Source organism: Anabrus simplex, chromosome 1 (genome assembly GCF_040414725.1).
Source record: "Anabrus simplex isolate iqAnaSimp1 chromosome 1, ASM4041472v1, whole genome shotgun sequence".
NCBI lineage: Eukaryota > Metazoa > Arthropoda > Insecta > Orthoptera > Tettigoniidae > Anabrus > Anabrus simplex.
Window position 1 is genome coordinate 1,430,097,769 of NC_090265.1, and position 144,179 is coordinate 1,430,241,947.

Sequence of the window (144,179 nt, forward strand, 5' to 3'; positions counted from 1 at the left end):
TCACCGAAAACCTTCAATGTGTTAGTGCGACGTTAAACCGCTAGAGAAGAACAATAACAGAGTTTCACTTTCACGACATTTTTTGTTTATTGTTATTGGTTTTACGACTCACACAGATTTTATGGCGTCGACAAAATGCGATGGGATAGGACTGGGGCTGGGACTGTGACTGGGAAGGAAGCCACCATGGCCTTCAGGTCCAGTCCCAGCATTTGCCTGGTGTGAAAATGTTAAACCACAGAAAACCATCTTCAGGGCTGCTGACTGCGGGGTACAAAACCACCATATCCAGAATATAAGTTTATAGCTACGTGACTCGAACCGAGTAGCAAACTCTCTCGGTCCTTGGAGGAAAGTCTGTGATCATATTTTAAGAGTTTTATTCAAGCTCTCAAACTGAATGAATTAACGAAATGTTTTGGTACAGGATCAGGCTAGAAATATGTGTTTTAAATAAACTTTCAGTTAATTAGATCCTATAGAGTACAAATTATACCCCCATGTGGGTGTTGACGGTGGAATAACACCCACTGTATCCCCTGCCTGTCGCAAGAGGAGACTAGAAAGGGCCCAAAGGGCCCTCAACTTGAGATCGTGGCTTGGTGACTAGTCCTAGCATTGCTTTCACTTACTTGTTCCAGGCTCCTCACTTTCATCTATCCTATCTGACTTCACTTGGTCAACTCTTGTTCTTTTCTGACCCCGACGGTATTAGGTTTGCTAATCCTAGGGAGTCTATCATTTTCACGCCCATCGTGGCCCTTGTCTTTGTTTGCCCAATGCCTTCATTTTTTCTTTCTGATTAGTTTTATATAGAGGATGATTGCCTAGTTGTATTTCCTCTTAAAACAATAACCACCACCAACACCGTAAAAATTATAGATTTCGAAGAGACATGCGCAGAATAAAAATGACCAACCAGACACTGGTCGGATCCGAAGCCACGACCTTCAGATTTCGCGTCTCATACTCTACTGATTAGCTAGAGTGGCCTATATCGCAAAAGTTCTATAGGAAATTATTTGAACTGCAGGTCTGGCACCACGGTTTATCAAAAAATGAGTTGTTCTTATTCTTTATCTGTTTACCCTCCAGGGTCGGTTTTTCCCTCCGACTCAGCGAAGGATCCCACCTCTACCGCCTCAAGGACAGTGTCCTGGAGCTTCAGACTCTGGGTCAGGATACAGCTGGGGAGAATGACCAGTACCTCGCCCAGGTGGCCACACCTGCTATGCTCAACAGGGGCCTTGGGGGGGGGGGGGTGTTGGGAAGATTGGAAGGGATAGACAAGGAAGAGGGAAGGAAGCGGCGTAGCCTTAAGTTAGATACCATCCCGGCATTTGCCTGGAGAAGTGGGTAACCACGGAAAGCCACTTCCAGGATGGCTGAGGTGGGAATCGAACCCACCTCTACTCAGTTGACCTCGCGAGGCTGAGTGGACCCCATTCCAGCACTCGTACCACTTTTCAAATTTCGTGGCAGAGCCGAGAATCGAACCGGGGCCTCCGGGGGTGGCAGCTAATCACACTAATCACTACATCACAGAGACGGACCTAAAAATAAGTTCAGCACTTTAAATGTATTCATCATGAACTTCTCAACAGGCTCCTACTTATACAATATCCTACTACGTCTTTGACACTTCCAGCACCTAAAATTCAGCTGATATGTTCAGGTTTACTTTTTGGCTATCCTTTTTAAGTCAATGTATAAATTATTTCGTAAAGAAAATGGTTTTGTGCATTGGTCACAAAAATGCTCATCACAGCGCATAACATGACCGTACCAACGCAGATGCTCTTGCACTTCGTCCTTGATAGGTGTAGTCCCACTACTCCTGGCTTTTAACGTCCGACTGGTTGGCTGAATGGCCAGCGTACTGGCCTTCGGATCAGAGGGTCCCGGGTTCAATTCCCGGCCTGGTCGGGGATTTTAACCTGCATTGGTTAATTCCAGTGGCCCGGGGGCTGGGTGTTTGTGCTGTCCGCAACATCCCTGCAACTCACACACCGCACATAACACTATCCTCCACCATAATGACACTTAGTATACCTACACATGGCAGATGCCGCCCACCCTCATCGGAGGGTCTGCCTTACACGGGGTGCACACGAAAAATAAAATCGCTTTGAACACGGTCCAGACACGTGAGACCAAGTGAACAGGCGATCCTTCATTTCAGTCAGAATATGCCATCTGTTGAGATGAACGAGCCAAGGTAATTAAATCAGTTAACTTCCTTTAAATTTTGGCTGTTCGACTAAATTTTTTGACCTATCCCGTTTTCGGCTATGGTAACTCTTGCATACTTTTCACGTCGTTCGATCTAGAACGATGCGCATCGCCTACAGAGAACACCTGAACACATGTCTCAAATAAGTTTTGAAGAGGCATGTCATAATGATGCGACGTTCAAATCTTGTCAGACTTGCCGCTAGAGTCCTACCCTCCTCCCTTATCCAGGATTGGGACTGACACTAGGATGTCTGGACAGTACTCCCAGCGGCATAGTTATTAAGTGATATTGACATCGATTTCTAAATTTTAGAAAGATACAACTGGTATTCCACTGGTCAAGTGTTTTGTTATAATGATGGCTCATACTGTCTGAAGTATGTAATCTTATGACATGGTTTATATTTTCGTATTTCCAGCCAAAGTGACATTTCTTTAAAATGTAAAAAATTGTAGAATTAAATTATCATTAGAGGGCTCAAAATCACCCTGGTTTATCCCGCTAAAGAAATATTATCTCCACCATAATTTATAAAAAGCGGAAGTAGAGTTTTAGTACAACTTTCAGAGGCATTACTAATTTACTTAAAGTCCTAATAATCGAACAGTACAATCTGATTTTAGTGTAACTGATATAAAGTTGATAGATGAGTAGGCAGTAGGCTAGTGTAATTTTATAGCAAATCCTGAATTAATCTGCCCACTGAGCTCCTTATCTGAAAAATTCGTCATGTAACTAGGGAATATCCTCGACGCTCGTATAATCGAAACTTGAATAATTTGCTGATTACCCATCAAGTTATAACACTGTTTAGAAGCGCAAAGCCTTTTCTTTTTGGCGATGAATGACTATTGAACCCAACCACATGTTCGTATGAAACGGTCACTAGACTATTGAACCACCGGGCGAGTTGGCCGTGCGCGTAGAGGCGCGCGGCTGTGAGCTTGCATCCGGGAGATAGTAGGTTCGAGTCCCACTATCGGCAGCCCTGAAGATGGTATTCCGTGGTTTCCCATTTCACACCAGGCAAATGCTGGGGCTGTACCTTAATTAAGGCCACGGCTGCTTCCTTCCAACTCCTAGGCCTTTCCTATCCCATCGTCGCCATGTGTCGGTGCGACGTAAAGCCCCTAGCAAAAAAAAAAAAAAAAAAGACTATTGAACTCAACCACATGTCCGTATGAAACGGTCACTAGACTATTGAACCCAACCACATGTCCGTATGAAACGGTCACTACTAACTCTACTTGATCGTGTGTTGATATAAAAGAAAAATTTTATCCTCACAGGCCAAAAAATCCCTTGGAGGATCGGAAGGTACAAGCTTATTCGTAACATCAGCACTGAGTGGGATAGAACTCTATTCCGGGACGCCTTTGTCCCCCATGAATTCGTTTTAGGGGAAAGCTGAGTGAGTCACAGGGTAATGTGTCTTTTGAGAGGAAGAAATCTAGTTTCTGAATATTTCGACTTCCTGACAGGTAATCGAACCCATGTCCTTCCCTGTGATCCAGACATATCTTATCACCTCAGCAAGGTATTCCACCAAATATGTTGATACACTGTCTTAAAATAGTCATGCACGCTTTAATATCAGGGCCACAGTATGAAAAAGTTACGAAAACGTTTCATTTTCATACAATTAGTCATTCTTGCTGCACACTTTTTTATTGCGGTACTTGTTAGAGGGACTGTCTATATTGACAGGGTATTTGAGATTTTGGGGATCACTGTGCTACACGGTCGTATCTCACTGCAACTGGTGATTACAAGTACAGGAGAACGGTATTAATGGTTCTGGCTTCTTCTTTAGAAAGAAATGACTCATCTGTTCCTCTTAATCTATGATCTGATTCATTTAATGTATGCTTGGTCTGACTACCGTGTGGACACAATAATTATAACGCTTCAGAAGCCTGATGCAATATACCACCTTGGTATAACCTCCACCAGGGAGCTCCTCCTCCGCATTTCTATTCATAAAGTAGATTTGTCTTTTATTTTCCTACGTTCTCATTGGCCTAGTGAAACTAGTCGTTATGGCGTCAACCAGAAAGTGTATATGAGCCGTGTATAGGTGTGTTATTATAATTGACATTTGGAGCCTCCGAGTCTGTACTTACAGTCAAATTATCGACGATGAAGCCGTTGAAGAAAGCTACCTGATTGTCTCTATTAGCGTCTTATAGGATGGTATCCTTTATACTGTGAAAAATTCACAGTAGCATTTTCATATCAAATTTGTAGGCATAATTACGTTGTTAATGAGTATGAGGATGGCTGGACAATTGTAATGATACTACTCTGAACGCACGGAAACGTGTTTAATTTTTTTACACCCATCATTTCAGCAGAGAGCTGATTAACGTGTAATTGTCATTTAATTTCCAGTGAATGTGTTCCGTATTTATTCAACAGGTATAAACCATCGAAATGATATGGCAAGAGCTAAATTTACGATTAGAACTTAAAGTAAATGTATCATTTCATGCACAGTTTACAGCGTGAAGTATTATGACGGGAGTCTAGTGCAGACCGCAGCAGTTACCTAGCATTCGTGACAGAACTGTGAAATAAGTTGAGATCCGCGAGTAATCACACACAAAAAAATTCTAACTGAAACAATGAGCTCCCTGGAATAAGAAGCCAAATCCCTCTCCATCATTTCCATCCTAAACGTTACCGACTTTTAAAATGTTAACGGCCAATCCCGTGTTGTGCCTGCATCTTACCTGGAGGACGCGGGTTCGATTCCCGGCCAGTCCAAAGATTTAAATTCTGGAATTCGGGTTGGAATGGAGTTTCTTCTGCCTCAGACCAACTGAGGAGGTGACTGTTCTGAGAGCTAGCGGTCAGGAAAACCAACAGGAAAACCAAGCAATATGACTGAAGATGTCGTTACGCTTACTACGTGGCACTCTCATATCTGGAGGTCATCTGGCCGGTATCTCCGGGTAAAAGGCAGACACGATATCCCTGTAGCCTTGCAATAAGTAGCTGGCAAATTCTCCTACACCCTGCGTTTGTGTGTGTGTGTGTGTTTGTGAGAGAGAGAGAGAGAGAGAAATAGAGACAGACTTTTCTCTGGTCCACCTCCGGTTAGTACTATCAGTTGCAGTCCTCGAAGGTTCGGGTTCGATTCCCGGTACTGCTAGAAATTGAAGATTAACAGGAGGGCTGGTATGTGATTAAAATAGTACATGCAGATTACATCCAGTGAGGGTGTGCCTGCAAAGAGCTGCACCAGCTCTGGACGAGAACACGAGTTTGCTTTGACGTTCGAAAGGAAGATCTTGATTTTGGAGAAACATACAATATATTATGAAAATATCAGTTCTTGTAAACATTTCGAAAACTGTATTTTTTGTAGATCTATTCTGTGAAGGGTGAAAATACGACTGATACTTGATAATATTTTCTTCTCATAACTGTAGAACATTTCTCATGATTTATTATGTTTTATTGTTTATTTTCAGCTTGATCTTAACGTCGTATGATGCATATCTCAAGTTAGATCTTGTGTTAATTGTAGACGTGGTTCAAAGTTGCATTTTCTTTCATTTTTTAAATGTAATAATGTTCCTCAAACTCTTGGGTTCCCGCAATATTTACTTTGCTCTCTCTAATAGTGCTAAGAGAAATGCAGGATTGACTTAATGAAAAATATATATGGCTAATACTTTGCAACACATCAGTGTTACAAAGCGAATTATTGAGAAATATTCTAAATCCTAGAATTCAATCGAAAAGTTTTAGGCTTGGGGTGATAGAACCATTTAAGTAATTTATTTTCTCATTTTGAATACTAAAATTCATATTTCTACATTTTCATCATAGCTTTTTACACCTTTTATCATTCGGTCTGCAAGCCTCTGAATGTACTAAAGGGCACCACAATCCTCTGTTTGTCGCAAGCTCTGTGACCTCGTTTGGTTATATCCCTTTCAGACCTGAAAGAAAACTGGAGGTGTGAATTTTTGTTTGTACGTCAAGAACTGACTAAAATGCTCCTCAATACACATATTAATAGTTTATTTTACAAAATAAAAACTAACATCCGATAAACAGGACCCACACAATTGTGTGTATCAAAATTCAAAACCTCGTTGTATCACGTACGATGGTGTAGCTTCAAAATGTACGTTCACTAACCAATGTACACACTTCATTGAATATATTCCGGTATTCAGTAAAGCTTCTAGATTAATATAAACGCAGTAAATAAATACTTACTTTCGGCACTACTGCTTCCTGCCATCTCGCCGATCAACTGTGCTTTTTAAACTCTTCTTCCTTCGCCCTGGCAGTCAAGCGCATACTAAAATCAATTGAAATACACGCCACGTGTCCTGCACAATCACTGCAGTCCGGTGTAGCGCCGAAAAAACATCAAATACGGTCAGGGATAACTAAAATACGAACCCGCACAATTGTGCGTACTCGGTCTGAAAGGGCTATACCTCTTATCTTTAAATCGTTAGAAACTGAGCCTCGGTCTCCCTCTACTTCTCTTACCCTCCATGACCGAGTCAATTATTCTCCCAGGTAACTTATCCTTCCCTATTCGCCTCTCATGACCCTACCATCGCAGCCGATTTATACGTACATTCATCGATTGAGTTCATTCGTAACTTAGACACTATCTCCGTATTCCGAATACCCTCCGGCCTTTGGTCCTACGTGTTTGTACCAACGATCATCTCGCTACTTTCATGTCCGTTTCCTCTAACTTATGAATAAGATATTCTAAGTCCACCCAGCCTCTTGCTCCGGTAAAGCAAAGTTGGTCTGGAAACCGAAAGGAGTACAGGTTGTTTTGTCCGGGAGCTGACTTCCTTCGCACAGATTGCTGTTGGTCGCAACTGTGAACTCAATGCGTTATCTTTGCTGCACCTCGAATCAATCTACCTTACAATATCACCATCCTGGGAGAACCCACATCCCACATACTTGAAATTATGTGCCTGGCTTTGTATTCCCAACCTCTCATTCAGTTCTTTTGGGTTTCTTATCCACTGACATCCCTTTCGTCATGGAGAGGCTAATTTTCTTATCACACTCATTGCACTTGTTTTCAAGTTCCAAGATAATAGATTTTTCCGTATGATCTTACATTAAGACCAAGTCCCGGCATAGGCCAAACTGCTAATTACATTTCCACCAAACTGAAACCCTTCCTGCTACTTTGTACCTTACGTTTACAAGCGGCCCTAACTTCATCATTCCACCAAGATGTTCGCTTTTTCCCATCTTCAGCCACAGATGTCCATAAGCATTCCCTTGCTGTTTCTACTACAGCATCCCCGAATATCACCCATTCTCTTTCTATATCCTGAACCTGCTTACTGTCTATTGCTTGGAACTTTTGACTAATTTACTTGTCCTGGATACTTTCTTCCACAAACGGGTTTCGCTTTCTCTATCCTACGTAGAAATTCTTAGTTCATTAGAGATAAATCAGCAATGAGGATCCTTCTGGATGTTAGAAAATTATATTTGGGTAAGGGTAGATAACGAGGAAGAGATTATAAAGTGTACTTGACGGGTGTTAAAAAGGGAAGGGCAGAGTGTGGGGTAGGACTGTTCATCAGGGATACTATTACACGAAACATAGTTTTCGTTAGGCGCGTAAATGAGCGAATGATGTGGGTAGATTTGGAAGTTGGAGGAATTAGAACGATAATTGTCTCAGTGTATTCACTACGTGAGAGTGCAGATGAGGATGAAGTTGACAAGTTTTATGAAGCATTGAGTGGCATTGTAGTCACTGTCAGGCTGTCGTGAGGAGTTCATTCAGAAGTTTTATAACGATCTATCGTACATTATATAGAGATCTACCTAAGAAGAATCGAGACGTTTCGTGGAGAACCAATAGCCTGCAATCATTAATTATTTGAGGCAATTTAAATATGTCGTTAAGCATACTTACTGAAATCATGAAGTGAATTATGTGATATTCGTGTATTACATATATTTCAAAGAATTAGTACATTCAAGGTAAAAGGTGCTACATAGTAGTCCTGCTTCGTGTTTATCGGCTTATTTCTAGGAAATTCCGATGATAAGTTTTGTCTCAACTGGGCATATTTACGTGTAACGCAAATTTCATATTTCATAACGCATGCTTACTATCTTTGTGTACATACAATTACTAATATGCTAGGAAACTTCGGACACCCCTGAGAAGGCTCACTGATACATGTAATGTTTCGGAATCCTTACCATAACTGAATTATAACACTGCCATATAATTGAACAAAACAGACTCGGAATCAATTCTGAAAAGACCCAGATTAATGAAAGATGAATAGGAAATTACCAACGTACAGTACATTAGAAATGAGGACAACGGCACTTGCAATTACGTTACGTTTGACAAAAGTTGCATGAAGCAAAATAGTCAGCAATCTAGGCTTAATGGTCATGAATGCATCTCGTGGGCAAATTATGTAAAATATTTCCAATCGAGACAAATATCGATTGGGTCAATAACCGTGATGTATGACCCATTCAAATAACAATTTAATTGGATTGATCCCTCCAACCTTGGAAAGAATATTGGTTTCTCCACTTCGAGGAAATAGGCTCTCAATTGTGCTTCTCATGCATAAAATACTCTGTATTAAGTTTGCATGTTATTTCTACGATCTTTTGAGATTAACACTATCGATGAGAGAAGGAGTAGATATAAAAATTCCAACCTTCAGATTCCCATCCATTCTACTGTTATTCATTTCCTTCCCTGCAGTTTTTACCCCGCATCTTGATGGAGTAGTGGGTGAGATATCTCTCACATACGTGTAACAGGCCAAGTTTTGTGGCCGGATGCCCTTCTTCACAACAGCACTGTGGGATGAGAGGTATGTTTGTGCTTCTGTTGTGGATCACAATAAGGTATGAAGTGAGAAGTTACATATTAAGACAAACACAAATATCCAGACCTTGTGTCAGAGGAATTAAACAGACACAGTAAAGTCTCCGGCCCTGTCGGAAATAGAATCGAAGGACCTCTGAACCTAAGGCCGCTACACTGACCCTTCGGCCAAGGAGCTCTGTTAAATTAATGATTTTTTTTCCTTTGCAAAATTTCGTTGAGTTCATTTTCCTATGCTAATTTGTAAATCAAAATGAACCTTACTGTACAGTAGTGTAGGAAGATATATTTGTATGGCATATTTACTCGCTCCTAGAGTATGATGTATTTAAGGTTCATTTTCCTTTATACATGCGTATAGGAATATTGGTCGGGTGGATTGTATATCAATATGTGGCAGGGAGGCGTGACCGGTCTTAAAGTAAATAAAGTATAGGAAGATCATCGTCACATTCGCGGTTTTGGCATAGGAGTGACGATATATCAATACTTATTTGGTTAAAGCTTCTGTTTAACTTTCTTTTGAAAACGTATATTGTATCCAAATATAAACACTATAGGCCTACTAAGGATCCCATTAGCCCCAGCGGCAAACTGTTACGTAAATTAAAATAAATAAGCACGTATTATAATCCTGTTCGAGTTACTTCATATATAGGCCTCATATAGCAGAGATATAAATGTGCACTTTAAATATTTGCCTCATACTTCAAACTCTGATTACGTATACAAAAGAAGGTATGTTAAGTTCAATCTCTGCTTAGTTGTTTGTTAGTTAATTTAGTTTAGTTTGTGTTTGTTTGTTTGTTTGCTTGTTTGTTTGTTTGTTTGTTTGTTTGTTTGTTTGTTTGTTTGTTTGTTTGTTTGTTTGTTTGTTTGTTTGTTTGTTTGTTTGTTTGTTTGTTTGTTTGTTTGTTTGTTTGTTTGTTTGTTTGTTTGTTTGTTTGTTTGTTTGTTTGTTTGTTTGTTTGTTTGTTTGTTTGTTTGTTTGTTTGTTTGTTTGTTTGTTTGTTTGTTTGTTTGTTTGTTTGAAGATTTAGGGAAAATATCACGACAGAATTTCTTGAAAGTCGGTATTCAAATTCAGGTATATCAGGACGGGGTACAAGGCTATGTATTATTTGACAAGTAAGCAGCAATATTAAGGGGACAACAACGAAACTGTCACATTTCTTCCTTAGTATCGAAAACTTGTAAGTTAGAAAAGTTGTGTAAAAATAGTTTACGATCATTTACCTTTTATGCACTTCTACGCTATCGAAATATTCCCGATTATTATTTTCTTCACACACTTCTTAATATCTGCGTAAATATTTGTTCAATCTAAAACCTCTATATAACAAATGTTATAGAAACGTCTATTTTCGGGCATTCCTGTCTTATACATTTTTAACGCGGGTGCTATGATAACAGAGATATTCACGATTTAAATTTGTAATGAAAAGTACTTCAACGCCAAACACCGCTAACATGCAAATAGTGTTCAATCGCATTAAATGGATGTTGTTGATCAGTCGTTATTGTTTTTATAATGTACAAAATCACGACCATCAGCCCGTATTGAACAGATCACGATTGAAATGAGAAGAAAAACCCGGAAAATAAATACGGGGAAAGGAGGATGGAAGGGGTGGAAATAAAAGACTCCCTTGACCCCGGGTGCCACAATGTCATCGATCCGGAACAAAACTAAACGTGATGGCCTACAAGCCCATAAACTTATCAAGAATAACGTAGCACTGACTCTAGAGGTGCTCTCTCTCTCTCTCTTTCCCTTCGACTGCCAGTCATTTCCACTAGATTGTTTTACCACTGAAATTTTATAAAAACTAATTTGCCAAAGACGAGTATTGAAGGTATTGAAGGTGTGGAGTATTTCAAGTACTTAGTGAATTAGAGAATTCAAAATAATAATTATGTATGTATGTATATGCATTCGGAAGATTGTGGTTTCGAATTCCGCCATCGGCAGCCCTGAATGTTTTTCCGTGGTTTTCCATTTTCGCGTCAGGTAAATGCTGTGGGTGTACCTTAATTAAAGACAACGGCCGATACTTTTCGAATCGCAGCCTTCTCCCATCCTTGCGTTATCGAAAACCTTCGATGTAGGCTGTTAGTGCGACGTTAAACTTTTAGCAATATATATGCAAGTTATGTTTAATTGTGTCGTCATTTCAAAATATGCGGAGTTTAAAGTAGGCCTATCACAAATGGGAGGATTCAGAGTAGTCTTCGGCTTGCAAGTGGTCAAGACTGGACCGTGACCCGGCAACTCTACACTCCGATCGACTAACCGAGCAGAGGACCGGTGGCCACGGTTCTACCGTGGTTCAACGCCCCCGTTCTGGAGACGGAGAGGTTCTGTTCCCCACCGTGGGCTGTGCTGAGAATGGTTTTCCGCAGTTTTCCATTCTCCTGCACTGAGGTGAATGCCGGGGCATTTCCTACTATAGCCACGGCCACTAACACCTTTGCCATACATCTCCTCCACGATTTCAAGTCTCCTTGGCCTGAAAAAGGCGTCACTTTGTAGCTGACCCTGCAAGGCACGGAATAAAAACCATTTCATTAGTAGTAATTATCTCAAAAACAAATTATTTAAAGCCTGATTCGATAAATTACAATCAAAATCTTCAGTCAAGTTTCAGTATATAAATTGAACAATAAATATTATTTTTCCAGTAATTCAAATCATAGTGAAGCAATGTACTACAACGATAGTGTAACTGGAAGAAGATTTTTTTTTTTTTTTTTGCTATTTGTTTTACGTCGCACCGACACAGATAGGTCTTATGGCGACGACGGGATAGGAAAGGCCTAGGAATGGGAGTGAAGCAGCCGTGGCCTTAATTAAGGTACAGCCCCCCAGCATTTGCCTGGTGTGAAAATAGGAAACCACGGAACATCTTCAGGGTTGCCGACAGTGGGGTTCGAACCCACTATCTCCCGGATGCAGGTTCACAGCTGCGCGCCCCTAACCTTACGGCCAACTCGCCCGGTACTGGAAGAAGAGATAGTGCCTTTACCTCCAGAATAAATTCTTCTTTCTCTATTATTTGTTACACAAGCCAGACTTTTAACTGCTGAACAAAGTTAGCTTTCATTATTTCAGTTGGCAAAATAAACCAAAAGGAAAAGATATGAAAGTAAATAAAGAAGGTTTAAATTGCAGTTGTTGTTTCTGATGTTTATTTTACTGTTGTTGTTGTTGTTGGTGGTGGTGGTGGTGGTGGTGGTGGTGGTGGTGGTGGTGGTGGTGGTGGTGGTTGTGGCGGTGGTGGTGGTAGGGATTGCATTATGACAAACTGCGCTAGAAAATATCGACTTAGCTTTAGAAACTGGAGATTAATGCTACATTCTCGTTCGCTATACGAGGTAGATAAAATTAACATAATGTGACGGAACTTCTCCACTCTCAGAGAGAAGGAACATAAGAACAACTGCACACTCCATATGGACTTCATAAGTCACTTAATAAGTCACTAATGTCGTGTAGAATTTTCCAAAGTTCTTATTCAAGTGTCTATACTTCCCCAGCTGTAAGACTCAGAGTCAATTTTTAATTTCAATTGTAATGGACTCTATTATTCAGTAACAATTTGAAAATCGATATATTTTAATGGAACTCTGATTGTGGTGTTCTTTTAAAAACCACTTCGAGTACATTCCTGCAGCTTCCTTTACTTTCACACTTGGCTTCTTCTTTTCCTTCTTACAAATCAATTCCCACATTGATTGATCACGTATCTCCGCTGTTCTGTCCTAGGCTTGTAATTGCACCGCAGTAAACCACAGGTTGTGAGGAGCGCCCGTGTGGTTTTGACCTTTCTTGAGCCAGCCTCAGGTGCGAAGTACAAGCCTTCAGAGCCAATGAGCCAGTACCTACCCATCGCTCCAACAGCCACTCATAAAAAGGATTTTCCCATCACGAAATATGTCGATGTGATTATCTTAATAGACAAGTACAGTTTCATACAAAAATTGAGTACCCCTAGGCTTGTAAATCCTATAATCAAGAGGTAGATTCCACTGTTACTTCATAAATATGACAATGTGATTGCTTTAATAAAAGAAAGTGCTGGTTTCTATAAAGTGAACTCTAAATCATTTCCATACAGTACTCGATTCTGAATGCGAATGATTCGTCTGAACATTTCAAACAGGGTAATGAGCATAATTTTAATCAAGCGTGACCAAGAATCAATAGGTACCGACAAGGAAAACAGATCTTGTAGCACTGTCATCGATGTTTGGCAACTGTATTTAGGAATAATTTTGTTCATGACTTCATGTCAGTACTCCTCATTGCAATTGTACTTAGCGAGTTACTTAAGACTTACATTTGTTGCTTTCTAATAATAATAATAATAATAATAATAATAATAATAATAATAATAATAATAATAATATGAGGTCACCATCGTCATATACTATGTATTAGGAGTTTATTGCAGGACCTTTGAAGTTAAGTCACATGGGTGGTACACACATCAAGCATGAAATTCCAATCTCCGTAAGATGTTAAATCGCCTTCTTCCACGACCTTTGATTTGTAGTCATGTGGGTAATATGAATATCAAACATGACATTTCATTCTCCCTACAATGTAAAATCGCCTTCATCATCGTCTTCTTTAACTATTAATTTTTCTTCTTCCTACCTCATTTTCCATTTTCTTAGAGTCGTCGTTTCATGTTGATTTGACCTGTTTTACGGTCGAATGGCCTTCTTGACTTCAACCCTAGAATGAGGAATACATTTACTATTACGGAACGTGTTTTTGTGGTGGTTTTTAGTGTAGGATGAAGATGTTTATTAAGACAAACATTAACATCCAGACCCCGAGCTACAGGAATTACCACACGCAGTTAAAATCTCCGACCAAGCCGGGAATCGAACTTAGGCCCCTCTGAACGGAAGACTACTACGCTGACCATTCATCTAAGTAGAGGTGCACGATTAATAGTACTATTAATAACCATCGAGAATGAAGTAATTTTAACTCCGAGAGAGACAATTATGCCGGGTAGTTGATTATGGTAATGTTATTGGTTTAACTCATCTTGAATTTCTATAGATTTAAGAGGCCGTATGGATTCGGAAATATTTCTTAAGAATTCTTTAACGTGGTGTAATCCAATAATACGGAATTATCGCAGTGAAATTCTCTGAGATGACGCTGACTCCAGCTGGGCTAAATCTTGAGAGCAGTAGACCAAATATTAATCACTGCACCGCTGAAATTGTCCAGGTAGGCATCTATACAGTGATGAGTTGCAAGAATTCCATCATGTTCAATCGCTCAAAAAAAAAGGAATGACTGCATGATATTGTATCAGTTCCCCCAAGGTACATCTAAGCTTGCGCGAGTCCATCGAGTAAGATCGAGTACTCGCCTGAAAACAGTTTGGCCGTATGGCTAAAGTTACTCTATTATTCTGGGCAATGGAATGTAAGGAATTCAAGTTCGCATATCTTCTTACTTAGCTGGTAACAAATTAAGTACACATTTCCCTTGTAATTAAGTGTATCCGTCCCAGTTAAGTAGTATAATACTCAGCAAGCCGCTTAGTACCTGTGTCAGGCGGCGTAGACAGTGATCCAAACATCACGTGTTCTATTCACGTCCAGAACACATATTCTAATGTGTGTATTTTAAAGATACGTTTCACCAGTTTAAATGCTTATAGTTAATTGATCTTAGTAATTCCAAACTTTTGTTTTTCGTATGAAACATGAACCCATTTTTTGTTCATTTTTGCTATGTCCAATCGATGTGCGATCTTACCTATTGTCTGATATTAATACATATGTCGGTACGTGGACGTACTTTGTTTACAACCGTCATTTCAGTTTTGGTGGAGCTTGTGAACTGTAAGTCAGCCATGTTGATGCTACTGAAGGCTGGTTTTTCGGCAATAGAAGCCTGCCGCAGGGAAAGCGTTCTCGCCTCTACTGCTAGACACTCTGCCAAGCTTTATCGCGAACATGCTCGAGAAGCAAAGCGGCATTCTGAACGCCGTCAGTGCCTTTCTATTTGAGGGCAAGATGAAGTCCACATTACAGCACTACAGGAGAAGCCTTTGCTTCTCAGCTGTTTCACTAAACATTTTGTCTTCCTTTCTTGGTACGATGCAGACTACACGTAATCGAATTTGGAATGCGGAATTCCGAAATTACGTCCCCGCTAGGAATGTCCATCTAACCTGGGACCAATTAATTGATTGCCTCCCAAATGTCATAGGAATGTTATACTTCGAGTGGGAATATGTAGTCTTCAGTGGTGAAATCATGTTTTCCTGTGGAGATGCGGGACAGATCCGCGTAAACTGTGGACCCGGTACCATATAAAAGGTCGTTTTTTCGTTCATTGATGGGGTTAGTTTACTTTACACGGTGTCGGGTTGCTGCTGAGAGTTCCTGGAATTTTCAATACCGAGATTTACGAAGAGCTTTTGAGTCTCTGGTTGGTTCTAGTATAAGATATAATTTATCCCGAAGAACAACTTGTTAGCTTCCAGCAGAATTATCACTTAGTTCATATCTCAAAGGCGGCTCAGCGATATTTTGCTCCCTAGAGAAGAATCGAGGTGATATCTTGGCCTCCTATTAGCCTGACATGAACCCCATTGCAAATATCTGAGATGTAATGAAGAGGACCTTACGGAAACGCCGTCGTCGCCCAAGCTGTGGACAACGGTGCTCAACTTTTGGGAAGAACGGGCCCTTAAGGAAGGGTTATCCCAGACCATCGCTGCTTCTGTGCCCAGTCGACTTCGAACGGTCATAGAGCATGAGGGTTAGCAGACCCGATACTGACATGTGTTTGTTGGTTTGTTTCTGATTTGTTACAAATACGATACTATCCGCGTATAGTAACGTCCACATCTCTCCTAGAAACGAGAAATCAGTGTAATGAAATTGAAAGTAAAAACGATTTTTCTAAGAGGATTTGAACCTATGCCGGATCCCAACTGTCACATTATCAGTTCCATTCAATGTCTCTACCCGTACAGTAAACAGGCGTTACCTAACGCAGTGCGTTTATTTCTGACGTATGCCCATTTATTGTTATTTGCAGAGATAGAAGTTAAATTCAGGGCACAATTTTACTTTCCTTCCTATTTGTTTCTCGAGGACAGAGTCAAGACTCAAAGGTTCTAAACTAATAACCTCGCAATATATGATTACAATCCCTGTAAAGCAGAGGCGGGCACAATTCGTTTCAATGAGCAGCGCAACAGCTCAGGCGGGCAATGGAGCAGACTCTGACGAAAGGTACAACCTAGCAGCTGCTTGTACGGCTCTCAGTTACAACTAGTGAAGGGACGCGTATCTAAACAGATTTAAACTTTGAACTGTTTTATTTGTCCGACTCATTGGCTGAATGGTCAGCGTACTGGCCCTCGGTTCAGAGGGTCCCGGGTTCGATTCCCGGCCGGATCGGGGATTTTAACCTTAATTGGTTAATTCCAGTGACCCGGGGACTGGGTATTTGTGCTGTCCCCAACATCCCTGCAGCTCACACACCACACATAACACTATGCTCCACCACAACAACACGCAGTTACCTACACATGGCACATGCCGCCCACCCTTATCGGAGGGTCTGCCTTACAAGGGCTGGACTCGGCTAGAAATAGAAACAGGAAATTATTATTATTACTGTTTTATTGTGCCTGTTGTCTCGTTCTATTAAAAGCCTCTGTGGCTCAGGCGGCAACGCTGGACTCTCACCGATAGATACCGCGGTTCATATCCCGGTCACTGCATGTGAGATGTGTACTGGACAAAGTGGAGGCAAGACAGGATTTTCTCCGGGTACTCCGGTTTTCCCTGTCATCTTTCATTCCAGCAACATTCTCCATTGACATTTCATCTGGCAGTCATTTATCATTGGACGACGTCAAATTTCGGAAAATTGAAGGATTTACAAATTTTGATTGAATAAAATATAGTTCGACATTTATCACTTTTTGTCCTTTTTCCATTTACGCTGTCGCTCAGCTCCAAGACCTAGGGTCACCTTTCAGCAATAAGCCCTTATGAATAAAGCATATGCACTAAGTCTTGCAGCATCTCCCTAGTCCCATGTGTAGTCACCATCTTGTTCCGAGTTCAGCTTCCAGCATTACGCCTCCTATTAATAAAGCACATGTGCCAAACCTTACGCCTACCGAGCGAGTTGGCCGTGCGCAGCTGTGAGCTTGCATTCGGGAGATAGTCGGTTCGAATCCCACTGTCGGCAGCCCTGAAGATGGTATTCCGCGGTTTTCAATTTTCACATCAGGCAAATGCTGGGGCTGTACCTTAATTAAGGCCACGGCCGCTTCCTTCCAACTCCTAGGCCTTTCCTATTCGATCGTCGCCATAAGACATACCTGTGTCGGTGCGACGTAAAGCCACTAGCAAGAAAAACCTTACGCCATCTCTCTAGTTCCCATGTGTAGCCGCAATCTTGTTCAGAGGTCAGCTTCCAGCGTTATGCCTCCTATGAATGAAGCACATGTATTGAGCCTTACACCATCTGCCTCGTCCCATGTGTAGCCCCCACCTTGTTTCAAGCTCAGCTCCAAGCCCCTTGAGGATACCTTCCAACGTTACGCTCCTACGAATAAAGCACACGTATTAAGCCTTACGCTATCTCCTTAGTCCTATCAGTACAATGTGTGTAGCCGCAATCTTGTGTATAGCCGCTATCTTGTTCAAGATTCCAAGTTCAGCTCCAAGCCCCCCTGAGGCTACCTTCCAACGTTACGCCACTATGAATAAATCATATGCATTAGGTTTTACACCATCTCCCTAGTCCTATTAGTACAACGTGTAGCCGCTAAGCTCATGTAGATATGGGCAAAGTTATGTTCGAGCTTGTGTAGGGAAGGACAATCAGCCAAAGTTCAAACGTATGCATATTTTTTCACATGCAGACCGGATAATAACATGTATGAACACATGCAAAAAAAAAAAGGCTAAATTCGTAAATTTTTGCTAGGTTAGTAACCCTTGCTCCTTCCAGAAACAATTCTACTGAGTCGTGACACTGTTCGCTTAATAATACTTTTTCAGCATTCCTTCCTTCTGTAGCGGATTGAGCTGTTAGGTTCTTCGGATCAAGAAAAAACCTGCGATTTCCTGCAAATTTGAGCTTCAGTCTAAGAGAGTTCCAAGTTCGATGTCCGTTCTATATTTGCTCAAGGGAGTCCTAGACTCGATCTCTGGTAGGTTAGATATTTTGACTAAATATTTCTTTGGTTCAAGGGCGTCCCCAGACTCGATCTCTGTTCTGTGTCAAATATTAATAATGTTAGGGCCTATTGACTATACTGTACGTCCTACTAACTGCTTTTCAGATACACCGAAGTGCCGGATTTAGACCCGTAGAAGTTCTTCTCTTGTTCAAAGGAGTCCTAGACTCGATCTCTGTTTGGGTCAAATATTAATAATTGTATTGGCTTTACGTCTTATAAATAAGTTTTAGAGTCGCCGAAGTGCTGGAATTTAACTCCCGCGGGAGTTCTTTTTAAGTTCAAGGGAGTCCCAAATCCAATCTCCGTTTTAAGTCAAAGTCCAAGTTCCAGACACTGAAGATAAGAAAAAAGTACACGTATTAAGCCTTACGCCATCTCTCTAATCCCATGTGCAGCCGCCATCTTGTTCCTAGTTCAGCTCTAAGCCCCGAAGTCACCATCCGACATTATGCCCCTATGAATAAAGCCTACGTATTGAACTTTATAGACGCCATCTTGTTCAAAGTTCAGTTCCAAGCTCCCTTAAGCCGCTTTCTAATGTTACGCCCCTATGATTAAAGCATACTTATTAAGCCCTGCAGCCGCCATCTTGTTCCAAGTTCATCCCCAAGCTCCCTTAAGTCGCTTTCTAATGATACGCCCCTATGATTAAAGCATACTTATTAAACCCTGCAGCTGTCATCTTGTTCCAAGTTCAGTTCCAAGTTCCCTTAAGCCGCTTTCCAATGTTGCGCCCCTATGATTAAAGCATACTTATTAAGCCCTGCAGCCGCCATCTTGTTCCAAGTTCAGTTCCAAGCTCCCTTAAGCCGCTTTCTAATGTTACGCCCCTATGATTAAAGCTTACTTATTAAACCCTGCAGCTGCCATCTTGTTCCAAGTTCAGTTCCAAGCTCCCTTAAGCCGCTTTCCAATGTTGCGCCCCTATGATTAAAGCATACTTATTAAGCTCTGCAGCCGCCATCTTGTTCCAAGTTCAGTTCCAGGCTCCCTTTAAGCCGCTTTCTAATGTTACGGCCCTATGAATAAAGCATACTTACTAAACCCTGCAGCCGCCATCTTGTTCGAAGTTCAGTTCCAAGCTCCCTTAAGTCGCTCTCTAATGTTACGCCCCTATGATTAAAACATACTTATTAAACCTTATAGTAGTGATTTTGCTCCAAGTTCAGCTCCAAGTCCTGGGAGGTTAATTTTAACGCCTGGTCAGCGTAAGACTATGCCTGCACTTTTTGCCAAAATGTAGGGAAGGGAAACCGGTTAGGTTGACGCTTGGTCGGCGTAACGTTAAGCCTGGACTTTTAGCCTGGGTGTAGGGAAGGGCGACCGATTAGGTTACCGCCTGGTCAGCGTGAGGCTATGCCTGCACTTTTTGCCAGGGTGTAGGGGTGGGAAACCAGCTGGGTTTACGCCTGTTCAGCGTAACGTTAAGCCTGGACTTTTTTCCAGGGTGTAGGGAATGGCAACCAGTTAAGTTAAGGCCTGGTCAGCGTAACGTAAAGCCTGGACTTTTAGCCTGGGTGTAGGGAAGGGCAACCGGTTAGGTTAACGCCTGGTCAGCGTAAGACTATGTCTGCACTTTAGCTATTAACATCATGTAAGGTTAAACCTACAATGTTATGTTGTTAACCTCGGCATCTAACTTGCTCAGCTCGAAAAGCCCCTGGACCATGGCTCATCTGGTCTAGTTAGGTTAAGCCTGCCATCGAATCTCAAACTTGTGACTGTAACGCCCTGGTAAGGTTAAACCTAGCATCAAATGCGTGCCTGTTTGGTGAAACTGGCACTCTTGTTCATAATCACGTTGGCAGTTAGGTTAAGCTGGCATTCTTGGGTATCAAACTTGGGACTGAAAAGCTAACGCCCTTAAGCCCAGGGTCGAATCCAGGACCTGTGAAGTTAAGCTTGGAGTTAAATTCGTGCTTGTTAGGTTAAGATTACACTCTTGACTGTAATCAAGTTAGCAGTTGGGTCCAGCCTGCACTTTTGGCGTCATAGTTGGGTCTGTAAGGTTAACGGGGTCTGTAAGGTCAAGCCTAGACATGTAGCCAGTGTAACATCATGTAAGGTTAAGGGCGCGCTCTTAGCTAGCAGCCCGCACCGAGCTGTGACGTCACTCACACGTTCAGACCTCGTCCAAGGGGCCACCGGTAACTGGTGCCGCCGAACACTCAAAAAACCACTACTCTCATGGAGACAAAATATGGCAAAATTAAAGGAGTATCAGTTTAAATATCTTGGTTAAACAATTCAGGTAAATTGACACGAAGCAAAAGCCAATGAAATTAGATGTCAACAGGTGAAAAATGCTTATCGACTAACCCAAAAATATCTATAACAAATCATGTATCTCCAAGCACTCAAAACTAAGATATTAGAGAGAGAAATGCATTTATTTCTGCTTCCCCCATTTCGAGGTTGCCAAAAAACAAAGCTTACATGAAAATTTGATTAATAACTACAAGGGTCGTTTATAATATGCCCATAAATGATAGGTATACTACAGTATATTAAAACCTACTTAATACAATATTTAAAAAATGTGTATCAGTCAATAATTTTGATATCCATGAGGGATTTCTCAGAGAACAAAGACGTAGCTAAGAGCATAGATGATTTTTGACTATTGCTAACAATCTTTTCAGAGCTGCTAACCCACTGTCCTTAATAAATTGGTTATGCAAATTCAATTTCTTACAAAAGGTGTGAAATGTGTGAGTAATGGTGCCTCTTGCTCCTATCATCAATCCTAAAACATCTATGGAGTCCAGATGATACTTCTTGGCATAGTATGGAAATGTAGGTTCATATATATCACATTTCTCCTTGCGTACATCATGTGGTTGAGTGGATGATGCTTCGATTCTAATTGCGGGGTCTATTATGAACCCTTTACTTGAACCCGGTAGTATAACTATCATGTCAATCCGCCGGCTTGACCCTGTCTGAGACAATCCATGTACCTCCTCGTAGACTGTATAATGCTTTTACTAAGGGCTTCGGGAATCATAGATCGCATACGATGATGTCGTGAATTCCGTACAGTGTCATTAAATGGACAGGAAACCCAAGACGTGACCAAGTGTTTCAATCTCACTGTGGCAACGCCGACAGTGGTTATTGTCTTGGGACTTGTCAGGTAATGCACGAACTGGAACTACATTTGCTGTCAGTTTTATGGCATTTCTCCAGTCGCTACTGGTTAAATCTTCGGTTTTTTTTACCCACTGATTGGCTGGTGTGTATTCCTTATACAGTATAACACCCTTACCATTTTCTGGTAAGGCACACCAGGCATCGAATTCTTTCTCACGGAGTTGTTGTTGTTGTAGGAGCGAGACCTTGACTGATTCGTATTCAGTGTTCAGGATTAGGCCAAGTTTTTCGAAGCACTTCTCTGTTTCTGTATGGAGGTCTCTGGTATGGTTAATGTGTATATTGTTCGATCGTTGGAGAACTTGGCATGCGTTTATGTGCTGTAGGTAAGTCTCCCAACCACACTTGAAAAGACCGAGTCCTTCATACTTTTTATCGGAGTATAACATGCTCTCTGGTGTATCTATTGGAAGCTGAAGAACTTCTTTCAAGGTGCTTTTGATAAGTTTGTCAGTATCAGTTAGGAAACTCACAGGTATTCGATGTAAAGGTGTAGTGTGGAATTTGTAGATCAAAGATGGGCAAATGTAGGTTGATATCACATTACATTTTTGGTGTGGTTGCAGTAGTGGAGTTGATGCTAATGCGTCTAGTTTACTTTTAACATTTTCCATCGTTAATTGGGCATCAAGTACGGTAGCATTGTGATAGTTTACTCCCAGGTAGCAGATTGTCTCTGCAGAAGTTATATATTTAATTTTATGGTAACCATCTAATTTTAGCTATTTGTAGGAAGGACTTCCTTTTGCTATGGAAATAGATTTGTTGACATTGATTGTCAATCTTCAAATCTCTTTATGGCCATTTAAGTGATCTTTCTAGCTGAACTCTCGTTTTTTGCTACAATCAATGTATCATCAGCAAAGCCAAGAATTGTTACGTTAGAAAGACCCGGCATTATACAATATCCATGTTCTTCCTGGAACTCTCTTGATGAAAGTTCTTCTAAAGTTGCAATGTTGTAAAGCGCCGGTGATAAGGGAGAACCCTGCATTACACCTTTATTGAGAACAGTTGGTTTGGTCTTCTTGTGATGGAATTCTATTTGAGCAGTATTATTAGATTGTAGTGTCATTATTAGATCAGACAGTTTTGATGGAAGGGCACGGGAGGAGAGGGCCTTCTTCAAGTGTTTATGCCCTATGTTGTCAAAGGCCATCCAGGAAAACCAGGTTACAGTCGACCTTTTGGTATTTCGTTGATGTCAGAATAGATTCCAAGATGAAAGTGTTGATATGAGTGCCAACAGAGTTTGTGAAGCCACGTTGATTGTCATGAAAGCTCACGTAGCTACGTAGTCGTGTATCTAGTATGCGCTCCTTTATTCTTCTCACTAGTGAATAGATGGTTGGTTATTTGTCTCCAGTTATCTAGATCCACTGGGTCTCCTTCCTTATGGATAAGCACGGTTCTAGCTCTCTTAAGAATCTCGGGCACCAGTGTTCTTGTTAACATGGTTGTTGCAATTCGTAACACGTATCATGTTTGAGTGCCCTCATCAATATATGGTCTGGGCCAGGGGATGTGTCAACCGCTATTTTCTTGAGTGCATACTCTACTTCTTGTTTAGAAACGACAGTATTTATTGTATCTTCTAATTCTACATATTCTGCTTCAGATGTGTGTGAAGTATATGTTGATCTTTCCGTATTCATACTTCTCACCGCGCTTTAATCTATCTCTCTTGGTCGCCCTTTCTAGATTGCTTGATCCCGTAAATTTATGTTGATTATTAAGTAACTTTTTCTCCGCCGTATCTCATAAAATTTTACTGCCGGGTGTTTTGGACCGGGAAGCTGGTGCACGGCTTTAGATAAGAATTCCATGAATTATTTGACATGATTAGAGAATTACAATAAATAAACTTTATATATCCACCTATTCAATACAATTTTTAAGCTGTTATACAATTACAACATATTAAATTTCATAGGACTAGTTTCAACGCATATCACTATCACTATGAACGTAGTACGTTGTTTGCAATGGGACCGTCTTACGGCAGTTTGAGGTTCCGCATTGAACTGAGAACATAGGTTTTACAAACATCTCAAGAAGCCATTTAAATGTTTCCACCTCATAGGTCTAGGACATAGAAGATTTTATTCAGAAAATTCTATCCGGCAAACCTTCACGATTTTCAAGATGGTTCTGCAGTAAACACACTGTAGTTGAATGAATCTAAATATTTTATTAAAGCAAATCGCACATCAAACTTAAGGACTCTATAACTGCTTGTCCATAAGAATATCACTCAACTAATGAATTTTTTATTACATGTCTGACTCGCAAGTCTTTTACTTGTGATAATAGTTTTTAATGTGTCAAGGTTTTTAATGTAGACTTCGTTGTATTTCACACCAAACATTTTAAGATATGTCATGAATTTTATACATAAGGTTGCCTATTTTCCGATAACAGCTGAAGATGACGCAAATATGCGTTGAAACTAGTCCTGTGAAATTTAATATGTTGTAATTGTATAACAGCTTAAAAATTGTATTGAATAGGTGGATATATAAAGTTTATTTATTGTAATTCTTGGTTCAATAGGGAAAAAAAAAATTTGCGTTAAATGATTACAGAAGTCATCGCCATTACCGATATTCTGGAATTCCTATTTAAATTTTTCCACCGTTTCTTTGTATGTCTGGGTTTCTTTTATTTTGTATAAACGTACCGTGATTTGTTACGTCTGGCGTATTAATATTTTCGTTGATATTACCTGGACACAAGGTATCATTATCATTTGAAAGGGATGCACGACCACTTTTTGCTGATTTCCATTCGGGCTGCTCAGCTAACTGCAGTTCTATGTTCTTGTAGATGAGATCGGCTTATGTGGATGCTCACTCCTAGCTTTCATTTATAGAGTTTACCACAATGCGGACAGACTGTGGCGTTAACAACTTCACCGGTGATAATCTGAGTCGTCATGTTAGGTGATTCGTCCAAAGGCTCCATTTCAGGATTTTATAGCACCCTTATTCGCAAGAACGGAATTAATAATGGCACAGCATTTAATATAGCCGTAGATAGTATATTAACGTATTGTGTTATGATCACTAATTACTAACTGGGTAATTTGCACAAATCACCGTAGAAAATGAAATCTAACAGACTTAGAACGGTATTAAAGCGTTGAGCATATGGTAGATAATACGGACATGGAACCTCACTGTACTTGGTTAAAGGAAATGGACACTGGAGTGGTCAGATTTTCATTCATCGTTATGTCTTGATGGTGTGACTGAGGATATTAAACAGGCCTTTAATTAAACATGCCAGTACTTATTAAATAAAAAGTCGAAATCAATTGCATATTAAAACGTAACCTATACGAATATTATGCACGGCCATGGCAGCAATAATTAAACGTAAACATGCATACTGTACCCACAAATATACATAAAAATCCTTCATGTATGTCTGTAAAACACTGATAAGCTACACACTACACTGTCAAAACACTATAAAAACCCAACTAAAACAAGGAGGGAAGTTAACCGTGCCAAATATCTCTAAAAATTATATAAAATATCAGTACCCAAAGTTAATCTTGTCTTTCCAAATCACTGACAGAATGTCTTTACGGATCAGAAATGGTAATTTTGAATAGGAAAGCAGACATTCAAAACAATGAGAAAAAGGAACGCAAAATCGCAAGAAAAATTATATGCCCAAAACTCGCCGACGAACAATACCGATCCAGAGGTAGACAGGAATAGAATGAATCAATGAATAGAATAGAATCAATCACTACTGACCTGAATCTCTGGAAATCAAACAATGCACAAATATTACCAGTGACATTAGAAAACGCCGGTTTAGATTCTATGGACACATTGAAAGTGTGCACCCAGACAGATATTAGAATTGTATGAAAACACGAGTAAAGCTAAAACAGGCACAATGAAATGGATAGGCGAAATCAAAACTGATCTGAAACAGGCAGGAATTACACCAGCAGATGTCCAGAACCGGTAATCTTCAGATCAAAAATTCACAAATGGCAATGATCAAGAGAAAAGACCAAAGAAGAAGACAGGAACAAACTTGGTCTGAAGAAAGAAAGGAAGCCCACAGTAAAAGAATCTATATATATAAAAGCAAGTCGGGCTGGAGCGATGTATATATAAATATTTAAAAATGAAAAAAGACGTGAATTAATGTGGCACTTCCAGAAATCTCAGAAATTTGAAACTTGGTACGAGGGAAACTGATGACCCCAGGATCCCTAGAAAAATCGGAAATTCTCAAAATTCCCTGAAGGGGGCACGCTGGGGGGGCTCAAATTTTGGGCTCAGTATAAGAACACAGTCGTATAGTATATCCAAAACGATAACCTATAGGTTTCGTGGGCTTAAAAATTTTCGGGAATTTCCTCATTTTTATCCCCCATCCCCCCAAATCAAGATGGCGGCACAACCTGCGAGACGAGGTAGACAATTGAAATTTGGTGAAATTATAGCTTTTGGTCTCTAACCGACGGGAAAATTCCAAGATGTTCAAATTTTTCACTTTTTACCCCCAAGGATATCGAAATATGGAGGCAATTTTAATGACTGTGCAGACATTCCTTTTGAGCTATTTTTTGGCTAAACGGTAAGTCGTATCACAAAACGGATGCGACAATGTCGCTTCAATTCGGAGTGATCTACAACTTTGGTCCTGTGACATTTTGTCGTATCTCTCTCCCTTATACGTTAAATTTGGCCGTATTTCTGGATTGTTCGTAAATTTGGTGATTTTTACAAGTATATTTTATTGTTTGACACACTTATAAGAATGATAGGATCATCACGTTGTGTGCGCACATTGGCACGATTAAGGGACACATGTGTACCAAATTTCATGATTCTAGCTTATACATAAGTAGGCAAAATGTAATGTAAAATGTTAAAAATGCACCCAAATTTCACCCTATTCAAAATTTGAACTCAATTTACCCCTTAATATGGGAGGTACGAGGAAGTGGTTTAGATACAAACATGTAGAGCGATAAATGAGGCGTCTGATGGCGCAAACCGTTTCTTAATATTATAAACCGTTTAGGAGATATGAATCTCAAAGTGGAAGTCTGCACTTTTCAACGTGCTCATGCTTATCCGTCATCTATATATATAAAAGCAAGTCGGGCTGGAGCGATGTATATATAAATATTTAAAAATGAAAAAAGACGTGAATTAATGAGGCACTTCCAGAAATCTCAGAAATTTGAAACTTGGTACGAGGGAAACTGATGACCCCAGGATCCCTAGAAAAATCGGAAATTCTCAAAATTCCCTGAAGGGGGCACGCTGGGGGGGCTCAAATTTTGGGCTCAGTATAAGAACACAGTCGTATAGTATATCCAAAACGATAACCTATAGGTTTCGTGGGCTTAAAAATTTTCGGGAATTTCCTCATTTTTATCCCCCATCCCCCCAAATCAAGATGGCGGCACAACCTGCGAGACGAGGTAGACAATTGAAATTTGGTGAAATTATAGCTTTTGGTCTCTAACCGACGGGAAAATTCCAAGATGTTCAAATTTTTCACTTTTTACCCCCAAGGATATCGAAATATGGAGGCAATTTTAATGACTGTGCAGACATTCCTTTTGAGCTATTTTTTGGCTAAACGGTAAGTCGTATCACAAAACGGATGGCACAATGTCTCTTCAATTCGGAGTGATCTACAACTTTGGTCCTGTGACATTTTGTCGTATCTCTCACCCTTATACGTTAAATTTGGCCGTATTTCTGGATTGTTCGTAAATTTGGTGATTTTTACAAGTATATTTTATTGTTTGACACACTTATAAGAATGATAGGATCATCACGTTGTGTGCACACATTGGCACGATTAAGGGACACATGTGTACCAAATTTCATGATTCTAGCTTATACATAAGTAGGCAAAATGTAATGTAAAATGTTAAAAATGCACCCAAATTTCACCCTATTCAAAATTTGAACTCAATTTACCCCCTTAATATGGGAGATACGAGGAAATGGTTTAGATACAAACATATAGAGCGATAAATGAGGCGTCTGATGGCGCAAACCGTTTCTTAATATCATAAACCGTTTAGGAGATATGAATCTCGAAGTGGAAGTCTGCACTTTTCAACGTGCTCATGCTTATCCGTCATCTATATATATAAAAGCAAGTCGGGCTGGAGCGATGTATATATAAATATTTAAAAATGAAAAAAGACGTGAATTAATGAGGCACTTCCAGAAATCTCAGAAATTTGAAACTTGGTACGAGGGAAACTGATGACCCCAGGATCCCTAGAAAAATCGGAAATTCTCAAAATTCCCTGAAGGGGGCACGCTGGGGGGGCTCAAATTTTGGGCTCAGTATAAGAACACAGTCGTATAGTATATCCAAAACGATAACCTATAGGTTTCGTGGGCTTAAAAATTTTCGGGAATTTCCTCATTTTTAACCCCCATCCCCCCAAATCAAGATGGCGGCACAACCTGCGAGACGAGGTAGACAATTGAAATTTGGTGAAATTATAGCTTTTGGTCTCTAACCGACGGGAAAATTCCAAGATGTTCAAATTTTTCACTTTTTACCCCCAAGGATATCGAAATATGGAGGCAATTTTAATGACTGTGCAGACATTCCTTTTGAGCTATTTTTTGGCTAAACGGTAAGTCGTATCACAAAACGGATGGCACAATGTCGCTTCAATTCAGAGTGATCTACAACTTTGGTTCGTGACATTTTGTCGTATCTCTCTCCCTTATACGTTAAATTTGGCCGTATTTCTGGATTGTTCGTAAATTTGGTGATTTTTACAAGTATATTTTATTGTTTGACACACTTATAAGAATGATAGGATCATCACGTTGTGTGCGCACATTGGCACGATTAAGGGACATATGTGTACCAAATTTCATGATTCTAGCTTATACATAAGTAGGCAAAATGTAATGTAAAATGTTAAAAATGCACCCAAATTTCACCCTATTCAAAATTTGAACTCAATTTACCCCCTTAATATGGGAGATACGAGGAAATGGTTTAGATACAAACATGTAGAGCCATAAATGAGGCGTCTGATGGCGCAAACCGTTTCTTAATATCATAAACCGTTTAGGAGATATGAATCTCGAAGTGGAAGTTTGCACTTTTCAACGTGCTCATGCTTATCCGTCATCTATATATATAAAAGCAAGTCGGGCTGGAGCGATGTATATATAAATATTTAAAAATGAAAAAAGACGTGAATTAATGAGGCACTTCCAGAAATCTCAGAAATTTGAAACTTGGTACGAGGGAAACTGATGACCCCAGGATCCCTAGAAAAATCGGAAATTCTCAAAATTCCCTGAAGGGGGCACGCTGAGGGGGCTCAAATTTTGGGCTCAGTATAAGAACACAGTCGTATAGTATATCCAAAACGATAACCTATAGGTTTCGTGGGCTTAAAAATTTTCGGGAATTTCCTCATTTTTAACCCCCATCCCCCCAAATCAAGATGGCGGCACAACCTGCGAGACGAGGTAGACAATTGAAATTTGGTGAAATTATAGCTTTTGGTCTCTAACCGACGGGAAAATTCCAAGATGTTCAAATTTTTCACTTTTTACCCCCAAGGATATCGAAATATGGAGGCAATTTTAATGACTGTGCAGACATTCCTTTTGAGCTATTTTTTGGCTAAACGGTAAGTCGTATCACAAAACGGATGGCACAATGTCGCTGCAATTCGGAGTGATCTACAACTTTGGTCCTGTGACATTTTGTCGTATCTCTCTCCCTTATACGTTAAATTTGGCCGTATTTCTGGATTGTTCGTAAATTTGGTGATTTTTACAAGTATATTTTATTGTTTGACACACTTATAAGAATGATAGGATCATCACGTTGTGTGCGCACATTGGCACGATTAAGGGACATATGTGTACCAAATTTCATGATTCTAGCTTATACATAAGTAGGCAAAATGTAATGTAAAATGTTAAAAATGCACCCAAATTTCACCCTATTCAAAATTTGAACTCAATTTACCCCCTTAATATGGGAGATACGAGGAAATGGTTTAGATACAAACATGTAGAGCCATAAATGAGGCGTCTGATGGCGCAAACCGTTTCTTAATATCATAAACCGTTTAGGAGATATGAATCTCGAAGTGGAAGTTTGCACTTTTCAACGTGCTCATGCTTATCCGTCATCTATATATATAAAAGCAAGTCGGGCTGGAGCGATGTATATATAAATATTTAAAAATGAAAAAAGACGTGAATTAATGAGGCACTTCCAGAAATCTCAGAAATTTGAAACTTGGTACGAGGGAAACTGATGACCCCAGGATCCCTAGAAAAATCGGAAATTCTCAAAATTCCCTGAAGGGGGCACGCTGGGGGGCTCAAATTTTGGGCTCAGTATAAGAACACAGTCGTATAGTATATCCAAAACGATAACCTATAGGTTTCGTGGGCTTAAAAATTTTCGGGAATTTCCTCATTTTTATCCCCCATCCCCCCAAATCAAGATGGCGGCACAACCTGCGAGACGAGGTAGACAATTGAAATTTGGTGAAATTATAGCTTTTGGTCTCTAACCAACGGGAAAATTCCAAGATGTTCAAATTTTTCACTTTTTACCCCCAAGGATATCGAAATATGGAGGCAATTTTAATGACTGTGCAGACATTCCTTTTGAGCTATTTTTTGGCTAAACGGTAAGTCGTATCACAAAACGGATGGCACAATGTCTCTTCAATTCGGAGTGATCTACAACTTTGGTCCTGTGACATTTTGTCGTATCTCTCTCCCTTATACGTTAAATTTGGCCGTATTTCTGGATTGTTCGTAAATTTGGTGATTTTTACAAGTATATTTTATTGTTTGACACACTTATAAGAATGATAGGATCATCACGTTGTGTGCGCACATTGGCACAATTAAGGGACATATGTGTACCAAATTTCATGATTCTAGCTTATACATAAGTAGGCAAAATGTAATGTAAAATGTTAAAAATGCACCCAAATTTCACCCTATTCAAAATTTGAACTCAATTTACCCCCTTAATATGGGAGATACGAGGAAGTGGTTTAGATACAAACATGTAGAGCGATAAATGAGGCGTCTGATGGCGCAAACCGTTTCTTAATATCATAAACCGTTTAGGAGATATGAATCTCGAAGTGGAAGTCTGCGCTGTTCAATGTGCTCATGCTTATCCGTCATCTATATAAATAAAATCGTAACGACCGTGTGTCTGTACATTGATTATTTTGGCGAAATTTCGGTACAGTTATCCGTTTCAGGTGTAAAAATGACCATCTGCATCATTTTTAGCTTTAGTGTCTGTTTGTTTGTCTGTTTGTCTGTTTGTCTGTCCTTCTATAACTTGAAAACTACTGGATATATTTCCACCAAACTTAATATTTAGAATCCACCTGTCCTTGGGTAGGTTTTAGCGCAAACTGTGTGTTTGTACACTGATTATTTTGGCGAAATTTCCGTACAGTTATCCGTTTCAGGTGTAATAATGTCCATCTGCATCATTTTTAGCTTTGGTGTCTGTTTGTCTGTTAGTCTCTTTGTCTGTTTCTTCTGTCCTTGTATAACTTGAAAACTACTAAATATATATTTCCACCAAACTTCATATTTAGAATCCACCTCTCCTTGGGTAGGTTTTAGCGCAAATATCGTTTCTAAATCCCTGAACTGAGTGGGGATTTTTACGAAACCGAAACCGTGATTTTGCACTCCCTCAAAGTATACACAACCGAACTTAATGGAAATCAACCTGCCTTAATGAAAATTAATTTTTAAACCTTTTTTTCTCATGTGCATCATTTCGATAACAGGATTTAGTAAGGGAGATATTAACGGACCGTTTTTCGGTACAAATCCCAGCGGACTTGACGCAAGAGCGGGTGCGTGTAAAGCGTACTTCTTACAACTTGAAAACTAACAAGATATTTGAACCAAATTTTATATATAGCATCCATCTGTCCAAGGGTAGGTTTCCTTGGTGTCTGTTAGTTAGTTAGTTTGTTTGTTTCTTTGTTTGTTTGTTTGTTTGTTTGTTTGGTCTGTTTGTCTTTCTCTAACTTGAAAACTACTGGATATATTTCCACCAAACTTCATATTTAGACTCCACCTATCCTTTGGGGAGGTTTTAGGGCAAATATTGTTTCTAAATCCCTGAATTAATTGGGGGTTTATACGAAACCGAAACCGTGATTTTGCACTCCCTCAAAATACACACAACCAAACTTTATGGAAATCTACCTGCCTTAATGGAAATTAATTTCTAAACCTTTTCTTCTCATGTGCATCATTTCAATCACTTACAGGAAAGATAGTATGATCAAACTCTACACGAACATTGGCCCACCCAGTACCCATATGTGAGCCAAATGCTATGTCACATAATTATCCGAAAAGTAATGCAATGTAAGATAATCTTACACAAATTTCAACCTATTCAACTTTCCTGATTCAATCTGACCCACGAATAGATTAGATGCGAGAAAATATCATAGGACCAGCCATTTAGATCGCTAAATACTGCGCCTTACGGTACAATCCTTTGTCGATATGACGTACCGTTTAGCAGCAGTTAATCTGTAAATGAAGGTCTGCAATATTGTAAACATTCATATACTTTCGTATGTCCATCTGTATATATTCATTGATGTCGATTTGTAGCGATCGAGAAAGGATGTGTCTGCTATTGTAATCAGTACTCCCTACACCGACTTTGACTGCTGGCAGTAGGAATGGGGTCCTTCTCCAACTCCTGTGTAACTGGCATTAGTAAGGAGGGCCTACCATTTTAATGAATAATTCACTTTTCCATTTGTCTTGCAGAAGGCAAGGGATCATGCAGTTTTGTTCGAAAGTCCCCTACTCTATTGTGTTTGGCTCTAGGCCAGGGTGCCCGCCATTATAAACAAATGTTCCAATATAAAATTTGACTAGCATTAGGCATAGTGGCCTGCTATTTTCATGGAAACTCACTAATTCCGTGTGATTGGCAGTAAGCTGGCTAGCAGCAGTAAAAAGGGACTGTCATTATAATGATAACTGCACAACTCAATTTTGACTGGTGGTAGGGAAGTTGCCTGGTATTATAATAAAAACTCCTCAACTGTAACCTGTCTGAAAGTAGGAAATGGGTCTGCCATTGTAACTAAAACTCCCCAAATCGATTGTGATCGTGCAGTAGGCATTGGGGCCTGCAATTATAATGTAAACTTGCCAACTCGATTGTGAATGGCAGTAGGCAAGTGAGCCTGGCGTTATCATCACAACTCCGCAACCCTCACTTTACATTGGAAACAACGTATGTGGACCTCCCCATGCTATTTCTCGGATAAGGCTAAGAGACATGCAATTTTAAAACAATCTCATTTGCTGCACGCACAGTATTTACGTCGATATCCGTATACAATGTAGAATACCGTAGCGAAGCACGGGTACATTTGCTAGTAAAATAAATATAGGCACAAAGGAAAGTAAACACACGCCACTAAGTACTCTGTGTACTCCTAATGTCCTAATAGGCTTTTTGTCCAATATAATGATAATAATAATAATTTATAGTAATAATAATAATTCTCGGCTACCAGTTGCACACTACCTGAAGTGGTGTCATATTCGTGGCCTGTCCACCACTTTTGGACGGTTCCGACGGCAGTATTGATGTTGTCGAGTGCTGATCATTCCGTCATGTAGTTTATGGGTTTTTGATCGCCCTTCAAAAATAGATTGTTTGGGCTGGGATCGAACCCACGGATCATACATTCTACCACTGATTCACTATGGGAGATTATGTTAAACACAAACGTCAAATTATGTTGAGGCGTATATAGTCCGATGCTGTGTTATCGGACTTCTGTAGAACTGTGGATAAACGATGTAGAGGAATGTAATACGAGGTCAGATAAAATAATCAGGAATTAAGTAAAATCGCAGTGCAGTATTTGTCCGAAACAATCATGGAAATAAGAGGAATGAAAAGAAAGCAGAAAATCCTTCCGAAAACAGTTCAATCCCACCCAAATACCCGGCTCCATAGCTAAATGTTTAGCATGAAGGTCTTTGGTCCGTGGGGTACCGGATTCGATTCCCAGCTGGCTAGGGGATTTCAATCTTGATTAATTTATGCATCAGGTTCGGGGCAGGGTATCTGTCCAGTTAGATTTCATCCTAGGTAGGACCCCCATTCTCGTAGAAACACAATACCTGCACGAAAGCCTCTCCGCAGGTCACACGCCGCTTATTATTGTTATTATTATTATTATTGTTATTATTATTATTATTATTATTATTATTATTATTATTATTATTATTATTACCACTACTCAAATACGACTCCTCGCCAGCTTCAGTGTACACATTTCAGTCCGCAATTGCATGGAGTTGGGTGGATGGGTTGGTGGATGAATACTTGGGATTCATTCTTGAATATAACACTTATGAAAAGCCAATGTCTAATAACAAGGCGAAGGTTATCAGATTTTCATTCTCGTTTTTCTTTTCGTATTCTTTCTCTCTGCGTTTCCCCCCACCTTTACAGCTTTATTGTTGCATCACCTTACATCATTCAAATTTTAGAGAAAAGGAAACAGCAAAAGAGGTCTCATTAGGAGATTTTATCCCCTTTGTTGAAGATACTTTCTTTCTCTTCCCGAGGAATTCTACTTGGTTGATCACATTCACGTCGCAGTTAGGTAAATATCTTTCTTCAGTCACCCGGATTTTTAAGAGGAGCTCCAAATGTTGAATTCAATTAAAGAATGAAAGGCAGACTAGAACTAAACTCGGAGAATTCCTCCCCTTCTAGAATTAAACCTATTACACTGCTGCCAAATTTGTATTTGAAAAAATTGTATATTCTGTCGTATTAATCATGTATAAGACGATCAAATTCCTCTCCTTGAGATCCCGGTTGATACTTTTACTCTTTGATGGTAATCATTCGCTTGACAGCCTGTATTGGAGGAAGAATGCTTAAAGTGTCATTCAGTAGTGGTTCTTTTAAGCAGCCGTCAGCTAGTTTTGCTCCTAGTTAGGTATACCATTGAAGAGAAGAGAATTTGGTCACCTTATCTCATCCTAAGTGCAGATTAATCTCTTCACTTCAAAGGAGAGATCCGGAACATTTTCAAAAAATGTTAACGTTAAAAAGACTATTGGATCAACGATACCTTACATGTTATTGACATGGAGAGAATTTACTAATAATATGAATGATATTTGCTTTACATCCCACTAACCACTTTCATGGTTTCTTGGAGAGGCCGAGGTGCCGGAATTTAGTCCCGCCGGAGTTCTTTCACGTGCTAGTAAATCTACCGACACGAGGCTGACGTATTTGAGCACCTGCAAATACCACCGGACTGAGCCAGGATCGAACGTGCTAAGTTAGGGTCAGAAGGCCAGTACCTCAACCGCCTGACCCACTCAGCCCAGCTGGATAGGATTTATACGAAAAACTGGATACATAGGTAGACTGGTAGAACAAGGTGAACAGAATAGAGAAACTGAAGTAATATATGGCATTAGTAATTATGAAGCTGTTTTTATCGTAGTTTAAAATTAATCTGACAGAAAGGAAGATCTTAAAAGTAGGACTATTAGGCATTACCATATGGCTGAAAAAACAGGCATGAGGGAGTTACTAAAACGTAACTATGATCGATGGAAAACGGTAAATAAAAATGTAAACATACCATGGGATGGGTTTAAAGCAATTGTTGAGGAATGTGAAAACAGGTTGTATCTTTGTAGGTGGTTAGAAATGGTAAAGACCCACTATATTATAACAAAGAAGTAAAGAGACTATGAAGGAGGGGCAGGTTGGAAAGAAGTAGTGGGAAATGGCTGTGGAAGTAAGGAGAAATTGAAGGAACTTACTAGGAAATTGAATCTAGCAAAGAAGTCGGCTAAGGATAACATGATGGCAAGTATAATTGGCAGTCATATAAATACTAGTGAAAAAATGGAAGGCCATGTATAGGTACTTTAAGGCAGAATATTTAAGGATATTTCAGGAATCATTAAGGAAACAAGGGGTGTGTTGATGCGAGGATCTTCAAAAGGCAGAAGTATTCAGTCAGCAGTGTGTAAAGATTGTTGATTACAAGGATAATGTCCAGATAGAGGAGGTGACTAATGCTAAAGAAGTTATATTTACAATAAGATACAAAATTTGAAAACTAGTAGAAAAGCAGCTGGAATTGATAAGATTTCTGGTAATATACTAAAAATCAATCAATCAATCAATCAATCAATCAATCAATCAATCAATCAATCAATCAATCAATCAATCAATCAATCAATCAATCAATCAATCAATCAATCAATCAATCAATCAATCAATCAATCAATCAATCAATCAATCAATCAATCAATCAATCAATCAATCAAATAAACAATCAATCAATAACTACTGATCTGCATTTAGGGCAGTCGTCAGGTGCGGATTCCCTATCTGTTGTTTCCCTAGGCTTTTCTTAAATGACCGCAAAGAAATTGGAAAATTATTGAACATCTCATTTGGTAAGTAATTCCAATCCCTAACTCTCCTTCCTATAAACGAATATTTGCCCCAATTTGTCCTCTTGAGTTCCAACGTTATCTTCATATTGGGATCTTACCTACTTTTAAAGACACCACTCAAATTTATTAGTCTACTGATGTCTCTCCACTGACAGCTCGGCACATACCACTTAATCGAGCAGCTCGTCTCCTTTCTCCCAAGTCTTCCCAGCCCAAACTTTGCAACATTTTTGTAACGCTATTCTTTTGTCGGATATCACCCAGAACAACTCGAGCTGCTTTTCCTTGGATTTTTTCCAGTTCTTGAATCAAGTAATCCTGGTGAGGGTCCCGTACACTGGAACCATACTCTAGTTGGGGTCTTACCAGAGACTTATATGCCCTCTCCTTTACATCCTTACTACAACCCCTAAATACCCTCATAACCATGTGCAGAGATCTGTACCCTTTATTAACAATCATATTTATGTGATTGCCTCAAAGAAGGTCTTTTCTTATATTAACACCTAGGTACTTACAATGATCCCCAAAAGGAATTTTCACCCCATCAACGCAGTAATTAAAATTTAGAGGACTTTTCCTATTTGTGAAACTCACAACCTGACCTTTAACCCCGTTTATCATTATACTGTATACTGTAGCATTGCCCACCGTCCATCTCACAACACTATCGAGGTCACACTGCAGCCGCTCACAATTTTGTAACTTATTTATTACTCTGTTCAGAATAACATCATCTGCAAACAGCCTCATCTCTTATTCCACTTCTTTACACATATCATTGATATATATATATCAGAAAACATAAAGGCCCAATAATACTGCCTTGAGGAATTCCCCTCTTAATTATTACAGGGTCAGATAAAGCTTCGCCTACTCCAATTCTCTAAGTTTTATTTTCTAGAAATATAGCCACCCATTCATTCACTCTTTTTTCTAGTCCAATAGCACTCTTCTTTGCCAGTAGTCTTCCATGATCCACCCTATCGAATGCCTTAGATAGGTCAATCGCAATACAGTCCATTTGGTCTCCTGAATCGAGGATATCTGCTATATCTTGCTGAAAACCTACAATTGAGCTTCAGTGGAATAACCTTTCCTAAACCCAAACTGCCCACTGTCAAACGAGTTATTAATTTCGCAAACATGTCTAATATAATCAGAAAGAATGCTTTCCCGAAGCTTACATGCATTGCATGACAAACTGACTGGCCTGCAATTTTCAGCTTTATGTTTATCACCCTTTCCTTCATACACAGGGGCTACTATAGCAACTCTCCATTCATTTAGTATAGATCCATCACCTAAACAATAATCAAATAAGTATTTCAGGTATGGTACTATATCCCAACACATTGCCTTTAGTATATCCCCAGAAATATTATCAATTCCAGCTGCTTTTCTAGTTTTCAACTTTTGTAACTGTAAATGTCATTGTTATCGTAGGTAAATTTTAATACTTCTTTAGTATTTTTCACCTCCCCTATCTGGACATTATCCTTGTAACCAACAATCTTTACATACTGCTTACTGAATACTTCTGCCTTTTGAAGATCCTTGCATACAAACTCCCCTTTTCATTAATGATTCCTGGAATGTCCTCCTTTGAAGATGTTTCTGCCCTAAAGTACCTATACATACATTTCCATTTTTCATTAAAATTCGTATGACCACCAATTATGCTTGCCATCATATTATCCTTAACTGGCTTCTTTGCTAGATTCAATTTCCTAGTAAGTTCCCTCAATTTCTCCTTACTCGGATACCCATTTCTAACCCTATTTCTTTCCAACCTGCACCTCCTTCTTAGCTTCTTTACTTCTCTGTCAAAATATAGTGGATCTTTACCATTACTTACCACCTTTAAAGGTACAAACCTATTTTCATATTCCTCAACAATTGCTTTAAACCAATCCCAGAGTCTGTTAACATTTTTATTTATCATCTTCCAGCGATCATATTTACTTTTTTTAAACTCCCTCCTGCCTGTTTTTTCAGCCATATGGTAATGCCTAATAGTCCTAATGTTAATACCTTCCTTTCTTTCACATTTATTTTTAACTACGACAAAAACAGCTTCGTGATCACTAATACCATTTATTACTTCTCTATGGAGCTCGTCTGGTTTTACCAGCACCACATCCAAAATATTCTTCCCTCTAGTTGGTTCCCAACTCATATGATCCCTCCCCTCCTGGTCAGCCCTATCTTCTCTCACTGCTGCAGAAGCTACTTCCTCCTCCTTTTTCTCCCTCCCATGACCCTGTTCCACCTGTCTTTTCCTTTCCATTACACTACATTTCCCTTTCCTACATTTTCCCTTCCTCCTACTTCCACACATCTCAGCAACAGTTCCCTGTTTCTCATCTTCTCTCGGTTGTTCTACCTGCAGTGACTCGTACCGATTTATAACAGACACCTGTCCTGAATTCTGATCCTGAACAGAGCCCTTAGCCTGCAATCTCCTTCCGCTTAAAACATTAGACTACCTGTCTTCTACAATTTCCCCATTTCCCTCCCATCCCTCCTTTACACCTACTGTATCCTGTACATTATTTGAGGGAGGCAAACTTTCCTTCCTGTCCTCTGAGAGAATCCTAATTATCTCCCTCAAACTCTCCAACTCCTCCCTCATACTCCTTAATGCCTGGCCACACCCACAGTTCCTGCACTTGTACTCCTTAGCCATTATTTACTAAATAATGGGAAGAAAAGGAAAAATAAAATAACTTATTCCGTGCAAAATAAATGAAAGGAAAGAAATATTGCCTATAAAAATGAAAGGAAAGAAGTATTTTCTAGGACAGTTCTCAAAGATCACACGACAAGGTAATTAATATAAGCTACTACTACTACACTAAAATACTACTTAGTTGTACGAATTTATTTCTACAACACCCTAACGGAATGAAAATTGCTCTTAATTACTGAAAACCGAAAGTAATACACAAGAATTAGGCCTACACAATTCTTAACTGCAATTAAGTCTACCCTAATTACTGCAACAGCATTCTAATAAGAGAGTTGATACAGATACCACAGATACTATAGAATATTTCACAGTAATAGAATAAACACACTAATTTACAGTATAATAAGACTACATGTACTTCTCGGCGTAGCCCGGTTGGTTTAGGAAGTTTACTTTTAAGATTAGTACCACCAGTTAGTTATGATAGAGTTAATTTTTATAGAATTCCTTTCTGCGATATGGATTTTTACCATCTATTATATAGTTTTAGAGTTATTTAGATGTGTTTGATTTCAAGTTTTAAATGATTTCATTTTTGAGTAAAATTTTATCCTTGTGGAAGCTCGAATTGATTGGGAAGTATTTGATCCTTTCAAAAAAATAAGTGATAACTTCATGTATTTATCAGTCACGGTATACATACATATACATAGACACAACTGTCATTGAGACTCTCACCAATCAGCCTTGAGACCCCAAACGCAGTGGATTCAACACTAATCTCTGTCATTTTATACTATTCTCTACAAAACCCCTTTCAGTGTACCGTCCCAATGGAGGCTGAACGTCGACTTAAACGATATTTAGGGGGTCACAACAATGAATTCGACATTGATATCGGTTATTTTCTATTATTTTTAAATAATGGAAAATGTCATGCCCTCCCATTCCCCACCCCCAGCGGGGATTGGTGTTTTATCTCCGTAGTATTTTTTCCAGATGGTGAGTCATATATGTACCAAGTTTTGTTGACAGCTGTTTTGGAATATACCCAAATACATCCATATATGACGGTTATTTTTACATTCATTTTCAGCCCTTCTCAACCTCCATACCAATTGCGGTGAAGTATGACTTATCCATCCAGAGTGTCACAGTTCAACTCAGCGAACTCGTAAACATTAATATCAGTCATTTTCGTTTATTTTCCTATTTCGCCACCTCCGCGAGGAGTGCTACTGGTATTTTACCCAATAGTAATTTTTTCAGATAGTAGGTCATATGTGTACCAATTTTGTATGAGGGCTTTGTTGGAAGAAACATAGACACAACGACGCCCGGAGTATCAATATTCGTCTCACTATTCCACACTATTTTCGATTATTTTTACATCTCAGCCCTTCTCACCCCACCCCTATGCGTGCTAGGTCCACGACACCTCCTCGCAGTTTGTCTCACGATATTAAGTCGTAAGTGTACCAAGTTTGGCTGAAATCTCTCCCGTAGTCCAGAAAACTACGGATTCAATACTAATATCGGTCGTTTTTAGTTTTAATTATATTTCGCCCCCCTCCCTAGAAATTCCATGGGTGTCTTGTCCCTGCAGTATATTTTACAGATAGTAGATAATATTTGTACCAAGTTTTTAACACCTATGCTGGAACAAACATACAAACACCCAAAATCTCGCTCATTTGCACATTTACTTTGCTTCACCCCTTCTCACAACCCTGCTTACTGGGGCTCAGCTTGGACTTAAACGACATCCGGAGTGTCACTATTCATCTCAGCCACCCTGAAAATGATGAATTCGGCTCTATTTTCTATTATTATTATTTTTATTTTTATTATTATTATTATTATTATTATTTCTCACTCCCTTTCTCTCCCGCCCCAAAGCGGGCTGAAATTGGACTTTAAAATCCGGAGTGTCACTATTTATCTCAGCGACCCCGAAAACTATGAATTCAACACTATTTTCGATTATTTTTCTAACTCGGGCCCCAAGCTCCCTCCCCCCCTTTTAAGAGTGCTTGTGGTGTCTTTCCCCCACGAGGTCTGTTTCCTGATACTAAGTCATAAGTGTACCAAGTTTGGTTGAAATCGCTCGAGTGGTTTAGGAGGAGATGCAATACCTACATAGGCCTATAGATTACATAGACTCGCCTTTGCTCGTTGCGAACCCCCAGTTGCTCTTCTTTAGGAGGGGGGTGATAACTCTTGTCATTCCATTGTTGATATTCTATATTTTTAACAGTTTCTTAAATAGTTTACACGTCTAATACACAGCTACATTCTTCAAAATGGGCAGACCTATCAAAGATGGTACTATGACATGAAAGTACATCTCAATCACGGCATGTTGGATTGCTATTTCAAAATAATAGGCATAAGAATGCACCTCCTATCAAGAAAGGTACTTTGTAAGTCAATGCGGCGTGTTTTCATCCTCCTATATACAGCAAATATTATCCTCCTCACGACGCGCAGGTCGCCTATGGGTGTCAAATCACAAGACCTGCACGTGGCGAGCCGAACATGTCCTCGGGCACTTCCGGCCCTAAAAGCCATACGCCACTTCATTTAGCGGACTATCATGATATAGCGTTAGCTGCTGTCGCCTAGCGACAATCTGTCCATCAAGTCGATCCAGTCTTGGTGTGGCTTTGCAATTTAATAAAATTACATAAAATTACTCATAATAATAAAACTACCTTACCGATTTCGTTCAAACCACTTCATAATCCCTTTCAGATGTAATAAGAACAAATTGTGAAAATTTCAGCGAAATCGGTCCTGTAGTTTTTGAGTCTATTAACGTCAAATATACCAACATCCAATTTTATGTATATAGATACCTACTATAATACACTGCAATGATTTTAACCAAAGACAATGGGTTGGTGTACAGTGCCATGTCTGAAGTACTTATTTGATTATTGCTTGCATGAAGTAGCTATACCAAATGAATGGAGAGTTGCTATAGTAACACCTGTGTATAAAAGAAAAGCTGAAAATTACTGGCCAGGCAGTTTGACATGCATTGCATGTAAGCTTTAGGAAACATTTTCCTGATTGTTTTAGACATATTTGCGAAATTAATAACTGGTTCGATAGAAGACATTTCGGGTTTAGGAATGGTTATTCCACTGAAGCTCAGCTTGCAGGATTCCGACAAGATATAGTAGATATCTTGGATTGAGAAAGTCAAATGGACTGTACCGCGATTGGTCTATCTAAGGCATTTGATGGGGTAGATCATGGGAGAATACTGCCATAAATGTGTGCAATTGGACTATACAAAAGAGTGATTAAATGGGCGGCTATATTTGTAGAAAATATATCTCAGAGAATTAGAGCAGGCGAAAATTTATCTGACCCTGTTATTATTAAAGGGGGAATTCCTCAAGGCAGTATTATTGGACCTTTATATTTTCTTTTGTATATAAATGAATGAGTAAAGAAGTGAAATCATAGATAAGGCTTTTTGCGGATCATGTTATTCTGTACAGAGTAATAAATAACTTACAAAATTGTGAGAAACTGCAAAATGGCCTCTATAATGATGTGAGGTTGACAGCAGATAATGGTATGATAAACAAGGTTAAACGTCAGGTTGTGTGTTTCACAAATAGAAAAGTTCTCTCAGTTTTAATTACTGCGTTGATGGGTTGAACGTTCATTTGGGAAATCATTGAAAGTTCGTAGGTGTTAAAATAAGGAAAGATGTTCGTTGGGGTAATCAGATAAATGGGATTGCGTATAAGGGTACAGATCTCTGCACATGGTTATGAACGTATTTAGGGGTAGCAGTAAGGATGCAAAGAGAGGGCATGTAAGTCTCTGGTAAAACCCCAACTAGAGTATGGTTTCAGTGTATGGAACCCTCACCAGGATTACTTGATTAATGAACTGGAAAAAAATCCAAATAAACGCAGCGCGATTTGGTCTGGGTGATTTCGGACAAAAGGGTAGCGTTACAAAAACGTTGCCAAGTTTGGGCTGAGAAAAATTGGGAGAAATGATACGAGCTGCTCGATTAAGTGGTATGTTCCGGGCTGTCGGTGGAGAAATGGCGTGGATATTAGTAGACGAATAAGTTAGAGTGGTATCTTTGAAAGTAGGAAAGATCACAATATGAAGATAAAGTTGGAATTTAAGAGGACAAATATGGGGCAAATATTCGTTTATAGGAAGGGGAGTTAGGGATTGGAATAACTTACCAAGGCAGCTTAAAAGAGAATAGAAGAAAAGATCGTTACATTTTAGGAAAAGGTTACATGGAGGAACGCTTCGCACCCGCCCCGAGAGTTAAACTGCTGAGCTAGCAAAGAAAGAATTTATTAATCGGCCATTACCTTATTGATGACCGCTGCCGAGGAAAGAGGCGCTTCCCGCCTCCTGCTATGTACTTTATACACTGAAAGATGGAACAGAAGTGGCCCGGAGACCCTAAAGTCAGCAGTTTAAATACTCTCGCAGAAGGTTCTAGGCGTTAGGGGAATGAAAACACCCTCCCGCGATGATTTTATTGGTAGATCAATAAACCCCCTACACAATACTAAGAAGAAACACATAATTGGTGGAAAATTAATTCAAAAAATTCGGGATAGGCTAGATTTAAAACAAGGGGAAAGAAGGGGTTAATATTGCCAACTTAACCAATGACTGAAAGAAATTTAGCAAAGAACAAACTTTTGAAATAAAAATTTCTCCAACAAAATAGTTCTTTGACTTCGCACTAGGTTGCACTATTGTTGATCTTCAGTAGTGTCCTCTAGAAGAGAAAGTTCACACTTCTTACTGCAAGCGAAACAAAAACACATCACAGATGACACAGTTCAAAAACTCAAAGTTTTCCATGTGGTGACATCTTCAGAGAAGGTAGAGAATTAATAGCGTAGATAAAGTTCAGACTTCCTCCAGCAGAGGAGTTTCAACTGGCGCACATTTTAAATTAGCGGAGTGGAGGTGTACCGCCCGGTACAATAATAATAATAATAATAATAATAATAATAATAATAATAATAATAATAATAATAATAATAATAATAATAATATGTGGATTTCTTCAGTCATCAACTGCATATTGGAAATATACACCTCCACCCATTCTCGAAAACTCTTCATATAAACTACTATGGGACCGAGAAGTCATAACCGATGTCACGCTCAACAACAATAGGCCAGATATTATTCCAATCGATAAATCAAAAAGATCCACATCCCTTATAGAAACTGCTTGTACAAACACCTCCAATCTGCAAACAACAATAGCCACAAAGATATCAAAATACACAGAACTGGCAATAGAAATACAACGCCTGTGGAAACTAGAATCACTCACCACATTTCCAATAGTAATATCATGTACCGCTGTTATTCCAAAATGCTTGCACAGCTCTCTGGCCGCATTAAACCTGCATCATCACACATACGTAGAACTACAGAAAGCCACCCTCCTGAGCACTTGCCACATTGTGAGAAAGTTCCTAGGAACGACTTTTCCTCTGACTCACGCCAAACAGCATGAAGTTCCAGGCCGCAGTTCCAGTAATACTGAAGAACAGATTCCCAAAACGGTGACATAAGAAGTCTGAAGTTGTTTGTATTTATTGTACAAATGTATATGTTGTAATTATTTCTGTTGTAAATATTTGTACATATATGTACCTGTAGTTTCATAATCAAAAGGGTGACTCCTTGCTTAGGCCGAGTCAGCCCATTATGTTACCAGCACAAGCCGAGCCTTCCTAAATTGATACAAATAATAATAATAATAATAATAATAATAATAATAATAATAATAATAATAATAATAATAATAATAATAATAATAATAATAGGCCTAATACATATAATAGTTTCTGTCATCTTCTACTACTTTTCAGACACTTGTGGGGTCGCGGTGCGAATTGTGTCACACATGTGGATTTTGCACTGCTTTAGGGCCGAATTCCCTTTCTGACGCCAAACCCCATGTGGAGGGTTGTAAACACTATTGCGTGTTTCTGTGGTGGTTGGTAGCGTGATTGTTGTCTGAATATGAAGACTGGAGTGTTGGGATAAATGGGATAAACACAAAGCCTGAAGAACTAATCAGACGCGATTCAAATCCCTAGATGGACCAGGAATCGAACCCGGGATCCTCTGAACCGAAGGCTTCAACGCTGGCCATTCAGTCAAGGAGTCGCACCGTCTCGTTTTCCTCTTGCTTAATGTTATTGTAACATGCTGCTGCAAAATTATGGAAACATGTTAATGTACTATAATTAGTATCTTTTCAGGTTTGCAATTTTTCAGACCATTGTTAATTTCCTAATAAGATACAAATAATTGTCAAGAGTCGTTTGAATATTATTGTCCTATTCCAACATTTCCTATAACAGAAATCATCGTCTAATGTTGTCCGACTCGTTAGCTGAACGGTCACCGTACTGGTCTTCGGTTCAAAGGGTCCCGGGTTCGATTCCCAGCCGTGTAGGGGATTTTAACCTTAATTGGTTAATTCCAATGGCTTGGGGGCTGAGTCAAATAGAAAGACCTGCACCTGGCGAACCGAACCCGTCCTGGGATATCCCGGCACTAAAAAACCATACGACATTTCATTTCATTTAATCGTCTAATGTTCCCAACTTTAGGCTCGTCTATCTCGATTACTATTAAAATTTATACTAAGGTACGTTGGGTTAAATTGATGAAGAATTCTACGGGATATATGTCCTCAAAATGCTTCGCATTAAGACACAACCAACCAATGCATCATACTGTATAACAGTGCATATATGGCGGCCTCGTTCAGTGGTTAAGAAAATATGCTCATTTTTAAGTAGATGCATAGAACCAACAGCTTTCCTTTAAGATAAAACGCTTAACAGCATTTCACTTGAGTACAGAGCTGGGAGAAACACACCCAGAATAGTAGCTCCCATTGTCAAGATATGAACTTCTGGTTAACATCGTGCTAAAAGAAATGGCGTATGGCTTTTAGTGCCGGGAGTGTCCGAAGACGTTCGGCTCGCCAGGTGCAGGTCTTTTGATTTGACTCCCGTAGGCAACCTGCACGTCGTGATGAGGATGAAATGATGATGAAGACGACACATATACCCAGCCCCCATGCCAGCGAAAGTAACCAATGATGGTTAAAATGCTCGACCCCGCCGGGAATTGAACCCGGGACCCCTATGACCAAAGGCCTACATGCTAAACATTTAGCCATGGAGCCGGACAACATGGTGGTGATCCATCTTTATCAATAGCTACTCAAAACAATTTATCTATGGACATATAAGATATAGGGCTGCATACAAAGACTTCTCATCTGTGTAGAATCTACAACTACCCTTCCGTGTTCACAAACATATCCTTACCTACGCAGTGTTACATCTGGCATTAAAGCAAACTGCTTCCTGGAACCGAGAGGTGTTCGCCCGCGGGTATCTGTATACAAACAGTGACACTGCAGAAGAGCAGATACGATGGTATAGTTTGTAAGAAAAGATCATTAATATAATAGGGAATGAGTTTGATGACCGAAAGCTTTAGAATTCATTGGAACTTAGTTCATTTTTTTCTTTCACGGAACTCTGAATTGATTGCGAAGGTAATTACGTATTTCTTATTTACTTTAATTTACGTCTCACCTTGATGGTTTATTTTCTTTAACTTGCCTTTCTTCTTTCGATCGCTCATTGCATTTGTCTCTCTTTTTAACTTCTCCTTTGGGTTTTTCTTGCAGAACTCAACTCCCTTCTCCCCACCCTTGTCTTTCTTTCTTCACACTATTATATCTCCTTTTATTTATGGGACATAATTATTTTTATGGTTTCGTGCCTCTTAGGTATACCCTAACGATATCAATTCTACATTAAATGTTAGCCGTGATGGTAACTTTCGGATAGTTCAGGCGATTATGTGGTGCAACTAAGGTGATGTTGTGGCCAAGGTGATTGGATATAATTTCGGTGTATTCGATCAACACTTAGGTGCGTTTATGTTTCAGAGACTTCTGAAAATATATTTACTGTAAAAAATAAGCCTATTTATATAGCTCATGTTACAAGTTTCGTTGAACAAGTTGTATATTTTCATAATGTTCTTAATTTTTACGTCCCACTAACTACTGTTAAGGATTTTGGAGGAGCCAACGTGCTGGAATTTAGTTCTGCAGGAGTTCATTTACGAGCCAGTAAATCTACCGACACGAGGCTGATGTATTTGAGCACCTTCAAATACCACCGGACTGAGCCAGGATTGAATCTGCCCAGTCGGGGTCAGAGGGCCAGCGCCTCAACCGTCCGAGCCACTCAGCCTGGCTTGTACATTTTAGACAAGTAGGGTAAATAATAGTTGTGTATTAGAATTACATTCACTCATGTGCAAAATCATGAACGCCATGAACGAATCGCGTGAGCACAACAAAGGCTGACACACAGTATCGTCATACAATGACATATGTCTATTTGCGATTAATGCTGATTGCTTCCGCAGGGGGTCACTAGGCCTCCATCGTTCACAGATACAAACCACCGAATAAGGCATTAGCGGCAGTGTGAGAAGTGTGAGCCACAGAGCTAAGTGGTGTGAACACGCAGCATGCACGGTCGGCATATTCGACAAGACTTTGTCTAACTAGTCAAATATGACAGATACAGCATCGTCGGACTAAGAAAGGCGACTTGTGCGTTTCGGCGCATTCTCGCCTCTTGAACTGTTCTGACTATACTGTGCGTCGTTAGTGGACGCAGTTGGAACGCGAGGATACACGCGCATCGAGAAGGCTCGGATCGACTTCAGTGGACCACTAGCAAGGAGGATCGTTTCATCGTACTACAGACAATAAGCACACCAGACGCGTTGCTGCGCACCATCCACAGTTGTCACTATAGCTGTTCAAACTAGTACCATATCCAGGCGGGTTTAGAGCAGCATCTATCGTCACGGCTCCCCTTACGATGAATGTCATTGCAACCTGAACATTGCCGAGCGGGAACGGGTACCATGACAGGTTGCAGATTGGCAACGTGTGATGTTCAGTGACTAATCGCAGATGACTGCTGAATTCCAGTCTGGAGACGTCCTGGGCAGCGCAGTAATCCACGCCTTTGTAGAACAGCATGATGCCTCAGCGAGAGGTGTCATTTACTACAATTTCCGTTCCCCAGTAGTGGTGACTGAAGGAACCTTTACGGCCCATCGATACGTCCAGGAAATTCTGCAGCTGTTTGTGTTTCCCTTCCTGGTGCATATCGACAATACCATTTTCCAGCAGAATAATGCCCGGCATCACACACTACAGGTGTCCTCCGTGTTGTCAACATGCTTCCTTGGCCAGCAAATTCTCCAGAGCTCTTGCCTTCCAGAACGTTGGGACCAGATTGTACGGCAACTGCGGCCAGCGGCAACTACAGCATGTTAGGAGGGTCAATTGAACCAGCTACGATAGAACCCTTCACAGGGGACCATCTTACATCTCTATGCCTCCTTGCCCGTCTGTGGGCTGTGAGTGGTCCAACATCGAACTAAGTGCATCCTGGAATTGTTTGTTATCTTGTAATAAATGGTTTGTGTGATAACTTACAAAATATTGATATTTTATTTATGCTCTTATGCCCTCTATCTTTTTACGTGCGTCTCCGAAGGCTCTTCCATCATGCGCATGTTTTTCAAAAGAATATGGTTACACAGTAGTAGTAATAATCATAAACGCATTATTAATAATATTGTGAAATTAATAAAATATGCTTCTCTTGTAAACATCCTCAAGGGAATTTCCTCCCAACACGCATTTATAAATCTGATTATCGAGCCACATGGAATGTGTAAAATGTATCTTAACACCTAACCGACCGATCCTTGGTCCGTACGGTTAGAAACTGTAGTGCAATTATTGTAAGATGGCAGATTAAGACCTAGGGTTAAACAGCTGAGCTTCATTCTCCTTTTTCCTTCTTAGCCTAATTTCCCAAATTCTTGGGATCAGCAACTTTGAGTGGATTTGGTCTAGTTTAACTGCCGGATTCCCTTCCTGACCCTAACCCTATGTGGAGGGATGCATTAACTATTACGTGTTTCTGCGGTGGTTGGTAGTGTGGTTTATTTTGTGTTGATGAAGACGCGTGTATGTAAAGAGTAACAAAAATACCCAGTCCATGAGCTAGATCAACTCACCAGAATCGGTTAAAATCCCGAACCCGACAGGAAACGAACATGAGATCCTCTGAAAGGAAGGCCACTACGTTGACCATTCAACCAACGAGACGGACGAATAGTTGAGCTGCATTGTTAAATCGAATTGATTTGAGCGCAAACATTTTAATTCACTGGTTTGCAACTTGACCTGCGTATTGGCTGAATGAATAATCATCACTCAAAGCAAATAAAACGTACACTTATTCGCTCGTGTATCTGAACTATACCGACAAAAAAATAAAGGGATGCTCTTCACGTTATGTTTATTTATTTATTTACTCGTGTGAGGAGCATACTTAACCATACAATTAAAATAAAGTAACAATTAGACTATTTACAAAAATTACAAAAATTAACAAACAAAGGAAAATTGACCAAATTTACTGTACATCTAGGTGGTGTTTTTTCCAAAAATGAGCCACACCTAGGGCATTGTCATCAGCAAGCATTAAATCTTGCTCTTCGTGTTATGTTAAGAACCATGGCGCAATCGAAATTGGTGGATAACATTTTTCTTTCCGAGAAAATGAGTTTTACTTTCTTACTTCCGGGCACGCGATTCATATAAACGAACTCCCCGTATTTGGTATGCCAGAGGGCCAACCGCTGCCTGTAGCTGTGCATCAGAGGAGGGAGGGGAAGTGGGAAGTGGGAAACAGAGATAATGCTCGGTGCGAATGCGCAAGTTTCTCTTTCGTTTCGCATGGTCGAGTCCCAACCCCAGTAAACAGTGTACAGTTTGTTCTACACAAGTTCACTACTACGCGAACACCGTAGAAAAAGAAGATGAACTTGTACCAAGAATACAAGCAGCTTTCCAGGTCTTTCGCGACACAACACACATCCTGGACAGAGTCCAAAGTTCACTAATGCACCGTTGTGAACTGTGCATCGAAGTAGGAGGTGAACATCTACTTTAATCAAACCACTGGGCGCATAGTTCCTTCGTTCAGCATATCATTTCATTTGCAATATTGTGAGTGAAGGAATACACAATCGTGGGGCGGCACCTTCGAGCATGTTAAATAATAAAAACATTACTGCGACTAACAGACGAGAGGGGGTTACGTGAACGAATTTGATCCACGAAATGCCACTGTATTATTTATCCCAAATGGAAGATAATAATTGCTTTTACTGAAATAAAGTGTAAAATCTGCGGTAAATTAAGAAATACTACGAAATATTTTACTTGTAGAGAATAATATGGATACACACTTTACTACCTTACAACTAGGTTTTTTTCCTGCTACGTCGCAGCACTTCCGTATGTGTTTTGGTTCTCTAACACTTTCTTGTGTGATGTCTTTGGTCACTGAAGTTGTTTGAATTAATTAGGTGTCGCTTTCTTCATGTTTCTCATTCGTTTTCTGCCCTGGCTCATTCATTAAGTGATATATTTATTGGTCCATGGATCATGCTATTTTCCTTTCAACAAAAGTGTAATTATTTATTTATTGGTCCAGGGATCATGCTATTTTTCTGTTTGAACTGCCGGCGCTAGTCATATGGACAAAGATAATAAGAATTCACAGACATAGCACTTTCATTCGTCGGTGCTAGTCCTGGACCTCAAGAAAGAAACAAAAGACTGCACGAGCAGCGGAATACAACATAAAAGAGTCCTGTCTACAGCTCGTAAGTACGTATACGTATTTCTCTAGATATTTCTCTAGTAACGGCGTTATTTCTCAATTTACGGAAGATTTTCCACTTTATTTGAGTAAAAAGCAAAGTAATCTCCGTACAGGCCATTCAGGCCCTTGGAGGGGTCGAAGGTAAAGGCTTCCACTATCCGTAATCTCGGCACTTGATGGGGTAGAGTGGTTAGCTCTACGCCCGGCCGCCTTTGCCCCCAGGAATTAACCTGGTACTCATTTTGGTGTAGGATGAGTGAACCTCAGTGCCATATGCACCTCCGGAAGTGGAAATCTCGTTTCTCAAACTTTACAACTACCTGAGGGGGATTCGAACCCACGTCCTTCCGGGCGAACCAAGCACACCTTTACCGCCTCGGCCAGGCAGCCCCTTTATTTGAGTAAAAGCAGTTATTATCTTCCATTTGGGACAATTATTATAGTGACATTTCGTGGATCAACTTCGTTCACATAACTTGTACTGTGTGTGTACAGTTACGGCTGTTTAATAAACAAACTGTGGATAATGCCCGTAAGAGACGAGTATAATCCTGTGGGAGTCAAACGAGAAACATGTGCACACGCCCGAAGCATTATCTCTGTCTCCATCATACACTCCACTTCCCTTCCTTCCCCTTGGCAACGGCTCGTGCTCTGGTATAGCAAATATACGAGCTCGTCAATTTGTATCGCACGGCCGGAAGTAACAAAATTACTTCATTTTCTTGAAAATAAAAGTAAAATCTCCGCCTTCAGATTGCACCGTAGTTATTAACATAACTTGAAGAGCATCCCTGATTTTTTTTTGGTACAGTTCTGATACAGCCTGTTTACACCATTGGGTAAAACATCTACAAACATTAACCCTGTAGGTAGACTGACGATGATCGCTCGCTTTATATGTTGGGGCATTGTCGAGTCTTACGACGCGGAAATCGGGAATGACTAAAGAACGCGACAAGAAACAAAAAACGTTGTAAACTTTTCATATAATGCTACTGATCCTATTAGTCTTGAAACGACCGAGCTCGATAGCTGCAGTGCGGCCGGTATCCAGTATTCGGGAGATAGTAGGTTCGAACCCTACTGTCGGCAGCCCTGACAATGGTTTTCCGTAGTTTCCCATTTTCACACCAGGCAAATGCTGGGGCTGTACCTTAATTAAGGCCACAGCCGCTTCCCTACCACTCCTAGTCCTTTCCTGTCCCATCGTCGCCATAAGACCTACCTATGTCGGTGCGACGTAAAGCAACTAGCAAAAAAAAAAGTCTTGAAACGGAATGTGTTTTATGGGGGGTCCACAACCTGAGAATGATCTCTGATGTGGGTGGCGAAATCTAGAGCTCACCTTCGAACAACTCTCATTACATAAATATAGTAATAGCAAGTACCCAAAAAGTTGCAAATAGTGCATTTGTTATGATGATAAATCGGGTCTTTAGCAAATTCAGGCAGCCGTTATTATCTTGTCTTACTCAGGATGGAACAAGTGCCAAGCATCTGACAAACTTACTTTTTACTGTTGTACCATAAAAATTTCGGGTGCTGTTTCTAGCCGGGTGCAGCCCTTGGAAGGCAGGCCCTCCGATGAAGGGGGGCGGCATCTGTCATGAGTAGGTAACTGCCTGTTATTGTGGTGGAGGGTAGTGTTATGTGTGGTGTGTGAGTTGCAGGGATGTTGGGGACAGCACAAACGCCCAGCCCTCGGGGTACTGGAATTAACCAATGAAGGTTAAAATCCCCGACCTGGCCGGGAATCGAACCCGGGACCCTCTGAACCGAAGGCCAGTACGCTGACCATTAGCTAGCGAGTCGGACTACTGTTGTAGATAAACTGAAATAAATAGGATTGACTGTTAAGACCTGTGTATGTAATCAAGGCCCTAGTTTTATGGAATGGAGAAAGTGTTTGGGTATTACTGACTCAAAGCCGTACATAGCAGTTGGTGGTAACAATATTTATTTCTTTTACGACACCCCTCATTTAATAAAAAGTGGTAGGAACAACTTGTTTAAATATAATGTGGTGCACAGCTTAGAAAATGGTGAAGTAGGAACTGCATCTTGGCAATATGTCAAAGACTTGTATAAATAATAATTTCGTGTGGCTATTACTAGCCGAGTGCAGCCCTTGTAAGGCAGACCCTCCGATGAGGGTGGGCGGCATCTGCCATGTGTAGGTAACTGCGTGTTATTGTGGTGGAGGATAGTGTTGTGTGTGGTGTAAAGACTTGTATGAAAGTAACACTAAAAGAAAATATAAACTTGCACCAAAGCTTACAAAAAATCTGTAGAGCTGCCACCTTTTTCAAAGTTAGTACTCCTTGTCGTGTGCTAGGCCACTCTGTGGCAACAGCAATTGAAACACTTGTGGCAGGTGGCAGAATGCGTCCAGCAGCCTTGCCTACTGCATAGTTTTGCCAGAAGTTCAATGATTTATTTGATATTTTTAATTGTTATAGTCTTAAAGGTCCAATTAAGTTGAGAAATGTCATCACAAGTCATTCTGAGCATTTTTTAAGTACTTCCTGGTCTTATAGAATTTGTAGAATCTTTGAGATTTATGGATGTGTACAATAAAGATGTAACAAATAGGATAAAGTGTATAAAGGGGTTGAGAATTAATATTGTTGCATTAGGGGTGTTGAAAAATGAATTGCTGGATAATGATAATAGATACATATTAATGCGAAAAATAAACCAGGATCACCTGGAACATTTCTTTTCCCTAGTAAGGAAGAAATCCATCCATCCAATCCATCTCCAAAGGAGTTATTTCTGCATTCAACAGTGCTACATTCAGTAAACTATTTAATAACACTTCAAAGAGAATAGCAACTGTGAGGTATTCAGTTAGGATCAATTAATTTTGGACATAAATGAGCATAAACTTAAATTGCCAACATTCTTAAATAGTGTTAATGTGCCGAATGTCGGTGAACTGTCAAAATATTTTGGTGAGTTAAATAGCATGAAATATGTGTTTGTTTACTTATTAAAACAGTTCTCTCTGATATTATCATTTAGACTTTCACGGCCCGAGTAACTGTTCATGAGGTATATTTTTGGGCTTATGCCGTGTAATTAATTGTAAAAACACACTCAACGCGTTTCGAAAGGAACCTTGCCTTTCTTCATCAGGAGAGAAGAGAGAAATGAAACGACGCATAACAGGTTGCTAGGAGAAAGCAACAAGGAACTTGAAATGGTGCCCTAAGATGTAAACGGAACGCCATTTTAGCCCCAGATAGAGACAAACGAATGGCAACAGTAAAGCATTACTCTCTAATGGTTCTGATAATAGGTAGCCGTGATTCATTAAGGTTGTAGCCTGTATCGCGGTTGAAATTATTTATTTATTTATTTATTGATGTCTTTATTTGTGGCGAAGTTAGGGCTCTTGGCCCTCTCTTACACTTAACCACATTATGCGGCTTAATACTGAATCCAAACTTAATATTCAAACTTAACACAGTGTATATAATATAATAGCAATATAACTTAATAAACTCTAAAACTAAAAGATTACATCCTAAGTCTAAATTTAGAAAAATAAACTCAATATTAACTATACTAGGTGGAAATCATAAAATATAACAGTAATTTATGTAAACTTTTGGGAACTATTTACTCCAGACATTCACACATAACTACATGATATAGCCTACGTATTCAAGAGGAAATCTTTAGACTGTCTTTTGAAGGTAATTAGTGAGGAACAATTTCTAATTTCAGGGGGTAAAGCATTCCATATTCTAGCGCCCGACACAAGGAAAGAATTACTGAAGGCAGATGTATGATGTGGAGGTATTGCAATTGTTGACCCAGATCGCGTGTCACGGTCATGAAAGGAGGATAGAAAACGGAAATTACTGGAGAGATATTCAGGTATATTTTCGGTCAAGAGTCGATAGATAAGGGTTGATACATGGTGATTCCTCTGCTGCTCTACTTTTAACCAAGAAAGTTGTGCATAAAAAGGGGATACATGCGAGGCAAAATTCAATGAAAAAATAAATCTAATGCAGGAGTTTAAAGCTCTCTGCAATTTCCTATTTTGTTCACTGGTAGCATCCAGCAACACAACATCACAATAGTTAAAAATTGGAAGTATCAATGTTTGAACCAGTTTTATTTTTAAGTTGAGAGGTAATACGGTCTGGTGAATCTTAAGGGGATAAAGTGATGAGTGAACTTTCCTGCATACGTTAGTGACATGCTCATCCCAGTTTAAAGTTTCATTTATAGTGACGCCAAGGCTTTTTACTGATTTACAGAATGGGATAGCAACGCCATTTAGTTGAATGACTGGAATTTGTAGACTGTGTAGATGGGCAAGCAGTTTTCTCTGGCCTAGTATAATAGCTTGTGTTTTCGTTGGGTTGATGGAGAGAGAATTCTCAGCTGCATAACAGCTGATCTGTTCTAAGTTTCGGTTCATATTTTATCTGGGTGTTTACGTATTTCAACCGCCTCCCTGATAATTCTTGGACGATATTGCTTTATACGGGCAAGAACATCCACTTCTTGGAACAAGACATCATGACCAGGTGTTAAGGCATGATCAGTAACAGCTGATTTATCAGGTAGGGTGAGTCTGATACGTCTGGTATGTTCTTTGATGCGAGCACATACCGTTCTTGAAGTCTGCCCAATATAAACCTTGCCACAAGTACAGGGAACTCTGTAGATACCAGGTTGTTGCAATTTAGGCAAACTATCCTTAGTTGGTCGCAGGAGTTGCCTAATCTTAATTGATGTTCCAGCGTTTATCGTAAGCCTACACACACCAATAGATATCTCCACGCAGAGTCTCACCGTCACCCTGCCCAGAAACATGGTATCCTTAAAACTCTGACTACCAGGGCCAGGAGGATTTGTGAAGTGTCAGCTCTACAAGAGGAAATTAACACCTTGAGAACCACCTTTGAGACCATCGGTTACAGCAGAGCTTTGATCTCAACGGTTCTGAAATCGACACATAATCGGACGTCTGTTAAGGAAAAAGATGTAAAAGGAACTGTTTACATACCTTACATACATAACACGACGGATCGTATTGCTAAAATCTTACGTAGGTACCATGTACGAACTGTTTTTGGAACATCAATTAAGATTAGGCAACTCCTGCGTTCAACTAAGGATAATTTGCCTATTATTTGTGAAACTAAGGTTATATTACATCGTCAAATTTTGCAATTAATGAAATTAATGAAATTCAGTCATTTAAGTTGCTGAGATCTTAACCAAATTCAGTTCAATTAAAGACTTTGGAAATGACTAACCTTAACAAGGCCTTCCATGCTGTAGCAATGAATAGTCGTCTGTCAACGTGTTTTGTAAAATTTACTATTAATATAGTTGTTCAGCTGGTTGCAATATTTATAATTTACATGGAAAGGTACAATCAGCTGTTGGGTAGGGAACAGTACTGGCTTGCTGGCCGCTGCGAGCGCTAGCGTCGTTCCGCTTGTCAACAGGATGCCATTTCATCGCTAAGGACAGCATGTATTAGGCTCCTTTCGCACGATCCGCTTGCTTTCCACGCCACGCCACGCCACGTCACTCCTTTCCACTTCTCAGACACTCTGTTTATCCTTGCTGTCCACTTCCGGCAACTAGCCGGCAACTTCTAGTCCCCACCACATATTTTGCGTCTCAGAGGTGGGATTACTAGCTGAGTCCGAGGGAAAAAGCCAGCCCTGTTGGGTAAACGGATTGAAAAGCAGACTGAGGTGAAAAAAGAGTACTAAAGTTCATTGGGTCCATCCATTGAATTCATATCACCTAGAAAGAGGAGCGCTTCGTTTTCTTCTAGTGATCGAAAAATGTTCTTTAATTACTTTCGTAATGAGTGGGAATTTGTTTCATGAATTGTTGTCAATCCTTGAAGCAAGTTTACAGCGTCAGGACACCAACATGACAAAATGTATTCCACCGATATTTTGAGACAAAAACTTCGAACTCGTGACGCACACAATGTTGACCGTCTGAACGACTGTTTTAGTGAGCTACCAGTATGGTCTTGCTACCTATGATTGTGCCCACGAGAATTGAAGTCTGACGTTTAGCACCACCGGTGACAAAACGTTGACTAACGCAGCTCGAAAATGGTCTGTTGCCATGGCAACGATAACAGAGATGCCACATTTAAGAACGTTATCGCCACATGGGTGGGCTTGCTCTCAGTCGCTTTTGTGATAATATTTGGAGTAGTACTGTATTAGCTGCGTTAGTTGTTGCTGGTTTATGTAATAATTTAAGTGTTTGTTTCTGAATATTATTTTCGTTGTCAGCTTATTTTTTGTAAGTTAATCAGTGGCTAGTAGTACAGTTCTATTCTCTATTTGACATGTGCATTTGTTGAGGTTATTGTCAGTTTAGTGAATATGAATTCTCAAATTTATCGACAATGACGTGTTCTGTCTTAAATGCCGGAATTATTAACACGAGCTTAGGAACGGCTCAAAGTTTATTGAATTGCATTAGGCCAACATAGTTGATTAAATATTCAGCCTGTATGAAAGAGTGATATGCAGCAGGTTGAGGTAACTGTGACAACGCAGTGTACTTCGTAGTTACTGCTTTCGCCGATGAAATGTCAGATTTCAACTCTCGTGGGCCCAACAATACACCTATCTTCTGTAAATAAAACACCGGTAGTTCTCACGAATAAGATTATTTTTTTTAAAGTTGCTGTACGTCACACCAACACAGATAGGTCTTCTGGCGACGGTGGGACAGGAAAGGGCTAAGAGTGGTAAGGAAGCGGCCGTGGCCTTAATGAAGGTATATCCCCAGCTTTTGCCCGGTGTGAAAATGGGAAACCCACGGAAAACCATTTTCAGGGTTGCCGACAGTGGGGTTCGAATCCAGTATCTACCAAATACTGGGTAGTGGCCGCACTTAAGCGACTGCAGCTATCGTGCTCGGTCCGAATAAGAAAATGTTACTATGTAATTTAATTGGAAGCAATTCTTTTGAATTAAAGACTGCTGAAAAAACTTGATTAATTATTTTTCAATGAATGATGTTATTGTAATATTGAGATTTTGGTGTGAAGTAAACAAAATATTGTCATCGCCGGTTTAGACGTTGGCTTTCTGAGCCCAAGTTGGCAGCATTGAGCCTGCCTCAGTGCGGTGATAGTTGAAGATGCTCAAATACGTCAGCCTCTTGTAAATAGATTTACCGACACATGAAAGAACTCCCGTGGGAAAAAATTCCGACACCGCAGCGTCTCCGAAAACCTGTAAGTAGTAAGTGGGACGTAAAGCCATTATTATTATTATTATTATTATTATTATTATTATTATTATTATTATTATTATTATTATTATTATTATTATTATTAACATATATAGCCTATACATACAGCCTATTACCGTCGTGATCAATTTCTCTCTCTTTAGAGTCCTCCAGTACGGCAAAATTTGGAATCACTTCATGGGAAACTACATTCCACATTTTTGAAGCCTTTAATTTTATTTCAATAATCTGCCGTTCGTAAATCCCACAAACAAGGACTATTTTGTATTTCTATTATTAACTTTTCAGCATCTATTAATGGATTTAGATTGTGATAATAACCTCCTCCTCATTCTTCTTTGATCCCTAGCTAGTGACAGGCAATCGGGCAAGTCCCGCAGACAGTGCTGTTGGACTTCGGGCAATATTCACGACCTACTCCCATTCCTTACGGTTGCTAACTACGCACTTGAAGTCACTGATGTTAAGATGGTGGCCTTTCTGATCTTTCACGAGCCAGGTTTTCTTTGGATCTTCGATGAGTTCTTGATGGTTGCATCTTCGTTTCGAACACGGTCGTGAAGTATCCAATGCAGGCCCAGTATTTAGAATACTCCAAGCTTGTCGAGACCGACTTCCAGGAATGTCCACGTTTCAGTCTCATACGTGAGTATTGGAATGAGATGTGTCCATACAGATGAATTTTAACTTTGAGTATAATAATAATAATAATAATAATAATAATAATAATAATAATAATAATAATAATAATAATAATACGGCTCCTTGACTGAATGGTCACCATCGAGGTCTTCTGTTCAGAGAGTGCCGGATTCGATTTCCGGCCGGGTCAAGAACAGGATATTTGTGTTTTCCCAATAGTCGCCTCTTCACGTACCCAAAACACATCACAGTATCAACCACCATACAACCATCTCTTTGTATGGACTTGGCGTCAAGAAGGGCATCACCGAGCTCGATAGCTGCAGTCGCTAAGAGCGGCCAGTATCCAGTATTCCGGAGATAGTGGGTTCGAACCCACTGTCGGCAGTCCTGAAGGTGGTTTTCCACGGTTTCTCATTTTCACACCAGGTAATGCTGGGACTGTACCATAATTAAGAACACGTCCGCTTCCTTCCTACTCATTGCCCTTTCCTATCCCATCGTCGCCATAAGACCTACCTTTATCGCTTCGACGTAAAGCTAGTTGAAAGAAGAGCATCCAACCGTAAAACAGGGCTAATTCCACAAATGATACACCAGTTCTGACCCGCGACCCCACCCCAGTAAGGGAACAGCATTATAATAATAATAATAATAATAATAATAATAATAATAATAATAATAATAATAATAATAATAATAATTTCTCATGTTTGTTGTGATCCTAAGTATTCCTGTTCCGTTTTTCTTCCTTGAAGACAGCTAACATTTAAACTTCGAGCCACTGTTAGTAACCTAAAAGAACTTCACAATATTTGTGACGTCAAAGAACGATCATTTCGATGATAGAATTGAAACATCCTGGTTTGGAACTGCGATACAAACCTTGGTGCTTTCATCTCACTTATGTACAGTATATGTTCGCGCTCTGCGCCATATGTAGCGGGCGTAGCACTCACGGAAATGTTATTAGAATTATCCAATAAGAGCTCTCACCCGCTCACACTCTCTCGGCGCTGCCATTCCAAGGTGATGAAGATGCTGAAATGCTTTTAAAGAAATTCAAGATGACAGTTCCTAACACGCGGAGGTGTGGAAAGGAAGCTATTTCCAAAAATGATTTTAACGTGCACGAACATGCAAATCCTTACAAGAAATATATCTAGAAATGCCCTTCTCTTTCTTACGTCGACTATAAATTGAGCGAAGTAGTTTTGAACATCCTTTCCAAAATAATATCTAAACTATTCCACAAACTCTGTGAGTACGTTCCAATGATATTCTAATCGATAACTGGGGATGATGAAGCCTGTCGGTTCCTTAGATGAGCTTAGTATTTTTACACGAACAGCCTCTGTACAAGAGTCAACAAAGAGGTTAGCTGTCTCGGTGTGTTAAAATCTCCTACTAATGACCTCAAGTTTACGGGTTTGCTGAAAATTCTTCGTAGTCTATGTCACTCTGTTGCTGGCATATTAAAGATCTCTCTAAGATTAACTCAGACGTAGGTACCATGTTGTTGTAGATGTTGTTATAGTTGTTTGGGTCATCGGTCCATACACAAGTTTGATGCAGCTCTCCATACTACCATATTCTGTGCTAACCTCTTCATTTCTACGTAACTGCTATTTGCTTTACGTCGCACCGACACAGATAGGTCTTATGGCGACGATGGAATAGGATAGGCCTAGGAACTGGAAGGAAGCGGCCGTGGCCTTAATTAAGGTACAGCCCCGGCATTTGCCTGGTGTGAAAATGGGAAACCACGGAAAACCATCTTCAGGGCTGCCGACAGTGGGGTTCGAACCCACTATCTCCCGATTACTGGATAATGGCCGCACTTAAGCGACTGCAGCTATCGAACTCGGTTTTCTACGTAACTACTACACCTTACATCTGTTTGTCATATTCATATCTTGGTCTTCTTCTACCATTCTTACCGCCTACACTTCCTTCAAAAATCAACTGGACAAGTCCTGGGTGTCTTCAAATATGTCCTGGTCGTTCTCCTCTCACAAATTCGATTCAGTATTTGCTCATTCGTGATTCGATATATAGGGGCTGCCTGGCCGAGGCGGTAAAGGAGTGCTCGGGTCGCCCGGAAGGACGTGGGTTCGAATCCCCGTCAGGAATTCGTAAAATTTAAGAAACGAGATTTTCACTTCCGGAAGTGCATATGGCCCTGAGGTTCACTCAGCCTACACCAAAAATGACTACCAGGTTAATTGCTGGGGGCAAAGGTAGCCGGGCGCAGAGCTAACCACTCCACCCCACCACGTGGCGATGTTAACAATGGTGGAAGCCTTTACCTTCCACTCCTCCAAGCCTTACTCTGTAACACCACATTTAAAGAGATTCTATTCTCCTTCTTCCTGAGCTAGTCATCGTCCATGTTTCACTTCCATACGACAGACGAATATCTTCAAAAACATCTTTCTAATTTCTATATCAATGTACGAAGTGAGAAAATGTAATTCCTTAAGAAAGGCTTTCCTTGCTTGTGCTACCCTACACTTTATGCCCTCCTTATTTCTGCCATCGTTAGTTATTTTACTATCCAAGTAACAAGATTTTACTTTCTTTCTTCTTTCTTAATCAGTTTACCCTCCAGAGTTGACTCTTCTCTCGGACTCAGCGAGGGATCCCACCTCTACCGCCTCAAGGGCAGTGTCCTGGAGCGTGAGACATTGGGTTGGAGGATACAAATGGGGAGGATGACCAGTGCCTCGCCCAGGCGGCCTCACCTGCAATGCTGAACAGGGTTCTTGGTGGGGGATGGGAAGATTGGAAGGGATGGACAAGGAAGAGGAAAGGAAGGGGCTGTGGTCTTAAATTAGGTACCATCCCGGCATTTGCCTGGAGGAGAAGTGGGTAACCACGGAAAACCACTTCCAGGATGATGATGATGTGGGAATTGAAGCCACCCCTGCTCAGTTGACCTCCTGAGGCTGAGTGGACTCCGTTCCAGCCCTCGTACTACGTTTCAAATTTCGTGACAGAGCCGGGAATCGAATCCGGGCCTCCGGGGGTGGCAGCTAATCACACTAACCACTACACCACAGAGGCAGAAAAGATTTTACTTCCGAATCTAATATTTCTGCATCACAGACTTCGTTCGACTGCACTTCATAACTTTTGTTTTGGGCTTATTTATTTTCATCTTGTACTGCTTCTCCAAAACTCTGTCCATACCATTCAACCATTTCTCCAGATCTTCTACAGACTCAAATAAAATAATTATATCATCGGTAAATCTCAAAGTTTTCATTTCCTCTCCTTCGACTGCCATACCTTTACAAATTCCTCTTTGATTTCCTTTACCGCTTGTTCTATATAAACAATGAAAAGGAGAGGATACAAACAACAGCCTTGCCTCACTTCTTTCTGGATTTCTGCTGCTATTTCAAAGCCTCATCATTGCAGACTGATTTATTCACAGATTGTAAATAATTCTTCTTTCTCGGTATCTGATCCCTATCACCTTCAGAAATCGCCGAGGCATATGATTATTGCATATGTTTTGACTGAGAATAGGCTCTAACTCAGAAAAGTGGTCAATGATATATTTAACTGACGAGGGAACACATAAATGTGTTACACTCGGATTGGGTTGAAATTTGGTAGGAATATTCGTGGGAGGCAGTAGAATGCTAAGGTGAAAACTGCGTGTGTCCAGCGCAAGTTTAAACGCCAAAATTGAACAAATAAATAGTCGTAAAATTAGAAGTGCCGCGGGAGTATCGGAGTGTGGCAGAAAGGTAGGGAGGAGCGAAGCAGCGGACGTGAACCAACCAGGCTGTAACGAGCTGCGCCAGCAGCCAGGCAGCGTATAGTTAGCGCGTTCCCCTTAACTTCCCGATCAGATGTGCAAAACGTAAATATGAAAACAGCACATGAAACAAGAATATAAAGGACGATGGAACGATGCCAATAAGGTTTGAAAAATTCACGCCCGAGTTCTTGTTACTCGTAATTTTTCAAACCTTATTGGCATCGTTGTTCAAACATCGTCCTTTGTGCACTTGTTTCATGTGCTGTTTTCATATTTACGTTTTGCACACCTGATCGGGAAGTTGCGGGGAACGCGCTAACTATACGCTGCCCGGCTGCTGGCGCAGCTCGAAACAGCCCGGTTGGTTCACGTCCGCTGCTTCGCTCCTCCCTACCTCTCCGCCACAGCCCGATACTCCCGCGGCACTTCTAATTTTACGACTATTTATTTGTTCAGTTTTGGCGTTTAAACTTGCGCTGGGCACATGCAGTTTTCACCTTAGCATTCCACTGCCCCCCACGAATATTCCTACCAAATTTCAACCGAATCCGAGTGTAACACATGTATGTGTCCCCTCGTGAGAATAATTTACTGAATTTACGTTCTTGTCTTGTTCATGTCTTACTGCACATGGCTATAGAATCATCTGTGATAATACATCTCGGTGTACTTTTGTGCGACATTTATGTCATACGAAATACATGGTATCATATGCACTTATCTGTATTTGGTAGCCAATGTGACGTCTCTGCTCTTCGAGAACACATACATTCTCATCTCTTCGGACTATTGAAATTCGGCGCTTTAAGAAGGTATATTTTGTCCCTTTAGTTTGGGTAGCGGACTGATTCCATCGCCTTTAAACCAGACTCGTCTCAAGTATAAATCATAGAACCTGCCATCATATTTGAGACCCATGGAGAGCCACCCTGAAGAAGAAGAAGAAGAAGAAGAAGAAGAAGGAGAACCAACATGAAGAATAAGAAGAAGACAAATAAGAAACAGAGAAAACTCAAATATTAGCTAACAATAGTCTTCTTCTTCCACCTTTTCCACTCTCTGTACGGGGTAGCTATGTCCCTTTGTGGGTAATCCTCTCTTCCGTTTACCCTAGTCGATCATCATCATTTTCCCCACATAATCCTACTCTCTTCTCGTGACATGTCAAAACCTCCACAATCTTGCATCGTGAATTTTTCCCTCTAGATCTGCAACCTTCGTTGTTCTGATATGTTCTTTTTGGACTTGGTCCAACGACAGAATACTCAAACAGATATATAATCTGAAAACCATTACGGTACTGTATCCAGTTTGACGATCGGTATCAATCAATCAATCAATCAATCAATCAATCAATCAATCAATCAATCAATCAGTCAATCAATCAATCAATCAATCAATCAATCAATCAATCAATCAATCAATCAGTACTGATCTGCATTTAGGGCGGTCGCCAGGTGGCGGATTCCCCCCTATCTGTTGTTTTTCTAGCCTTTTCTTAAATGATTACAAAGAAATTGGAAATTTATTGAACATTTTCCTTGGTAAGTTATTCCAATCCCTAACTCCCCTTCCCATAAACGAATATTTGCCCCAATTTGTCCTCTTGAATTTCCACTTTATCTTCATATTGTGATCATTCCTACTTTTAAAGGGCCGATGACCTTCGATGTTAGGCCCCTTAAAACAACAAGCATTATCACAAGCATCCTACTGTTAAAGACACCACTCAAACTTATTCGTCTACTGATGTCATTCGACACCATCTCTCCACTGACAGCTCGGAACATACCACTTAGTGGAGCAGCTCGTCTCCTTTCTCCCAAGTCTTCCCAGACCAAACTTTGCAACATCTTTGTAACGCTACTCTTTGTCGGAAATCACCCAGGGGAGCAACCCCCGCTTCTTCGAAAACTTCTGTGGGCAGTTAGGATTGTCGAAGACTATCGTCATAGACATCACAACATTTATGATAAGGAACTACACGCCAATATTGATACACCGTTCTATTATTATTATTATTATTATTATTATTATTATTATTATTATTATTATTATTATTATTATTATTATTAATATTATTATTATTATTCACTGTCCCAATTACCAAAATGTCGAAGTTTCAATGTTAATCACTGAACAAGTGACTGTGCGGTTTGGATCACGTAGCTAGCAGCTTGCTCTCTGGAGATAGTGGGTTAGAACACCACTATCGGTAGCCCTGCAGACGGTTTGCTGTGATTTCCCATTTCCCCCCCTTTCCTATCCCATTGTAGCCTTAAGACCTACCTACGTCGGTGCAACGTAAAGCAGACTGTAAAAAAATAAATGTTAGTCTGCGTCCTAACGGTACTCTTTTTCTTTTTTTTCCAAGGGAGATAACAAGAACAATTCAAAGCATGAAATCTACTGTGTTCTCCACCTATATGATCTTGGTTTATAGAAACATTATGTCCTTTACATGTTCAGGCGCATCATCATAAGTCATTATTTAGCCTAGATCGCTGTCAGTTACTGTCATGATTTTTGTTTTGTTGATATTTTTTTTTTTTTTTTTTTTGCTAGTTGCTTTACGTCGCACCGACACAGATAGGTCTTATGGCGACGATGGGACAGGAAAGGGATAGGAGTGGGAAGCGGCCGTGGCCTTAATTAAGGTACAGCCCCAGCATTTGCTTGGTGTGAAAATGGGAAACAACGGAAAACCATTTTCAGGGCTGCCGACAGTGGGGTTCGAACCTACTATCTCCCGAATACTGGATACTGGCCGCACTTAAGCGACTGCAGCTATCGAGCTCGGTGTTGATATTGTGATAAAGGCCTATTTCCTCTTGGTTATAAAGGAAAATAACCCAATACATCCTAGACAGCAGAAAGGATGGAAAAATAAGAAAACGTAATCGTGTATAATTAGAAACAATTTTAGAAAAAAAAAACTAGGAGATATTCCATAGTACCAAGAAATTATATGAAGTCTGAATCCTCGCAACATGCAGGACATACCCCTATTTTGGTCACAACTTCCTAAATTATAAATCCAATGTGATACAGTTTAACTAGATATAGTGGGGCTGAATTTTGTTGTAAGAGGAAGTACACATTTGAATAAAGAAGGCAAAGTAGAGGGGGAAACTTGAACGTGGGCGAAGAAGACTATATCGGTTGCAGAGCCTCCAACAGTAGTTCGACATCCGTGATACAGCATCTGTGATACGGGAAGTGAAAAAAGGAATGATTGTTACTTGATATTCACTAAACTTTTGTTTTAAGAAGAAGACGAATATTAGACCAAGCTCAGCAGCTAGTGGTTGGCCATCCATCACCACAAGTATGTAAGACCTTATGGAGTACGTATAGAGCTAATTGTATCTTACACATTCGCCTCGCAGTTCTTCCACGTCAAACTGAAAGGGGACTGGTAGAGAAGACAGACTGAATATTCAAAGAATTCCGTTTCCGATTAATGAGTAGATATGCCAGCATCCTCCCATCTCGCTTCGAACAATGTGTTATCAATTCTGAATTTGTCACACCCAGACTTAGTGTATGAAGTACCTATCTGCATTATGAGTTCTATGAAAGCATACTTAAGCTCGGTCTATATTCAAGTTGGAATAATATTTTATATGTGTAATAAAATTATAGGTGAGCAGATAATTCTTTACTTCCCTTGTCCTATTGTTACCTGACATCTGCCTATAAATTAAAAGCTTAGGACACGCCTTTTGACAGTTCCTGAATAAGCTGGGTGGGTAATTAGCCACTCAGGATAATTTAAATGACGGAAACGAGACACAAGTTCGCTTTGTCTTGCGCCTCATAATTTATATGACCTAGTTAAGTTCCCGAGGGCATGAGGTTGGGCACAGGTTACAGGACATACATCTCTTTGTAAAAACCCGTCTCTTATCAAGAATTTGTGCTTTTCACTGATTACTCTTCCTCTTTTAACACTGTGTTGGTGGAGTACCCAATATTCTTATGAATATGACAACGCCTATTTCGTGAAGTTTGCTCATGCTGTGTGAATGTGCATTATTATTTCAGCTGATTATACTAATATGCAGTAACTCTGGCATCCTCGACAGAGATAAACAACACCTACTAATTTACACGATTATTTCACAATTCATTTTACTTTATTGCATGTAAATATTTCTTACATTTACGGAAACTCGTGATTTATCGTGCATCACAAAACATGGTTTTGATCTCCCTACGAGAGCCTGGTGAACACTTACTACGCATGGCGTATGTGGGGGCCTCCTGTTCAAATGGAAGAACATTTTCTCTCCACACTGTGAATGTGGGCCTGATAGACAGAATGTTCAGCACCGAGCAAGAGGCTGTGCGGTTTGGGACACGTAGCTATCAGCTTGCATTCGGGAGGTAGTGGGTTCGACCCCCACTGTCGACAGCCCTGAAGACGCTTTTCTGTGATTCTTCATGTTTACACCATGCAAATGTAGGGACTGTACATTAATTAAGGCTACGGCCACTTCCTCCTCACTCCTAGCCCTTTCCTATCCCATCGTCATCATAAAACCTATCTGTGTCGGTGCGACATACAGCCGATCGTAAAAAAGAAGAAAACTGTTCAGCACTGCACTTCACTCGTGAGTGTTTTATATATGCTTAAGCGGGGGACCCTTCAACTACTACTACTACTACTACTACTACTACTACTATTATTATTACTACTACTACTACTTTCTTTCTTTCTTTCTTTCTTTCTTTCTTTCTTTCTTTCTTTCTTAATGTGCTTACCCTCCAGGGTTGGTTTTTCCCTCGGTCTCAGCGAGGGATCCCACCTCTACCGCCTCAAGGGCTGTGTCCTGGAGCGTGAGACATTGGGTCATGAGATACAACTGGTAAGGATGACCAGTACCTCTCCCAGGCGGCCTCACCTGCTATTCTGAACGGGGGCCTAGGTGGGAGATGGGAAGATTGGAAGGGATAGACAAGGAAGCGGCCGTGGCCTTAAGTTAGGTACCATCCCGGCATTTGCCTGGAGGAGAAGTGGGAAACTACGTAAAACAACTTCCAGGATGGCTGAGGTGGGAATCGAACCCACTTCTACTCAGTTGACCTCCCGAGGCTGAGTGGACCCCGTCCAGCCCTCATACAACTTTTCAAATTTCGTGGCAGAGCCGGGAAACGAACTCGGGCCTCCGGGGGTGGCAGCTAATCACACTAACCACTACACCACAGAGACGGACACTACTACTTCTCAGCAAGTTTTTATTCCTTACGGCGGGCCTCTTACATGGTGACGAAGTCTCTCAGGCCAAGGAGATTTGGATTGGTCAAGGTGGTGTGCGGTGAAGGTAAAAGGGTTGGTGACCATAGCCTATACTAGGAACTGTCCCGGCATTCACCTTAGTGCAGGAGAATGGAAAACTACGGGAAACCATTCTCAGAACAGTTGACGGTGGGGACCAGCCCCTCTCCGTCTCCCGAATGTAGAGGTGTAGAGCCATGATCTCCGATCCTCTGCTCGGTTGGTCGGTTGGTGTACAACGCGTGAAACACCAGTTCGTGGTTTCGACCAAACGCTCGCGTTTGTGTACGAAGTCATAATTATTTCTTGTTCTCTTTTACAGGTAATTGGAGTTTGTGAATGTCGTGTGTATAGTGTCTATTATATGATACGGTTGTGAGTATTCCTTTATTTTGCATTACTTTTTGTTTTATGAGTACCTGGTGGACTAATTAGCGTCGAAAATATTGTCTCAATTAGGAGTCCACATGTAATAAAATTTCAGTTTGTTTTATTAGCGTTTAGGGAGCATTAAAACGATAAGATAACTCGGAGCGTTACTTGTTTTTACAGATCAACACTGTTAAACGTGATTCAAATCAAAAGAAAGCTCAACTACATCCCTGTCAATTCACTTTTCTCGAATGAAACGCCTTTGTTAAATCGAAGTATTTAAAGACCCTGAAAATTAATTGATACATTTGTTGAAGTTCTGTGTTCACTCGAATATATTTAATTTCTCTGAGTATTTTCCTTGTAACACTTTTACGTTAGACGGGCCGAGTGGCTCAGATGCTTAAGGCTCTGGCCTCCTGACCCCAACTTGGCAGGGTCGATCCTGACTCAGTCCGGTGGTATTTGAAGGTGATCAGATACGTCAGCCTAATGTTGTTAGATTTACTGGCACGAAAGAGAACTCCTGCGGGACTAAATTCCGGCACCTCGGCGTCTCCGAAAACCGTAAGAGTACTTTGTGGGATGTAAAAATAGTAACATTATTTACTTTTACGTCATTATATCAGTTTTTATCCAAGTGATTGAGACACACTTGTACTTTATCAGTTATTTGAACTGAAGGTTTGAGCACACTTTCGTGATGAGCGTTTAATGAAGTAACTTATTTTGCTGATAGTTTACCATCTGGTCTAAGGTGAATTAGTTCATTTTAACATAACTCAATGAGTGTATGGTATCCTGCACTGACTTTGCTTACTTATTTACTATTAGATTTACGTCGCAACGACACAGATAGGTATTACGGCGACAATTTTTAATTTCGTGTGGCTATTTCTAGCCGAGTGCAGCCCTTTTAAGGCAGACCCTCCGATGAGGGTGGGCAGCATCTGCCATGTGTAGGTAACTGAGTGTTATTGTGGTGGAAGATAGAGTTATGTGTGGTGTGTGGGTTGCAGGGATGTTGGAGACAGCACAAATACCCAGCCCCCGGGCTACTGGAATTAACCAATAAGGTTAAAATCCCCGACAGCCGGCCGGGAATCGAACCCGGAACCCTCCGGACCGAAGGCAAATACGCTGACTATTCAGCCAACGAGTAGGATACGGCGACAATAAAAAAAGGATAGGAGTTGGAAGAAAGTGGACGAGGCCTTTTTTTTTTAAATGCTATTTGTTCGGTGCGTCGACCTATGAAGATCTCTTGCCCCTACTTGCACCATATGTGAGGAACCTGCGTGTATTATATAAGTGGCGGAAGTGTAAAGTGTTGAATGTGAGGAAAGGAACGTTAAGGACGACACAAACACCCAGTCCCCAGGGCAGGGATATAAACATTTACAATTAAAAACCCCCGACCCGGGGCCGCCGGGTGACGGACACGTTGCTCCCTACACCGTGGGGCCGGACGGACGATGTCTTAATTAAGGTACAGCCCCAGAATTTGCCTGGTGTGAAAATTGGAAACCACGGAAAACCATTTTCAGGGGTCCCTACAGTGGGGTTCGAACCGGCTATCTCCCGTATTGAAGCTCACCCACTCTAACTGCACGGCCAACTCGCTCGGTGCACTGATATATTTAACTGGTGGACAACCCTAATATAAATAGAAAGTTTAGATCTCACGTACTCAATCATGGGAGACTTTCATGATTATTTTTTTACAATTTGTTTTACGTCGCACCGACACAGATAGGTCTTATGGCGACCACAGGGTAGGAAAGGCCTAGGAGTGGGAAGGAAGCGGCCATGTGCTTAATTAAGGTACAGCCCCAGAATTTGCCTGGTGTGAAAATGGGAAACGACGGAAAACTATCTTCTGGGTTGCTGACAGTGGGGATCGAATCCACTCTCGCCCGGATGCAAGCTCACAGTTGCGAGCCCCTAACTGCATGACCACCTCGCCCGGTACTTTCATTATTAAAGTGAATTAATCTGCCGTCTCATGTGGAACCAGACTTTAATTTTTCATGTTGTTTTACTTATTCACAATAATATTTTAAAGGTAGGAAAGCCTGAGAACGCAAGGTGGAGCATAGGACTAAGAAGTCATTGCCTTCTTGTTTTATATTTTGTGAATCATAAAGCTTTATTATTTCAATTTCGTTTCCACATATTTCCATTAACATTCTTTTTTTTGCATTCTCGTTTTTTCCTTAATAAATATGAATAAAAATACAATTTACATCGTCTTATTTCTAATTATATATCCTATTTTGTACCCTGTCGATAGCTCGACGAAGTGACTAGGAGACCAGAAGAACCCCTGAGATAAGTACACATTTGCCTTCGGAGATGTGAGAGTGGGCAGTTCTCGAGGATATGGAAGCTCAAATTCAGCTTTTCTTTGTTGTTGTTGTTGTTTACCAGTTGCTCGAGATGTGGCAAAGTTGCATCCTTAATAGTTTCCACAGATTTATTTGTTTGTTTGGCTCTGTACAGGACCGTTGGTATCGCGGCATAGCGTATCGAGCTAGGACTGGCCTTTCCAACTCGAGCACTTAGTGCTGGGGCGCACCAGCGTTGCACTCAGCAGTACCGTTCCCCTCCTTCCCCAACTACCCCACGCAGTGGTCAGTGCATGTGTGCGTAAGAGACAGTATATTCATTCTAATTCTGTGTGTGTGTGTCATTCTCAGGTGAATCTGTTCGATTGAACAGATAGTGGAGCAGTTGGTTTCTCCTTCGTTAAAAATGTCGTTTTATCCTTCATGGGTGGATTCCTGGGCGAGGTACTGGTCATCCTCCCCAGTTGTATCCCCCGACCCAATGTCTCACTCTCCAGTACACTGCCCTTGAGGCGGTACAGGTGGGATCCTTCGCTGAGTCCGAAGGGAAAACCAACCCTGGAGGGTAAGCAGATTAAAAAGAAGAAGAAGAAGATGTAATAACTTACTCATTAGGAATTGTTTTACATGAAATTTAGGGGAATTGTTTTCTTTTTTTGTATTATTAAGAACTGTTTAGAATTAAATTTAAATGTGCTGCTAAGGAAACACAAAGATAATTATTTTATCTCCCTGTCTCACAGATACTTGAACCCAGTACTTCAGAAGCCGCAGTTCGAGCAAGTTATATTGTTGCTCTGAAAAATGAAAACAAAAACAAAACGGGCGACCCTTTACTTACGGCGAATTTGTACAAGAATATTTAATAGAGTGCTCGGAAGTATTGTGTCTACGTGCTGTGGCCCACTTTGAGGCGATAAGCTTGTCAAAACAAACCATGTCTCATCGTGAACAGGAACTTGGTGTCGACCTAAAAGAACAACTGCCGAACAAATGCGGCACTTTCGAGAAGTACTCGAATGCTCTCGAAGAGACTCCTGACAAAAGTGACACGGCAAAGCTATCTATTTACGTCAGGGGAGTCGAAAAAGATTTCACCTTAACTGAGGAGCTACTGGACATCATTCCCCTCAAAGGTACTACCACCGGCGCAGATATATTTGCAGCTGTTGAAGACGCAATGAACGTTATGGGCTTATCACTCGAAAATCTGTCTAGAGTCGCTAATGACGGAGCACCAGCGAAGTCGTCGGGTGGGCAAGGTTTTGCAGGCCGCATCAAAAGGAACGTGCGCGATGCTGGGTTACCTCCAATCTTATCGGTACATTGTGTTTTACATCAAGAACAATTATGTGCAAAAAACATTCACAACTTTAAATCTGTTAAGGAAAATTAGTAATTTCTGCAGAAAGCAAGGTTTGAACCATCGGCAGTTCAAATAATTTTTAAAAGATCTCAGGCAGAATGTATCGACATTCCCTTTTATTGTATTGTGCGCTGCTTAAGTTGCGCGAAAGTGCTAGCAACCTTCTTTACAATAATTGAAGAAATTGCTTTGTTCATGGAGATGAAAGCTTTGTTCATGGAGATGAAAGGTTCTCCACAACCAACTTTGCGGACATATGATCTTATTTGAATGATTTAAATATTTCATTGCAAGGGAGAAACACATTGATTAGCACCATGTGTGATAGAATTAAGGCTTTCAAAATCAGATTTTGTTACTGAAAAGTCAGTTTGAAGCCGGATATTTTGACAATTGAAGAAAATGAGCAAAGTCACCTCCGTACAGGCCATGAAGGCCCTTGAAGGAGTGGAAGGTAAAGGCTTCCGCCATTGTTAACCGTGGCACGTGATGGGGTAGAGTGTTTAGCTCTACGCCCGGTCGCCTTTGCCCCCAGGAATTAACTTGATACTCATTTTTGGTGTATGCTGAGTGAACCTCAGGGCCATATGCACTTCCGGAAGTAGAAATCTCGTTTCTTAAATTTTACGACTTCCTGACGGGGATTCGAACCCACATCCTTCCGGGAGAACCGAGCACGCCTTTACCGCCTCGGCCAGGCAGCCCCATTTGACAATTTTACTTCATTAAAATCTTGTATACTTACGGAGACTATCAGACGTCGATACAGACTTTGAACGATGACTTCAGTGACCGATTCAAAGAAATGAATGATATGGCACCTCATCTTGAAATATTTATGACCCCATTTTCAGCGCGTCCTGAAAAATCCCCATCATACTTCCAAACAAAATTGATAAAACTACAGTTCAACGCAATCCTAAAGGACATGTACTACCACCACAGCGGTGATTTAATTTCATTTTACAAAGGCGTTCATCCACAAGAATTTCCCAGACTTCATGCCCTTGCCTTAAAATTTACATCGGTACAACTTATGCATGCGAACAGATGTTTTCAGTTCTGAATTTAAATAAATGTAGAGCTAAGACTTCACTGTCTGATGTTGTCTTGGAGGCTGTACTTGGAATTTCTACTGCCAAATCGATTGTATCCAAAGTATTGGTAAATTACCTTCGCAAAACGATGTCATCAATAGACTAAATCTCTAAATGTACATTAAGGCAAACGCAATGCATGTACAGAATAAATTGTTTGTTTATGTGTTCACAGAATTGTCATAAACAATATTGTTTTCGTAAGCTGTGCGCTGACTTGACGACCTGTGGTTCTGCCTCTGCCACTTCCCCTCCTTCCACCACCACCTCATCGGTGCTACAGCACAGCGCCGGGGCTGCTGCCGGGACCGGCCCGTGGGAGGACCTCAGTTGGAATCGTTAGAACTCGTCTGATCGAGGATGAGGAGGTGATCATCGAAAACAAAATGCGATGGCAGGTTAGTTATGTAGCTCCACGAATTCTCCTCGTTAAAGGCATGTCACAACTCAAAGCTTAGTCACTGCATCGTGATATATCCCAGCGGCAAGTACAGTATATAAATATTATGGATATGTTACTCACCAATGGACAAGCTAGACAGGAGGCATACCACGGACAACACCTGTATCAAGAACGCTATCTGGATAGGCGACAACTGACAGACATATTTCGGAGTGTGGAAGGACGTCTGCGGGCTACTTCGTCACTGGGGAAGCACAGCCTGTTCGAAGACGTCTGCTCACAATGAAGAGGTTGTGTTTGGACGCTATCCGTTACAACCTTTCATACTAGTACACGGACCATTACACAGGAACAGAACATCTGCCGAGCGTCTGTTATGCGGATATTGCATAGGCATAACCAGCGGTTTCAATCGTACCATCTGCGCTTAAACCAAGAGCTCCATGGTCATGATTTCGAAGGCCGGGTGGCATTCGGTCAATGAACCCTACAGCATGTGGTCACTAATCTTGCCTTTTTAGCGACCATCTTATTTAAGGACAACGTGCGGTTCCACAACAACGGAACCGTTAATTGCCATGATAGGCACTGCTAGAGTGTGGAAAATCCCCATTGGGTACGAGAGGCAGTTTCTCAGGTAGGCCTACAAAAAAGGGGGCATAAACGTATGGTATGACAACGTGGGTGATCATCTCAATGAAACCCATTTCCTTGAGGGTTCTCTGACGGGAGAGCGCTATCTTCGGTTTCTCTAAAATAAAATAAACCACCTTTGTTGGAACATGTGCCACTTTTTGATTGTTGCAGAATGTGGTTTCGACATGACGGGTCTCTACCGCATACGGTCGCCCGGAACTATCTCCATGTGACGTATCCTGATGAATGGATAGGAAGGGGAGGACCTATCCATTGGCCCAGGCGTATCAGATCGCCCGATCTTATGCCCCTGGATTTTTTCCTGTAGGGTCATATAAAACAACTGGTGTATGAACAAGAGCCTGCCAATCCTGGTCACCTTGGGCAGCTTATCATCGAGGCATGCAGATCCGTTGCGCCGAAGATGTTGCAACGTGCCAAACGGTCCTTACAACATCTCGCGCAGCTCTGTATCGATCACGGAGGTCGTCAATTCAAGCACGTGCTGCGTTAAACGACGTAGGTAACCGAAATCCTGTCACATGTTTCCTGGCCATTTCAAACCCAGCTCCATACAATATGCCACGATAGCAACGGTCCTTTTCAGGGCCAAATAAACAAATCCGTCTGTAGAAACTATTGACTATGCAACCTTGCCACATTCCAGACCGTCCTGAAGATAGATTTCCGTAGATTCCTATACTCACGCCAGTAATTCTTATCTGCACCCCGTTTATTTTTTTACGTCGCACCGACACAGATAGGTCTTATGGCTGCGATGGGACAGGAAAGGCCTAGGAATGGGAAGGAAGCGGCCGCGGCCTTAATTAAGGTACAGCCTTATCCTGGTGTGAAAATGGGAAACCACGAAAAACCATCTTCAGGGCTGCCGACAGTGGGGTTCGAATCCACTATCTCCTGGATGAGAGCTAACAGCTGCACTCTCCTAACAGCATGGCCAACTCACCCGGTACACCCCGTTTTGATAGACTTTGTTTTAGGTGCATAAGCTTCTTTATTTGTAATATAATAAGAAATTCAATGAGACAACGTTGGGAAAGAATATAACTTCAATTCCAATAATGACAGGGAAGTGTCCCTCTTGCGACTATGTGCGTTCATAAACGAGTGCGATTAATGAATGCTGAAATGGTGATTTGTAGAGTAAAACATCCCACATAAAAGTGTGTTTGGTGCATCTGTAAACACCAGACTTAGAATTACTTTCGATTATCAGCCAATGAAGTGTAATAACAATCGTAAATTGTCACATCTGGTGCTGTCAGACATGTATATTTTGATTTTATGAACACTTACCAGAAAATGGAACCGATTCGACTACAATGCATGGCATTACAACAAAATTTCAAAACCCAGGGTCTACTATTACAGTATGTACTCGTAATGTCAATAAAGACAAAACTACCGAGCAAGTGGCCGCGTGGTTTGGGTCGCGTAGCTACTATCAACTTGCATTCGGGAGATCGTGGGTTAAATCCACTATCGGCCGTCCTGGTTTTCTGTGGTTTCCCATTTTCACACTTGGCAAATGCTGGTGTTGTACCTTAATCAAGACCACGGTCACTTCCTTCCCGCTCCTAGCACTTTTCCACCCCTCGACGCCATATCGATGTGACGTGAAGCAAAATTTGTAAAACAATAACATAAAGACAGAACTGTGGGCTGAATGTACGATGATATATCATTTTCTGTGGACAGTGAAAACCTTTCGCATTCCAATGAACCTTTGAAGTAGTCGGAATACGCTTCCTTAGAGATCAACTGCTTTCGTTCCAGTTGTATTCCATACATCACTAATTTATCTTGTAATTTCTTCAAAACAGTAACTGTACCATTTCTCGTACTGTTAGTTGTTTAACCTTCACTAAACTCATCAATACACAGCCTACTGTACGTGGTAAAGAACAGGTCGTTAATCAATCCTATGGTCGTATCAGTCCATGACGGCTTGTATTCTATAACCCAAGCCATGAGAACTGACAAAGAAACTGATTTATTTCTTGATTCCACCTAAATTAATTTGTTAAAACAACGGTCATGCGTGCTTAATGTGCTGCACAGGATTACCGTTTACTGAGTACGTCTCTCACACGAAACCTAAAGAATGTACTTTAGTGATGTGATGTTCCTCTTGTAAGAGACTCCCACGATCGAGGCTGATGGTAATCATCATAGCTATTGACGAGCTGCCTGGAATATTACGTATATTACGCAGGTACGTGATTGAACTACACCCAGAAAATTTGAGGAAATATATTGCTAAAACCCATTTATTCATCTTAGAAATGCTTTTAGAAAGATAACTACTCCCAAAGTGGTTGTGATTCTGAGATGAGAGGGGTTGTCCTCGGGACTCGATCCCGTATACCGGACAGCCAGCTCAACATCAAATAGCTGTATCTCCTGTGCGTCATATTTTATACTTCCTTGTTTCGTCGCTACATTAGAGTACAGTTGATTAGACGTCCTTTTGGGGCTTAAGATAACGATTTAAATCCCGCCTAAGATTGGTGGCATTTCGAGGTGTTTAAACGTGACCTCATTGGCTCTAACACATTAAAGGACTACTTCAGGACAACATTCCGATACTCTGGTGCCTCTAAAAATATATAGCGCGTTACTTTTGGTTACGTGATACAATATGTCATATCTTTTGTGGAAATGCACTTATATCTAACTGAATCTTTACTATTCTTCACAGGAATACAACAAAATAGAAAAATGATTCGAAATCTATCACATTTCTCGCTCCAAACTCCAAATATCGTCATTTATATTTGTCAGATCCCCACACACTTACCACTATGGCAATATGAATTTCTTTTTCACGCAATTGTTTCAAGACTAGACCTTATTTGGTTGTGTACAATCTTCTCAATTGGTGTACCGGGTGGTATAGCTGCCCTTATTTTCCCCCAAACATACGCAACCACCTAGGAAATAAGTGTCTCTTAGTCCTATCTTGAGCAACAGTTTTATGTGCAGTTACTCCGATATAGACTTCTCCGCACAACGCAAAAACGGTACAAGAGTCAGAAAGTGAGGCCCATCTCAAAAACACTAAACCATTTTACGTAGAGCGGAATCCAACATTCCAGTCATTTTTACGAAATGTTACTGTACTGTACAAACCATATCCACTCCTTTAGCTGTCGATAGAGAATTGCGCATCTGATTGGTTCAAGAGGCCATTTTCTTTTGACAGAAAAGGGTGGTCACAGTATCATAGAAAACGTGATAGGTTATGACCGATTACAGACATGTCACGCCTCTGCGGTGTAGTGGTTAGTGTGATTAGCTGCCACCGCCCAGAGAACCGGATTCGATTCCCGGCTCTGCCACGAAATTTGAAAAGTTGTACGAGGCCTGGAACGGGGTCCACTCAGCCTCAGGAGTTCAACTGAGTAGAGCGGGGCTTGATTCCCTCCTCAGCCATCCTCGAAGTGGTTTTCCATGGTTTCCCACTTCTCTCCAGGCAAATGCCGGGATGGTACCTAACTAAAGGCCATGACCGCTTCCTTCCCTCTTCCTTGTCTATCACTTCTAATCTTCCCATCCTCCGACAAGGCCCCTGTTCAGCATAGCAGCTGAGGCCACCTGGGCGAGGTACCGGTCATTCTCCCCAGTTGTATCCCCCGACTCAAAGTCTTCACGCTCCAGGACACTGCCCTTGAGGCGGTAGAGGTGGGATCCCTGGCTGAGTCCGAGGGAAAAACCAACCCTGGAAGGTAAACAAATTAAGAAAAATAGGTACTTACTCTACTCGTGGGGGGAATGGTTGCAACTATCTGAGCTTGCAGTAAAGTAAACCTGTCTGCACATTTCGAGTTCAGAACTTGTAACATACAATATCAGTTTGGAAACGATAGCGTAGATCATTCCATTAGTACAGAGATACGAGACCTGCTCTTCGTCGCCTGGGGTGGCTACGTGGTACTAATTGCAGCCAGTATGTGGTTTTTCTGACGAATTCAGAGTTCGAATCTATGTACGAGCTTTTCATTTTCATTGTTATACTCTTAAGGCATTCGTAATTGAGTTTAACATCCTTAAGTCTCAAAAGTCACTCATCACGTTTAGAAAGAAAGCACACATCAGAAAGGAATAAAAACATCTAACTTTTATATGGCAAACGGCTACAACGAATGAAACGCACTGCACTTATTGTCAGCATTATGACACACCCATTCAACCAAGCAACTGCGCACGTACGACTCAAAGAACGACTGGTCTACATACGCAGAGCACATGAAACAGCACATAGTAATATTTACAGCAAAGTGCAGGCAGGTTCTACCACATACGTTGCCGCAAGCGAGAATGAATCGCCTCTACCGTACTCAGAAATGCAAACGAAGGAGGTGGCCATTTTGAACATTTCCTTTATTAATCGAATGGCAATGCACAAGCCCATTGCACCTCTGTCAGTAATAGCTTATTTTACTGCAAATAGCTCTTTTAAGAACTACTTAGGAATGAACATAACAGAGTAACTGCAACATGAGAACTGATCATGATTTAGCTTTGTCTTCAACAACGCGACTCACACGAACATTTAACAAGCAAATTTAAAAAAAATCATAATGTGTCAGACTTGGACCTCCGGCTAACGAGCAACGCTTTCCTTCTCGAACTTCAAGCACGCTCGGCGATCACGAGCTGTCATTTGCCAGCGTTATATCAACACCACTTTTAGTAATTCTCTGTACATGAAGTTTCTGTGATACAGAATTTTCACAATTCTTTACAATCATTCGGTATTTTATCGTTAATGCTGATTTTTTTGACACGACTAAACGCATTATAGAAAGCGTAGTAAGACCAGACATCGCTGTGAGTAGCCAATGGTAGCCAAGGTCAATGTTTCTAGCTTAGGCTATAATCTGCGGGTTGCATAAAACTGAGTGAATAGAGGCACCTGTATCACTCGGTATGTAACCTTGTATTGCACAACAATGTTATCATGGGCATCCCTTCCACTTATCCACATACAGCCAGGTTAGGATAAATATGGTTACTCCTCATCTTAGTTTTGTTCTACTTCCACCCCACTTCCATCACGACATCCCAGTTCGGGTCATACGCCTTATGCTGCTCTTAACTAAGTTCATCCATCGTACGTAATTTTCGGGTTCTTCAGTCTCTGTTTCCTGCATTATCTCTTCGTTTCTTTCTACTCTCTTCATCCTCTTAACGTGTTCAGACAATCTCAACTTACACTTTTTATTTCATCATCTCATTTTCTGCGACGTATTTCTTCAATTTTTTCCTATATCTTCTGAGACAGAATTCTAAGACATTTCACTTAAAAGACCTATCTCGGGTGGAAAGAAAATATTCTTGTTTCTGGTAGCCCTATATCTCTGTTCCTAAGAGTTACAAACTCTTTGACAGAGGACGCCATATTATGTCCCTTCCAGTAGACTCCCTTCAATCTTCTTCTTCTTCCTAATCCTTTTACCCTCCAAAGTTGTTTTTTCCCTCGGACTCAGCGAGGGATCTCACCTCTACCGCCTCAAAGGCAGTGTCCTGGAGCGTGAGACTCTGGGTAGGGGGATACAACTGGGGAGAATGACCGGTACCTCACCCAGGCGGCCTCACCTGCTATGCTGAACAGGGGCCTTGTCAGGGGATGGGAAGATTGGAAGGGATAGACAAGGAAGAAGGAAAGAAGCGGCCGTGGCCTTAAGTTGGGTACCATCCCAACATTTACCTGCAGGAGAAGTTGGAAACCACGGAAAACCACTTCGAGGATGGCTGAGGAGGGGATCGACCCCCCCCCCCTCTGCTCAGTTGACCTCCCGAGGCTGAGTGGATCTCGTTCCAGCCCCATATCACTTGAATTTCCTTTTAACTCGTTTCTTTAGCACTTGAATGTATTCAAATTTTACAAACTTCAATTTTTATTCTTCATCTGTTACTCGCATCATTCCATCACAATATTCCTCTGCTTTTCTTCGCATTCTTCCTAATTTTCTAGTCTTCCAACCTCTCATTAACTGAATCAGGCTGATCTTGGACCCGTCTCACGTCCTTTCCTGAAAATCATCAACAAACTGTATTTTGTACCTTCGTGAGTTCACTGTGCTGTCCTTCGTGATAACCATAATAACTATGAATTACTGTCCGATGGCTAACTGTTTAGCATGCTGACGTTTGGTGAAAGGGATCCCGAGTTCGATTCCTGGCCGGGTCTGTGATTTCAATTTTTGTTGGTAAATTCTTCTGTCTCGGGGTCTGGGTGTTTGTACCATCTTCAACATTAGAATTCGTAGCCGGGCTGAGTGGCCCAGACGGTTGAGGAGCTGGTCTTCTGACCCCAAGTTGGCAGGTTCGATCCTGGCTCAGTCCGGTGGTATTTGAAGGTGCTCAAATACGTCAGCCTCGTGTTGGTAGATTTACTGGCACGTAAAAGAACTCCCGCGGAAAAATTCCGGCACCTCGGCGGCTCCGAAAACATTAAATGTAGTTAGTAGGACGTAAAGAATATATTATTATTATTATTATTATTATTATTATTATTATTATTATTATTATTATTATTATTATTAGCATCATTCATCTTAGGTAAGGTCACATCCTCGCAAACGCACGGGTTGCCTATAGGGCGTCATCTCAAAAGACCTGCATTAAGGCCTCTCCCGAGACCACATGCCATTCTTCTTCTTCTACCGCTTTTCCCACATCTGTGGGGTCGCGAGTGCGAACTGTGTTGCACATGTCGCTTTGGGGTGTAATCACTATTGCGTGTTTCTGTGGTGGTTGGTACTGTAGTATATTGTCTGAATATCAAGAGGAAAGTGTTGGGACGAACACAAACACCCAGTCCCAGGGCCAGAAGAATTAATCAGACAGGATTAAAAATCACCGACCTGGTCGGGAATCAAACCCAGGTCCCTATGAACCGAAGGGTTCAACGCTGACCATTCATCCAATGAGTCGGACGAGCCCATATGTCATTATTATTATTATTATTATTATTATTATTATTATTATTATTATTATTATTATTATTATTATTATTATTATTATTATTATAAAAAGCAAATTGACCATATGTTTAATATATTCAAAACTACTGATTAACTTTCAGGGGCTGCCTGGCCGAAGCGGTAAAGGCGTGCTCGTTTCGCCCGGAAGGACGTGGGTTCGAATCCCCGTCAGGAAGTCGTAAAATTTAAGAAACGAGATTTCCACTTCCGGAGGTGCATATGGCCCTGAGGTTCACTCAGCCTACACCAAAAATGAGTACCAGGTTAATTCCTGGGGGCAAAGGCGGCCGGGCGTAGAGCTAACCACTCCACTCCATCACATGCCGAGGTTAACAATGGTGGAAGCCTTTACCTTCCACTCCTCCAAGGGCTTTCATGGTCTGTACGGAGGTGTCTTTGTCTTTGACTGAATATCTTTCAGAGAAAAAGTTAATTCCAATTACAACATTCCACGAGGAAACTGTTTTCTGTACTAAGAAAAACAAAGTCTTCTTTAACTTCACCAAAAATGTTATGTGATATCTTCCTTCGTTTGTCGACACTTCAATAAATAAGATACCCGCGAATTTTCTAAATGATGCTGATAATTCGACTAAGTGTCCTGAAGAAGGTTTTACAGTTGCCAATGGATATAACAGCATTCATCTTAGGTACGGTCCCATCCTCGCAAACGCACGGGTTGCCTATAGGGCGTCATCTCAAAAGACCTTCATTAAGGCCTCTGGTATATCCAGAAGAAAGGTACAGATGTCTTGGACTAACTAATTGGGAAGCCTTCTTTCAGAAAATAATCTCCTGTCAGAAGTTAAAGAATGTTAACAATATTTATGTTCGCAATACAAGGAATTATGACCATGAAATACAGGAGCGTCTGCAGAAGGTCAACATCCCTAAGAACAGGGACATGGGCACAGTAAATGGTGATATCAATGTCAGTTAAGTTAATAAATATCTCCGTGAGCATATGCTTGAAAATTGGTGTTCATTCCTCAAAAAGGCAAGAGAGTTGTCCTGTAGAAGTAATGTCCTGCAGCCAACTCGTGGGTAAATAAACCTGAGACGTTAACAAGTAGTGAGTGGATAGAAGCAATCAAGATATCAGGTAATGTAAACGCCGTAAGAGCCGTTCCGGACAGATCTTAAGATCTCAAAAACTCAATATAATGATTTAAATCCCATCTAAATTCGGTGACATTACGAGGTGTTTAAAAGTGACTTCATTGGTTTCTAATAAGTTTAAAGGACTTCTAAAGGATTACATTTCGACATTGGTGTATCTTAAATTATGTAGTATAGTAGACTATCTCAGTGAGAAAGAAACACTTGGTACGTCTTGGGAGCTTGTCCGCACGGCAAAACTGTGCACAACGGCAGATACCATCCAGTGCGATTGCTAATTGCAGAAGCTCTGCGGAAGAACTATTGCGTGTATGAAGAGGTCTACGTTATCTCCGAAAATGGCACCCGTAGGAGAATAGATAAGATAGCCTTACGAAACAACAGCATGGGATGAATAATCACCTTACAATAAGAATCGAGACCCACGCAGAACAACCAGCTAAAGTCCACAACAATAAGAGTAGGACCTACAACGCTACAATTCCCTGCTACAAATAAAATTACCAGCTGACAAATAAGTTGGTAACTGAACACATGATAGGACCTAGAGAAGCCATCACCCACCATTTTTTCCAGTTCTGCCGACAGTTTGGCCTACATAAGAGCCTAAACCACTTGTATGGATTGAGACAAGTGTTCATGAATAATTCAGCTATCACATAACCATTTTGATATATAGAGTGAGTCAAAATTATGTTACTACTGAAATGGTAGGACTTTACCATGAACATTCATGAATGATATGAGTAATCTAGTGTGGCTATCAACCTGCTCGCCATCATGCTCAATACATCGAAACTTTCGATTCACCTGTACACATTTCTCAGGGAATAGATGATATTACAACCCGTATCCAATCCTTTATGTCATTGATGTCGCACGCTTTACCATACCCCATAATCAGAAATCACAGGGTGTCAAGTCTGGGAGTCTGGAGGCCACCGCAGTACTCCACCACTATCAGTCCATCGACTAGGAAATGTATGGTCAAGATAGGCATAATGTGTGGTACGCCATCTGTTGGTAATACTTTGCAATTCGGATTTGTAGTGCTAGCTCATCAATAGCGTACTGCTACAAAATCGTTAATGACACGTCTGAATTCTCTGTTCTGGTATCGAAGAAGTAAGGCCCAGCGGCACCAAACATTCACCTCTGAGAAGTCACGTTCATGCTCCCGAATGACTCGAGTATTATCACTGCCGCAGATAATTCTATTATATCGGTTGAAATGTCCAGTTGCGCGAAGCGTGGCGTCATCGCTGAACGCCATGTCATTGACAATATCTTTCTGGTTATATGTAATTTCACATAAAATCTCACAGCATTCCATTCCAATGCACCATGGTTAAAACTTGGAGGACTTGCAGCATGTGGTTTGGTCGCGTCCCAAGGTCGTGTTTCAAGATATTCCATACTGTATTTTGAGGGGGAATTTCTCTTTCAAAACTGCACAGTCTGTTTGACTTTGACTTCGAAGAACTGGACGGTTTCACATCTTCCTGACCTTGGCCGTTCTGCATTTCCTCGAAAGTTTTTCGCTACCATTCCATTTTTCACAAACTTTTGGTAAATGCGGTGAACTCTTAAACGGCTTGGTGGGGGACGTGAAAATCGCTGCAGAAACTTTCGATGGACTGCAGTCCACGGTAGAGTACCACACACGGTATCCCCTACCACTTCTACGTAATACCGACTGTTAAAACATTTTCTTGAAAGAGAAACCCCCGAATAAATTAGACTTTTTCCTTTCCCTGAGAGCTAAGGGGGGGAGGGCGCGTCCCCACCTTGCCCCCGGGCATGGGCGCCCATATATCTGGGCAACCTCAGCACTTGGGGGAGTGTTGAAAATAAATAAATAAATAAATAAATAAATAAATAAATAAATAAATAAATAAATAAATAAATATAGCCACTCTAAAACAGAGAACATGATATTTTATAAGTTCACTTTATTCAGAAACAACTGAACCTATAGATACAATATTTGTTGTGAGTATTCACAAGGTTTGTGTCTACATGGGAAGTAAATTATATTTTGTTAATAATTAAAATACTAAATGTAAGGAACATATAATAATATCGTCGCTGAGCAAACAATACCTCGCACCCCCCAATGCTCTTCGTATCATTTTTTCCTTAAGTCTGGTTACACCTTCCAGCCACATATAGATATGCCGTCCATCAGAATAAGGTCTGCTGTGTTCATTTTCCTATTTCAATTTGTTAAAGAAATTGTAATTAAAAATTGCATCTTAAAATATTCTGAAAAATGAACCACTGATACCTTATATAGCCTCTCCTTTTAAACACAGAAGTTAGCTTACTGAACAACAATAACATTCACATAGATATCTTTCACCTCAGCTTTCTCACAATCAACTTTAGCCCAAAAGCTCTTCTTCCCTAGAACTCCTCAATTGTCATGGTATATTCGAATGGTTTGTTAGCAATTATCGGCTTACAGGAGAGAGTAAATTCCTTTCGTGATTGGATGAGTGAAGACAGGTGGAGGACGGGGACTGAAGAACGAAGACGTCTTCAATGATTGTAAACCCCCTCTCTTCCCTTTCATACTTATTATTTCTAGCTTCTATTGTTGTAGAGAAAAATAGGAGTTGGAGCGTAACCAAGCTGAATGATGTACAGTCCAAGCAAGTAATAATACTTGTAAATATGGCTCTTCTTCAATGGAACCTTAATTGCGACATTCCATGTAAAGGAATGCAGCATGAAGGTACAGTGACGGTGAGACAAATAATCGAGTGAGAACGTGTTACGGCTACCACAAAAACAGGCGAGAATAATTCTTTCATGCAATAACAGCCCTACAATTTTACAAGACAGGAATAACTTGACTCTAAAAATTCCCGATGATCTATTTTGATGGCCAATGAGTTTATACGCATTATTATGGAGGTGGATGCCGGATCATGGTGAGAAAGGGAAAGACTAATCCGGTTAGCGGAAGGCAAACCCTCCCAATTTCCATAGGATAATATCCACTATCATATGCCTATCATCCAGATAATCAGGGAATAAATGCACTTGAATTTTAACTGAAAATTTCATTGACTCTAACAGTAGCTTTTGTGTTCGCGATGTTGACGGGTTAGCTTTTATAATTGCAGCTGCAATGCCATCTTGCGGGAGATGAGTGGCAGGAAGAGAGACTGAACACACCTCAACTAATAACTTAAGTGTGTGTGTCCAACCCTTGTCCCTTTTCTCTATGCGGTCGGGTTTGAAGTGAGATGAATCTTTCTAACGAGTTTCTATGACCGGATACCGTTCCCCACGTCAACGTCATCAGATGAATTAATGTGGTGAAATAAATGATGTGATGTACCGGCACATAGCCTACTCCTGTCGAATAGCACCAAGGGGTCTGCTCAAGATGGAACGTCTTCATCCAACGGACGAATCACCATCAACAGCGTCATAAGACCTCACTTCATATGAACACTGTGGATAAGTTTGGAACTGAACCCAGGCTTTTGGCACGCAATCTAGTGATTAGAAATTATTTCCACCAGTTTTTTGTCACTTATTTTACGTCGCACTAGTTCATCGAAGGTTTTCGGCGACGGAGAGATAGGAAAATGCTAGATTGGGAATGTAGCGGCCCTGGCCTTAATTAGGTACAGTCCCAGCATTCGCATGGTGCGAAAATGGGGAAACCACGAGCTCGCTCGGTAGCACCACCTCTCCTGCCCTGCCGGCCAACATTCTGGTGGTGAAAATGTTTTCGGTAGACGGGACTTGAACTCTGGCTAACCACTGTGTCAGACCATATAGACTTGGTGCCTTAACGACCACGGTTAATTAGGGAGGGCAACTAACAACTTTAAGCAATCACGTAATGTCATTGTTGATGACTTACAGAGGCTTGCGACATTCTAGGTCTCAATATTTTTTTTCTTTCTGGCTTGTTCAACCCCCCACTTTTGCTTCTCATTCTTTGAGCAATCTTTCCTTCACATTTTCTTCTCATTTCGATAGTCATCTCTATTATCATCCTCATCGATGGCGAAAAATATCCACATAATAAAAGTTGTGACTACAACAACCACCACCAACGCCAGTTCGTTACCATGACGATGATTGCCATTATCATTATAGCTCATACGGTAACAGTGTATCATAAAAGACTGGAAATTGATTTATTTTCTTGCGTAAGCCCATTAGATATTTCCGGAGATATTCGGAAGTTTATGAAAAATGTAATAATCGCGAATATCTCCGATATTTTGCCTCGTACGGTAAATCGTATGGAACTTGCATCATGATTTAAATCTATAACATGAAAAGTGAGTTTGTTCGTTCACTATACAAATCTACTCGCCTCCAGTGATCAGTACCAAAATTTGCGCCAAGGTTCGTGAGGTTGTAGAGGTGGTTATATAGTTAAAGATTTAATAAAATAAAATGGGTCATAATAATAATATTATATTATGTGATATAGGGGTAGAAGGTTTTATGTGTTGATGCAATTTTTGATACGAAAGCTTTTAAGGACACATTGGACACACGACATAGAACTAAGATTAGCAAGGAAATAACATACTGGACACACGAAAACCATGGAACTTATAATAAGCTAGGAATATGGTCAAAATATTTATATTCATCTTAGTCAAACCTCACACACTAAACTCTTCGTTGGAACCTCCCTGCATTTTTCTCTTTGATACAGTCTAGTGATTTATTCCCTGGAAAATTAACCACACTTCCTTAAATAAGTATAAAATGATTACTTGTAGGTGGCGAAATTTGCTCTATGATACAGCATGACAATTTATTATCTGGAATGGGCATTGAGTGATTGCTTTCAGTCGTATTCTATTGGTTCTCTTTATTCCAACCTATACAGACTTCGTATTAGTCAAAGATTGGATTACTGTATTTCCTAGAATCGTTTGTACCATAGGTTTGCATTCCTCTGCAGTTCATGTGTATCATTTCATTACATCGAATCTTTCGAAGTACATCCGTGGGAATATTAATTAACAACGTGATACGTTGCGGGTGGAGCCCGTGGGAAAATGCTAGTAAATTATATTTTGCACAACTTCATAATATACAGTTTTCCGATACAGTTAATATTAACTGAGAAACTTGACATTTACTACTTTGTCCCTTTAATATTACTACACGAGGGTATATCGCCGGCTATCTCTGAACCGTAATGCCGATTTTCAAGAAATTCTGTTAAGCTGTTTCACCGTGACCTCGTAACAAATAAACAAACAAACAGACGACAAAATTGATCTGAAACTTTTTTTGTCTTTTCTGTGGCTAATTCGAAAGGAAGGGACGAAGTATGAGACAAAAACTTGTGATGAACAGATAAAATGATAATTTTATTTATCTGGACAGATGTGATCATTCCAGTATTGTTTAGCTCCGTACTGCTACTCAACAAATTGCTCTGCGATCGCTAACTGGTGATATCTGCATGTCGACAATTTACTTTCAATTTATCTGGCATTAAGCCAACGGCCGAAGTCGTGTTGAAACACCGGATCCCGTGAGATCTCCGAAGTTAAGCAACATCGGGCGTGGTCAGGAGTTGGATGGGTTGCCACGCGCTGTTGGTGGGAGGTAAGGGAATGGAGGAGCGGAAAGGAACTGGCCACCCTACCGCACGTAAACTCCGGCTCAGGAACACCTCTGTGGAGGTTCGGACCTGCTTTCGGGCAGAATTACCCTTACCTTACCTTATCTGGCATTACTCAGGTTAGACATTTTCTCTGCATCCTATATTGACCAATACTTGCTCCGTTCAACGAGCTAGTGTATTGGACGTAAGGAATGATCTCGATTCTCCCGTCAGATTGCATGAATCATTCAAATGTACATAATTTATTTTTGCTCATTCACATCTTTTCCAATGTTATAAATGATATTACTTGTATGACATATACCTAGATCCTCCTGTTGGTGGAGAATAATACATCTACTGTATTCCCCGCCAGTCGTAAGAAGCGACTTAAGGGGTAATCTCGCAGTGCCTCTCAACTTGGGAACGTGGGTTAGCGACCACGTGACCGCTAGCTGAGTCTGACATTGCTTCCACTTACGCGCGCCAGGCTCCTCGCTTTCATCTTTCCAATCCGACCTCCTTTGGACAATGCATATTCTCTTCCAGTCCCGGCGGTATTTGGTTCCCTGGGCCTAGGGAATCTCCCATTTTCACTCCCTTCCTGACCCGTCCCTTTCTTTTGCCGATGCTTTCATGATTCGAAGGGTCACACACCTTCCTTTTTCACCTCTAATTATCCAGACGCCCAGATCGTCCCTGGCGGCAACTAGAAAAACCTGCACCAGGCGAGCTGAATATGTCCTCGGACACTCTCGTCACTAAAAGCCATACAATAAATAAATAAATAAATAAATAAATAAATAAATAAATAAATAAATAAATAAATAAATAAATAAATAAATAAATAATCACCACCACAATCTGTCCGGAGTGAATTTTTAAACTCTTAGTATAGTTCATATTGTACATAAGACATTGTGTTCTTTTATCTGTTAATTATACCAATGCATTCCAATGAAAATAATACTCCTTCAATGTGGGAATAGCGGTAGATAGCTAACTCCAGCCGTACAGGTTTCTTACGTGCAATTATAATAATAAAAAATAGAAAGCAAGCAATCTGACCCGTTTTAGATCACCGTTGTCTTCGTAGTAATAAACTACAGAATTTACAAATTGTTTGCATAATTGATTAATACTTTAATCATCCTGGCAAGATTAAGGTCAGATGGCCTTCTCCTACGTCTAACATTATTAATATAATGCTAAACATTATATTTATAAAAATTATAACGAAGACATTCCTTATTAAGTATATGATAACTGAGAAGGCAGATAAGCAATTGATAGAATTAATTTGCATGTCTAAAAATAGCAAGAACTGACGCAAGTATTAACCTCGTACCGTTTAAATGTTTCCTATTATCAGCGGCAAGCCTGATAGGTTTATTTCATTTTTCTACAATTGGCTTTGTCGACAGTGGTGTTCGAACCCACTATCTCCCTAATGCAAGCTCACAGCTACACGCAGCTAACCGCACGACCAACTCGCTCGGTACACCGAATTTCAGAGGCCCTATATTTTCCACAGTCAGAGAAAATGTCACTTCCATTAGCATGTTGATTAGCGTTACTGTGACATTTAATGTACATATATTTGTTCTTTCTTATTCTTTATGTCGCTCATGGAGTGTATGCAAGGTTCAAAAAGCTCGCATTGCGTGCATGATTTGTATACTCTACGATTATGATTACCAAATTATGTATTTCTGGTAACACCGTCTCTCAGGTCAGGGAGTTTGTGTTGGTTAGCGACTTGCGGAGAACGTATGGTGAGTGCGGCCGTGGCCTTAGTGCGGGAGAATACAAAACCAATGAAAACCATTCTCAGGAGAGTTGAAGATGGGGACCGTGCCCTCCGCCTCCCGAATTTAGAACTGCAAGGCTGGCCAAAAAACAGAATGCTACTCTGCTGGGTGAGGTTTATGCCATAAGTTTCGGAAGTACCATTGTGAATTAAACGAAATTTCACTCCCTGATATCACTGTTATTTAAATATAAATGCCAGTGTATTATTATCTAGATAGGTGTTGTATACCCGGCGTCGATGGGTTAATTTTTATAAATGTGTAATTTGCAACTGTAGTGTCAGCTAACGGAGATGAGTGGTACCAGAAAAGACAAAGCATACCTGAACTAACAATAATAGGCAATCATTTTGATGCGCTTCGGCCATTATAGGCGGTAAAATTTTGTTTTCTTCTGCCTCGGCAATATCAAGTGCCCTGGTCATCTCGGAAGAGAGAGGTGGTGTGAGTAGTACCGATACCGGTGCGCTCTTGGCGCTCCTGTGTGTGTGTCTTTATGTTCTTTGTATGTTGAGGTTTGGTTTAAGGTTGCTTTAATGTGATGTTCAGTTTAAGACAGTTCAATTTGCGGTGTGTGTAAGTTTTAGTGGGTGCTAAGTGTGAGTTGTGGCAAGGAGTTCGCCTGTTAGTATGTTACGTGGCTGGAGCAGCAGTTTTTAGGAAATGTGGAACGTGGTAGACCTGAGTGGTTACCCACCCAGGCACTGACCACGCCCGATGTTCTACAATGTGAGGTACTCGAAAACTAGGCTTTCAATCCTCCCCCTCCCTACGCTTTTGTGACCGTTCCTCCATCGGGTGATCGTGTTTTACGCTGTTTTTCTCATTTCGACTGTCATCTCCATTATCTGCCACATGAATAAGAGTGAATGACCACGACAACTACTAGCATCACCAATTGGGTCGTTAACATGGCAATTGAACAATAATTTCATGTCAGCAATTCTCGCCATGGATGGACTTAACAATATATATTCGTGAATATCTCCTTTGTTTTAGCTCGTGCGGTAGAAATGTATGAGATATAAATGATTGAAAAATATATTTTCTACAATCATTGTTATTTACACCTTTCAGATTGAACTAATATTGATGAAGATATATACAAGCGTATGGAAGATATTCATCCCAAATATCTCTGTTATTGTTTCCCGTACGGTACAAGGACGAAAAACAATAAAAGTTGGGAGTAAAATTTTACACAATTTTCCGATGCATCTAATATTAATATGACGCATTTCCAGGAGTTCGAGGAACTATGTGTGATGATGGCAGAATTAAACAGTGATATCACATGATATTCAGTCAATACAACTTGAATTATACAGAGTATGTTGTCTTTATTTTAATTCAATGGAGCTCTGAACAGAAATTCATTGACTAGGACTGTTCCAATAACTTATTTATGGCCTCGATGTTTGTCACCGATTAATCAATAAATACGTCAGTAAATCAATGTATCTCTAGGCTATAACCTCAAACTCACATGGCACAGCAGAAGCGAGTGAGGATACTAGTTTACTCAGGTGTATTGAATTCCAGGAGACAGACCACAGTCCAGTTTTCTATTTAATGATACCTTGAGAGACTCTAACGCAATAAAATGTGTATAGAATACGGTCCTCTGATTAAACCACAGCAGACATCACCTAATTTCAGTTGGATTTAATGTGAAGTCAAATTGTAGACTATCTGGAGTATTTCACGTTAATGCCGATGTCAAAAGAGATGGAGAATTAACAGGCCAGGTGCGTGCGGAGAAAGAAGACCACAAGCCGCGAGACAAAGTACATGGGGATTCATATAAGATTTTCCAGCAAGCATAGTACTTCTCGTAGTTTGATTATTATTATTATTATTATTATTATTATTATTATTATTATTATTATTATTATTATTGTTGTTGTTGTTGTTATTACAATGAAGGCCGACTCAGGGCGGACGTCAAGAAAACCAGCGAAAAATAATAATCGCGCCGCAGCGGCGACAATGTGAACAGAGCCAATAGCGCCGGCGAATTTTTGAGCCTCACTATGAGGAAACTCTTAGAAGAAGCTAAAAGCTTATTAACAATAGACCAGGCGCCCAGAATACTAGAATCTCCTGACGCCAACCCTATGTGCAAGGATCTATTCACTATTAGGTGTTACTTTCCAGCCTTCCAGCTAGAGGAATTAATCGGATGAAGTTAAAATCCTCGATCCAGCCGAGAATCTAACGCGGGACCCTCTGTAAAGGCCATTACGCTGCCCACCCAGCCAAAGAGCCGGAGACCTTTTCACATCACTATCCCATGGGAAACATGTGATTAAACGAACGCTCACTGAAATTGTATTCAGACACCCTGGTCACTTGTCTGGGGGAGCCCAATTTCTGCTCTCCAATTCTTTCTTTCTTTCTTTCTTTCTTTCTTTCTTTCTTTCTTTCTTTCTTTCTTTCTTCATAATTACACAACATCTCTGAACACATGGTTCAATAGAAGAAGATAACCGAGTAAGTGGCTGTTCGGTTTGGGTCGCGTAGTTATAAGCTTCCATTCGGAAGTTAGTGGGTTCGGCAGCCCTGAAGAGGGTTTTCCGTGGTTTCCCATTCTGACACCTGGCTGGGAATGTATCTTCATTAAGGCCACGGCCAAGTCCTTCCCACTCCTAGCCCTCTCCTATCCCATCGTCGCCATAAGACCTATCTGTGTCGGCGCGATGTAAAGCAAGTTATTAGGAAAAGAAGATAAATCCATGTAAATGGGTTTCTAAAGTAATCTTATGTTCTACTTTCAAGTTGTTATGTAGTACAACACGAGATTTAAGATCGATCTTCTGAAATATCAGCTTTTCAATAGACCAATATATCCCTCTTAACGTGTCACTGTATGCGTAGGATAGTAAATAGAACGTATTTTGAAGCTGTGTTAAACCATCATTCAAGTATGAATGGGGATGTTGAAGCGTACCATCTGCCTATCCATGCCGTGGGATTATGGCTCGCGGAAGTGACGTAATCAAGGGGATGGCCATCTTTTATTGTAATTACATCCGTGAAGGAACACAGTTGTTCTTCCCTTCCGTCATAAGTGAGGTCCCTTTGATCTTTCCTGTTTAAACCGTTGGGGTCCGAGTTTGATCAGAGGTTCGGCTCTAAGTGGTGTGGTTGATCAGGAAACTCTTGATTCGTATGGGAAATACTCCGTCATTAACCACAGGGGAAGCTTTAATTGGCCTGCTATAATTACTAACTTAATATCCCATAATTGCGGGACCAACTTGATCGGGACAAATAAAACTCGCTTTAGAATTGACCTAAGTCAAGAAATGCACATAGACGACCAGCTCTTGTAGAGCCGTGTTACCACTACAGACATGCAATTAAACACAATTTCTTTCATAAATTAATCCACTTATCCGCATTCATAATTTCCTTCTGATGATAGGTTATCAGCTCAAAAAATTATAATTACAACTCTGGAAAGCAAGGAGCTACAGCTGAGATAAGATGCAGCACAGTTGAGCATCCTGTGAGGACCGGGAACGAGAAATTAACACACTGTGGCCATAATCTTGCAGAGCAGCATTGTAGATACATAACTAATGGCCGGAGTTTCAATTCCTGATATTGCAAAGAATTTATGACTGGTTTCTGGAACGAGTTGCATCCAGTCAAAGGTAACACTGTCAAAAAAGGATGGATGGGTTAAAATCCTGTTCAGTACTCGTAGGCAGTATTATGTCTGACACAGGCTTGGTAGAGGGAAAAGGTCAGACCTTGTATAGCTTTCTCCGGAATATAAAGAAAATAGTACCGTTACTGGAAAATGATTGCATTAGGTGATAGATTTAACGATTACGAAGATGTTAGGCACCGGAAACAACAACAACAAGCATTATTATTATTATTATTATTATTATTATTATTATTATTATTATTATTATTATTATTATTATTATTATTATTATTAGCCCACCTGGTAGCCATGATCGTTAAGACGCCGAAGTCTAAACGGTCTCACACCGAGGTTAGCCGGTTCGAGTCCCGTTGGTCGAAAAAAATTTCGCCATCAGAATGTTGGCCGGCAGGGTAGGGGAGGTGGTGGTATACAATTTCTAATCACTAGATTGCGTGCCAAAAGCCTGGATTAAATTCCAAACCTATCCGCGGTGCTCATATAGAGTGAGGGCATATGGCGCTGTTGATGGTGATTCGTCCGTTGGATGGAGACGTTAAGCCTTGATCAGACCCCTTGGTGCTATTCGACAGGAGTAGGCTATGTGCCGGCACAGGGTTTCACCCTCTCCCTACTATCATATATCATGTCATTCACTTCATCCATTAACTCCTCTGATGAGGTTGATGTCAGGAAGGGCATCCGGTCATAAAATCCGGCACGACAGATTCATCTCACCTCATACCCGACCCCGTAGGGAAACGTTGGAAGGGGTGGACAATATTATTATTATTATTATTATTATTATTATTATTATTATTATTATTGATTTTTTGTTTGTGTCATCAGTCCATAGACTGGTTTGATGCAGCTATCCATCCCACCCTATATTATTCAAATCTTTTCATTGCTACGCAACTATTACGTCCTATATCTATTATAATCACTTTGTCATGCTCATACCTTCGTCTAGCCCTTTAAAAAGGTTCCCAGCCTCTAGGGAAAACCAATTTGTCACATTTCCTGCCATGTGACTGCTCAGTTTTTGTTACACTTAAGCATACATTCCAAAACATCTTTTCATTTTGCTTTTTTTTTTTTTTTTGCATTCATATTAAAAAAACAGCCCATCAATTGCAACATATCTGTTGGTAACCTTCCTCAAGCACACCTTTTCAGCACAGTGTATAAAGTTAACAACTCATTCTCAACTTACGTGCAAAAAGGTAGGATAACTAATTTACTAATTGTGACTGAGACCTGAGACACAAATTTAGCTTGACTTCAAAATAATGGCATTTATCATCAATAGTATTTAAGAGGGTTGAAGAACTTCAGAACAAATTTTCATCCAACGACTGAAAAATCTTTTAAAGAATCTAAAGAATTGTTAACAGATTGAAACCATGAATTCCATCGTGTGAACACGGCGAAAGGAAATACTACTGCTGGAAGATTTCGATAACTTTCCTCGAGGAAATTAAGATAAGCACTTCTAATTATTCTTGAATGCAAAAATTCCATTTTCAATTTGGATACAGAATGGTTTACTTGCGACATTTCTTTTGAAATCGCATCACCTATTAAGTATACCTTGAGCGCAAAACATTGAAAATGCATAAGATGGTCACCAATTTAAAACTAAACTGATGTATCGAGCTGAATGTGTTACCAAACCAAGTATATTTTCATATGATATATTATATTCTTCCAAAGTGTCAATGATTGCTCTGCTACAAGTGTAGCATTTGCTTTGTCAAGAAGCTACAGCTAGTTCACTTTGTCACACATTGTTCGAAATAAAACTGCGAAAACACATCTTCCCTGTCTGTCTGAATTCTCGTCTGCAACTACAACAATTGGCACTCCTTAATCTCAGCTTCTCCACAGCGAGGTACATATTCATGTCAGAATGTAGTTGCCTCTGACAAATCTCGCGATCCTGTCATGTACCTGAACACAGAATTGAAATAAATGAGCTGTATAGACTTAAGCACATGATGTTAATTTTTTAATGTCGTCAGTACAGTGTAAACACGGAGAAGTGCTTGTTAAATTCATGGCTCTCTCTTAATTTTTGAGAATCGGATGAAATTAAATGCGCGGTATACAATCTTAAAATAAGATACTTACTACGACATGTACTACTCTGGATGGTTCACTTTTTGGAGAGGGATGGTCGTCTCCAAAAACATCTTCACTGTGTCTTCAACAAAAGAATGTTGCATTTTTTACTTTATCTTGCATCGTTTGGATGGTAGCGTGGCGCTTTACTGCAGTTGTTGAAACAATGACAGGTCCCCGACTTTTGACGTGTTCGTCTAAAAGTCTTTGTGTGTGTGTGTGTGTGTGTGTGTGTGTGTGTGTGTGTGTGTGTGTGTGTGTGTGTGCTATTCCCACCTTAATAAAGTTGTATGAAAAGGGCAAGAAACGTAAAATAAAAAGCACATGGAACGTATGCATGATCAGGTTTGGTACAATTTTTAAGGATTTACATCTCCCTGGTCTGGATTTGTCATGACAATCGATAATATTCAACTATTGTAATGCATGTGCACGAATTGCTGATTTAGATTTTCTAAGTGGAAATAGCATTTATTGAATAGTCATTCCCCAATTTACACATTAAAATTTCACCATCACTCATGTAAAAACTTTCTTGTTCATAGTTTTCTGCCCGCTCTCTTATAGTTATATTCGATCTCTTGCTATCAATACCTCATAATTTAAGTTACAAGCGCTAAACATGAAACTTCTTCAAATAACTTCAGACGTCAATTACCACCCAAACTCATCATCTGTCAGTAGTTCGACGGTGTAGATTAAATAATGCAGATTAAATGGAAGATCCCTTAGCAACACCCCTCCGAATCTCTGTTTTGTTCACGACTCTTTCAATACATTTTCTTTTTTTTTTTGATGTGGTCAATAAATTACTCTCTCTAGTTGTAGGCTTGTTTACAAGTTTGATACCATTTTAGATATTCTTTACTAATGTCATCATAAGCCACTGAAACATCAAGGATATGACACAACAGTTCGTTTGCAGCTATTAACAACTGGAATATTCAAATTTGTACCTGAGAGCGTGACAGATTTTATCTGGTGCGGGGAGTTTTTAATCACCTACTAGTATTTTCTCAATAACATAATACTAAAATTATGTAAATAAGGCTCTAGTCGGTTATTTTAGCAGTACGTCCTTATAAATCAGGATTATCGTGACCTATTTTAATACCTCCCACATTTTTGTATAGTTAAGCATGAGACATCGTATTCATGTTGGTTCACTTCTGTGAAGCTCTAGTACATTCTTTAACATTCCTGAAGCTGGTGACACAGAGCTGTCGCATTTAAACACGCCAAAATACCTGCGAATTCGGCCGAGATCGAACCCTCTATCTTGAGAATAGGACAAGGCATACCAAGTGCAACGCAAATACCGGCATGATTATATCACTAAATATTGTCCAGCTCCATGGCTAAATGGTTAGTGTGCTGGCCTTTGGTACAGTGGTCCCGGGTTCGATTCCCGGCAGGGTCGGGAATTTTAACCATAATTGGTTAATTTCGCTGGCACGGGGGCTGGGTGAACGTGTTGTCTTCATCATCATTTCATCCTCATCATGACGCGCAGGTCGCCTATGGCCATCAAATCAAAAGACCTGAATCTGGTGAGCCGAACTTGTCCTCGGACACTCCCGGCACTAACAGCCATATACCATTTCATTTCATCACTAAATATGTCTGGCTGCACGTTGGCCTTAACTGTGTAACAGTGTACAGAATTGCTCCATCTGTCACACTTATAGGTTTTGTTATGCTCTAAGATCTAGCCAAACATTCACTCAGACAAACACAGATTCTTGAAAAATATACTTGCATCTAAATCACTCGACACTTTGAAGCATATAGACGCTGGCGGAACATCACCATTTCAATTATCATCTATCTAATTGAATTTATTTTTGAGGAATACGAATAGGTTCACTATTTAGAATTAGAAAAAGTCTTCCCTAACCTCAGACTTATTCTCAAAATTATGCATGCGTACTACTGTTTTGTTATCGACTTGAAAATAGTTGCGATGTTTATTCCTAATCCATTTCTCTCTTCATGCTTTATTCCTTAGTTTGACTTGAACACATTCACAACACGATCAACAACAGATCCCACGTGTCCACTGGGTCATACAAACACACCCGCACACTTATATTCTACAAATACTAATATTTATAGTCAACCTTCGTGATATTACAGTGACTGATACGAAAACAACAAACCCATGTTTCCAACATGCCCGGGTACTCGATTTGCCATCTTGGAACGATCGAAAGTAGCATTAAGATCTGAAGATTGGAGTCGGTCTTGTTTTAAGGTTTTTATTTGACTCGCCTTCGTACTATCGAGACGTCCACAAGAAGTTGAAGCTTTGTTCTGAGCTAAAAGCCGCGTGAACGTTTCACACCTACTTTCTCAAACTGAGGCACATAGATTCGTCCACAGTTTTGGCTTAGTTTTGTTTCTCTGCAACCAGATATTAATCCAGTTCTTCTTATATGCATTGTATTTCCAAAATATCATATTGCCGCAATTTTCTTCATCAGTACTTCATCTCAGTCAATACATTCCCTTTCTGGAATTACGGTCCACTATCAATAAGTCACCTTTCTTTAAAATGACTTTTCCATGACTGAATCAGTTTTAAGTGAACTTTCATGTAGTGGAGGAAAATACGTATATGAAAATGTCATCAGTATATTGTCGGTCGACGAGTTCATTCAAGCTGCTTTCAACGATATTATTTTCCCCGGTTTACTTAACTTCAATCAATTTTACATAATGGAAGAATAATTGATCATGATTATTCCACTTTCCCTTAGATGAGGTCATCGTTATAATGTCTCAATTGTAGACGACATAATTTACATTGGTCTCAGTCCAAAGCTTTCAGCTTCGGCAGAAACTGGGCATAGTAAAATCGTTGTGCTGGCTAACGCAACCGTACTGTTACTGTTGCCAAAAGCAACTGGCTAAAAGGGCGAATTTAAACAGATTTCTAATAACTATTGAGAAAGTGCAATTATCAATAAACGTTATAATATTAATTAGCATTATTTTACCATTGAAATGAAATAGTTTATAGATTTTAGTGCCGGGAGTGTCCGCCTCTGTGGTTTAGTGGTTAGCGTGATTAGCTGCCACCCCTGGAGGTCCGGGTTCGATTCCCGGCTCTGCCACGAAATTTGAAAAGTGGTACGAGGGCTGGAACGGGGTCCACTCAGCCTCGGGAGGTCAACTGAGTAGAGGTGGGTTCGATTCCCTCCTCAGCCATCCTGGAAGTGGTTTTCCGTGGTTTCCCACTTCTCCTCCAGGCAAATGCCGGGATGGTACCTAACTTAAGGCCACGGCCGCTTCCTTCCCTCTTCCTTGCCTATCCCATCCAATCTTCCCATCCCTGCACAAGACCCCTGTTCAGCATACCAGGTGAGGCCGCCTGGGCGAGGTACTGGTCATTCTCCCCAGTTGTATCACCCGACCCAAAGTCTAAAGCTCCAGGACACTGCCCTTGAGGCGGTAGAGGTGTGATCCCTCGCTGAGTCCGAGGGAAAAACCGAACCTGGAGGATAACCAGATTAAGAAGAAGAAGAAGAAGTGCCGGGAGTGTCCGAGGACATGTTCGGCTCGCCAGATGCAGGTCTTTTGATTTAACGCTCGTAGGCGACCTGAGCGTCGTGATGAGGATGAAAATGATGATGAAGACGATACATACACCCAGCCCCCGTGCCAGCAAAATTAACCAATGATGGTTAAAATTCCCGACCCTGCTGGGAATCGAACCCAGGACCCCTGTGCCCAACGGCCAGCACGCTAACCATTTAGCCGGACGCTACCTAATAGATATGTGTCGATGAATCTTATGTTTCCTAAAGCATTTGTAAGTGATTCCGACAAAATTGTAAAACCTAACAGGCCTGTCTACTGTAGATGATCGACCCAGCTCCTTTCGAGCCAAACGACTATTTTGCAGTGCATATCTTGAGTCACATTTCTTTTGAATCAATTTTTTAATCTGAGCGTACATCACAAATGACGTATGGTAATAATGAAAATGAAAATCCACAGCCTGTTTCTAGTCATTCGACCGGGTCAGGGATGGAATTAATGAAGCCCCATCTAGCGGCGAGGATAGGAATTGTGCCGGCTGCCGAAGCCTGTCACACTCCTCTGGGGCAATGATTAATAACTGACAGATGAAATGAAAAGATATTGGAGAGTGTTGCTGGAAAGAACGATGACAGGGGAAACCGGAGTACCCGGAGAAAAACCTGTCCCACCTCCACTTTGTCCAGCACAAATCTCATATGAAGTGACCGGGATTTGAATCACGGAACCCAGCGGTGAGAGGCCGGCGCGCTGCCGCCTGAGCCACGGAGGCTTATGGTATACATCTTCTTTTCAATCGGTTTAGCCTCAAGGGTTGGTTTTTCCCCCGGACTCAGCGAGGGATCCCACCTCTACCGCCTCAAGGGCAGTGTCCTGGAGCGTCAGACATTGGGTCGGGGATACAACTGGCGAGAATGACCAGTACCTCGCCCAGGCTGCCACGCCTGCTATGCTGAACAGAGGCCTTTCAGGGGAGGGGGGATGGGAACATTGGAAGGAATAGACAAGGAAGAGGGAAAGAAGCGGTCGTGGCCTTAAGTTAGGTACCATCCCGGCATTTGCCTGGAGGAGAAGTGGGAAACCACAGAAAACCACTTCCAGGATGACTGAGGTGGGAATCGAACCCACCTCTACTCATTTGACCTACCGAGGCTGAGTGGACCCCGTTCCAGCTCTCGTACCACTTTTCAAATTTCGTGGCACAGCCGAGAATCGAACCAGGGCCTCCAGGGGTGGCAGCTAATCACACTAACCACCACACCACAGAGGCGGATTTACGGTATTTATACGCAACATAAATAAATTCATGTGGTAATATACGCGATATGCATATGGCTGAACATCATTCGTAACGTCAGCTAGTTCCTATCTTATTGCGCATGATTTTTAGGCTGTTTAGTCCAATGGCTTACCACGTATAGCGAATGGTGGTGGTGGCTATTATTTTAAGATGAAGTACAACTGGGCAACCCGTCCTTTCTTAACACGATAGGGAAAATGGGAGAGGTCCGAAAATTCTAAGATGATCAACATAGAAAGGGAAGGGCCACGGAGGGTGTGAAAAGGCATCGCAAACCTAATGCTGGACGTGTGGGGAGGGATCAGAAAACAATAGTTGACCAAAGTAGGTCACACATCTAAGTTGAAAGCTGGGAACCTAGTTCAAATAAGTATTTGTAGATGGAATTCTAGACTCAGCTAAGGACCGCATGGTCATCAGCTCAATCTTCCCACCCCTGCGGTCCCTGTTCAGTCATCTCTTATGACAAACAGGAGATACCACGGATGTATTCCACCACCCCCACCCACACACACTTGCGAATCTTTCCTCAGTAGATTTAACTGAAACTTCTGTACAGCATATCCAAACATTCGGGCCTTAATCAATGTGCTGTGTACGTTTCAACCGGTGAGCTACCTCAAAACAACTGTTATTAATGATCCTATGAAAAATGATGTACCTCCAAATAGAATGGACGAAAAATCAGTCAGTATGCATGGGAATACAAAAGGACATCAATTACACGATATCCGTACCTGAAGAATACGGCATGTTTGAACAAGCCATCAAAAACGTAAGTGTTCTTGGCAAGCAGTCATGTATGTCTGGTAGTTTGAATATCATACCTTTTCAGTTTCGTGTGGCTTTTGCTTGCCTGGGCAGCCGCTATAGGGCAGGGTGGCTGGCATCTGTCGAGTATAGGATACCGCTTGCTGTTGAGGTGGAAGATTATGCTGTGTGTGATTTGTGAATTGCAGGAATGTTCGTGACAGTACAAACACGCATTTCGCGTGACCCGGCCAGGTATTGAATCCCGGACCTGAAGGACGGAAGACCAAGGCGATAGCCACTCATCCATTGAATTGGGCTAATTTAGATATTGCCTACTTATAAACTACAATGTTTTCAGCCATTTCTATGATAAGCCACAGAGTTTAATTAGCCTATTTTAACGTTCGTTTACTTTGTTCCATGGAATCGCTAAAAATGGGATAGGAAATGTTACTTTGTGTATAGACCTATGCCACATTCCAAACACTTCGTTGAGAATGTCGTGAACCAAAAGACACTCTCCATCAGTATGGCTCAAAAGCATCTATTTTTGGCTCCAAAACCTTGCTCTGAAACTATCATTCTTCAAATAAGTGTTGATATGAGAATGCATTTTTCTTCTTTTTCCTTACATTTCTTCCAATTGATTGAAATTGGTTCATGATGTGTGTTTGGCCCTGAAACTTTTGGACATTTGTCCCAGTTTAGAACGCACTGTCTGCAATGCCAGAGAGAGGTATGCATACCGTAGGAATCAGATCAAAAATGGTACTATGGGGTGAAACTTATTCATCGGAAACTGTAGAAGAGAGAAAGAAATCGAAATGAAGTCATCGGCTTCATTTCTCATTAAATATTTGTAATCTGATTTTTCAAAGTATATAACCTCACCAGTTAGAACTGAGTGCGAAAGAAGCATCCTCAAATGGCAAGTTAGTTAAATGAATGATTGTTTATCTACTCCGTTCTCGGCTCCCCTTGCTCGGGAACTGGGTATTTATGTTTGTTTGCGTTTGTTCTTCGTTTGTCTTTGCTGTCGAATGTCCTTCCTGACGCCAACCCTGTGTATTAAATCAAATACCTAGTCCCCACCCCAGAGTAATTAACCATGCACAGTTAAAATCCACGGCCCTACCGGGAATGGAAAATGGGGCCATCTGAACCGAAGTCCAGAACGCAGACCGTTCAGTAAGAGGGCCGGATCGATATGAGGATGAAATATTACACACAACTCAACAGCAAAGCATTGTCATCTTTATTCATCTTCTTCCTTTTCTTCTAGCGATTTTCCCACACTTGTGGGGTTGTGGGTGGGAACTGTGTCATACAAGTGTGTTTGTCCCTGTTTTACGGCCGGGTGCTGTTCCTAACGTCAACCATATGTGAAGGGATGTAATCACTATTGCGTGTGTCTGTGGTGGGTGGTAATGTGGTGTGCTGTCTGAGTATGAAGAGGAAAGTATTGGAACAAACACAAATACCCAGTCCCCGAGCCAGAATAATTTATCAGACGAGATTAAAATCCACGACTCGGCCGGAAATCAAACCCGGAATCCTCTGAAATGAAGGCCTCAGCGCTGACCATTCAGTCAAAGAGTCGGACCAGAGCACTGACAGCTTTAACAGTACTGTATCATTTGATATTGTTTATTAAAATTCCACTACGGTGTACTAATTTGAAACTATCGGACATTTATCCCAAATTTGAAGCCACTGTCTGTAATGCGAGAAGGAGGTATGCATACTGTAGGAGTCATATACAAAATTATCGGCTTCAATTCTCATTAAACATTTTAAATCTAATTTTTCAAAGAAGGTATATAACTTCGTCAGTTCGAAATGAATGCGATTGATTGATTGATTGATTGATTGATTGATTGATTGATTGATTGATTGATTGATTGATTGATTGATTGATTGATTGATTGATTGATTGATTGATTGATTGATTGATTGATTGATTGATTGATAGTTGCTTTACGTCGCACCGACACAGACAAGTCTTATGGCGACGATGGGACAGGAAAGAGCTTGGAGTGGGAAGGAAGCGGCCGTGGCCTTAATTAAGGTACAGCCCCAGCATTCGCCTGGTGTGAAAAAGAGGGAACCACGGAAAACCATCTCCAGGGCTGCCGACAGTGGGGTTCGAACCTACTATCTCCCGAATAAAATGAATGCGAAAGAAGCATCCGCAAATGGTAAGGTAGGTAAATGAATGATCGTTTTTCTACTCCGTTTTCGACTCTTTAGCGCTCATAGTTGTTCTTAGGAATGCTCATTGAGTAAGCTGGGTTGTTCTTATCAAAATCTTAGCAACATTAGGTTGCTTAGACTGTCTTGTTCTGGTTTCATCTCACGCCTGTGAATCAGTGGGATGCTATGTTAGTCCAATTTCAAAGCTACCTTTCAAATTATAGCCCATATTTTAAACTATAATAAATCATTAAAAGGTAATAGAATGACTCATTCTGTCAGACTGTAACTATATTCTCAGCAAATACACAAGCCTCATCACCACTAATTCCCTTGGCACAGAACAATAATAATAATTTCGTGTGGCTATTTCTAGCCGAGTGCAGCCCTTGTAAGGCAGACCCTCCGATGAGGGTGGGCGGCATCTGCCATGCGTAGGTAACTGCGTGTTATTGTGGTGAAGGATAGTGTTATGTGTGGTGTGTGAGTTGCAGGGATGTTGGGGACAGCACAAACACCCAGCCCCCGGGCCATTGGAATTAACCAATGAAGGTTAAAATCCCCGACCCGGCCGGGAATCGAACCCGGGACCTCTGAACCGAAGGCCAGTACGCTGACCTTTCAGCCAACGAGTCGGACACAGAACGATAAAGTTGCACTATTTAGCATTATAAAGCACACACATCTGAAATTATTCAGTAGTTAATCAAATACTGGTTTGAAATATTCAATTGCACTCTGTCTCTTCTGGTATCGCTGCGAAGATTTTAACGAATGTACGGTATTTAAATCAATGAAGTTCATTATTTATTTAGAAAATCAGATAAGGTCTATGCGGCGTGCTAACAATGGTGGGAGATTACAGGGTTCCCCAAACAGCTGTTCTTCCTGAGAGCTAACGGCATATAATTGGTCTGTACGCACTGTATTATAGACATTATTAGATGCTCTTCACACGGTTCAACCGAAATGTCCGTCACACCTGCACCCACCTGGTCGAAACTCGGCTGACCCAGACTTTACCTCGTTACCACATAACACTGGTGATGCTGACCTTGGTGGATGAGATGTAAAGGTAGCCGAATGGGACCAGTTTTTGAAATAATCCAAAATGAAAGCTCATCATGGTACAAGGACAATATCAAAATAAAACTCGTAAAATATATTTGTTTTTAAGGCACCGTACCTCATCATCGAATCCGGTCATTGTCATCAACTTAAACATTTTTTCTACTGGTTTAACGTCGCAGTAACACACAGAGAGTTTTTAGTGACAAGGATGGGAAAGGGCTAGGTTTGGAAATATAGCGCTGGTGATTGTAATATTAAGGTACAATCAAAGCATTTGCCTGAAGTGAACATGCAAAGTCGCGGAAAATAATCTCGAGAACTGCCAACGGTTGGATTTGAAGCCGCCATCTCTCGAATGTAAACCCATAGCTAGGCAACTCGAACCACGCAGCGAACTCACTCGTTAAACCAAATTAAGGTACCACTGATCAGATATCGGATATCATGATCTGTAGATTATTTGCTATTGGAAGGCTAGTTTCTTTCCACTCATCCTCCTGCCAACAGTTTATAGTCGTTTACCCCAAATCTGACTACACCCAATGTTACGTAACTCTCGAGATTTCGCGTGGTACGGTTTTTCGACTCGGGTATACCACTGAATCCTTTCACACAGTACATTACAGGAGAAATGATCATATGGCTTTACTGGATTTCGGATCAAAATACACGACCACTTGCGTTGTGTATTGCAACGGATTCAAAGCGTAGTGCTCACGGCGGGATGTCGACAATGTCAAATATCTAGTGTAAGAATCTAATATAAACTTTAACAGATGTCTGAGTGCCAGAATTTTGCTCTCAAGAAGAGCAAATACATTTTACATGTCAGTAAATCTATTGGTACTGACTTCTATTATTTAAGCACACTTAAATGTCGCTCTACTGTGCCACAATTCAATCTCGTGAACTTCACCGTCTAAGCCAGGGCCTCCCAAACGCCCAAAATCTAACGCTCTCACGCGTGCAAATTGAGGCGCAGAGTTCCTGTGCACAATGTATCGGTCCCATTCAGCTCGGCTCGGACCAACGCTTCGTCTCTGGGCTACTCGGCTAAGCTCAGCTCAACTCGGCTCAACTCGGCTCGGATTTGGAGCGCTACGGAGCAAGTGAGGAAGAGGGAGATAGGCGGAGCGAGCGAGACAGGCGTGGGGAAAGAGAAAGACATTGCTCCAAATCGAGGAGTGGGGGTCTGTACTATGATCAACCAAGCGAAGTCGTCTTTTGTACCCTGCACAGTGCATGCACTCTGAGAGGCCCTGGTCTAAGCTACTACACTATTCAAGCAGCCAAATGTGTATGTATCACAAAACAAATAAATCCATGGCGCATATAGGCCATTTGATCGCATTTGGTCCCACGAGACAGAGTGTACCCTGCTTCGGCCCCGAGTCCAGATGCATCCGAATTGATTCCTTAAAGTCCGAACGCATTCCTTGAAGGATATGTCCGAACTAACCCCGTGGTGCGGACGGAGCAACTACGTTTACTTTAACATTTTCCGCAGAGGACTGTATGTTCTTTCTTAATGGTGTATGACCTTCGGAGAGGTCTCGTCTCGTGTAGGTCCTTCGAGTTGCCCCCCGTGGGCAACCTGCACATCTGCGAGGATTAGGCCGTACCTGGAATGATATCTAATGTAATCGAATGTACAAACGCCTTGTCACCGAGCCAGGAAATTTACCAACGAAGGTAAAATCCCAGCTGGTTCGCGGGTAATTCAATCTACGGAACTATCTTAGGGTGTGCTAGTGGCCCCGGCCTAGAAAGCCAAGAAAAGTGATCGAGAGATTCGTCACGCAGACCACGCTTGGCCTTGTAATCTGCATCTCGTCGGGCTAATCAGTGGTCGCTTGGTAGGCCTACCAGGGCTGTAGCAGCAAAGGAAGGAGGGAGTGATATGAAATAGGTATCGGACGTATAAATCCAACACGTATCGCTTATAGAACATGCAGTTTACAGTGAACGAAACACTTAAGCGTTTAATTGCAATACCTCACTTAACTGCAATCCTAAACAGGAGATCACAGAGAATCTCTTTATACATATTTGTATGGTCATCTCCAGGGGCGGCCGTACCTTATGTGCTGAAGTGCTACAGCACATTGCCTATTTGAAAAATAAATTACTTTAAAAATATGATCTGCAATCAAATACAGTGCATTGAGAATGACGTCAGCCAAAGAATATGAAATTATTCAACTCCTCTCACAACCAGGTAACTAGTCGTGTGCTCCACGCCGGGTGGCTGTGCTGGGGTGTGCGATCACAGCTCAAGCGAGAATTTCAAAGCTTTTTGCCAGAAAGCAGGAACTCTGCCTTTTGCGCATGTGTGCCCAACTTTTCCGATAGGCTGTGGAAACAACAGCCAAGACCGCCAACAGTGATTCTTCGTTCGACCACAGAGGCAGCACTAGTCACATTTGCATTACGACCGAAATGAGAACGTGGCAAGTGACACCCTCTTGACTCAGCGGTAGTATTTAAGAGGGGATCGCTTAAAACAAACGGGAAAACAAAATACTGTAGAGCTGTTCCCGCCAGGTCTTTTAATACCAAAGAGGAGACTCCCAACTTGCATATTCCATAGCCACATTTGTAAATCGATGAACTACAAAAATTCAAATTAAGGACATTATATTTTGATTTCCTTTCATTAAAAATGTCTAGTTTATAAATGTCACTATAAAAACATAATATGTCTTTTTGCATTACGATGTTCCTGGTTTTATTTCAATGATTTTGATAACATTGGGAAAATCTGTTTTTGCGCACTCACACCAAGTGTTTGAGTTCGTGACTATTTTGCCATTGCAGGAGTTATTGTGTGTTTAATTATATAGTTTTACATTTTATTATGAGGAATGTGTGTATATGTTGGGGTTGTTTGCGTGTTTGTTCAGTGTGAAAAACTCAGTGGAGAACCGCTTGAAAACCGTATACCGGTGTGTTTCTAAATATGTTTTATTTTTTTGAGTTGGGATGGGTTACAGCACACAACTGATTTTCTGCAGCCGCCACTGGTTACTTCACATGTGAAGGTATTATACACTGACTGACAGAGCAAATGCAACACCAAGAAGGAGTGGTTCGAAAGGGATGAAAGTTGGGGAAAAAACAGAGACGGCACGGACGAATAATTGATGTTTATTTCAAACCGATATGCAGGTTACACAATGCGCACGGCATCGACTCAGTAGGATGTAGGACCACCGCGAGCGGCGATGCACGCAGAAACACGTCGAGGTACAGAGTCAATAAGAGTGCGGATGGTGTCCTGAGGGATGGTTCTCCATTCTCTGTCAACCATTTGCCACAGCTGGTCGTCCGTACGAGGCTGGGGCAGAGTTTGCAAATGGCGTCCAATGAGATCCCACACGTGTTCGATTGGTGAGAGATCCGGAGAGTACGCTGGCCACGGAAGCATCTGTACACCTCGTAGAGCCTGTTGGGAGATGCGAGCAGTGTGTGGGCGGGCATTATCCTGCTGAAACAGAGCATTGGGCAGCCCCTGAAGGTACGGGAGTGCCACCGGCCGCAGCACATGCTGCACGTAGCGGTGGGCATTTAACGTGCCTTGAATACGCACTAGAGGTGACGTGGAATCATACGCAATAGCGCCCCAAACCATGATGCCGCGTTGTCTAGCGGTAGGGCGCTCCACAGTTACTGCCGGATTTGACCTTTCTCCACGCCGACGCCACACTCGTCTGCGGTGACTATCACCGACAGAACAGAAGCGTGACTCATCGGAGAACACGACGTTCCGCCATTCCCTCATCCAAGTCGCTCTAGCCCGGCACCATGCCAGGCGTGCACGTCTATGCTGTGGAACAATGGAAATTGTTCTGGTCGATATTGGAACAGCCAGGGTGTCTTGCACATGCTGAAGAATGGCGGTTGACGTGGCGTGCGGGGCTGCCACCGCTTGGCGGCGGATGCGCCGATCCTCGCGTGCTGACGTCACTCGGGCTGCACCTGGACCCCTCGCACGTGCCACATGTCCCTGCGCCAACCATCTTCGCCACAGGCGCTGCACCGTGGACACATCCCTATGGGTATCGGCTGCGATTTGACGAAGCGACCAACCTGCCCTTCTCAGCCCGATCACCATACCCCTCGTAAAGTCGTCTGTCTGCTGGAAATGCCTCCGTTGACGGCGGCCTGGCATTCTTAGCTATACACGTGTCCTGTGGCACACGACAACACGTTCTACAATGACTGTCGGCTGAGAAATCACGGTACGAAGTGGGCCATTCGCCAATGCCGTGTCCCATTTATCGTTCGCTACGTGCGCAGCACAGCGGCGCATTTCACATCATGAGCATACCTCAGTGACGTCAGTCTACCCGGCAATTGGCATAAAGTTCTGACCACTCCTTCTTGGTGTTGCATTTGCTCTGTCAGTCAGTGTACATAGAACCCTTTTTTACCCTTAAAATTAGGGGGTTTTACATGCAAGTAAAATACTGTTGTTAATTGTATTCCTTGTGTCAGAATTAATAAAAAAGTAATTCACCTGTGCTGTCGGTGACAGTATACGACCTCCCAAGTAGAGAATTAATGAGACGAAAAAATGTACTTAGAGATAAGAACACCCAGACGAGTGAGCTGCGCACTAGATTATAGAGATAGACTTGGCTCTGTACTTTAGACTCGCGTATGCTAAGATGCAGCGATAGGCTGTGTCCTCACCTGTTCCACGTGCCATTGCTGCCTGATCTATTCTATCACCTCATTGTATTTGCTGATGTCTTCAAGATATTTTACTTACAGATTTTGCTAGTTGGGGATCGCAACGCTGATCAAGGTCATTTGTTGGTCTATTTATTCAAAATCACTTGATCTAACCAGTTGTGCAATTGGCAGCCACATTTGGCAACGTTTACTTGTCTACATAAAGTGCAAAATATCCGCAAGATATGAAATATATCTACGAAGTTTTATGTATTTACGTAAAGTGAATACACTGAGGATTGTCGTGTTGACACGAAATTGCATAAATGTTTTGATTAGAAAAATGTGCAGTCTATTCAAAAAGTGTAATTCCTAAATTCAAAATAATAATAACAATAATAAAGCTTTCGATCATATTTACACAAAACTGGAACATGTCACAACCAAACTGAGATATATAGATCGTCAATAATATATCTGTTAATGCATTAGCGAAAGTTTAATCAATCTGAGAGGTATATTCTTTAAAATATTAGCGAAAATGTATTGGCATGCAATTACAGTATTTGGAGGCGTTCCCTCAGACCACGTTGTTATGATAGGTTGCTTTATGTAAGATTCGTCATCATTTTTTGACATTTGATGCAAATAAATAGCTGATAAACATTCCAAATCTGGCTCTGAATCTCTCGGTTCATTCTCAAGAGTCTCAAAATCCGAAGCGTCACTTTCATCTTACAACAAATTTCGCGCTACTTCATTACTAATTTTCCGTGATGAAGTGAAGATGCCATTTTAGACACACACTGTACTAAAATGTATATTATAAAGCAAATAAAAATATTTATGTTGAAGTAAATAACTCGCACCGAACGGAAACTACGAAATAAAATTAAACAGAATAGCAAAGTAGAGCCAGTGAAGGTTTGTTTACAAGCACTACAGAAATGGCGCTCAAACGGATCGTCGGAAAACTTCACTTATTTATTTCCATGAAATTGTGCCCAAAGATGTTGCAAATATGAACTCACGGCTGTTGTGGACATCGATAGCGACAAACAGTAGACGCCCATGGCATCTCTTGAAGAAATGAGGAAATTACGAGAAGAAATACGAACATGTGGAATATTTGACAGGTGTTATTAATTTAATCATTCGGTTTAAAGTACCCTGTTTCACGAACACATTTCCAACATTTGTTCCGACCAGTGTCGAATATTCCGCAGTTACCAGTTCTAGGTTGAAGTAGAGCTACTCGTCTTCATTCTTAAGCGCTCTCTTTGGAAGACATACTGCTTTAGAAGTAGTTCTTAAAACAACTTCGTAATTATTAAACCCCTATTATTCTTTCTTGTTCTTTCTTCGAATGGACCATGGTGTTCAACTTTTCTGTTTGGAGAAGAGACTTGATATTTGCCCAATACTAGCGCATCCTCTAGCTATGCTTCTCCCTTCTTTCCTTTGTCCAAAGGGCGCCACCTTTTTTACATGATGGTCTGTCCTGAAACCTCTTCCGTTTGATTATTCTTCTGAGAAGTGCTCGGTTTCTGATGTCGTTTTCAGTTACTCCCAGTTCTTGCATGTCTTTCTTAACTCCTGTTAGCCATGGTGTCCCTATCTTCCTGTTTGTCCAGTAGTTGAAGATTATTATTATTATTATTATTATTATTATTATTATTATTATTATTATTATTATTATTATTATTATTTAATACAAAAGAGAGTAGCCTCGCGTGTTCGCGCGTACGGCTATGAAGGCAAGCTCTACATTCGGGAAACGAGTAGGTACGAGCCTCGCCGTCGGCTGTCCTGAGAATGGTTTTCCGTGGTTTTCCATTTTTACACCAGGCACCTTCCGTCGCCGAAAACCTTCGATGTGTTGGTGCAACATCAAACAAGTAGCAAACAAAATCTTCCAACCGGCCCAGTGGTGTCCCATTTGAGATTACTGTAAGATTATCAGCAGCCTATTAGGCCCGGTTTCTTCAGCTCTGTGTTTACTTAACTAATGTTAACCAACAGTTGTTATTAATTTAATCATTCGGTTAAAAGTACCCTGTTTCACGAACACATTTCCAACATTGGTTACGAAACAGTTCTTAAACACAAAATTAACATGTTTCCGTGAGATTTCTGAACGCGTTTGGCAGTGAACGTCTTTTGTTTCTTTATATAAAGCGCTCCTAGAGGTATGTTGGAATAGTATTTTGTCATAGATGGTTGACATTATTATAGGCACTGCCTTCGTGATGTCCAGGCCGTACTGTAACGAGCGCGGGAAAGCAATCAGCTGATCGTTAGGGGGGAAATTTAGCACATGAGTTAGTAGACTTAAACATAGATTTTCGCAGTTTTATTGAAATTTTTAACGATGGCCGCGTGTTCACTCAAATATATGTGAGAATGAGTCGTCATCGACTGCATTATTAAGTGGAAAGTCGTTAATTAGTGAAGAAAACTTAGTGTGAGCGTGTATTTATGTGAAGCTATAGGTTAAGAAGATCGTTCTTCAGTGTTTTAATTTTGTAGTTTATTTGTGTAAAGTTATATTTACAGTGTAAAATTAATTGAGTTAGTGCATTATGTGTTTTATTATTAACCACGAATTGTATATACTTGAATTAAGATGATCAGTGAGGGAAATCACCATGCCTAAGAGTTGCTGTGTGCCTGGCTGCAAAGCCAATTATAAACAAGGAGAGTACACTCCGGTATTTGCGTTTCCTTCTGATGAAGAGCGAGTGAAGTTATGGAAGAAGGCTATTCCCAGGGGGAATTTAATAGTTAATCACAACACAGTTGTGTGTATTAAGCACTTTCCTGAAAATCACATCCTGAGAGAAATAAGAGTGTCCCGTCCAGATGGTGAGTTAATTTATTTTATTATGTGATAAACATGGATAACATTAGGTAGGCCCTATATTTTTATGTATCTGAATTCGGTGTATTTGAAAATGCAAGTCTTATTTATGAGTATCACCGAGCTCGATAGCTGCAGTCGCTTAACTGCGGCCAGTATCCAGTATTCGAGAGACAGTGGGTTCGAACCCCACTGTCGGCAGCCCTGAAGATGGTTTTCCGTAGTTTCCCATTCTCACGCCAGGCAAATGATGGGGCTCTACCTTAATTAAGGCCATGGACACTTCCTTCCCATTCCTAGACCTTTCCTGTCCCATCCTCACCGTAATACCTATCTGTGTTGGTGCGACGAAAAGCAAATAGCAAATATATATATATATATATATATGAGTATCAAACAGCAGTGTGATTTATGAAAATCTTATCTTACCGAGCTCGATAGCTGCAGTCGCTTAAGTGCGGCCAGTATCCAGTATTCGGGAGATAGTAGGTTCGAACCCCACTGTCGGCAGCCCTGAAAATGGTTTTCCGTAGTTTCCCATTTTCACACTAGGCAAATGCTGGGGCTGTACCTTAATTAAGACCACGGCCGCTTCCTTCCCACTCCTAGCCCTTTCCTGTCCCATCGTCGCCATAAGACCTATCTGTGTCGGTGCGACGTAAAGCCACTAACAAAAAAAATCGTTTCTGATAGATTCAGATCTTTACCTACAGAAGTAAGATATCTGAATTTCCTAAATCGAGGGGCCTTAAAGTATCCATCAGACATGTCAATAGAACTTGGAATTGAGGTGAACAAAGTATTTTGTGTGTTAGTGTCAGATACATATAAGATGGTATTTCTAAATTCAGACGATCCTAAGTGTGTCACAAAATCCCTGGCTTTGGAGTCAATGCAGTTGGCAGATTCCCTAGTCATTTGTGACTGCGGGAAGAAATTGGAAGACCTGGCCGGACAGTGTAGGCCTATATATATTTGGGTGAATGTATTTTTAAATAACTTTTCCAAAATTCACACCGACTTGTGTATTAAACAAAGTGCTTCAATGAGAGCAGACCTACTCCATACTGGTGTAACTTCCTGTAAGAGGTCCAAGAAAGCTGCAATGTTCATGGAGTGGAAACAGTGAGGTACAGAAATAATTTATATTTGTAATAAATAGTAATTGTAATTGGCTGCATGTTTTCTGTCAGTGTGTATGATGTGAATGTTCCAGTTGACCATAAAATGGATAAAATCGCTAGAATATGTCTCAAAGTGTTAGGCTGTACTCACGCAAACGAACGTATATACGCGAGAAGTAGAACGGTACGGAGAAGGATATGCATTGTATGACAGAATTAACAAATATTTGAGGATAGGTTTTGGTTTTATAAGGTGTTAACAGTTCTTTAAGTAATTAAAACGAGTGTGTTATTCAAGCGGAGCGTATGCGTATCGCCTTCAAGTCCCCCGCCCCCTTAGCGTGACGTCATCAGAGGTACAGTACGGCCTGAACATTACGAAGGCAGTGTTATAGGTTACGGCTAGCGGAGACCGCTAAGACGTAAACGTGTCAAGTAAGAGGCATCATTATGATGAATGTGGGAGAAATGTTGTTATAGATTTAATATGAAAGTATGCGAGTGTACTTGAAAAATGAAAGAACGGACTGTTATTGCACAGCATTCAATATATTCAATATATTCTACATCACCGAGAGACTGTGATAACTGATATGTCTTGAATGATTTTCAGGCATTCTTTTCCTGCTTCAGACGTCTTCTAAATGCTACCATTTTGAACTTTTAACGGCTATTAAAAGGTTTAACATAGGGCTGCTGCCATTTTAATTTAACACAAGTATTAACAATTTGTTAGGGTTAACAATTCTTGATGGGAGGGCCATTTAGTTAAATTATGTGTTAAGTCTCCTTAACAGCAGTGTTAAGACTTAACGTTTGATGAAGAAACTGGGCCTTTGGGTTTTGTAACGTCCCTGCAGCAGGGAGAGTCCAGGGCGTACTCCAGATAACCATGTGTGATAAGACTAGGGTCAGGAATTCAGCCAACCCGTCCCCTCTGCCATGAACATAGTCTAACATTTTCAACGTGCTAATGCCAGCCATAGACATCCATCGTTGATGTAGCTTTTGTTGTTATCTGCGTGCTTACTTACGACATGGAGTTCATTGAGACAAATAGAGGCAAGCCTTGTGCTTTATGTAATGGACACTCTTACAGGAAGTTACGGGAAAGTCACGGATATCTGGAGACATGGATATGGTTAAAAGAAAAACTCGCAGTGTAAAGGAATACTAGTGTGTCAGAACGATACAGTGGAAATAATAATAATAATAATAATAATAATAATAATAATAATAATAATAATAATAATAATAATAATAATAATAATAATAATAATAATGGCGTGTGGCCTCCACGGAGGCCTGGTGCAGTTCTTTCGATTAGACGCCGTATAGGCGACCTGCGCATCTGTGAGGATGGGACCGTATTTGAGGTGAAATATAATGCTGAAGACGTCTCAAACACCCGATCCCCAAGCCATGGCAATCAATTAATGAAAGTTAAAATCCCCGATTGGACCGGGAATTGAACTCGGGAACCCTTGAACCAAAGGTCAGCATGTTAACACTTTAGCCATGGAGCCGGACAATACATTAGTGAGAATGATCGATCATTACTGTGCTCCTGACGAGGCGATCTTGAACGATCTTCGAGCGAAGAAGCGATCCTGTGAGGACAACAGTGTGGCAGTTCCGATGGTTGCCTAGTTGTACTCCTTCTTCAAACAATAATCACCACCACCACCTCAAGTATTCGAAGAAGAAATTCAGCCTTTACTAAATAGGGGTTGCGAATTCGTTACAAGGGCGCCGCAGTTCTATAATTTAAAGAGTACACTGAACTGAAATAGAAACCATGCTCAAGGAGTAGAAAAAGAGCCGATAAGTTCTTCGTGAGGAAATCCTAAAAATGTCTGACGGGGGGGGGGGGGATTTTTATTCTGACCGATGATACACTAGTGTCCAAAAGTTAAGCGTAAGTTACGAGTAGGCAGGGAAACAAGAAATAGACCTCAAATCGCACGACATATCCACGTACCAACCTTACGTGTTCGCTCTGTATAGGAAAGGGGTGTTCCCTGCTTAAATTAGCGGCATAACCGCAAGGTAAACACAGCCAGTGCCTGCGCCCGATATCCCCTCAGTCGTGTTTGTCCTGTTATAGTGTGCGGAGTGTAGTCTTGTGGCGAACGTGACAACATAATGGACCACGTTTTGCAGGGTAGAATACTCGGCCACCTGGAAGCAGGCCAGACACATTCGCCGTATCCTTGAATGAGCCACAAAGTGTCATTTCCAGGCTTTGGAGACGATTTCGAGACACAGGCGATGCTAGTCGTAGGCAAGTACAAGGTCGACCAAGGGTAACCACCCCACAGCAAGACCGATATCTGGCCTTAACCGCCCGACGAAATCGGAGTGCACCTGCAAGACAATTGTCGGCGGAGCTTGAAGCCGTCTCAGGGGTTGCCGTTTCCCGGCAAACTGTGTACCGGATGCTCAGAACAGCAGGGTTGTTTGCCCGACGTCCAGCGGTGTGCCTCCCGCTCACTCCAGCACAGAGACGGGCCCGTTTACTCTGGAGCCGTCAACATCGAAACTGGACCATGAGTGAATGGAGGCATGTACTCTTCACAGGTGAAGTTCACAGTTTGCATAATGATTCCCCTCGCACATTAATCTGGAGAGAACCGGGTAGCCGATACAAGTACAGAAACATCGTGGAACGTGACCAGTATGGTGGTAGTGGAGTCATGATGTGGAGCGGCATCATGTTGAATAGCCGTATGGACCTGCACATCTTCACGGGTTGTCCGAGGAACACTGTTAACATTCGGAGATACAGACATGAGGTACTGAGCCCACATGTTCGACTCTTCAGAGGTGCGGTTGGTCCAGACTTCCTGTTAATAGACGATAATGCCCCGACCGCATCGCGCTGCTCTGGTGGATGAATTTCTGGCTGGGGAAGACATTTATCGCATGGACTGGCCAGCGAGGTCTGCGGATCTGAATCCTATAGAACATGCCTGGGATTCATTAGGGAGACGAATTGTATCCCATCAACTTCCACCACGGACCCTCTAAGACCTTCGCATTGCCCTTTCTGAGTAATGGGATCGACTGCCACAAGAGCTCTTGGACCATTTGATAGAGAACATGCCATGTCGCTGTGAAGCATGTTTGGCAGTTAGAGGTAACCATACACCCTATTAACAGCATATTTTGTTGTGGAAGACATTGCCAAGTTTTGTTAGTTGTTGTCAAAGGTGTACCTCAGCTATCAGAATCTTTCTGACGCTGTTGTGTGACAAATGGTGTGCGATTCAGCTTCCGTTTGTTCAGCAATCCGTCTGACATTCCTATCAGGGGGTATGGCCTCGTTTAGTGATTATGCTTAACTTCTGGACACTAGTGTAGTTTAAAAGATAGGTTTTCGGTGTTCAGTGGAGGCAATGGAATGGACGAGACTTTCAAAAGCTGCAGTAGTCAGTTTAATCAAATCTAATCCCAATATGTCGACAACATCAGTATAAATAGGCCCGACCAAGCATCTATGAAATCAGTCCACTTTCACCGTGGCTGAAAGGTGGTACCCACCATCTGATAATCAAATGTATTTGGAGCTCTTCATCTAGTAGGTTAAAGAGACATTATTCTCTAAATCTTGGGCACTGGATTCTGTTTAAGAGAAGATGAAACAAACATTGCACCAGTTGTCTTTACTCTTCTTCCTGACAGAAAGGAATAAACTTGTTTAAGAATGCTAAGATTGCTTCTACGAGAAGTACTTGATTGGAAGCCTGAGGAGGTATCTACTGATTTTGAAACGTGCGGATCCATGGGTGCGAGGCTATAAGACAGGATCACCTCAAAACAATTGGGGTGCCTAATTATGAAGAAGGGAAGAAGGCACGCAGTTCTGGCTGGCACTAACAATCGAGCTTTCTGCACTATCATTACTGAGGTACTGCTTTTAAACTTATTTTAATCTAAGCATTTTCTTAAGATTAGGTTTTGGACTTTTGTATATCCAATCCAAGTGGAGAGACAAAACAATCATTTTTGTTAAAGGCGAAAGTATAAACCGGCCATATAAGTTCACCTTATCTCGTCCCCGACCCCATTCCAAGAAACTGGACTAAGGGTAGACATACATACTGTGCAGATAGATGAAAGTAGGCTAATTGTATTTTTAGCAGTTGTTTACTGAAGATGTCAGTTCGAATATTTGAATAGTTTGAGCATTATTTAGGCATTCATTAAATAGTGTTCCTATTATAGAACGGGGAAAAGAAAATGGCATTTCACCGCTAAGTTGGAGGTGAACTACAATTGCTTCAAAGAGGGTCGAGCTGTCGAGGAAGCAGAGTGTTACAGCACAAATCTTTGTTTTGAATTCGAAAATTGTAAAATTCAATTATTTTAATACTCCCTGCTTTTGTCCTGCTTTTTAAAACTCATTTGACCATCTTTACACCCACGATCACCTTGTAATCCTAAGTAAAAGGCACATATGCGTCCTATTTAGTCTCTGTTTGTCTGTCCCGGTATTAGCGCACCGGACACAGACGGTAAACATAAGTAATTTAATGAGTACCAACATCAGAATCACTGACGTAGTTGTCGCCAGCTACTTGAGACCTGTCTCCCTGTATCACTTCTTCATTAGGAAATTCGCTTGCAGCAACTTGAGTGTTTCTAAATCGTTATTACATTCTGAGAGTGATCGCATTGATAAGCGTGGTCGCAGACAGGACAATGCATAACACGTCAAAAATAAATAAATTTTGCATTCTACCTGAGTGATCCAATATAGAATATTTAAGATAAACTTAAATATAGAATATTATATACAATTGGTCCGCCCATTCAATACAATTTATAATTTATTACATTAGTACATATTTCGTCACCTGAGTGATCTCAAGTGGCACTGACCGCAAATTGAACAAGACCGCCAGCCCTGCCGTGTAGCGATAGCGTGCCTGCCTCTTACCCAGAGGCCCCTAGTTCGATTCTCAGATAGGTCAGGGATTTCTACCTGAATCTGAGGGGCGGTTCGAGGTACATTGAGCCTACGTGATTACATTTGACGAGCTATCCGACAGAGGGATAGAGGCTCAGTCTAGAAATCCAAGAATAACGGCCGATAGGAATCGTAAACTGCGGTACTTCGGGCTAAGCAGCGGTGGGTTGGCAGGCCATGGCCCTTCAAGGGTGTTGAGCCATGTGGTTTGGTTTTGGTTTTCACTTCTACGCAAATGCCGAGACAGTTTCCTATTTACAGATCATAGCCGATTCCTTCCACCAGCTTACCCAATTGTATTCATCTTCATCAGCTCCTCAACTGAGACTGGCGTCAGGAAGCGCATCCGGCCGTAAAACATGACATATCATTCCTTCTCACCTAAATTTCCAATCCCGTATCATGAAGCGGGACTAAGGGGTACATATATATTATTATTATTATTATTATTATTATTATTATTATTATTATTATTATTATTATTATTATTATTATTATTATTATTATTATTATTATTATTATTATTATTCAACGACTGTGCTCTAGAGGTTAGAGTTATCAGATGCCGTTCATGCCTCAGGTGGAGTTCGATCCTGATAATGGTCTATTACTCCATTTGTGATCCATGTCTTTTAAATTTAGGAAATATAATATAAAAATGAAGTTGGAATTCAAGACGGCAATTTGGGACAAGTATTCAGTTAAAGGAAGGGGAATTAGGGAGTTCAATATTATATCAAGGGAAAAGTTCGATACATTTACAATTTCTTTGAAATCATTTAAGAAAACTGAAGTAAACAATTTGATGGGAAATGTGCCACTTGGGAGACAGCCCTAAATGCAGCCCAATGATGATAGATGATACATTAATTAAGGTCATGAATTGTACTTTGTTTGCCCTGAAAAGTTTTGTATTTGGCCATTACTACCTTCTCCATAAACACGCCTCAGTTATTGGTTTAAAACGGAAATGATTGCTTTTAAAAACAGCACCTACTTTTTATTTGTAATTATTTCTGAAAATCTAATTTTTCAATATAATTTTTTCATGTTAATATCTGGTAAAATCTCTAATAATTATCTGATCCCGCATTATAATATCATTTCGAAATATACAAGACAACAATATGCAGAAAATGAGCGTTTCAAATATCTATATTTATAAAAGTTATAAGAAATTAACCTACAGGAATTGGCTATTAAAGTCACAGCTTTAGTGCCCATGTACAGTATATTGTTTAAAAAATAGTTAAAATACTTTGAGTTGTGATATTAACTTAATTTTAACACCATTTAGAAGGAAAATTATCGTGTATTTAAGGTTGAGAATTAAAAATATATTATAAATTGCGGTGTTCCGTGTTTCCCTAAATACTACCACACCTAATCGAAGCAGACCCTATTCACTCTTTAATAAATATCATTATATTCAGGAACATAGTAGACCGTTAACCAAAGCTGTCCAATGCCTCAAAATGGTATCGCCAACAACTACAACAAAGCAGCACAAAGAAAAAATGCAAATATACGTCAACTCCCATTGGGAGGAGTCTCTTTGGCAACTCTGTATATATAGATTATAAGACGGGCTATGTATGACCTCATCCGTGACCCTATAAATTCTTTTAGTTTCGCTGCTAACTGTTGGTATGTATCGACGATTACGAATTCTCTTACTCTAATAGCCTCAAAAATGGTAGGTTTGCAAAAGCATGCGTGTTACCAGGCAATGGAGATAGCCATTGGTGTCCCTCGCTATTCTTCCAACTATATTATTTGGTAAGAACAGGAGTGGCTTCATGTGTAATTGGCACTCATTGCTCGATAGAGTGCCTCCAGCGTGTGATAGGTGGGTCCGAGAGAGACCATACTGTGTATAACAGGCAGATTACCTAAACGATCAGTCACGAAACTACCACTGCATTAGTAGTTCATACACACAACTCTCTAAAACTGATAATAATGCTAAGTACGAGGAGAGAATACTGATTTCGTTAGACAGAATTCATTAATACTCTGCTGCATTCCTCAAATTCACGAACTTCAACGAAAATTGCCGGTAGGTAATTATTCTTTCTATGGCTGTAATAGAGTATTGGAATGTTGTTACTTCATGACCAGGACTTGAGAAATTCTCTGCCGTATGCTTCCACTAAATCATCGGACGGACGTGACTGAATGAAGGATTTTCACGATGCCCTTCTAAATCATCATTCTTTAACTGTAATTTCCAGCTTTCCTTCTCAATGGTGGTGGTGGAAATTAATGTTTTAAGAGGAACTACAACTGGGCAACTATCCTCTTACCTCTGACTCTTCTATCTAATAAAGTGGTGGTGGTGATTATTATTTTAATAGAAAGTACAGCTACATACCCATCTCCTCTTCACTCTAGTCAGAATAAAAAGAAATAGCCTAAGTTGGAGAATGAAGGTGTCGGAAAAAGAAAAGGAAGTACATAGAAGGATGAGAAAATGAAATGCTCCCTAGACCTCGTGAAGCTAATAGAGCTGGGATGGAAAGAGAACAAAAGTAAACCAATGAAGGTGAGACAGCAAAAATTAAAGTAAACGGTCTGGCATAAGTAAATCTGACTACGCATATGTGTGCTCGGGGCAAGAAATTCACATTCTCAAGTTGATAGCCCTAAGGACTCAGCCCCTTTAGTCGCCTTTTGCGACAGACAGTGAATACAAGAACTTGAGTTTGTTATCTAACAGACAATATTCCTCTTATGCTTCAATGAACCCTTCCATTTGATATGAACCCATCGTCAAAACATTGTCAAAGCAACTTATTCTTTATTTGAAAGTGAACCCAGAGATGCGTTGGAAACTACAAATTTTACTTGGTTCGATTGTACTGAGAATGCTTAGGAAAGTTTTACAAGTTTTGAGATTTTGGAAGAATTTTGAGCATTAAATATGCAATATTGGATTAAGTAAGAAACATTCGCAAAAATGTGGCATTCCGACTAAAATAATGTCCGTTGTCCATTTTCTAGCGTTTGCATTATTGTGTTCGAAACTCTTGCATCCGTTAGGGAAAAACACTTAGGATTATCACTACTACCTCTTAACATTTAGCATAGGAGGAAGAAGCAGAGGTCCTAACCTTCTAAGAGCGAGGTTATCAGGTAAAGCAAGGAAAGGGGCGTGAATGGTGTGATATTGAAAACCTCCGTCGAACGCATAACATCGTCCTTGTCTGGAGATAACATGCTAGGCAAGAGACGAAAGGTGAAAATAGAGCCTGGCCCAAGTAATTGAAGTCAATAGAAGACTCAGATCAGAAGTTACACCAGTTATGCTTCAGTATGAAAAGTAGATCTCAATTGCTTTATCCTGCGTGAAATTCAGATGTATCATTGATTTTTCTTATCCACCTTGCTATTAGTGTTACGTTATATTAGGATATTAGACCATCGTACCCAAATCTCGGAATGAGATATGTCCCATTTTTTCTTATTCGTCTTAATAAGGTTGATTGTAATCCAATGTTAATCCTTAAAAAAGGATTTAATTCATCATTAGAGAGCTTAGATTAACTTGGAAGGAATATAATCACCTAATTGCAGCAACGGAGTTCTAAATCGATACTCAGTGCTATTTTCTTGTTTTATTTTATAAATAAGGTGTGCTTGTTAGCATTCAGGTTTATGCGACAAATTTAAAATGTGCCGAAAAATCTATCGTCAATCATAGCCTTAAACACTGAGTAGGAATACCACTCAAAAGGTAACGTTCGACGGAAAAGTAGTTCACGATCCAATACACCTACTGAACTTTCTAAATGTATATCTTGATTATTTTATCTATTGTTGTATATTTGGGAATCAAACAGAAACTACTCGACAAACTACTCTTATTCTGTGTACAACAAATTGGACGTGTTCCTATGGGCAGCTTTGTTTAAAGAAGTTTATTTCTGTAGTACGATAAACAACAGGGAACGAACATGTATCGTTGTGTGAGGGTGCTTTGTGTGTAGGTATTATGTACTGGCTAGGAATGTCCGACTCGTTGTCTGAATGGTCAGCGTAATAGCCTTCGGTTCAGAGGGTCTCGGGTTCGATTCCTGGCCGGGTCGGGGATTTTAACCTTCGTTGGTTAATTCCAGTGGCTCGGGGGCTGGGTGTTTTTGCTGTCTCCAACATCCCTGCAACTCACACACCACACATAACACTACCCTCCACCACAATAACACGCAGTTACCTACAAATGGCACATGCCGCCCACCCTCATCGGAGGGTCTGCCTTACAAGGACTGCACTCGGCTAGAAATAGCCACACGAAATTATTATTATTATACTGGCTAGGAATGGGAAGGAAGTAACCAAGGCTTAGAGAAAAGTACCAACCCGGCATTCGTATGGAGTTGAAAGGGGAAACCACGGAAAACCACCTCGAGAATGGCCAACGGGAGATACGAATGCAACTGTCTCCCGCGTAAAGAGCTAGCTACCATTGCTCACCGTGCCCCAACGAACTGAGCTAAACTGTTCTGTAGTATGTACTTAGTAATAATAATAATAATAATAATAATAATAATAATAATAATAATAATAATAATAATAATAAAAACGACAATCCTATTTCACAAAACAACACAGCAAATTCATGAAGAAGAGGAAGAAGAAGAAGAAGAAGAAGAAGAAGAAGGGGAATCTGTCTGACCAAGCCTACAAGTTCAAACGCTTTTTGAATAGGGCAAGACAAAGAAAGAAAGAAAGAAAGAAAGAAAGAAAGAAAGAAAAAGAGATAAGAATGGCAAACCTATGATCTAAATTACCGTGTTCAAACAATTCGATTTAGCGTCATTTAGGTTGCTTGCTTGCAATTTCGAGGCTCCGTTTTAACTACCTGAAAGGAGGTGCTGACAAGTGTGAAAAATACCTCACTATGAGTTTAGTATCTCACGCCTGCAAAATTTTAACACGTATTATTTACAGAAAAATGGAAAGACAAGTTTAAACTGAGTTGGGAGAAGATCAGTTTGGCTTTATAAGAAATGTAGGAACACGTGAAGCAATCCTGACTTCATGTTTGATCTTAGAGGGCCGAATTAAGCAGGACTAGCCCACGTAAATGGCGTTCGTAGATCTAAAAAGGCACTCGATCATGATGATTGGACCAAGCTATTTGAGATTCTGAAGGTGATCATGATCAGATACGATCTACAATCTGTACAAAAATCAGTACTCAGGCCTCAGGCCTTTGAAAAAAGAAGCAGCAATCCAGAAAGGAGTGAGGCAATGCTGCAGTTTGTCCTCTCTCCATTCCGATATTTATATAGAACAAGCGGTAAAGGAAATCAAAGAGTAATTTGGAAAGTGAATCACAATTCAAGGAGGGGAAATCAAAATCCTTTAAATTTGAGCTGATATTTGTTGTTTTATCTGAATCTGCTGGAGTTCTGGAGAAACTGCTGAACGGTATGGACAGAGTTTTGAGGAATGAGTACAAGACAAAAAAAATAAGCCCAAAACAAAAGTAATGGAGTGCAATCGAACAAAGTCAGGTGATGCAGGAAATATTATTTTGGGAAATGACGTCTTAAAGGAAAATGAATACGGTTCCTTGGATAATAAAAAAACTAACGACGGCAGAAGTAAGGAGGACATATAATGCAGACTAGCACAAGCAAGGAAGAGCTTTCGTAAGAAAAGAAATTTGTTCACTTCGAACATTGATATAGAAATTAATAGAAGCTTTTGGAATGTGGTGTTATAGAAGAATGCTGAAGGTGAGATAGGTAGATCGAATCATGAATGAAGACACACTCAATCGAACTGGTGAGAGAAGAACGATTGGGCTATAGTTGACGAGAAGAAGAGATAGGAGGACAGGACAAATCTTAAGACACCCAGAACTTTGGTTTGTGAGAGAAGTGAAAGAACGGTTGGGATAGACCAAGTTATAGATTTAACGAACAGATTAGAACAAATGTAGGATATAGCACTTTCGTAGAAATGAAAAGGTTAACCCATGATAGGGTGGCATGGAAAGCTCAAACTAGTCTATGGACTGATGACTCAAACAACAACAGGATCTCTGTTGGGCAAACTATGGCTGACTTTTAATTAGATAAATACCAAATGTGTCACCATAGAACTTTTACATGCCGACATCGTTCGACCGGGAGTGCCCTACAAACTTTCTCCTGTCGTTCAAAAATCCGACTACCCCCGCCGGGATTGAACGTATGAATTTGGAATCTGTAGCCCTTAAATCTACCACTGATCCACTGATTTCGAAAAACCGTAAAACGTTAGTAGGACGTAAATCAAATAATAATATTAGTATATATTATTTTTAGTACAGGGTACCCATTGTGTAATAAATAACTCACTTAGGGCCTGACTTTGCTATGCTGATTGCTAAGGATGGCCTGAAGGATTTGGAGTGTTACATGTTCAGCCAGATAATTTCTTCACTCGTACTGATTGGCTTAATTGACTGGTTTTGTTGCCTCTTATATCAATCAGCTCATCTTTTGACCTCATATCGTCGAGTAAACACAAGTCCAGCATTTAGATTAAAATGCATATTACTGAATGAATATGGAATCGAAGCTGTAACCTCGTGATAAGAGGTGGCGAAGCTACTCCCACACAAATGCAGTTGCATAATTTTTATTACCAAGCTACATTCAAAATTCACTTTGCCCATATAGTTTTACGATATGTTAAGTGGTCAACTAACCTCAAAATATGGTTTTTGAAATGCCCACTTCATGTAGAACTTCGTTAGAAGTCATTCAGTGCAGACTTTTAAAACTGAAATGTGGAAACATCCAGTCAGCTGAACACAATTAATTTATACCATTAACTGAAAGGTAGGACATTAAAGGTGACACAAGAACGTTAATTTGAGTCTGGCTTTACAGACATAATATATTTTTTACAGCTTGGTTTATGTCGCACCGACACAGATACGTCTGATGGCGACAATGGGATAGGAAAGGCCTAGGAGTGGGAAGGAATCGGCCATGCCCTTAATTAAGGTACAGCCCCAGTATTTTCCTGGTATGAAAATGAGGGAATATAGATTAAACTATATAATATGAAGTATAACTTTTAGACTGACTGTACAGATATAATACAGAATATATGTAGGTTTCTTTAGTCTCACTACATACAGACTGAAGGTAGTAATTATTTAGTGTGACTGTAGGGACAGAATGCTGCTTGCATGTGTTAAGCTTAATTTAGTGGACCAGAGGGGGGAAAAGTGCGAAGGTTAAATAGCTGGACAAAGCGCATGGACAAGACATTAAATTTTGAAAAGTATATTAACTGAAAATAATTTCTTGGATAGGTAATTTGTATTAAACAACAACAATAACAACAACCAAAGAGAATTTTCAGCAATTAATAACAGACAAGCTTAGAAAGTTTGATAGATTATAACCGAGGATAAAGGCTCGCATATTCCATACAAGAATTAGTGTACATCTAAACCAGATAACCAGGTCTTACAAAAATGTTATATCTTTGGCTTTGAAAATGAGACAATGAGGATCTAGATTTTACAACAGAAATTCCTCAGCAGAAGGAATATGGAATTTGACTTGTTCAAAAGAAAAATAAACATGACCTTCCAGAACAAGGTTGCCAAAATGACAATCGAACCCTCAACTTCAAAGATATATCTCAGCAAGGTTGGAAAGCCTGAACCTGAAATTAAAATTTATAGATTACAAGGGCCTAATCGGCCACATACAGTCTAGAATTTACATTTAAGAATTCACATTAGAACACCTCTTGCTATTCCTGAAACCTAATCAGCTTTCACGCACGCTACCCTTATTTAAAAGGGGAGTCACACCGAATAACGGATCGAAAGATCCAGAAACGCAGGAGCCGGAGCTCATACTATAGGCCAAGAAATGGAAAAGAATGGTTAAATAGAAAGTCAGAGAACAAATTGAAAGGAATGCTGAACACCTCGACCGATCCCGTGACATGACTTGCCAATAAAACCTAAATGGGAGAAGGCCCGGTGACACGGAGGATAAGCCATATTACAAGGTGACTAAGATAGTTAAAAGTTAAACTCAAAACACAGGATAGAAAATGTACAGTTAGAAGTCTTAAATTGAATAATCCCTATGAGAGATTTGCACCATGTCCTCAGAGTGCCTTGAAAAGCGTTCCAGACTCTCCTGTTTTATTCTTGATCGCATTGCACTTCGTGGCCACCCTACTGCTCGTTCACCCTGTTATTCCCGGTGCGATGATCGGAAGGGAAAGAAATAAAGGGTATGTGATGCAGATGGTAGCAGAGCGTGGTTCGATCCGGGAATCTTACCGAAAACAGAAATTTCGGCAAGGTAAAGTTAAAGTCGTTCCTTCTTTCTCTCGCATTTGGTATCCATAGGCTGATTCTTTTTTGTGCATCCAGTTTTAAATTGGAATTTGAATGACGTCATTACTGTATGTATTTACTGTGTATTTCTGTACTTTATTACCCTTTTTGTGCATTTTGGTATTGATACCTATTTTCAAGTATGTGGAATGAAAATACTGAAAACTATAGCGACGATAACGAAGTACTCCACGAGGAAATAGGTGTTCGAGAATTAAATAAGAGACTCAAGTTAAATGTAGCAAGAAACTATGTAAGTCGGTAAGTATTGAATCCGCAGAAAGTTTGAGAAAATTGTGCGACACCAAATGTAATCGCATGTCACCCTGAGAAAAAATGAAAATGTAGACATGCTGATTTTTAAATGTCACCACCTGGAATATGGGTTAGGATATTCTTAATTTAGGCAGTGCTCTCACCACTCAACACGTTTTAGTAGGTTATTCTTAATCAGTGTCTTATATGATAAATTAACTCAATTCCGCACTCTTAGGCTCGGTTTCATCAACACCTGTTAAATATATACTAACAAGTAGTTAGTTAATACGGAATTAGAAATTTAACATCTTGTTAGGTTTCTTGCGTTTCATCAAACTTTTCTTGTGAAATGTTAACTAATCGACTGTTAACTCTCCCAATATTGCGAACTGGTGCGAATCAAGGAGGCAGTGGTACGAACATGCTGTTTTACAGCGCGCTCCGATGCGCTTTTGTTTGAGCACAGCTGTAAAATATGGCGCGTGAAGTGAAACGGAATCGTAGTTCTAATTTTTCCTCCTTCGAAAAAGAGTTGTTAATTGAATTAGTAAATATATGTATATATAAGTTATTGAGTGCAAGCGCACAGATGGCTTGACGATAAAAGAAAAGGAAGAGGCGCGGGAAAAGTCCGCGAGGGTTTCAATGGGGAAAACAGATACTTTTTTTAGCGGGTATCCGCTGTCACCTAACAAAATCACTTCGTTAATTGTCCCACTTCAAACTGTGTTCCGATATGGGAGTTATTAAATATTGTATTGTCGTGTGCAGAACCAGACCACCTAGCAAGTATATCCCTGATTTGGAGGTTAGGCTCACTAATCACCTGAACATTAACATTAACAGAGAAATATCCCTTTCGATTACGATATATTTCGGCCCAATTGCTTCCAGGTGATTGGATTCTTACATGTGTGCAATCTATTGTACGTAGAACAAACACCAGGAAAACGGCTTATTTCATAGAAGTCGCGGATAATTTGCTGACGCTCTTCTACTGAAGGGAATGTTATATACCTCCTTCTCATGGATGCTATTGCTACAGACACTCGACAAACAACTCTATTAACAGTGGCTTTAGAAATTCCAGCATTTTCTCCGGCCATTATGTGAAAATAACCAGTAGCAAAAACTCGTAATATTATCAGTACCTGCAACATTGGAGAAAGAGGTAAGTTTCTCTTCGTAGGATATTATAACCTCACTTGAATTTCGTCAACAACCTTAGCAACGACTGTTTTCGATAACCTGTATCTATGAAGAAATATCGGATCCGTCAAATTTTCAAAGTCATTACGTCGCTGAACTCTTCTTCGATCAGGATTGTTTTGTAAAATATCTAAATAGAGCAATTCCGCCTCGAAAGCGAGATTCACAGCAGCCATTTTGTAACAGGTTGCTAAATGCTAATGTTAGCCATTTAACATTGGAAATGGCTGATGTTAACTTTAATACGCAGTTTAATATTTGTTAATGTTAACATTTGTTGATGAAACGCAAATTTTCTTAAATCGTATGTTAAAATGATTTAACACCTTGTTAAGTACTAACATGTGTTGATGAAACCGGGCCTTACTGTATAAAAATTATGTTTTCCACTTACTCCCTAATACACCGAAATACTTCTTAAGATGAAGAAGCAGCACTTCCCCTCCTCCCTCCACAGAAGAGAGTCATTCCCACAGCATTTCCTTCACCGCTCTACTTCTCCTCCCTTTTCCACGGAATAGAGTTATTGCCCACAGCATTCCCCTCACCCTCCAACACAGGAACCACGACCGGAGCAAGGGAACTGACTTCAGTCCAAATGTAGTGGCTGGCGGTAACGGACTATCAGCAGGTTAGGTTACGCACAGAAGTTACTAACGTGACAATGTAGAACTACCATAACATCACCAGTTCACAATTCATTAACAAGTTCACGCAAGGTAAATGGATTGTATATATATATATATATATATACTCGTGAAACGTGTCATTCTTTGTTTAATGTGTATTACTTTACAGGTATGTTGTAGTGTTATATTATAATTAGCGTTTGAGACAGAATGAAAAGCTTTTAAAGTCGACACTGGAAAGTAAGGCTTCCTTCTTAAAATATTCCTGTGATTTGGTTTCCACATAAACCTGAAGATCCTGGAACTATAATAGTGGAATCAACACGTCATGGAAAACAGCAAGATTCCTTCCTTTTCGCTCACAACATTCGTTACTCAGTTGATGATGATTAATAATAATGTCGTTAGTTTTACGTCAAAATAGCAACCTCTAACAAATAGAATTCAATGTCGCCATTGATACTTCCTTATAGACATGATACTGTATAGGCTTTTGGGCTTATGCTGTATCAAGAAAATGATGTAAAATTATTTACGTTTTGCATAGAACTGTGCTCTGCGTCATCGGTAGAAAATCTCGAATGTCCACGAGAAAGGCTTCTTAAACAATTACTTTTTTTAAAATTTAGACGTTATAATAGAAGTAGAAATGGTACGTTTATTCACCACCAGACGGCTCCCGAACGTAGCACAGCGCTAGCATTCGAAGCGGAAGCTGACCGAACCATCAGAATCAGTTTAAGAGGTTTACATAACACGTGTACGTAACATATGACCCTGACAGGTGTATGACATTGACACAAACTTCGAATGAAACATCTGGCGATGAGGAACGTACGAATTTGGAAAACACCGAGACGAAATAACAATAGTGAAGAGACAGGGAAGGCAACTACCTACGTGCATTCTTAATGGCTGGCAACCAGGTATTACTTAATTGATAGCCAGTGTCCCTGTTGAAATTGTTAGGATTTTTACGTATTTCCACAGCTTCCCGTATAATCCCGTATAAGCCTATACAGTATCATGTCTATAAATAGAATTCATTTTGGGCCTTGGTCTGGGAAGACGACTGTTGTCCAGCCAGATTGCCTGTAGATAATGAAATGCCACAAGACGTCATCAGCCGTATTGCTTGGCCTTCTTGACCGAGTCCACTGCTCTCGTTTCAGACAGCTGCTCAGTTAATCTCAAGAGTTTGAGTGAACCCGCTCCAGCCCCCAGTCGATGAATAAAATCCCTAGACTGGCTGGGAATCGAACTCAGTCTTCCAGTTATAAAGCTATGCCTCCACCACGGGACTGGCGGTTTTACACCCCACTAACCAATTAAGTGGTTTTCAGAGACACCAAGATGCTGGATATGTTGTCCCACGGGAGTTCTTTTACGTAGTGGTAAATGTACCGGAACCGAACTGAGTTGGGATCGAATCCCCTACCGATGCCACTGCTCACTCTATCCGGCAGATGTTACGGAGCTACCTTGGGTATACAGTATTAACCAAACTATATTTCATCATTATAGCTGCGCAAATTTTCCTGCTATGTAGTGAGTCTCTTATGAATAGCTCGAGGCTTTGTAACAAATAATTAAACAAAAACAAAGAAACAAGTTGGTTGGTTATTTATTTGTAATGAGCTGAGGCGAGATGGAAGGTCATTTGAAAGTTTGCAGAATGTTGTTGTAAAATCATGTTTGATTCCTTTTTGACTTCAACTAACAAGCATCCGTATTAAATGAGATAATTTCAGCGCCATCTCTTAATCATTCGTGCCGACATGTAAACGTGTTATGTGCTATTAACGTTTATAACGTAGCCTTGAGTTATTCTGTGAGAAGATCACCAAGGTCGTGAATGTGTTATAGCAGGAAGAAAACTCTACCTGGACGGCAACTAAAAATCATTATTAAATGACCATGTTTTTTTAATTCCCCCAGATGACAATTATGATGTTAATGAGTTTTTAATGATTTCCTTCCGGTTACTTAGGTACAGCCAACCAATCGTTTCGGATGCAGCAGCAGCAGCAGCAAAGGTAGGCAGTCAGGGCTTTTCAATACATCATTAACATCTTTGGAGGGCACAGTTTAAACGGGAACAAAAACCTACCTTCTCTGCTCGCCTTGGTATAAGGTTTCGCCTCAGGTCTGATAGCTTTACTATTAGCCTGATGACAGTTATGTATTGTTTCCTTTTACTTCTCATTCGATGTGCATCGTACGGGCATTAAAGAAAGCCCTCATGCGTAGCGTATCGTCTGATCAAAATCTTTTGTTGTAAGGGCGAGAAAAAAGGCAGTTCGGTTAAGTTAAGACTTTGGTATATTAAGACTTGTTTTAAATGACATTAAAGCATGTGATTTCAGAGTCTTTTCTCAATCTAGAGTGTTTGCATACAACATTCTCTAAATTCGTACAATTAGGTTTGCGTACGTTCTAACGAACCAACTTCAAATTATTTTATTAATAAAACAAATTTAGAATACTTACTTCAACACATAAATGGATTTATTAGAATGGCGTTGAAAACAACGTTTTAAGTAAAGAAATTGTTAACAGTCAAGTACTGAGACATTATCCAGATCTATCTCTGACGAAATATAGTGTTTACAGTGGACTGTAGCTCTTAGTATGGTCTAGACCAGGGGTTTCCACATGTGGCCCGCGAAGCTATTTCTTGCGGCCCGCGAGGACTTTAAAAATGTATTTTAAGAAATATGAAGAAAAATTACGAAAAATATTTGATAACTCGTCCAAAATTTTATTCGCTTTTATATCCTGTATAGGCCAAAGTCAGAACTAATTCATTCTTTAATATTATCTTCTGTTTTTAGTATTCACTTGTGCTGAATAGATTCTTTGATTTAGTAAAATGAAAATCCAAGCTTCGCTGGAAAATGGACCCTCACAAATACCAGTTCTAGGTATTAACTACCGGTATTATAAAAATGGATATGGGATCCATACCAATTCTTGAACTACATGCCAACCTCACTGTGGCCTTTTTGTTGAACGTACCATGCATCGAATACCAAGAAATACTTTAAAAGCCATTGGTGTAAGAAGCGGTTTCATTTCTTCGTTCTTCTCTCATTGGCAGTATTGGCTGGTACACAGCGAAAATTTTCAGGGAAGTACTCCTGGAAGTATATTGTTGGGATTTTAGGCTCATACAAATATATAGCATTGTGTCCTTCACACTATTCCCACTAAATTGTCCTTTTTGTTTTAACTACATTATTAATTTTAGTTTGATTTTAGTTTTACTTTTTTCATTTGTCAAATGTTAATTCAAATGAACTGACATTGCTGGGTGCTCTTCTTACAAATTCAATCGTTCTGGGTATAATAGTGATTATTTTTAATTTCACCCTTTTATTCAATGGTAAAATAGTGTTTTAAGCAATTAAAGTTATTAAACCTTCCTTTCAATTTCATATTATTTTGTATACCTCTTTCCTATTTGCGGAATTTTAAGAAAATTGGCCTATTATTAAAGTGCGGCCCGCGGTCATGCTTCAGATTTCCAATGTGGCCCTTGAGTTCTTACTAATTGGAAACCCCTGGTCTAGACCAAATTTGTTATACTTTTATTGTCTCAGTCTCATTCTTGGTTTTGATGTGAAAGTGTTGCTGATGGGTCGGTTAGTACATTCATTTCCGTGGTCCGGGCTTACTGATATGTAACATGAACTTAGGACTCGGTGAGCAAAGCAACGGGAAACTACTTCATTCATCATTTCTCTAATACGCCTCTTCAGAGATATCTAGGCTGCCTATGACAGCTGATGGTGGATCTGTTGAGGATCCAACTAGCCTTTGGGCTAAGGACACAATATGCATACTGAGACTTCAGTACCTCCTACATTGTCTCATTGTTCACGATGAAACGAAATCATTCTGTACACGGTAATTACCAACGATGCTTGTTATATTCTGGAGTTTCTCCTTCTACCAATAGATATATGAAGTAAGTTCTCTCAGCTGAAAGTGAGGATAGATTTCGATTCATAGCTGTACTCCTTATGAAAAAACGCTTCTTTACCATCAATTACATTGTTCTTAATATCCATTCTGTAAGGCAAGTCAACTTTCAATACAAAAGCTCTAACCGGAATACACCAATGTTAATTTAGTTACACTTCTCCCAAAACGATTTTCCTTCGGTCAACAAATGTTTGGAGTCTCTTACACCCAAGGGCCCTTTCTAGAAAGACAAGACCGCCGACATCCCTGAGTAAATCGTCTCGTCTTCTCACTGGAATATCACTTACGCTCTACGCCGATATAACTAGATCTTGTTAGTGTTATATGGAGAGTAGCCATTTCAGTTCTTTGAATTGTGTCCAGAACATTAGTTGGATAGGAGACGTAGTCGACTTTCATATTTTAGGCTATGGAAGAAGTCTTAATATACAAACACAAAATGAGTCTGGCGTTACTTTCAATTATTTGTACCAGACTCTTCCTGCAATTTTTTCCTCCTACCTACCTACATTGGTTCACACCTGTTCTCTTACTACCTGATACTTTTCCTACTCCCATCTCATGAATCTTCCCTTTCCATACCCAGTTCCTTTCTTTATAGAGAGCCGGGCTGAGTGGCTCAAACGGTTAAGGCGCTGGCCTTCTGACCCCAACTTGGCAGGTTCGATCCTGGCTCAGTCCGGTGGTATTTGAAGGTGTTCAGATACGTCAGCCTCGTGTCGGTAGATTTACTGGCACGTAAAAGAACTCCTGCCGGACTAAATTCAGGCATCTCGGCGTCTCCGAAAACCGTAAAAGAGTAGTTAGTAGGACGTAAAGCAAATAATATTATTATAATTATTGTTTGTGCAGAAAACATAATTTTCTCAATAGTTCTTACAAGGGAAGAGTAACGTCCTTGTTTTATTATTTAGGTAAATATGCATACTGAGACTTCAGTACCTACTACATAGTATCATTGTTCACAATGAAACTAATTCTGTACACGATAATTATCTTTGTTATGTTCTAGAGTTCCTTCTTGTACCAATGGATATATGAAGTAAGTGCTCTCACCTGAAAGCGAGGATAGATTTCGATTCATGGCTGTACTCCTTATGAAAAAACGCTTCTTTACCATCAATTACGTATATATTGTTCTTAATATTCGCCTCTGTGGTGTAGTGGTTAGTGTGATTAGCTGCCACCCCCGGAGGCCCGGGTTCGATTCCAGGCTCTGTCACGAAATTTGAAAACTGGTACTAGGGATGGAACGGGGTCCACTCAGCCTCGGGATGTCAATTGAGTAGAGGTGGGTTCGATTCCCAACTCAGCCATCCTGGAAGTGGTTTTCCGTGGTTTCCCACTTCTCCAGGCAAATGCCGGGATAGTACCTAAAGGTACCACGGCCGCTTCCTTACCTCTTCCTTGTCTATCCCTTCCAATCTTCCCATCCCACGCAAGGCCCCTGTTCAGCATAGCAGGTGAGGCCGCCTGGGCGAGGTACTGGTCACCCTCCCAAGTTGTATCCCCCGACCCAGAGTCTGAAGCTCCAGGACACTGCCCTTGAGGCGGTAGAGGTGGGGTGGGGCCTCTCGCTGAGTATGAGGGAAGAACCGACCCTGGAGGGTAAACAGATAAAGAAAAATATAAATAATTACCACCATTAATGATCATAAATTGGTTAGAGAAAGTTCTCCTACATATTAAATACAATTATTGATAATAGTTACCCCTCTAGGGAGGTATAATACAGATTCGTGGTTCTTATTGTTGTCATAACTGTTTGGTCAGGAGTAATCCTATCACGGCAATCGAATAGCCTGTACAGCCAGCGATTCAAAGCCAAGTGTCAAGCAAACGAAAATATCTCGACACCCTGGGAAGACATAGAGGGTGACAGTAACAATCAGTGCCAGGATGATGCGTAAGAAGATTGAATTTGGACCGGTGTATCACTGAGTTATTGTGGGCGTCGCTAGATTAACATCAACGGGTAAAATACTGTAATGGCACCGGGAAATCTTCACACTAATTCCCCATGATAATCTCCTTGAAAATAGCTAATACGAATATAAGTTCGTCCAAAGACCGACTGGCACATCAGGTCGAGGCTGAGTGGTGTGAAATTAGCTACTGAGTGCATGAAGGTAGACTCCGTGGCCTTGTGTGATAATAAGTGACTGTGAGAGATACCACCATCAGGAAGCTTCCCCTTCGATGCCCGAGTAACGTAGTCACATAGAAAGTGAGAGCTCCAACAATAACAAAAATGGGACAATATAACGTTGGCCATTTAGGCCTCTCTAACTCACTGGGGAGGTACAGTGGTACTGGCTTCTTCAGAACAACAAGAAGTAATATGGTGTATTTCTTCGGACCAGATGAGTAATCGTAAATGATGCAGTAAGTGTCCCCCAATATCTGGTGAATTTAGTTATTGAATGATCATGTGTGAGCAGTATTAAACATAACACTGAATAGCACGCGATATCAAATACATGTCGTTCATTTCTGTGCTCTTACTTCTGATGTCACCGATGATGAATGATAAAAGATCTATGATGAATTAGAAGAAGCAATAAAAATAATTACACGTGAGGAAGTGTCAGTAGGCCTTGACGACTTCAATGGCTACCGCGAATTAAGACATTTTCTAGAACCAATATTTCATTGTCGAATGAAATGAAAGAGGAGAATGGCTACTACATTTCTGGATGGAACCAAAATTCTGCGTCAGTAACACGATGTTTAAACACCGTGTCCGTAGACTATACACACACTGCTCATCTGGTGATCTCTGTATGTATGTTCAGTCCGTCAGCGATTCCGCTGGAGGGATCCTCAACAGCTCTGCCATCAGCTGTCATAGATGGCCTAGGCATCACTGAAGAGGAGAACTAGGGAAATGAGGAGTGAGGTAGTTTCCCGTTGCTTTCCTCACCGAGCCAGAGTTGTTGTTATTACATATCAGTCTGCCAAGCCCACTGAAATGCATACACCAACTGACCCTATGAGCAATATTTTCACACCATTCATAGCAGGGACTGGCTGCATAAGGATTGGCATTACTAGCATCGCTCATACTTCAGTCACTTTCATATTGTCAAAGCGAAGGATAATACAGAGACAGATCTATGAAAGTAACAAAATTGTTCTAGCCTATACCAGAAGACATAGTGCACTGTAAACACTAGGTCCTGCCAGCAAAGGCATTGGTTATCTCCACCGAAACCATATTGATTTTTTCTTGTCAATTCAGATCGGAGATCTCCCCTCAATGCTAGACTTATACATGTGCAGACTCTAGATCACCTCCTCCGTTACTGTTCATGATATGAAAACTCAAGTTCAGGAGGACACATCGTGCTTCAAATAAAAATATATGACCAAAGGATATTCGAGGAGGAAGCTCGAGAAGCACCGACGCAGAGACCCCATAGGAAAAAACGAAGCACCACATCATATATAGAAGCTCATAGAGCAACTGAAACAGCTAAAGAAATCTAGAGCTACTCTGAACTTCCCCATGAAATTCTGCGGAACTTCCGTTACCCAATCACAATACTATCTTAGAGCAATTTTCTCTGCAACGCGACACATGATTCATACCGTAAATTGAAACAATTGACGAAGAAATTCTAACCTAGAAGATGCTGATGTTGACTGCATAGGTGGAAAGCGTATTGTAACGATTTGTATAAGAATGACGAGCACAACCAATGGTAGTACAGTGGCAAAACATCAAAAAGGAGTCAGCAATATTGTCAAAAGTAATAAAACAAGAAGGGCTCAAAAAGCACCAGCCTATGACAAGATAACTGATGAACTACTGGAGTAGGCGGGTGGCATTAGTGTCAATATCACCACAGATATCTACAGTAAGATATGGAACAATAGCATATGGCCAAGTGATTGGATCACAGCTATCTTCGCCTCTTAACACGAAGAAGTTTCTACAATCACATGCTAGAAAGATCATCTCGCGTATTTTGAAAGAAAGGTTCCACAATTTATTTCCTTTGCAGATTTCTTCCGAGCAAGCTGTATTCTTCAAAGGAAGACACTAGAGAACAACTATTGAATATTCGACAACCAACTGAGAAAAACAGGAAGTTCCAGCTTGCGTTAATCATCTGCTATTTAAACTACTCGTACAACAAGGATTTTCAGCTGAGATGTGACAGGCCCTCCTAGAAATGGGAGCACTTACTCATCTCATTTCATTGATAAAATACAGAACGGTGCCCGCCAAGAATGTATACTGTCCCGAACACTCTTCAATATCTATAGTGAGCACATAATGCTTTCTCTCAATGTATGGAATGGTGGATTTTCTTTCTTTTCTTTCTTTCGGAGGTGGAAGGATCTCTAATCTTCGGTATGCAGATGGAACTGCACTAATTGCCGTAGATGAAAAGAAGAAAGAAGACAGAGTTACTTATTCGAACCAAAACTGTGACTACGAATATGAGATTACCAATTAACATGCAAAACCCCAAGATGATGGTAAATGAGAAGGGAAATGTGTTAATCAGAATGCATATGTTCCAGGTAACAGATCTTGTTACAGAAATATTATAACTCGATTCAGTAATCTTCAGCAAGGGGAACTGCGATACTGAAATGAGAAGAATTTGTCGAAGGTAAGAACGCCATAACGTAATAATTCAAAATCTAGAAGGTACGCCCTAGCACTACAAAATTAAAAATGAGCATAGTTAGATAAATAGTATCCTCAGTATTAGTCTACAGAGGATAAACGTGGACTCTTTATGATGCAGATTTGAAGAGAATCAACTTCTTTGAATTGTGGTGCAAGAAGAATGCTCCGTATCCTTTGGACATCATTTCGCACCAATAATTATCATGTTCTAGAGGAACTTAAGATCAAAAACAGACTGTCGATAATATGCAAGCATAGGAATCTCCAGTTCTTTGGCGTTATAGCCCACCGGGGAGAGGAGAGTCTAGAGAAGTCCATCACAACAGGAATGTCCCTGGCAAAAGAAAGCGTGGACACTGGTTGAACACCAGAAAATAACTGAGGTATCTCTCGCTGTAAGGCTTTACGTCTGGCTCATAAGTGAAAACAATGTAGGAATATACACTAAAACATACAGTATTGAGGAAATAATTTGAAATTGTTTTGTTCATTCAAACATTTGTGATCTTCCTCTAAAGTGACCAGCCAAATGGCGTCCTTGTAATCCTAATTATTTTGTGATCCGTTCAGCAGTTAGACTATTTACCTGCCCTCCTTGGTTGATAGTGATGATCTCAGACACCCCTTTTGCTGCCGAGTAGGGGCTGTTGGAATGTCAATAGCATCCCGATAATGAGCCTGCTCCTTTAGTCGGCGAAAATTAGACCAAATAAAGTTTTACCAATCTTATCACTTAGGAGACCCTCCCTATAGATGCAGTGGAACTATGAAGTTAGTAATATCTGATGACGAATGTATCGTATTTTGTGTCAGAAGACTCGTAATATACCCTTCTCAACATAATGTTTTTAGAGCGAGAAACCGAAACAATCTCTAAGCGAATACGCGAGAAGGAATATCAGTTCAAATATCGATCTCAAAGTGGACTGTGGAGAACAAAGCATTATTTGATCACAATAGTATTTCAAATGATACTCAGATAATGAAATTAGAGATTTTGAGACAATATTTGAGAGTATTCTGTCCCCGATAACAAATGAAAACGGAAAACCAATTGGCATGCTGCGTATGACTTCAGAGTTCCCCCGTTGTGATTCTTTCACACTAATGAGATCACTTTCCTTAAATGACTTTAAATTAAATGACTTTAAATTTCTTAAAATCATCTTGAAATTTTCACGAGGAAATTACACAGCTTTCAGGCACTATATAATAATAATAATAATATTTGTTTTACGTCCCACTAACTACTTTTTAAGGTCTTCGGAGACGCCGAGGTACCGGAATTTAGTCCCGCAGGAGTACTTTTACGTGCCAGTAAATCTACCGACACGGGGCTGTCGTGTTTGAGCACCTTCAAATACCACCGGACTGAGCCAGGATCGAACCTGCCAAGTTGGGGTTAGAAGGCCAGCGCCTTAACCGTCTGAGCCACTCAGCCCGGCTCAGGCACTATGTATCCTACAATCATGTTCATAAAAGAACCGAATACCTAGAAAGACTAGAGATAGGATGTTCATATTCTTCATTAGTATGTTCTGCAGAAACGATTAGCATTTCAGTCACCTGGGTTCAGCATGTGTCTTGTTGCCTAGTAGGCACTGGGTCCTCCAGGGGCACTGAAAACTTGTTCCATGTGTGATGGCATTGACGCGTATAAGGTGCGAATGGCGTCCTGGGGTATAGCCATCCACGCTGCATTCACCTGGTTCCACAGTTCATCGTTGGTGGTTGGCATTGAGTCACGGTGCCGCACCCGTCGTTTCACCATATCCCACACATTTCTGATTGGCGACAGGTCCGGTGATCGGGTAGGTCAGGGCAACAGTCTGACATCCGTTGACAACAAGAAGGCACGTGGTCGTGCAGCAACATGTGGTCGCGCATTGTCCTGCAGAAATATGGCGTCTGGGGTGTCGTACAGAAAGAGTATGGCTACGGGTCGCAGGATGTCATTCACGTAGGTCAAACTGGTCACAGTGCCCTGGAAACACACCAACTGTGATTTGTGATTGTACCCAATAGCACACCACACCATAAGGCATTGAGTTGGCGCTGTATATCTTGTGCGAATGCAATCAATGTGATGCGTCTCCCACTGTCTGCGGCGAACCAAAATGCGGCCATCATTTTCAAGCAAATAGAACCTGGATTCGAGTTCCCAGTGACGTCGTTCCGTACACCATTGCAGTCGAGCATGTCTATGCACATTAGCCAAAGGTAGGCGGAGAATTGGACGACGCGCCGGTAATCCAGACCGTAATAAACGGCGACGGACTGTCACTCCTGTTAGTGTACGATGTGTTACACTGTTCCACTGCTACGCCAGAGCCGAGGAGGGCGCAGATCTGTCCTGCATTGCCATTCGGATGAATTGTCGATCTTCTCGGAGGGTAAGGGTGGTCTAGGTGGTGCGACCAGACCCATCCCGTCGTGTTCTATAGTCTTCTATGAACCATTCTGTACACACCCGTTCAACTGCCGACACACTTCGTCCCGCACGAGCAGTCATTTCCCGAATGGGTGCATCACGTTCTCTCATGCCAATAATGCGCCCTCTTTCAAACTCACTCGTTTGACAGTACGGTTCTCGCATACGCCTGTGAGGCATCCTGAACGTCTGCTCAAGTCACAATGATCTATTATTTATTTATTTATTTATTTATTTATTTATTTATTTATTTATTTATTTATTTATTTATTTATTTATTTATTTATTTATTTATTGTATGATGCTTCAGTTGACAATCGTTTGAAATTTATATTAGATATGTGTTATTAGAAAAATATAAACACATTTGTATACATGGATATAGAGTATTTACAGACTAACTAGGAGGTACACACACGCACACACAACTGCAGGTTCTGAGATTTCATCACATGCTGTTGTCAAGTCCTTCCAGCCAAGTGAGTGCCGTAGGGGTTACTTGATGTAGCTCCTCCACAGGCCTAGTGAATGCTCGTAGAGGACATTCTTTCATTTTACCAGTCGGGTGTGGTGCGCCGAAATATCGATGTGGACATTGAACCTGAGGACCGACATTATTCAAATGCTAATCATTTCTTTAGAACATACTAATGCACATGGCCTGTAAATATGAACATCCTATCTCTAGTCTTTCAAGGTATTCTGTTTTTTATGAACATGAGTATACAGACCGTAGGTGCAAACTTTCCAGAAGGTGAAATGCGGACGGAAACTTAGGAAAATTTTAAAATTAAAAATTACGTTATCTTTTTTTATATCGCTTCATAGGTCACATGGAATTGACATTAAAGTTATTGTTATTTCCATGGTTAAATTTCCACTTCTACATTCTACAGTGCTTATGGACACTTATGGTGTATTCAAAAATTGTAGGAAGTTTTGTCTATGTGAAAGTGATCAAATAGGTACCTAATTTTTGTAAGATACGTCTCAAGTATTCTACGTCAAGATTGAAGGAATAATATTAATACTACTCCTAGTCACAACCACAGATACCCATAAGATCGCAAAAATGAACACACAATTTCTACGTAAACACACGTATTCTAAACTGAATTACTAAAAAGATCTTCTCGTGAACTTAATATGATGAACGATAATACTGTGTCACATTTTTAAATCGTTAAAATGTATGAACGTCTAGTACGGTACTTGAGTCGTTAGTGCAGGGGACTGCAGGTTATAAATAAACCATTTGTCAGTTGTATAGTCAGTCAGATAAGGAATGAATGTGAATCTCAGTGTTTCAACAGGATATTAGTTTTTGGTCCCGTTATGGCTCTATCATTCCTTCTGCATGAGTGAAAATCCTCCCTTTCACATTTATTATATGAAAAAAAAATGAAATGGCGTATGGCTTTTAGTGCCGGGAGTGTTCGAGGACATGTTCCGCTCGCCAGGTGCAGGTCTTTGGATTTGACACTCGTAGGCGACCTGAACGTCGTGATGAGGATGAAATGATGATGAAGACGACATATACACCCCGCCCCCGTGCTAGCGAAATTAACCAATGATCGTTAAAATTACCGACCCTGGCGGGAATCGAACTCGGGGACCCTGTGGCTAAAGGCCAACACGCTAACCATTTAGTTAAGGAGCCGGACATTGTTATTTTCATCACTGACGGCAATGGAATATTTGAAACACAGAGTATCTCTTTTATCCCTTCCATTCCTAAATTGTCACTCCCTTTTTTTTAATTTTAAAGAAGAGTAATTTCTTTAATAATTCTGCGAATGGCACAGCGCTAGTGTTCGAAGCGGAAGCAGACCGAACCATCAGAATCAGTCTAAGGGGGTTGGTCATTTTTGTTGGTTATTTTAGTCAAGAAATCAATCAGTCAATTCTCTTCATATCTTGCATGTCTTCGTAAAAGCCTATCAAAATTCAGTTTTGATCGATTTAAAAAAAACTAATTTTACATAACGAGTAAGGGTAAAATGAAACGAATGAAAGTGTTGGCGACAACCAACAAATTATAATATGGGCCTAACGATGGAATGGCCTCTGCAAATTCGTAATTATACTTGTGATAGAAAGTGAATCCATGAACTCAGCTCTAGAATGAAAAATGATGAAAATGAAAAAATGAAAATTCACAGCCTGTTTCCAGTCATTTGAGCGGGTGAGGAATGGAATGAATGACAGATGAAATGAAATGATATTGGAAGAGTGTTGCTGGAATGAATTATGACAATGAAAACCGGAATACCCGTAGAAAAACCTGTCCCACCCTCGCTTTGTCTAGCACAAATCTCACATGGAGTGACCGGGATTTGAACCACGGAACCCAGCGGTGAGAGGGGGGCGCGGTGCTGTCTGAGCCACGGACTCTTCAAATGAGAAACGATATAGAACTATATATGTGTTCATCCTTACATTCATTACTACTATTAAACTGTTTTCTTTCCTTACCCTCAAGGGGTACGGCGAACCTCCTTGAGAGTTATACCCTCTCTCAGACCAAGGAGATTTGAACTGTGGAGAAGCTGAGGGATTTGGTGGCCGTGACCTATAAAATGATCTGCCTGTCATTTTGGTGCAGGAGAATGGAAAAGCACAGAAAACCATAATTAGTAGAACCAGTGTTGGGAACAGCCTCCCGAACTCAGGGCTGCAAGAGTAGTAAAACTAGCCGCTGTTAAAACACGAAGTAATGCTTACTTCATCTGTCTCTGCGACTCACGAAATCAGAATCGCAATATTTAAAGTGGTATTATAGTGTGAAGGAAATCTGTTTTGATTGAAATTATTTCTTTCCTCTTCTCGTCAAAAGGATTTTCTTTTAGGCAAAGGTAAAAGTAACAACCCATGGTTGGTTACATATTCAGAATATGATAATAATAATTATCTTTCACGTCCCACTAACCAATTTTACGGTTTCGAAGACTCCGAGGAGCTGGAATTTTGTCCTGCAGGAGTTCTTTTACGTGCTGGTAAATCTACCGACACCAGGTAGGCGCAATTTGGGGTCTTCAAATTGACCGGACTGAGTCGTATTTGAGCTGCCTACTTGCGCTCACGAAGCTAGTGCTCTACCACGTGAGCCACCAAGTCCGGCTACATAACTGGGAGGAAAGTTGCCGGTTACAGGCTTAACTAAGAGAAGTGTGTTATCAGTCACAGTTCTATGCACTGCAGACAGTAGACGATCCTTACTGAAGGTGTTCACTAGTCCACCTTACACTTCAGTGATTTTTATATTGAAAGTCATAATGCAGTTGGCGGTATACAGAGCGGGATCACGAACGTGGCGCACCACGGTTTATGAAGGACCCATTAAGAGCGGCTTAAAGCGGCTGATTGCAGCTCGACGTGCAATCTCGTGGCCCATTAATTGTAGCATCTGACCCGCACTTTATTGCCTTTTATTGGAGTAATTAAACCCATTCAACATTAAGATGGTAAAGTATTCCTCGTCTGTGCCGGTTCATAAAGTTTACTCTAGGTTACAACGAGCGGAAAAAATATCAGAAATATTGCCAAGATATTCCATAGAAAAATTTACTTGCTACTACACATGATGCAAAGAAAAAATATCAAAGTATTATATGTGAGGAGAAATGCAATCCCTGAGAAACAGAAGAAAAATAGTTTCATGGATTCAACATAAGAAGTAGAAATGTTGGAGCTGTAGTAATAGATCTTAATAGGAGATCCTATACATATTTAGCTCACTATAGTTGATGGTATTTGCCATTGTTTTACGCGGAATTACAACTTGGCAACCACTCCCTTCGCTCAATCTACAGGGCGGCGCACGAAATGTCATACACTGGAAATTGTTTATAGAAAATGTAGTATACAACATATTGAATACAAAATGGCGTTACAACATTCAATGACATGTGCATGGTTAGTCCGTGTGCAGGACATGTTCAATATGTCCACCTTCTCGGTGTTACAACAGCTTCGAGGCTAACCTGCATGTTCGCGCGCGATCACTCTGCGACACAAGTCCTCACTCAGCCCTCGGAAAAAAGTCACAGTGGCCGCTTGCAATTGCTGTATATTTTCTGGTTTATGGCGGTAGATCGTCTCCTTCAAGTATCTCCACAGAGAGAAGTCGCAGGGATTCAGATCGGGGCTATGCGGTGGCCAGATTGAGCCGATCTGAAAACGTTCGGGATATCGATGGAACATCACACGGGGCCCGAAATGTTCATTCATGAAGTCCAGAACATTTGTCATTTTGTATGGAAACACGTCAAGGTCAGACTGCAGTATTCTCTGAATTGACCGACGAGAGATGCCCAGCTGAACACATGTAGTTCTGGTGGATTTGGAGGGGCTCCGATCCACAGCCGCTCTCATAGCAGCAACATTCTCCAGTGAGCGGACCGGCTTGAGGCGGGGCCGTTTTCTCTCCAGTATGTTGCCTTCTGTTTCAAATTGCTTGGCCTGTCTGTATACCGTCTGCCGGCAAGGAGCTCACCGAGTACGGAAATGAACAAGAAACGTTTCCTGGGTCCGAGCTACACCATTGTTTCAGCATAAAACAACACTATCTTTACCTTCTGTTCACGCGTCAATCTCCCTCTGTCCGCCATGCTGTATAACTGTCAGCCGGTACGCATGCGCGAGATGTGCTGCTGCCTGTCGGATCACGCATGAAATAAGGTTTCTCTTCACGAAAGGACATGGTTGTGAGCCCAGGTTTACACATTTTATAAAACATTTCCGATGTATGACATTTCGTGCGCCATCCCGTATGATGATGATGATGATAATACAACGGATATCAACAACAAAGTCTTTGCTTCAAGAAAGAAAATGGACAATTGGCATTAAACAACTAAGAAAGCTGCGAGGAACTCGCCAGGTATTTTAAAGAATTACTGAACTGTCCAGAAACTAAATAAAGATTTTCTCCACAAGAACCTGAAAATACTAATCAAAATTCATTACCACCAGATGAAGAAGAAATCGCAAGATAGATTAAAGGACTTAAGAACAATAAAGCATCCGGTTAAGATGGAATCATAGCGGAAGTCCTCAAATCAACAGGCCCAAACACTATAACAGAA